The sequence below is a fragment of the Meriones unguiculatus genome, chromosome 3, assembly GCF_030254825.1.
Source record: "Meriones unguiculatus strain TT.TT164.6M chromosome 3, Bangor_MerUng_6.1, whole genome shotgun sequence".
In the NCBI taxonomy this organism is placed as follows: domain Eukaryota; kingdom Metazoa; phylum Chordata; class Mammalia; order Rodentia; family Muridae; genus Meriones; species Meriones unguiculatus.
In genome coordinates, this window is record NC_083351.1 from 144,653,987 (window position 1) to 144,798,165 (window position 144,179).

At 37.4% G+C, this 144,179-nt stretch overlaps 1 protein-coding gene across 1 annotated transcript; it reads right to left on the reverse strand.

The window, feature by feature from the left end:
- Positions 1–18,727: 18,727 nt before the first annotated feature.
- On the reverse strand, positions 18,728–118,206 carry Gabrg1 (gamma-aminobutyric acid type A receptor subunit gamma1). Its single transcript, XM_060380718.1, has 9 exons — positions 117,921–118,206; positions 84,489–84,637; positions 65,849–65,916; positions 52,043–52,263; positions 50,593–50,675; positions 48,025–48,162; positions 47,749–47,901; positions 45,377–45,588; positions 18,728–21,378 (listed from the first exon to the last, which is right to left on the reverse strand). Exons 1-9 carry the CDS (start codon positions 118,019–118,021, stop codon positions 21,109–21,111), a joined length of 1,395 nt encoding a protein of 464 aa, XP_060236701.1. The 5' UTR covers positions 118,022–118,206; the 3' UTR covers positions 18,728–21,108.
- Positions 118,207–144,179: the final 25,973 nt, after the last annotated feature.

The following is a 144,179-nucleotide window of genomic DNA, read 5'->3' on the forward strand; positions in this document are numbered from 1 at the left end:
GAGATGTTTTAAATTTCTTCTTGAAGGCACTTAACGCTATGGATTTTCCTCTTAGCACTGCTTTCATTCTGACCCATAGGTTTGGGTATGTTGTGCCTTCAGCTTTATTCATAAGAGCCAGAACTTGGAAACAACCCAGACGTCCCTTAATGGAGGAATGGATACAGAAATTGTGGTACAATTACATAATGGAATACTACTTAGCAATTAAAAACAAGGAAATCATGAAATGTGCAGGCAAGTAGTGGGATCTAGAAAAGACCATCCTGAGTGAGGTATTCCAGAAGCTGAAATGTATATACACACATGGTATATTCTCACTTATAAATGGATACTAGACACGTAATATAGGATAAACATAATGAAACCTGTACACCTAAAGAAGCTAAGCAATAAGGAGGACCCTGGGTAAAATGATGAATCCTCACTCAGAAAGACAAAAGGGATAAACATGGGAAGAAGGAGAAAACAGGAAACAGGACAGGAGGGCACCTGAAAGCCTCTATACAGCAGTGTATCAAAACAGATGCTGAAACTCATAACCAAACTTTGGGCAGAGTACAGGGAATCTTATGAAAAAAGGGGAAGATAGTAAGACCTGGAAAGAACAGGAGCTCCACAAGGAGAGCAACAGAACCAAAATATCTGGGACCAGGGTTCTTTTCTGAGACTGATATTCCAACTAAGGACCATTCTTGTATATACAACCTGCCCAGATGTAGCCCATGACAGCTCATTGTTGAAGTGGATACCCTAGTAAGGGGAACAGGGACTGTCTCTGACATGAACTCAGTGGCTGGCTGTTGGACACACACCCCCCGCTTCCCCGAGAGGGAAGCAGCCTTGCCAGGCCACAGAGGAAGACAACGCAGCCAGTCCAGATGAGACCTGACAGGTTAGGGTCAGGTGGAAGGGGATTAGGATCTCCCCTATCAGTGGACTTGGAGAGGGGCATGGGAGGAGATGAAGGAGTGAGGGTATGATTGGGAGGGAACAAGGATGGGAGCTACAGATGGGATACAAAGTGAATAAACTGTAATTAATATTAAAAAATAAAAATTTAATTAAAAATATTGATCATCATGTAATCGCAGATTTACTGTGAGCACATTTTCTTACCAGTGCTCAGCCTTAGAGAACGTGAAATGTAAAACTTACGAGAGGGGCACTCCCTAGCATGCATGTTTGCTGTTTATGAGAGTTAAATCTCTATGCAAAGTGTTCTTTACCATTTCTTTCCTTTCATCTGGTACATTTCTGCTATTTCAAATACACATGGATTTTTATTTAGCCCATTAAAATAAGAAATTCTGAAATATGCAGTCTGAGGTTTAAATGGCATTCACATAGTAGCACAAATTCTCTCTTTTACTTCTAGTGCTTATGTCATAATTCTAGATAAGGTAAAGGTAGAGTAAGGTCTGACAGCTCTAAAGACTGGCTCCCTACATTAACCTAGAAACTTTAAAAAAAAATGATAAAGCTTGAGAAGGAGAAACCTAGACCTTGTTATACTGTTATTGGGAACTAGATTGTATACTCAACCTTACACTGTAAATTTGTTTATTGTAAACATTTATTGTGTGTGTGTGTGTGTGTGTGTGTGCATGCCACTTCAGCATGGGGGTTCTACAATCAAACCCCAGGCATTTAATAGCTCATTTTGGTCGGTTACTAGGTTATTTTTTTTTCTTTTGTTTTGATATAACTTGAGGAGACAGGAACTTGTGGCTCAGGCTGACCTCATATTAACAATGTAGCTGAGGATGTTTTTGAATTTCTGTTCACCTTGTGTCTACGAACCTATTGTTGGGATTTCAAACAGATATCACCATGACCTGTTTTATTGTTAGTGGGACATTCCTCAGGGCTTTGTGGATGCTGGAGGAACATTCTACAAACTGAGATTCATCCACAGTGGCCAGTGAAAAAGTTAGGAGATATTTTTTTTTCTCTGCTTTTGTTTAGAGAAAAGCTTAGAATGCATTTGTTAAGACTCGGTGTACAGTGTCTGTGTATATTGCACTTTCTGTAGGAAACGTATCGTTGCTGTTACCATGCTGTGCTTTAGAGATGGCTGTGGTTTCGAGCAGCTGAACACTTTATTTAGCCTTGTCACATGCTCAGAAACTGTTGCACCTACAATAGAAATGGGAATTCTGAATTTAGAACCACATTTTCACTTGTTCCTGGTGCTGACTAAACTAACGTTCTGAATCAAGTGATCATTTTCAGAGATCTCCTTTCCTTTTCCTTAAAATTTTACCTAAACATCAGGATGGTACTTGAATTTTTTTGTTGAACATATTAATGAAGATTATTTTTAAGTCATATAATACATACATATTCTCAATTTTAGAAAAAAAAACAAACCAAAAAAGTAAACAGCTAGGTTATTTCTTCAATTATATAAATAAAATAAACAACATGAATTTAATTTTGCAATTGTTGTCTTATTATTACTATTATTTTGTTTTACAATTTGTTCACTTTGTATTCTGATTGTAGCCCCTTCTTTTATCTCTGCCCAGTCCCATGCTCCCTTCCTCTTCTTCCCCTGTGTTTCTCCCCTAGTACACTGAGAGGGGAAGTCCTTCTCTCCTACTGTTTGACCCTAGAAATCACATCTCATCAGGAGTCCTATAGGACTGCTTGGATCCTCTTTCTCTGTAGGCTGGTTATGTTGCCCCACCACAGAGAAGTGATCAAGGAACAGACAACTGGGTTCATGTCAGAGACTGTCTCTTTTCCTCTTACTAGGGAACCTACATAGACATTCAGGCTGTCTATGAGCTACATTTGAGCAGGGGGTTTAGGTCCTCTCTAAGCATGGTCTTTGAATGATGCATCATTCTCTGCAGTCCCTCCTGGGCCCAGCTGTTTTCGATTTTGTTGGTCTCCTTGTGGGGATCCTGTCCCCAGCTTGTCCTTATATTTTTTCTTTCTTCCATAAGACTCCCTGTGCTCTGTCCAAAGTTTGGCTGAGTCTGCTTTGATCCCCTGCTGTTTGAAGTCTTTTTTTTTCCTTCTCCATTTATCCTTTGTTGACATAATTGTTGATTATTTCATTTTTTAATTTTAATTTTTTATATTAATTACATTTTATTCACTTGGTATCCCAGCTATAGTCCCCTCCTTCGTTCCCTCCAAGGGGCATGGGAGGAGATGAGGGAGGAAGGTTAGTTGGATTCTTTTAGAGAACATCTGTGGTAGGCTTCCATCCTGTTCTTTCTGTTCTACCATTTCAGGTGTCTATCCTGTTTTCCCTTCTGAATGAGAATTAAGCATGTTCCCTAGGGTCCTCATTGTTGTTTTGCTTCTTTAGGTCTAGATTTTAGTATGTTTATCCTTTATTATACAGCTAATATCTGGTATGATTATATACCATGTGTGTTTTTCCTTCTGGGTTACCTCACTCTGGATGATCTTTCAAAGTTGCATCCTGAAATGTGATATCACGTGGACAGCACTTGCTGAGCAATGACAAGGCCATAGATCCAATCTAAAGTGTGGGATAAAAAAGATGAAACTAACCAAAGTTGATTTTCTTTCATGATACACATCAAAGTTTGTAATCTTACTATAGTAGCTAATTTCTATTTCATATACCTACATCTAGCACTGAAAAATATGCATGTGTATATAGACATATATATATGCATATCTATATAGATATGTTAAAAAAATATATATATACATAGCTAGACATGAAGACAGAAGTGTGTAATCTCAATACTTCAGAGGCCTGATACAAGTGATCATCAATTCAAGTCAAGGCTAAGCTATGTCAGAAGATTCTGTTTCATGAAGCAAAATAAGAAACAAAGAAAATATATAATGTGTAATTTGCAAGACTGAATCATCCATCATATTGCCAAACCAAGCTCCTGGCAGCTATCATTTCATCTTTTAATTCTATACATGCGACTGCATCAAATCTATCATATCAATAGGATTGTCAGTTGATGAATGCAGCTATACAGTATCTTTCTTAGATTTTGCTTCACACACACACACACACACACACACACACACACACACACACAAAGATTCCTAATACATTGAAGAGGTAGTTTTAACTAATTACAAATTTTAAAGCTCTTACCTGTAATCTCAGAAAGAAAAAATGGGGAAGACTTTAACTGTGATTGGCGAGGAGATAACACCAAGGATTATTTGAAAAGGCATATGAAAACATATATTGTAGGTCTACTCAAAACTGTAAAATGTGTGTTTGTTTAATAGACTCATGCCGCACAGGGGAATAATGATTCCCATGTGCCTCCCCCCGATCCCCACCATAGACTGCCTAAGGAAAACCTTAATGTCAGGCATGATAAACTTTTTCAGTTGTTGGTCAGGGGAATGCAAAAGTCTTCCAGATATATATATATATATATATATATGATAACATATACGTTATCTATTGCCCTTGGTTGCTCTCCAGAACCAAAAAGTTAGCATTCATTACTGAAGATATTACACACTTTTGACACAGAATTGGAGCAAACAGACTGAATCTGACCTGAAAGCTTCCTTCTTGAGAATTCACAGTATCTGAAGCTTCTACGCAAGCTCCCAAGTGAGAGGAGCAACTGTTAGTCCTCCCCAGATGTAAGATCTAGGAACCACAGTTGTTTCTTGAGCTGTTCCTGTATCTTCTTTAGATCCTTTAGTCCTATGTCCTAGTTTTTTTTTCTATTTAACTTGTTTCCAGACTCAAAATTCTTTGAGTAGCTTTCTTAACTCCTCCCTACATCTTTTAAAGTATCAATTATTATGAGCTTCTAAACCACACAATTTTAGCATCACTTGGCACTTTTAAATGCACATTGAAAGCATTTTGAGATGAATGTAAGTTTTCTAATGTTCCTTACTTATCTGTGAGTAGCAAAGTAAGGGAATGTGAGAGGAATAACGTGAAACCCTACACCCTTACATGTAATGGAGTGTGATTTTTCAGTCTTCCTATTTATTTGTCAAATGAACTGCATTCTATAGTTTCATCCTATTCGACTGGTTAGCTAATGACAACTTGAAATAAAAAAGCAGATCTAGTAAAACACTATGCTAACATTTCTTAGTAATAATGTCTTTCAAATTCTACATTTTGTATTATGAGTAAGCTTTTGAAATTATGTGATATTTGGGAGGTAGGGAGGAACTGGGAGCCATAGAGACAGGGGAAACAATAATCAAGATATATTGTATGAGGAAAGAATCTATTTTCAATTTTTAAAACTTGTAAATAAATAAATATAAGCAACTAAAGAAGAACAAAGAAAAAAGTTACAGAAGAGACATGTTCAGAGAAAGATGAATGAAGTAGCTGTTTATTTTCAAATACATCTCTTGGTTGACATAATTTTTTTAATTTTATTTTTTTCTTATCAGTTACATTTTATTAACTCTGTATCCCAGCCATATCCCGCTCCCTCATTCCCTCCCAGTCCCTCCCTCCCTCCCTCAGATCCACGTGCCCCTTTCCAAGTCCACTGATGGGGGGGGACCTCCTCCCATTCATCCCATCCTGTATTATCAGGTATCTTCAGGACTGGCTGCAAAGTCCTCCTCTGTGGCCTAACAGGACTGCTCCTCCCTTGGGAGGTGGGGAGACCAAAGAGCCAGTCATTGAGTTCCTGTTAGAAATAGTCCTTGTTCCCCTCACTATGGGAAACCAATTGGTTACTAAGCTACCACAAGCTACATCTGAGCAGAGGTTCTAGGTTATATCCATACATGGTCCTTGGTTGAATGCCAGTCTCAGAAAAGACCCTGTGCCCAGTTATATTTGGTCCTTGGTCTTTGATACACTGCTAGGTAGAGTCTTTCAGAAGCTCTCTGTGGTAGGTCCTGTCCTGTTACTTGTTTTCTCCTACGTCCAATGCACATCTCATTTGTCTTTCTAAGTGTGGGTTGATCATCTTACCCTGTGCCCTCATTCTTGTTTATCTTCTTTAGGTGTATAGATTTCATTATGTTTATCATATCTTATAGGTCTATATAAGTGAGTATATACCATGTGTTTCAGACATTCTTAAAGTTAATGCTGTAATTTAAGTTAGGTATTCTGATGCCTTGAAGAACTTAGATTTGTAATGTTTCGCTTCTTACCTTCAGATCATTTGGTAAATTATTTGATGGACAAATATGCCAAGATTCAAATGGAATAAACTGTAAATAAAATGATTATTATAATAAAAAGAAAAAGATTAAAAATTACAAAAAATGATAAAATTAGCCATTTACAAAAAGTAATGGTTCAAAAATTTACTTGTAAGTTTAAAATATGAAAAAAATAATGTTTAAATTTATGTCAAACCAGGAGTCTACTGAGTGCATCTGAAAGACTCTAGCTAACAGTGTTTTCAAAGCAGATACAAAGACTCATGACCAAACCTTCAGCAAAGTACAGGGAATCATAGGAAAGAAGGGGAGTTAGTATGACGTGGAAAGGATAGGAGCTCCACAAGGACCAAATATATCTGGGCACTGGGGTCTTCTCTGAGACTGTTTCTCCAACCAAGGACCATGTATGGATATAACCTAGAACCTCTGCTTGGATATAGCCCGTGGTAGCTTAGTAACCAATTGGTTTCCCATAGTGAGGGGAACAAGGACTATCTCTAACAGGAACTCAATGACTGGCTCTTTGGTCTCCCCACCTCCCAAGGGAGGAGCAGTCCTGTTAGGCCACAGAGGAGGACTTTGCAGCCAGTCCTGAAGATACCTGATAATACAGGATGGGATGAATGGGAGGAGGTCCCCCCCCATCAGTGGACTTGGAAAGGGGCACGTGGATCTGAGGGAGGGAGGGAGGGACTGGGAGGGAATGAGGGAGCGGGATATGGCTGGGATACAGAGTTAATAAAATGTAACTAATAATAAAAATTAAAATAAAACATGAAAAAAAGAATGCCTTCCACTTCTTTATAATATGTGTTTTTGGTGATCTATTCTGTGAGTATTGGAAATGCAGATTGAATTAGCTGCAATGCACATGGTGAAGTGAGGAGAGAAACCATAATGTTGTGCAATGTGAGCATTACATATTTATGTCTGAGAGATTGTTAATAGAGAGCTGCCTGGATTTTAGCACTATGGAAAGATAATGTAAGAGTTTATATTGTCATAAACAATTTTAATGGCTAAACACGTCACATTATCTCAGAGGAAAGTCATGAAAATATTTACAGTTTCAGTTATATTTTATTTAAATAGCTTGTGTCAACTTTAGTCACAAAGAAGTTTTGAGCCCATCTCTAGATTATCTTGTTTTTTTTAGAGCAAGTAACATTAAAATATTTTTAATGAAACAACTCTTTCTATTAATGAAACAGACACATATGTTAATTTACAGATCTTTTCAAAAGGGCTAGATGTAATTAGTCAGCCTTTTTTAGATTAACTGAAGAGCAAGGGGGAAAAGTCAATTACACTATTTTACAGGAAACTTAATCACTGTCAGTACTTTTGAATGCTTAAAATAATAAAAAAAAAGAAGTTATATTTTAGATATTGGGCTTTCTATTTGGCACTGTAAATCTGCTCTGAAATAGTTATTGGCAAACTTCTCGCTGTCTGATCTACTTGATTCTGGTATAAAAACTATACTCTCATAATGGCTGAAAATAAGCCAGGGGGAAAAATGTATAACCTAAGACACCTGGCAGTCAGTAGTTTAAATCATTGTTTGCAAAACGTCAGAGCTTCTGTAGTGTGATGTGGCATCATAATATTTTGTTTTGTATTTATTTGTCAGTTTGTTTTGTTTATTTTACTATAGGGTTTTCTTCACTAGCCCATTTGCCTTCAACCTCATGATCATTTTGCCCTAAGCTGTCCAGGGCTGAAAGTCAAGGCATGTGTTACCCTTCCCAACTAGGTGGTCTCTCTAAAAGCTTAGTCGCAATAGGTGGATTTAAGCTGAAACAAAATGCCCTTTGGAAAGAACCAGGAAAGAATAATGAGGATGCTCCTATGTTATCTATGAGTAGCTCTGGATGTTGACTTCACCCTTCGAACAGAACAGACAGAGCTAACTCTTTCTGTAACTCTCTTCTCTTCTGTGAAAGCAACATGGTCAATTTTTAGAAAATAGGCTGTCACTTTGCCACCAGGATGATTCTCTATAAATGAAAGTTACTTTATGTGAGCAGAGATACACAGATTCAACTTTACTTATAGATACATGAGCTTGGAGAACTAATCTCGTCTCAGAGCCAGTGTTTTATCATTGTGAAGCAGATTCCTTTCCTTTAAAAGACTCTACCTAGCAGTGTTTCAAAGCAGATACTAAGACTCATAACCAAACCTTCAGCAGAGTAAAGGGAATCATATGAAAGAAGGGGGAGTTAGCATTACGTGGAAAGGACAGGAGCTCCACAAGGACCTAATATATCTGGGCACAGGGTCTTTTCTGAGACTGACACTCAACCAAGGACCATGTATGGATATAACCTAGAACCTCTGCTCGGATGTAGCCCGTGGTAGCTCAGTAACCAATTGTTTTCCCATAGTAAAGGAAACAGAGACTATTTCTGCAGGAACTCAATGACTGGCTCTTTGATCTCCCCATGCCCCAAGGGAGGAGCAGTCCTGCTAGGCCACAGAGGAGGACTTTGCAGCCAGTCCTGAAGATACCTGATAAAACAGGGTCAGATGAAAGGGGAGGAGGTCCTCCCCAATCAGTGGACTTAGAAAGAGGCAGGGAGGAGATGAGGGAGTGAGGATGGGATTGGGAGGGAATAAGGGAGTGGGATACAGCTGGGATACAGAGTTAATAAAATGTAACTATTAATAAAAAATTAAATTAAATTAAAAAAAAGAAAAATACAATATCAACATATGATAGACTCAGTGAAGAGTCAAAATACAGAGATACCCAGGAAACACCACATCACCCTTCCTTCCTTTGGATTTACAGAGGAAAGTCCGATACAAATCAAAAGATCAATTGGCAGAATAATACAGAAGTTCATACTTACCAGTGGAAATCATGCACAGACATAATGTTTACCAGAGCTCTTATAGATTAATTGCTTAAATTTTTTTTCTGTCATGTGTGGAACTATCAAAAAGGACATGTTTTAAGAAAATGTAACTCAGACTCTGTGTCATAAAAAGTTACTGAATTTACTTTATACTTAGAGTCATTAAGGTACAAAATGTTTTCAAAATTGCAATATTTCTTGTGAGACATTTGCAAGTGTTCTGCAAAATGAGGAGGCAGAGCAGAACAAAAGTCACTGTGATCACAAGCCTGAAACTTTATTATGCAAGGTAGCTGCGCACGCTTAATGGATGCAAATAACTGTTATTACAGTGAGTTATAAAGACACAAACTATTTTCTTTCAAGTAAATTTGGCTTTACAGCCTTTACATAATTCCTTTTAACTTACCAGTTCTCCACTTATCACAGTCTTTCTTACTCAAAGATTCAACAAGTTCTTGTAAATTTCACTGCCTACTGATTAGAAATGAATTCATTTCTTATGACAAATAATCAGAAATCGTTTGAAGGTCAAAAAATAAAATTAAAAAAAACAACTTTATAGATTTATCAAGTCCAATAATGTTTTATGTATATTAAATTTTTTATGTGTTTTTGTCTGTTGGAAATTCTGTGTGTCTGGTGTCTGATGTATGCATGTGTCCGTGGGTGTGTCCCTGTAAGTGCGTGTGCGGAGTCCAGATGTCTACATCATCTGTTTCGTTGATTGGTCACCATCTCAACATCTGAGACAAGGTTTGACATTCAACCTGAAGCTCAGTGATTTGAACACACTAACGGACAATGAACTTTAGGGCTCTGCCTATGTTTGTCCCACAGCTCTGTGACTATAAGCAAGTAGCTCCGTGCCTGGTGTTTTACAAAAGTGCTCAGGATTTGAAAATCAGGTCAGTGTCTCTGTGCAGCAGCCACTTTAGAACCTAACACACAATATCACTTTCTTTCTTTTTGTCCAAGAGTGTGACAGAAATTTCTTGATTGTAAATAAGTGAATATTTGCAATAAAACTTTTAAATGAGGAATATATTTTATAAAAAATAATTCTATTGGTAAATAAACTATTATTTATATTTTGGGGTATAATCCTTTTCTTCATCCATAATGAGAAAATAATATAGATCATACAAATTAAAATGGGATTGAAGTGCAATAGTATAGGAGATGGTAGAACAATCAGAATTTGCTTTAGTGTCTATTCACAAAACTGCAAGCACTGAACTTAAAATCTTCATGCACAGGACCCCAAACACACTATATTTTAGTTAATATTGTTTGTTATTTGAATTTTTTTTGTATTTCAATGTTTTTAAAGGATATTTTATTATTTATTTTGTAATATTAATTACAGTTTATTAACTTTGTATCCCATCTGTATCCCACTCCCTCATTCCCTCACAATCCCACCCTCCCTCCCTTATCTTCTCCCTACCACTTTCCAAGTCCACTGATAGGGGAGGACCTCCTCCTCTTTTCAACTGACCCTAGCTTATCAGGTATCTTCAGGCCTGCCTGCAATGTCCACCTCTGTGGTCTTGAAGGGTTGCTCCACACAGGGGTGGTGGTGGGGAGGTCAAAGAGCAGCCATTGATTTCATGTCAGGAAGATTCCTTGTTCCCCTTACTAGGATACCGATTTGGATACTGAGCTACCATGGGCTATATCGAAGAAGGAGTTCTAGGTTATATCCATACATGGTCCTTGGTTGGAGATACGGTCTCACAAAAGACCCCTGTGCCCAGATATATTTGGACCCTGTGGAGCTCCTGTTCTCTCCAGGTCGCACTAACTCCTCCTTCACTCTTATGATTCCCTATACTCGGCCAAAGGTTTGGTTATGAGTCTCAGTATCTGCTTTGATACACTGCTAGGTAGGGATGTTCAGAGGCCCTCAGTGGTAGGCTCCTGTGCTGTTACTTCTTTTCTCTTATGTCAATTGCACATCCCATTTGTCTTTCTAAGTGAGGGTTGATCATTTTACTCAAAGTACTCTTTCTTGTTTATCTTCTCTTTTTTAAATTCTTTATTAATTACAATTTATTCACTTTGTATCCCCCCTGTGGTTCCACCAAATCTAGACATTGAAATCAGGGTGTTACTCATACTAAAGACTGTACTACTGACTGAGATCCAAGCCTGCAATATAGTTTTAATAGTAAATGTCTAGAATTATAAACACTCGCATGCTCCTTTAATACAGTATAAAAATACAAATACATGATGACATATTTAAAAAAGGATACAATGTTTTTTTTTCTAATTTTTCTTTTAATTTTAATTTTATTTTTTTAATTCTTTATTAATTACACTTTATTCATTTTGTATCCCCCCTGTGGTTCCCTTCCCCCCTCCCAATCCCTCCCTTCCATCACCCTCTGCATGCATGCCCCTTCCCAAGTCCACTGATAGGGCAGGACTTCTTTTCCTTCCTTCTGATCCTAGTCAATTAGGTCTCATCAGGAGTGGCTGCCTTGTCTTCTTCTGTGGCCTGGTAATGCTGTTTCTCCCTCAGGGGGAGGTAATTAAAGAGCAGGCCAATCAGTTCACGTTACAGACAGTCCCTGTTCCTATTACTATGGAACCCACTTGGATACTGAACTGCCATGGGCTACATCTGTGCAGGGGTCTTAGGTTATCTCCATGCATGGTCCTCGGTTGAAGTATCAGTCTCAGGAAAGACCCCTGTGCTCACATTTTTGGTTCTGTTGCTCTCCTTGTGGAGTTCCTGTCCTCTCCAGATCCTGCTGTTTCCTGCTTTCTCTCATAAGATTCCCTCCCTTCTGCCCAAAGTCTCAGCATTTGCATTGATAGTCTGCAGGCAGAGCCTTTCAGAGGTCCTCTGTGTCAAGCTCCTGACTTGTTCCCTCTATTCTCCTTCTTCTGATGTCCATCCTCTTTGCCTTTCTAGATAGGGATTGAGCATTTTAATAAAAGTCTTCCCTCTTGATTAGTTTTTTTTTTTTTTTTAGGTGTACAGATTTTAATAGGTTTATCCTATATTATGTCTATATGAGTGAGTATATACCGTGTGCATCTTTCTGCTTCTGGGATAGCTCACTCAGGATGATCTTTTCCAGATTCCACCATTTACCTGCAAATTTCATGATTTCTTTGTTTTTTTTTTTATTGCTGAGTAATATTCCATTGTGTAGATGAACCACAATTTCTGTATCCATTCCTCCACTGAGGGGCATCTAGGCTGTTTCCAGCTTCTGGCTCTCCCAAATAAGGCTGCTATATTTGCTGAGCAAATGTCTTTATTGTGTACTTGAGCCTCTTTTGGGTGTATGTCTAGGAGTGGTATAGTTGGATCTTGAGGAAGTGCTATTCCTAGTTGTCTGAGGAAGTGCCCTATTGCTTTCCAGAGTGGTTGTACAATTTTACATTCCCACCAACAGTGGAGGAGGGTTCACTTTTCTCCACAACCTCTCCTTCATGTGTTGTCACTTGAGTTTCTGATCTTAGCCATTCTGATGGGTGTAAGGTGAAATCTTAGGGTTGTTTTGATTTGCATTTCCCTTGTGACTAAGGACATGGAACATTTCTTTAAGTGTTTCTCTACAATTCGATATTCCTCTATTGAGAATTCTCTGTTTAGTTTTGTACTCCATTTTAAAATTGGATTACTTGATTTGTTGCTGTTTAACTTCTTGAATTCTTTATATATACTGGATATTAGTTCTCTGTTAGATATAGCTTTGGTGAAGATACTTTCACTCATAGAGGGAGATCTGTCCTCATAGAGGGAGAAAACAAGATATTCAATGAAAAAAACAAATTTCCACAATACCTACACACAAATCCAGTGTTACAGAAGATACTAGAAGGAAAAATACAACCCAAGAAAACTAACTACATTCAAGAAAACACAGGAAATAAATAACCTCACTACAGCAAAACAAAAAGTAGCCAAACACAAACACACTACCATAGCCAACATTAATATCAAAGGATCTAACAGCCACTGGTCCTTAATCTCTCTCAACATCAATGGACTCAATTGTCCAATAAAAAGACACAGACTAACAGAATGGATGCGTAAACAAGACCCAACAATCTGTTGCATACAAGAAACACACCTAATTCACAAAGAAAGACATTACCTGAGAGTAAAGGGCTGGAAGACGGTTTTCCAAGCAAAAGGACCCAAGAAGAAAGCAGGAGTACCATTCTAATATCTGATAAAATAGATTTTCAACTAAAATTAATCAAAAGAGATAGAGAAGGACACTTCATACTCATCAAGGGAAAAATCCACCAGGAAGATATCACAATCCTGAACATTTATGCCCCAAATGCAAGGGCACCCACATTTGTAAAAGAAACTTTAATAAAACTTAAACCACACATAGATCCTCACACATTAATAGTGGGAGACTTCAACACCCCACTCTCAATAAAGGATAGGTCAACAAGACAGATATTAAACAAAGAAATAATAACTCTGACAGAGGTCATGAATCAAATGGACCTCACGGACATCTACAGAACCTTTCAGCCAAACACAAAAGATTTTATCTTCTTCTCAGCACCTTATGGAACCTTCTTTAAAATAGACCATATAGTTGGTCACAAAGCAAGACTCAACGGATAACAAGAAGATTGAATTAATCCCTTGTATCCTATCTGATCACCATGGATTAAAGCTGGACCTCAATGACAAAAATAGCAAAAGGCCTACACACACATGGAAAATGAACAACTTGCTACTTTAGCTTTTTTATTTCTTCTCTGACAGCTGGTTCAGAGAAGAAATAAAGAAATTAAAGTCTTCCTAGAATTCAATGAATACGAAGGCACAACATACCCATACTTATGGGACACAATGAAAGCAGTGCTAAGAGGAAGTTCATAGCACTAAGTGCCTTCAAGAAGAAATTCAAAGTATCTCATGCAAGCAACTTAATGGCTCACTTAAAACCCTAGAAAAAAAGAAGCAGACACACCAAAGAGGAGTAGATGGCTGGAAATAATCAAACTCAGGGCTGAAATCAATCAATTAGAAACAAAGAAAACTATTCAAAGAATCAATGAAATCAAGAACTGGTTCTTTGAGAAAATCAACAAGATAGACCAACCTTTAGCCAAACTAACTAAAAGACAGAGAGACACTATCCAAATCAACAATATCAGAAACAAAAAGAGGGATATAACCAAAGACACTGAATAAATCCAAACAATAATTAAGTCTTACTTATCCAAATAATAATTAAGTCTAAGGTGAAATCCCAGGGTCCTTCTGATTTTCATTTCCCTAATGACTAAGGATGTTGAGCATTTCTTTAAATGTTTCTCTGCCATTTGATATTCCTCTATAGAGAATTTTCTGTTTAGCTCTGTACCCCATTTTTAATTGGAATACTTGGTTTGTTGGTATTTAACTTCATTTCTTTGTATATTCTGGATATTAGGCCTCTATCAGATATAGGGGTGGTGTAGATCCTTTCCCAGTCTGTAGGCTGTCGTTTTGTTCTGATTATAGGGTCCTTTGCTTTATAGAAGAAGCTTTTCTGTTTCATGAGGTTCTATTTATTGATGTTGATCTTAGAGCCTGTGCTGTTGGTGTTCTGTTCAGGAAGTTGTCTTCTGTACCAATGAGTTCTAGGATCTTCACTGCTTTTTCTTCTAATAGATTTAGTGTTTGGTATTATATTGAGGTCTTTGATCAACTTGGACTTTAGTTTTGTGCAAGGTGATAAATATGTATCTAATTGCATTTTTCTTCATGTAGACATCCTGTTAGACCAGCACCATTTGTTTAAGATGCTCTCTTTTTTCCATTGACTGTTTTTTACTTCTTTGTCAAAAATCGAGTATCCATAGGTGTGTGGGTTTATTTATGTGTCTTCTATTTTATTCCATTGATCCACCATTCTGTTTGTAAGCAAGTACCACGTAGTTTTTATGACTCTTGCTCTGTAACCTAAGATCAGGAATGGAGATACTCCCAGAAAATCTGTTGTTGTACTTGATTTTTTTCCCCGCAATTCAAGGTTTTTTTTGTTTTGTTTTGTTTTTCCATATGAAGTTGAAAATTGTTCTTAATTTTCACTATGCTAATCCTACTGATCCATGTGCATGGGAAATCTTTTCATCCTCAGATGTCTTCTTCAATTTCTTTCTTCAGATACTTGAAGTTTTTGTCAAGCAGGACTTTCACTTTCTTGGTTAAAGTCACACCAAGTTACTCTATGCTATTAGTGGCCATTGTGAAGGGTGTAGTTTCCCTTATTTCTTTGTTGGACCTTTTGTCTCTTGTATACAGGAGGACTACTGATTTTTTTTTTTTTTTGTTAATTTTGTATCAAGCCACTTTGCTGAAGATGTTTATCAGATGAAGGAGTTCTCTGGTTGAATTTTTGGGGTCACTCATGTACAGCATCATATCATCTGCCAATAGTGATACTTTGACTTCTTCCTTTCTGATTTGTATCCTCTTCATCTCTTTTAGTATTCTTATTGATCTAGCTAACTAGGCATCATGTTGAGGAGGTGTGGAGAATGGGCAGCCTTGTTCCTGATTTCACTGGGATTGATTTAAGTTTTTCCCTGCTTAATTTGATGTTAGCTATAGGCTTTCTATATATTGCTTTTACTATGTTTAGGTATGTGCCTTTGTATCCCTGATTTTTCCAAGATGTTAAACATGAATCATGAATAATTGCTGGATTTTGTGAAATGCTTTTTCAGCATGTAAGGAGACGATCATGTGATTTTTCTCCTTCAGTTTGTTTATATGGTGGATTAAATTGATGGATTTCCCTATGTTGAACCACCCCTGCATGGCTGGGATGAAGCTTGTGTGGTCATGGTGGATGATATCTTTTAATGGGTTCTTGGATTTGGTTTGCTAGTATTTTATTGAGTAATTTTGCATCAATGTTCATAAGAGAGATAGGTCTGAAGTTTCTTTTTTTGTTGGGTCATTGTGTGGTTTGGGTATTAAGGTGACTGTGGCTTCATAGAATGAGTTTGGTAATGTTCCTTCTGTTTTTATTTTGTGGATGGAATAGTTAGCTCTTCTTTGAAGTTCTGGTGGGCTGAAACCATCTGGCCCTGGGCTTTTTTTTTTTTTTTTTTTTTTTGGAAGGGAGACTTTTGATAACTACTTTAATTTCGTTGGGTGATATATGACTATTTAATCTATCTACTTGATTTGATTTAATCACACATCGATCCCAACACCTTAATAATGGTCTGATCTAGTTTCTGTAGGCCTCTTGTATGTTTATGGATATCTCTTTCTATAAGTTGGGAAAATTTTCTTCTATGATTTTCTTGAAAATATTTTCTAGACCTTGGAATCTGGAATCTTCTTTTTCTTCTATTCCTATTCTTCTTATATTTCATCTTATTATAACATTCTTGATTTCTTGATGTTTTGTGTTTGGAACTTTTCCAATTTTACTTTTTCTTTAAGAGATGCATCCATTTCTGCAGTTGTATCTTCAGTGCCTGAGATTCTCTCTTCTATCTCTTGTATTCTGTTGGTGATGTTTGCCTTTGTGGTTCTTGATCTTCTTCATGTTATTCAGCTCCAGGCTTTTTCTGTGTGTGTTTTCTTTATTGATACTAATTCCGTTTTCATGCATTGCTCCATTTCCTTCATCTGTTTGAATGTGTATTCCTGTCTTTCCATGATGGCTTCTATTTTTCATTCATTTCCTCTCTCTATACCTTTGCTTGTGCCTCTATTTGTTTGGCTGTAGTTGCCTGTATTTCTTTGAGAGCTGTGTTTGTTTCCTCTTTATGTGCCTCTAATAACTGGATAAGCTTATATTTGAGATCATTTTCCTGTGTTTCTGATGAATTAAAATATCCATTGATATTTGGGGTTGCTGGTGAAGCCATGATGTCCTAAGTTTTGTTTGGTGTGTTTTTATGCTAACCTCTAGCCATTTGCTTATCTGTCATATTTGCTATTTGTTCCTGGAGTCTGTACTTGAGACTGGGTCCACGTGTCCCTGGTGTCTTGAGTATTCTTAAGTAATATGAGATATGACTACTGGTTTCAGACTGGATGTTGATGTTTCAGCTGTAGCTAAGGTAGGAAGGTCACAGGCTCATGTGGGCAAGGGTGGGAGTGTGTGTGGAAGTATGTCTTGAATGACAGGATGGGTGTCAGCAGCAAGGGTGCTAGAGCAGCAAGGGTGGAGTGCAAGTGCAGGTGGGGGTGCTGGCCCTGTTTGAGGGCTCAATGTGCAGGTGGCCTACAGGCCTGTCATATTGTCCTCCACATATTCAGCTCTGTCTGGGTTTCTCCAGGAGTTGTTTGCCTGGACACCACTGGGAACTCACAGAACAGTGTCTTCAATGTTGAGAATGCTGTTCCAAGGATCCTCATGTTGCCCACAGCGTGGGTATGGGTTGGAGGGGTCTGGCTGCTAGTGTAGAGGGACCCTGCATCTGTGGCTCCTCACACACCCACTTGAAGTTGCATTCATGTGCTTGTAGGCCTAATAGGAAAGCACAGTGGTTCCCCCCTGTTCTCTACTCTGAGATTTGGACCTACAGGGGCAAATGAAAATGTAGAAGATCTGTCATCTCAGCAGTGCCCACTGTTTGTCTGCTGGACAGAGAGACGGCTACCTGGGACAGTTGCCTCTATCACCTTAGTCACTGAGCATGGAGGCTCCTGCTGCTGCCTCTGACGTCTTGGTCAAAATGCATGGAGTTTTCTGCTTGGGGCAAACACTGCCACCTCCGCAGGAAGGCCTGTGCTTGGGGAAAGGGGAAGTGGAGGGAGAAGGTAATATTCACCACTCTCAGGCCCCGGAGATGTCCATGGGTGACCTGGATCCAAACTGGCTCAGCTCAAGGGTTGTCCCCTCTCATCCAGGAAGCCTCATGTCAATGTGCCCCCCCCCCACTAACCGATTTCAAAGTTTCAGATGCTGTGTCCCTCATATAAGGTGCACACTGGTCGCTGCCATCTTGGACTCAATCTTTATTATTGGCATGTGACTTTAAAATGGCAGAAAACACAATTCAGTCCCTGTGATCATTCCAAATGGCCAGGGTTTACTATCAAAGCTGGTTCTTCTTCTGTTTGTACTCAAATATGTGAGATATTGCTGCTCATGATACTGTTCTGAGATACAGTGGAGCATATAGAGAAAACTGCTTAGGATGCAACCCAAGGATATATAAAATGCTACTGTGGTGTTTTATCTAGGGGGATAAAGTGCTGCTATGCACATTATATCTCCCAAAATTTTTAAATCCTGATTATGCAACTAGAAACTTGGTCTACATAAATTAACAGCTTTTCATATTATACTTACATCTTCCTGTTTGACATTTACTTGTCATTCCTAGTGACTATATTTTTGGTTTATGTTAGTATTAAAATCATTTTCCCACGAGTTCAGGAGAAATTAATATAATAAATTATTTCAACTCCTCTAGAAAAAGGAAAGGATGTATTTATTTGAATTGTTCATCATAGTTGACTTTAAATTGGAAATAAGAAAAAAGAAGAATTAGGTTTTAATCCATTGAAAATAAGCTCTAAGCTTTTTAGGATTTCTTAAGATCTAAATAAAAATGCTATCTTTTTGTTCTAGGGTTAGAAATATTTAAGTTTCCATATCTGTTTCTCTCATCATTATATTGAAATAAGAAAAACATTGGCTTTGAAACAAAGTGATGATTATTTGATGATATATATGTATATATATATAAAATCTATATAAGGAATATATGTAGAAAACATATAACACTTTTAACAATTTTATTTTCATTTGTTAATGTTGTCAACATTTAAAGCCTAGTTAATAAAACAGCAATGAGAAAATTAAAGGTACGTATATCAAGCATTTAAAGGTATTTTAACATATAGCCATGCTTAGATACAATTGAAAGAGCCCCCAAATTAAACACCCTTAACAATGAGCAAGCCATCGATACAAATATTGAATTAGCCATAAAAATATAGTAAAGCATGTTATGCCTTTGTGGATGCTCCATACTTCACTTATTCCTTAAATGAATGTTCATTTTATTAACATCTACCAATATTTAATATTGTCAGCATAAATGCATGGAAATTAAAGAAGTAATATACATGTAGCCAAAAGCTGGCTCTTCATTTGTTAAAAAACTCAATAGGAAAGATTAACTACATTGAGACACACTGGGGTCTTTCTTCTCTGTGTATGGATTTGTGATGAACCTATCAAATTCATTCTAGTTGTCTCTCACAAAGTCCATTTGCAAAATGAATTTTGAGGCTCCACACTTGTCAACTTCTGTGTATTTTCAGAAGTTTATGAGGGAGGTGGAAGAGTTATGTTTATCTGGGGAACATACATTGTAATACATTCAAAGCTTCCCCTAGGGACTGCCATACCAGGTAAAAGAATTATTGAAATAAAACCATGTGTGTCCATCACCCACATGGCAGCCTCCTCTCCACACTCAACATTCCCATACTCACAAAACCTTTCATTGTGATAACTGTTGTCAACCATGAAGATTTCTTTCTTCCTGGGATTTATTATTTTATTTTATGTGAGCGTTTGTATGCATGCGTATGTACCAAATGCATACTGTTTCAGCAAAGACCAGAAGAGGACTTCAGGGTCCCTGTTATACAACAATGTAAATTACCATATGGATGCTGAAAAGTGAACCTGGGTCCTCTGTGAGATCATCAAATGCTCTTGTATGATGGATCATCTCTCCAGACCAGCAGTGAATACTTGTACTGCTTCTTTTAAAGATGAAACCTCTGTTCGCAGGTGAGGCACTGTCAAGTGTGATCAACTTTTCCTATGCTGAGACACTCAGGCGTCTTTCTTCTCCCTGTATGGATCTGTGGCAACCCTACTCAAGTTTATTACAGTTCCCTCTCTCAAAGTCCATTTGCAAAATGAATTTTGAGGCTCCACACATGTCAAAAAGAGAGAACACAATGATTATAATACAGTTGTAAAAGTCGGCTCGGAAATCAGTGGGTAGATAAATCATTTTTGACAAGGTTTCCTAAATACATCCACTCTATAAAATGTCAATAGTATGTATTTAAGTTGTATTCTCAAGACAACCCACAGCTCAGCTTGCCAGATGATTCTTTAAGCCCTGTTAAATCAAGCACTTTTACTCAATGCTTTTTGGAACTCATGAAATTCTTTTGAAGCACGTAAAGAAAAAAGCAGACCATTTCCCACTTGATTTCATTGTTGGTACATTTTAACATTTTAACGTTAACCTCTTTATACCTCATGAATCCTACAAGGCAGAAAATAACTTTGATTTTTTTTTTTTCACTTTGCGTTACAAGCAAAACAAAAAGAAAATGACTTTAGTGTTTTCTGTCCTAGCTTGAAAATCCTCAAATTAAATGTGGCTTGACTTCTGTTTAACACTTTTGCAGGAAATCAACTGGATTAGAGATAAAATCTGACGTTTTTGAAACTGTAGTTGCCAAGTAGCTTGATTTAATTTTTTGACATTTCAAACATAAGACATGACAATACTTAAATCTATAATTGTATACAATTACAAAATGTCAGTTCACAAGAGAAATTATTTAAAAATAATTAATACACATATTATTTTCTTCTTGGGAGTAACATATCTTGGCTATATTATCCAAGAAAATCATGGCTTTGCTTTAAACAAACTATAGAACAAACAGAGCAAATAATAAGCAAGTAATAAAATAAAATAAAATAAAATAAAATAAGGACTAATGTAGGCAAAGAATACTTTAATATTAGGTATTAGTCTTTCATTATAAGCAATAGATACATTTAAATAAAATGTATATTAAAATTATGTCATATTCAAAATATGTCTCACATAAGTATTAAGTTCCAATATTAATAGTACACAAGCAAAATAAAGAAAATTAAAATACAAACATATGTTATGATTTCAGTGTGCTATATTTGACAATCAATTTCGTGTCCATTTAGATAAATTAACTTTAACACTTCTGTCTTACTCATTTATGAAAGCCCTAATCTTACAACTGTAGCACTCAGATTTTAACCAGTGGGCTTTCATTTTAAATTTAAGCATCATGTTACTGAAATACAAATGATTATATTGGACTAAGCCAGACTTCATGATCTTTAACTGTTTGTTGAATTTATAAGTAAAGATATCCAACCCAATAAACCAGATTGAACAAGGCAAAAGCTGTTGGGAAAAAGATTCTGGAGTAGGAATCAATTTTGGCGATGCGTATGTGTAACCGGCCTTCTCTCCAGGACCCAGTTCTACAGTCTTCGAAGCAGCAGAAAAAGCTAGCACAGTCTTTGCCCTCCAAACACTGGTAACCATAATCGTCTTCCCCTTGGGGCAGAGAAATGCTGTTCATGGGAATCAGAGTGGATCCGGCATGAAGACCAGGGGATACCTGAGTAGATAATAAATGAGACTGTGAGACAGAAAGGCAAAGAAAATACATTTACCCCTGCCTGGATGCACTAGGAAACTGATAATTAAAAATGAAAACAAAACAAAAACAAACAAACAAAAAACCCCTTAACTTCCAAGTATTGCTTATGTTCAATTATAATGTATTTTTAGGTTTCAATTTACTCTGTTACACATAAATTTTCTTCTTTTCTGAAAAGTATGTAATAAAAAAAATGTAGTTTTGGAAATAAAACTCATTGTATACCTCTAGAAACTTAATCTATAAAACTATTGTCAACCATGAATCTAAGTACAAAATGGCAATACATATGATTCTGTGGTGTTAGACATTCAAATAGTTATAATGCTACAGTATTGTGTGCTATTGCATGTAACTTAATTTACTTCTTAGTTACAATGCGATTCAATAGAAAGAAGAAACATTCTGATGGTGAAAACATTTTGAAAAACCTGAAAGGACAGAAAAAAATATATATGGCATGCGTTAGATTGATTAAGTGAACAAAGGCAGATTACAATAATTTAAACACTCAGCTTTAGGAGCAATAGATGTACACAACCAGGCTCCTTTTAACAGTGTAACAATCCTCCCTGTGAAAATCATATTTGCACGTAAGTGAATTTTTTAAATTATTATAGAACAATCAATCCTCTGATGATAACAATAACTCCTATTTTACCAGTATTATTTGAGATCCTGGGATCCATATTAAATTAACAATTCAAAACAAGTTCTTATTATTTTTAATTTATACTGTATTTCTTTGTGTGTGTGTGTCTGTGTGCATAAGAATGAACATGCTATGTTACAGGATTCATGTAAAGTTCTTTTGTGTTTTTTGGATTTATTTATTTTTTATTTCATGTGTATCTGTATTTTTCCTGCATGTCTGTCTATTTGAAGATATCAGATTCCCTAGAACTGGAGTTACAGGTGTCCATGTGGGTGCCAGGGTTTGAACCCAGGTCCTGTGGAAGAACAGCCAATGCGTTTAACCATGGAACCATTTCTTGAGCCCCACATGTAAAGTTCTTAAGAGCTGAGATTGAACTCAGGTTGTTAGTCTTGGTAGCATGTGTCTTTACCTGCTGCAGAACCCTGTTGACTCAGGATCTGAATGTTTGTAAGTGGTAAAAATAATATTTGAAAGTATTAATAGCTCAGCAAAGAGTCAAAATTGTGTAACCTAAAATAAGCAATTTAGAGTGAGACAAACGAGAACTAAGTGTATCCCACCACACAGAGCTAGTGTGAACTTGAACAAGAAATGTGTTTGCTCCTCTGTCTCTGGGATGCCTGTCATGCAAAAGTGATGATTGTAATACTACAGACCAGCTCCATGATTAAACAGGGCATGTAGCAAGCATTTGCTGGCAAATAAACACCACTCACTAGTGCAGTTGCTTTTCTGTTGCTACTGCTTTCTGAAAAGGGCATGTCAAAATAGACTATGAAATACATGGTAAAACACACATGCCCACACTGCTAAAAAGAAAAGTGGTTAAAAAAAATATCAGTCCTTTAAGATGGCAAGACTGCAGCTTTAATCATGTGTTGTCCTTCAGAACTTCTCAGTGTCGTGATGTCACCAAGCTGTGGGTTGTAAGTCTCACCATAATCATTGCTTTGTTGTCATCTCATCACTAAATTAGACGTCAGGGATATAAAAAAATCATGTTACTGGGTGTAATTCTTTCCAGTGTAGATGTTTATCAATTTTTCTTTACATTAAATTGTGAAAATATGTGTCTCACAAACATGACACGTTCTATGAGAAATATTTAAAGATGACTATGTGGGTTTCTTAAAATTTGAACTTTTATTAAAAACTATTGTGTTTCTAAATAGTAAGAGAATATAGACAAATAAATATTGAAAACTGAGCAGATGTAGGCTGAGAAGAAAAGGCTCTATAGATAGAGCGTTTGCACTGCAAGTCTGAGAAGTAAGCCTCAGATTGCCAGAACTCAAGTAAAATACCAGGCAGGTGTGGCGGGTGCCCGTTACAACTGAGCTCAGGAGAAAAATTGACAGAGGATCCCAGGGCACTACGGCCTCCTCCACTAGCCTACTTGGTGAGCCCTGCATTCACCAAGGGAGACCTCACCTCAATAAAACAGAGGTTCCTAGCTTCTTATCTTCTGTTTTGGAGTACAAGTGAAATTCATAAAACTAGAAATGATTTGTGGAAGCAGATAGAATAAAAGAAGAGGGAGTGAGGGAGCACAGGATTGGGAGGGGACAAGGAAGCGGTCTGTAGCTGGGATACAAAATGAATAAATTATAATAAACAAAGTGAATAAATAAAGAAAAATTCAAAACATGTGGAAAAAACAAAAACAGAACAAAAAATGAGATGAAAGTAGAATAAAGGGAAAATGAAAGTGTAGAGGAGGAGTGCTACCAACAGAAAGACTCACGCTGGAAGTAATGATGAAGATGGAACAAGGAGTGAGGTAAAGGCTTAACAAAATGAATTGTGTATGCAAAAGCTAGATGAAAACATATTATCTTTACTCATAAGTAAAATTTATAAGAAGGTGGTAGTGGAAGACAGGTGATGTATAAAGAATCCTTAAAAATAGCCCACTAGTTTGTAAACTAATTAAAAATATATAAAAGCAAAAGATCATAAAAAGAAAATCTGGACCGTATGATACCTAGGAAATCAAAATGTGTAGATGAGTGTACCTCTCAAACCTCATCAGAGAAGGTTCTTTTTGCCGAGATTCACAAAAGTTCAACGCACAGAAAATAAGAACTATAGAGATGGGACATCACAGTATGCCTTCAAGGCTCAGGATCATAGGAAAAGGGAGGATGGAAGATTATTAGCACCAAAGTAGTGGACATCTGTAGTGAAAAAATTTTAGCAGGTGTTACAGGACTGGTGCACAGAGGAACTCATGGTACCTATGAAGGAATGCAGAAGACATGTGTATAGAAGGAAATCCCTTGTGTATTGTATGGATGCAGCACCTATCAATTAAAAAGCCAATGAACTATGGCTGAGTCAGGAAATAGGTGGGACATCCAGCAAGCAGAAGGGATTCTGGGATAGAGTGAGGCATGTGCATTTCAGCCAGGAAGAAGATGGATGTATGGTGTCTGAGCTCAGGTAATCAGCCATACGGCAAAATGTAAATTAGTATCATGGGTTATTTTGAGTTTGGGCTAGTCAGAGAAGACCCTAGCTACACGGCCAAGGTATTTGTAAAGAATTATCTTGAGCCTCATGAGTCATTATTCTGGGAGCTAGAGTGGAAAGAAAACTTTCTACAACACGGGTGCAAGATAAAGCCTGCCCATCCCGCGCCCCAGAGTAAACTGGGGAAGGCTTCATGAAATCTCATTCACGTATGAGAAGGTGTTGGCAACTGATGACTGATGAGGGAAGGAGTGTCAGTCTTCAGACATGTGCTCCTGTAGATGGTCTTACATGTATTTAGATACTAGCAGCACAGATGGACTCAGTGGCGAAAAACAAGAACACATGAAGTTAGGAGAAAAAATGGTTGGAAGGCATAGGATAGAATTGGAGGGGAGTGGAAGGAGATCTACTTAATCAAGACATAAGCATGCATAAAATTTCAAGGGGAAGATAAAATAATTTAAAGAGTACCTTTAGAGGGGGACATAGACATTTCCATAATAAAGAATGGAGAAGGGTCTCAGAAAATGCTGCACTATTTAAGTGCGCATATAGCATATGGATTTTGTGGAGAACTGGGTAGTAAGTAGTCCTGTCCCAGCACACACTATGCATTGTTCAAAAATACCTGTAATTATGTAGTTCTAGGGGATCCCGTGTCCTCTTTTGGACTCTAAGGACCCCTGCACTCATATGCACGTATTTATGTACAGCCATACACATAATTAAAGATGATAAAATAGGAAAAGAATTAAATTTACAGAAATAAAAGGTAAAAGTATTAAGTAAAAATGAACAATAAACTGATCTCTTTTTTTTACATTACAAAACATGATAAGTTGAGAGGTTAGAAGCAACAAAGTAGCATTGGAATTAGTCATGAATTTTAATTTAAAATTTAAAATTCTAAAGTTAATATATGAAGCGTTAAACATATGGAGGATACATATATTATATATACTATATATTTCATATTATATATATGAAAAGGTGGTAAGAAAACTGTCTTTCATGTGAATAACTATTTTTCCTTTTTTCTATCTTCAGTGTTGTAAAATTTGGTATACGAGTATTAGAAACAGTGAAAAATGTATTAGAAGGAAACAAAAAAAAGAATCATAATATTTCAGTTTTGAAATCTGTGCCCAAGGGTGCTAGGCAGAGAATTCCATTTTTACAGGCACATTACTATTCTGTCTGTTCATTTGCTTCAAATACTTCCATTAGTATAAATTTAGATTTTTAATAAGAGTCTTATTCAATGATTAATCTACTTTTCAGACTGTGAACGGTAACATGAAAGGAAGCTATTACGCTGAGAACATATAAAGCTAACTACAAGTGGAAGCTAGTTGCTTGGGGAAGCACACTATTTAACTGATGTTGCGACTGACATTAACTGATTACCATCTCACGAATAGCGCTGCATCCACTGACATTTTATAATTACTTAAGCAGCCTTTTTTTTTTTGCTGTGCTTTTCATAGAACCAATATCACAAATATGTCTCTTGGGAGCTTTGTCAAACACCGTTTCAGAAGAGAAAAACCTCTTATGAGTTGTGAGATCGAGGATTGACACAGGTGTTTGTTATTTCACTACATCCTCTGAAGGGTAGACGACTGTTTATTCACACAGACATGTGCTGACTGGAAAGGAGATTAGCCTTTTGCATAAAGGACACTGTGAATTGGAGGGTTGAGAGGCCCTTCCACACGTTATCTTCCCTTGAGGTTCTGGTTCTCTCTCTCTCTTTCTCTTTTTAATACTTTTTACTTTTTTATATTAATCACAGGTTATTTACTTTGTATCCCAGCGATAGAGCCCTCCCTCATTCCTCCCAATCCAACCCTCCCTCCCTCATCTTCTCCCTGCCCCTTTCTAAGTCCACTGATAGGGGAGGTTCTCCTCCCCTTCCATCTGACCCTAGCTTATTAGGTCTCATCTGGACTGGTTGCAATGTCATCCTCTGTGGTCTGACAAGGCTGTTCTTCCCTTGAGGGAGGGGATTGTCAAAGAACCAGCCACTGAGTTCATGTCAGAGAGACACCCTATTCCCCATACTAGGAAAGGCACTTGTATACTGAGCTGCAATGGGCTACATCTGAGTAGGGGTTCTAGGTAATATCCATGAATGGTCCTTGGTTAGGGTATTAGTCTCAGAAAAGACCCCTGTGCCCAGATATTTTGGTTTTATTGTTCTTGTGGAGCTCATGTCCTCTCCAGGTCTTGCTACCTCCCCCTTCTTTCATATGATTCCCTGCACTCTGCCCAAAGTTTGGTTATGAGTCTCAGCATCTACTTTGATACACTGCTAGGTAGAGTCTTTCAGAGGCCCTTTGTGATAGGCTCCTGTCCTGTTTCTTGTTTTCTCCTTCTTTCACTATCCATCCCATTTGTCTTTCTAAGTAAGGATTGATTATCCTCACTTAGCTTCTTTAGGTGTATAGATTTTAGTATGTTTATCCTATCTTATAGGTTTAGTATACCCTTATAAGTGAGTATATATTGTGTGTGTCTTTCTGCTTCTGGGATACCTCACTCAAAAGACACTGTCATCAGAACAAAATGACAACCTACAGACTGGGAAAGGATCTTTACCAACCCTATATCTGACAGAGGGCTAATATCTAGAATATATAAAAAACTAAAAAAATTAAAAAGCAACAAAAGAAGTAATCCAATTGAAAATAGTGTACAGAGCTAAACAGAGAATTGTCTTTATAGGAAAATAGAATGGCAGGGAAACACTTAAAGAGATGCTCAAAGTCCTTAGCCATCAGGCAAATGCAAGTCAAAATGACCCTAAAATTTCACCTTACACCCATCAGAATGGTTAAGATCAAAAACTCAAGTGACAATGCATGCTGGAGAGGTTGTGGAGAAAGGGGAACTCTCCTCCATTCCTGGTGGGAATTTAAACGTGTACAACCACTGTGGAAATCAGTCTGGTGCTTTCTCAGACAATTAGGAATACTTCTTCAAGATCCAGCTATAGCACTCCCAGCCATACAACCAAAAGATGCTCAAGTACATAACAAGGACATTTGCTCAACCATGTTTAGGCTCCGATTCTTATTTTCTGTAGTACATTGCTTCTTGAGCTATTACAGTACTCTGCACATTTAGGGCTGACCTCTTATGCAATTTAAGAACACACACTATGTCCTTATTTTCAATTATCTTTACTTTTATATAGATGTCACTATGACATTCTGCTTAGAAATGTCTGTTACACACGAGAGCTTAAAGGATGAAAACATAGTCTTATCATGACACCATAAATGTACAAGCTGCCCACAAACTGTCCATCTTAGACACTGGTAATCTTGCTTCTGAAGCTCCTGTGTTGTAGGCAGTGGTGTCCAATGTAGCTGCAAAATACCCTCTATCTACTATGCCTGGTAAAGAAGCTACATGGTCCTTTTAAGCATGTGGTGCAACAATGCTAGGGAGACATAACATTTTGAATTTTATTCAGTACCTATTAGTTTCTATCCATCTAAACAGTTTGTAATGGCTACTGGATTGGATGGCCCATCTCTAGCCATAAGCAAGTCTTCCCCAATTCCAATCTACCAGCCTAACTGAGTTCATGTGGTCTTCTCTGATTTAAGTGTTCACCCAAATTTATTCTTCTGAAAACTGCAACTTATTCTCCGAACAGCTACTTCAGCAGTGCTACACTGTCCCTGATTTTTTTTTCCTCTATCAAACTTTGTTTGAAAAACTTGTTTAAAAGGCTTTATAAGGGAATTCTTTCCACATGAAATGAAAGGAAAATTTTTCTGAGTGCCATGTGACCCACATTCGCATAACCTTCTTTTCAACACTACGTGTCTGTTAAATCTATAATTCACAGACCATGTTTCATGGTGTCCCAAGCAGTCCATACATGCCAGGCATAGCTTGTGTAGGCACAGCTTGGAGTAGTTATCCGTTTCAGGAATAACAGCTCTCATACTTTAAAAAAAAAACCAAAAAAACGCTCACCTTATTGGTATTTATTTTAGTAAAATACCTTGCCTTTGAAAAATGGTATTGAAACTAACTATCTCACTGCTAATTCTCTCACACTTTGAACTTGCAAATTATTTATCATTGTTGTTTTTATGTGTACATGTGTAGACACAGGAGTGCACATGTCTCCATAAATGAATGTGCATGAATAAGGTGTATCCTCATTTGGCAAAATAAGGTGGTAAATTTGGAGACTTGCAATAGCTGAAGAAGCAATGTGCTACCGAAAGCAGAGAGTAATGATAACATGCAGAAGAGCTTTCTAACCCTCAAAAATCTGTCTACTTTCTGTGAAAACTGACGTTTGTATGTAGAGAGGCTAAAGGACAATCCTGGGTGCTAATACTTAGGAGCTATCTACCTGTTTTTGTTTAAGACACCATCTTTACTAGGCTCTGAGGGAGGTAAACATGTGAGACTTCCTGTCAAGTGAGCGTCACTATGCCCAGTATTTGAACTGAGGGTAGGATGCTGGACACCATGGTTGTCAAGTTTGTCTACACCCTGATATAAACTCTTCTCCTGGGAGAAGAGGACACATTTGATTTCTTTTGATTCCAAATTGACTTTATGTTGTTAAATATGAAAATAAAAACAAAAGCATATATTTACGATTTTACACTCTACCAAAATTGAAGGCCTAAGATTAAACCATTGCTGGCTCGTGTTTTCCATATCTGTCTCAAAATGTATGTACCTCATGGTGTTATGAGAATTCTAATAACCTCTGAATATTGGAAGCTTCAACATGAAATGCTCATTACTGGTGATGGCAGGTTTATAAATACTTCATTTCTACAGTCTTCACCTAGTCCACAATAGCCTTAGTTCACAGTCCAGCACACCAGCACAGTTAACCCAACTTCTAAGATTTTCTGTTAACACATTTTATGCAAATCATTTACTGGTAAGTGTCATAAAGAGAGAAAACCCACATATTGATTGGGAGGTGGATTTCTTAAGATATCACTGACAGGTAGAATAAAAACAAAAATGAAAGTAGAAAAAATGAACATGAGATACAATGTAAAAAATATATTAAAGGAGAAGAGAAAGGGGAGAAAAAGGAGAAAGGAAAGAAAAATAAAATCATTTAAAGGAAAAAGTAAGGGACTTTTTAATTAAATTGCTTATTATTGAGATTTCCAAGATGGCAGCTACCAGAGCACACAGTAACCAAAGGGCACAGGATCTGAAACTGTGAAATTGATGAGCAGAAGGGCAGCTGAGGCCAGAACATCCACACTGAGGCTTGCTTGGAGAGAGGGGACAGCCTGTGAGCTGGGACAGTTTGGATCCAGGTCACCCGTGGACATCTCTGGGGACTGAGAGTGGAGAATATTCAACCCCCTGCATTTCCCCTTTCCCCAAGCACTGACATTCCTGCTCAGTGACTGAAAGGGCACAGGTGGGTCTCCTAAGGGGCTGTCGCTGCCCAAGTGCAAACCTCCTCCCTCGGTGACTAAAACAGTAAAGGCAGGCCTCCAAGAGCTGACACCTGGGCGGGGCAGAGTCTAGTGCAAGCAGGAGCCTCCACACACTCTGTGACTGAGGCTACAGCAGCATTCCTGCCTGGCTTCCAAACAGTGTACACCACTGAGCTGATGGATCTCCTACACTCTTATTTGCCCCTGCAGGCCCAAATCTGAGAGTAGAGAACAGGGGGGTCCCCTGTCCTTTCTGATTATGCCAAGCCAGTGAATGCATCTTTAAGTGAGCACTTGCAGAGGCCCAGAACCAGGGGACATCTGAAACGTCCCACACACCACCCCTGTAGGCAACATAAGGATCCTTGGGACAGCATTCTCAACATGGAAGCCCCTGTTCTGTGGGTCTAAAAGTGGAGTCCGGGCAAACAATATCTGGAGCCCAGACAAATCTCAATACCTGGAGGACAGTACAATAGGCTTATAGGCCACCTGCCTACAGGCAGGTGGTATTCATGCCAGCTGTGCATGTGCATTTCGCCTGCAAACAGTGCCAGCACTCACAACCACCAAAATCCACCCCTCACTTAAGCGTTACATTTGAGCATCTACACTCTCTAGCACCCTCTCCCTCAAGGCACACTGCCATACATACACCCATGCATGCCTATATGCACCTGTGACCTTCCTCCCTTAGCTACAGCTGAAACACCAACATCTACTCTCAAACCAGTGGACCTCTCTCATCTTCCTGAAAAATACTCCAGACACCAGAGATGGTCAGACCCAGTCTGAAGTACAGATTCCAGAAACAAACAGCAAAGGTTACAGATAAGCAGATGGCCAGAGGTCCACATAAAAACACATCCAACCTGAGGAGAGGAGCAGCCTTACCAGGCCACAGGAGAAGACAATGCAGCCACGCCTGATGAGACCTGATAGACTAGGGTAAGATGGAAGGGTAGGAGGACCTAACCTATCATTGGACTGGGGAAAGGGCATGGGAGGAGAAGAGGAAAGGAGTGTAGGTTTGGAAGGGGATAAGGAAGGGGAGCTACAGCTGGTTTACAGTAAATTGTAATTAATAAAAATAAAATGAAAATAAAAAATGACACATCCAACAAAAATCAAGACATTATGGCTTCATCAGCAACCCCCATATTCAACAGATATTTTAATCTATCAGAAACACAGAAAAATTATTTTAAAGCTATGCTTATCCAGTTATTAAAGGCACATAAAGAGAAAATGAACAAAGCTCTCAAAGAAGAACAGGCAATTAGAGTCAAACAAAGGCAAACGTAGAGGCACAAGTAGTGGCATATAGAGAGGAAATGAACAAAAAAATAGAGGCCATCATGGAAGGACAGGAATCCACATTTAAACAGATGAAAGAAATGGTGCAAGAAAGAAAAACAGAATTAGACTTAATTAAGGAAACACAAACAGAGAAAAGCCTGGAGCTTGAGAACTTAGAGAAAAGATAAGGAACCACAAAGGTAAGCATCACCAACATAATACAAGAGATGGAAGAGAGAATCTCAGGTGCTAAAGATGCAAATGCAAAAACTGATACATCTCTCAAAGAAAAAGTAAAATTGGAAAAGTTCCAAACACAAAACATCCAAGAAATCAAGAATGCCTTAAAAAGAAAAAAATAATCTAAGAATAATAAGAATAGACGAAAAAGAATAGTCCAGGCTCCAAGGTCCAAAAATATTTTCAAGAAAATTTTCCCAACATAAAGAAAGAGATGTCCATATACATATAAGAGGCCTACAGAACATCAAGTAGACTAGACCAGAGAGGAAACACCACACTTCACATAATATTAAAAACATTTAATCTACAGAAAAAAAAATATTAAAAGCAGCAAGGGAAAAAAGCCAAGTAACATATAAAGGTAGACCTATCAGAATCATACCCAGCTTCTCAACAGAAACTATGAAAGCCAGAAGGCTTTGGGCAATGTCATGCAGATTCTAAGAGATCACAGATGCCAACCCAGACTACTATACCAAGCAAAGCTTTTAATCAACAAAGATAAAGAAAACAAAATATTCCATGACAAAACTAAACTTAAACAGTACTGTCACAGCAACCCAGCCCTACAGAAGATACTAGAAGGAAAACTCCAATCTAACGAAATCAACTACACACAAAAAAACACAGGATATAGATAACTTCACAACATAGAATTAAAAGAAACAAACATTGAAAGACAGTAACACCACCAACTGCATAATAAAAGGAACTAATATTCATAGGTCACTATTATCTATCAACATCAACAGGCTCAACTCTTAAATAAAAAGACCCAGACAAACAGAATGGTTGTGGAAACAGGATCCAACATTCTGCTGCATCTAAGAAACAGATCTCTGCAACAAAGATAAAAAACTATCTCAGAGTAAAGAGCTGCAGAAATGTTTTTCAAGAAAATGGAGACAGAAAACAAGCTGGGGTAGCTATCCTAATACCTAATAAAATAAATATTCAACCAAAATTAATTAAAAAGATGAAGAGGGGTGCTTCATTCACATCAAAGGAAAAATCCACCAGGAGGACATCACCATCCTGAACATCTATGCCCCAAATAAAAGAATACCTGCATTTGTAAATGAAACATTATTAAAGCTTAAATCATACATCGATCCCAATACCTTAACATGGGATACTTCAACATTCCACTCTCACCAAGGGACAGATCATTTAAATAGAAGCTAAACAGGAAAATAATGACAATTAAAGAAGTTCTAAATCAAATGGACCCAATAGATGTCTACAGAACTTTTCACCCAAACACAAAACAGTATGAAAGAAATGGTGGAAGAAAGAAAAACAGAATTAGAATTAATAAAGAAAACACAGAGAAAAGCCTAGAGCTTGAGAATTTAGAAAAAAGATCAAGAACCACAAAGGTAAGCATCACCAACATAATACAAGAGATGAAAGAGAGAATCTCAGGTGCTGAAGATGCAAATGCAAAAACTGATACATCACTTAAAGAAAAAGTAAAACTGGAAAAGTTCAGCACCTCAGGGAATCTTCTCAAAAATTGATTGTATAGTTGAGCACAAAGCAACCCTCAACAATACATGAAGATCAAAATAATCCCTTGTATCCTATCAGACCACCATGGCCTAAAACTAGACTTCAATAATAACAGAAATAACAAAAAGCCTACATACAAATGGAAACCAAACAACTCCCCACTCAGTGACAGCTGAGTCAAAGAAAAAATAAAAAAAGAAGTTTGATATTCCCCAAAATTCAATGAAAATGAAGTCACAACTTACCCAAACCCACGACACAATGATAGCAGTGCGAAGGCACTAAGTGACTCTAGAAAGAAGCTGGAGACATCTCATACAAGCAAATTAAGAACACACCTAAAAGCCCTAGGGGAAAAAAATTGAAAAGAAGCAGACACACCCAAGAGGATTAAACAATTAGAAATATCAAACTTAGAGCTAAAATCAATGAATTAGAAACAAAGAAAACAATTCAAAGACTGGAGACCAAGAGCTGATTCTTTGAGAAAATCAACAAGATAGACGAACCCTTAGGCAAACTAACTAAAAGGCAGAAAAACACCATCCAAATCAACAAAATAAGAAATGAAATGGGGGATATAACAACAGACATAGAGGCAATCCAAACAATCATTAGGTCTTACTATAAAAACACATATGCCACAAAATTTGAAAATCTAAAGGAAATATTAAGGACAATTTTCTCGATAGATTCCATCTATCAAAAATCAATCAAAGCTGGAAACAACCCAGATGCCCCTCAACTGAAGAATGGATGCAGAAATTGTGGTACATCTACACAATGGAATATTACTCAGCAATGAAAAATAAGGAAATCATGAAATTTGCAGGTAAATGGTGGGATCTGGAAAGGATCATCCTGAGTGAGTTGTCCCAGAAGCAAAAAGACACACATGGTATATACTTACTCATATAGACATACAACATAGGACAAACCCACTAAAACCTGTGCATCTAAAGAAACTAAGCAAGAGAGAGGACCTTAACTAAAATGTCCAATCCCCATCTGGAAAGGCAAAGAGGATGGACATCAGAAGAAGAGGAAAACAGGAAACAACCTAGGAACCTACCACAGAGGGCCTCTGAAAGCCTCTGCCCTTCAGACTATCAAAGCAGATGTTGAGCCTGATGGGCAACTGCTGGGCAGGTGAACGGATTTTTAGGTAAGAACTGGGAAATAGTAAGAGCTGGAGAGGACAGGGTCTCCACAAGAAGAGCAACAGAACAAGAAAATTTGAACACAGGGAACTTCCCAGAGACTCATACTCCAACCAGTGACTATTCATGGAGATAACCCAGAACCCCTGCACAGATGTAGCCCAGGGCGGTTCAGAGTCCAATTGGGTTACATAGTAATGTGAAGAGGGACTGCCTCTGACATAATCTGATTGGCCTGCTCTTTGATCACCTCCCCCTGGCGGGGGAGCAGCCTTACCAGGCCATAGTAGAGGACAATGCAGCCACTTTTGATGTGAACTGACAGACTAAGATCAGAAAGGAGAGGAGAACCTCCCCTATTAGTGGACTTGGGGAGTGGCATGCAAGCAGAGGGAGGAGGGAGGGTGGGACTGGGAGGGGAGGAGGGAGGGGCTTATGGGGGGATGCAGAATGAATAAAGTGTAATTGATGAAAAATTTTAAAAAAAAGGGAAAAAAATAATTTAAGAACCTTAAATGACTTTCAAAAGTGGAGGAAAACATGGAGTTAGTCAATTGGCATGGAGCACGTCTTGCCCCTGGGGGCAATGGTCTCCTGAACCTACTCAGACCTCGGACACCACTGCTAGTTCTAGAATTGACACAGGATGTTTCAACGAGGGGGTTAAGGCTTCTCATAATATTTCCTATAAGCCCACACCTGTTTGTCTATATCCCCCATTTTTATTCATTATTAGCCAGATAGAGCCAAGTAATTGTGGTAATGATACTTGCTTTTTTGCCCAATGCTGGAATGCTAGTAAATTTAGGTATGCCCTGGTTACTCGCATGCCTCACTGGGTGCCTGTGCCCGTTGATGCCCCTCACGCTATGACTCTCTTCAGACAGAAAAGGGATCTTGGAACTACAGCCACCATTGTTACTACCATCTCATTGGCGGCTGTTGGAGCTACCACCGGGGCATTAGCCATGAGTCATACTGGGCAGACTGCTCAGACCCTGAATAATCATTTAGCCAATGTAGCTCATGCCTTAGTTGTACATAAAGGAATTAATGCTCAACTAAAAGGAAGCTTGATGGTGTTCAATCAGAGGATTGACCTCGTGCAGGAGCAAATTGATACCCTATGGCAAATCGCTCAACTTGGCTGTCAATGAAAATATGCTGGACTTTGAGTCACTAGCATATAACATGAGAATTTTTCCTGTGCTGCAAATCTGTCTAAACAATTGTCGAGCTATATTTTAGGTAATTGGACTGGAGAATTCGATACTACGATGGAGCAGCTGAGAGTGGCCATTGTCACAGTAAATTCTACCAGAGTGGACGCAGGACTAGCCACAGGATTATCATCATGGATTGCTGCAGCCATGAATCATCTGAAGGAATGGGCAGGCATGGGAGCGTTAGCAGGCCTTCTGGTGTTGGTCTCCTTGGTTTGCCTGTGGTATATATGCAAGATTAGAGTCTCACAACAGTGTGATGCAGCCATGATCATTCAGGCCTTTACAGCCATTGAAGCAGGACATTCGCCCCAAGCATGGTTGGATACCATAAAAAGCTAAAATGTTATGCTCAGGATGCGAGGCTAAGCACTGCACTCAGGGTCAGCCGCTTTGGATCCAGAGAAGAGCATGTCTGATTGCATGCGGGTTGATACCCCAGGTCCCACCTCTGAGAAAAAGGTATCGGACGGGTTTGATGCTCTTTGGGTGGATGACACCTAAATGAACATCGGTACAAAGTCCCAATTTATTTCTAATATCAGAGATCAGACCTCTACTCTTGCCTGATGCGTCTAAAACAAAAAGGGGGAACTGTAGAGAGCTGTGGAATGCTTTGCCTTAAAGATGGAGCTGGTTTCTGCCTTCCACCTTCCCGATGGTGAGTGCTCTCTGTCATGATCAGTTCCACATTTGGCTAAGGCTGAGGATCTGGCTTGCTTCCCTGTATGTGGACCTATCTGCATTGCCCACGTGGCACGCCTGGGTTGGCTACCCAGAGGCTATTTAAGCTAAGGGCTGGCTTTCCCCAGGGTCAGATGATTGTTCAAGGTTCCTGAATAAACTGCATTGAAAAAAAAAAAAAAAAAGAAATTGTTGGAGAGGACAGGAGCTCCACGAGGAGGGCAACAGATTCAAAAAATCTGGGCACAGGGGTCTTTTCTGAGACTGATACTCCAACCAAGGACCATTCATGGAGATAACCTAGAACCTGCACACATGTAGCCCATGACTACTCAGTGTCCAAGTGGGCCCCCTAGTAAAGGGAACTGGGACTGTCTCTGACATGAACTGATTGGCTTGCTCTTTGATCACCTCCCCCTCTGGGGGAGCAGCCTTACCAGGCCACAGAGGCAGGCAATGCTGTCACTCCTGATGGGCTAGGGTCAGATGGAAAGGGATGAGGACCTCTCCTTTCAGTGGTCTTGGGGAGGTTCATGGGAGGAGATGAGGAAGGGGGTGGGATTGGGATGGGATGAGGGAGCCTTCTACAGTGGGAATACAAAGTGAATAAACTGTATTTTGAAAAAGGTAAATAAGTTGCATATTTTAACCTTTTATGTATTGTATTCAAATAGCATCTTTTCAAATATATCTAAATTCACAAATATATATTGTATTTATATGGATAATGTATAAATACTGCACATTCTATATTTCCTATGATAAGCGATGGAGAAGGAAAATTCTGCACTTCAGACTATTCAAACCTTTTAGCATCTTCATGAATGTACAGTCATTTTCGGACACAGAGAGAGGTAGAAAGAAGGAAGAGCAGCAATGTAAAACCAGAGAATCAAGTGTAAGCACAAAGCACTGCGGGACCTGAATTTGGGGTCTGGGCTGCCTTCTTTGGTTGGAAGAAATGGGAAATGTAGCCTACACAAAGTGTTCATGAAAGATGTGAGGCAAAATAAACAGATCTTTCTCTTCCTGTCTACCAGATTAGCAGAGCCATGTGGCTGAACACAAACTGGACAGGAATACAAATCTGATTGTTGTCCCCAGTTTTTCAAATTGTCATTTAATACTCTAAGAGCTAATAAAATATGTAGCTCAGTAAGCATGAAAGACAGGAAATGTTTTTTTGAATGTCTATGAAATAGTTTTACACCCTCCAGTCAATTATAATATGTCAACTATAAACTATTGCTATTTGCCACTAAGTGCTTAAAGACTGTCATCGCATTATCATTTCTTTTCCATTTTTAGTATTTAATTTGCTGAGGTTCTTGCTAAACTTAAGAGGCTAAACATAAGATTATTGTTCTTAAAGAACTACAGTTAAATGATGTGTACACACTGGCAGTTCTTAATACATTTTGATAAGCAAATGATTAAAATAACATCATAATTTTAAAGTTTCTGTTTTTATTCTTCAGGTCTCCTTGAAGAATGTGACACTGGTGGCACTGCTCAATATTTCATGACCTGGGGTCATACTGAGTTACTGCTCTCCCCTAGAAGGAGGGTGCTGTTTAGTAGTTAGTAACACACCTCTGTTACCTATGTTCTTTCCATAGGAAAAAATATATAAAATTTGCATGGCACTGTATATTATCTGTGTTAATGGAAATTATTTCATTCTAAGAATCTTTAAAAAAAACTTTTAAAAAGCAAGTGAAATAAAGACAATTATTACATTCAGGCATGGGCATTTAAATTTTGAAATGAGGGCTAAATGATGACACAGAAAATAAAGAGAGTATTTGGCCTTGGTTACAGGAAAATAACTTAAAAAGTGCTGAGTTCCTTTGTTTAAAATTTATCAGTGGACAAGCTGGCAAAATGGCTTTGTGGGTAAAATCCTTGCCCTGGAGACCCGATGATCTGAAATTGATTCCGCAACCCACATAAAGACAATGGGAAGAAAGCTGTTGTGCAATGTTGTCCTCCAGTCTCTTCACATGTAGGAACATACCCCCACCTAACTCATATTCACAGTGATGATGATATTTATTTTAAATGCAGCAGTCGTTTTTCAAGTTGAAATTATTCTTTTGTACTTTCTCAGTTTAGGCAGGATATCATGCCATAAATATGATCTTTTTTTTCAGAAATTTTTATATTAATTACAGTTTATTCACTTTGCATCCCACCTGTAGTTCCCTCCCTCTCCTCCAAGCCCCACCTTCTCTTCCTCTTTTCCATCCATGCCCCTCTCCCAGTCCACTGATGGGGGATGTCTTCCTCCCCTTCTGATTCCAGTCTATCAGATCTCATCAGTAGTGGCTACATTGTCTTCCTCTGCAGCTTGGTAAGGCTACACCTCCCTCCCTCCCACTGAGGGGGAGGTGATCAAAGAGCAAGCCAATCAGTTCATGTCAGAGACAGTCCCAGTTCCCTTAGCTAAGGAACCCACTTGGACACTGAGCTGCCATGGGCTACAACTGCGCAGGGCTTTTATGTTATCTCCATGAATGGCCCTTGGTTGGAGTATCAATCTCAGAAAAGACCCCTGTGCCCAGATTTTTTGATTCTGTTACTATCCTGGTGGAGCTCCTGTCCTCTCCAGATAAACATGATCTTTTAAAATGATATAAACTTTTGAGAGTCACAGATTTGTGGATTAAAGCAAGTCCTCAGACCTTTTCAGCTAGCAATATCTTCTTCTTTTAAACATCACAAGACCTAAGAGCAAAGCTAACCTCTTGAAAAATAACGTGAAAATAATGTATTAATATTAATGTATCAAAAATGAGTTATTTGATCCCATAAGCCTCATGGCACACATTACAGCAGCCTTACAAGCTGCTTGTCAAGGATAGATGTCTTAACTGTCTTTATTTCAGTTTGGGCATAGTCTGCTCTGAGAGTATTTACTGGAATCAGAAACGCACTGTCATTTTGTCAATGCTGGTAAAATAAATGCTTACTTTCCTAAGTTCTTGGAAGAGAAGAAAATGTTAAAAAAGAACAGCAAGCTGGAGTTTTGGGCTCACAAAACACTTGGGTGTGAATCTTGGATCTAACAGTAACAAAGTTGTCCTTGTGAAAATCACCCAACTTGTGCTTGTATTATTTCTTTGAGCATGAATGACACCGTGAAAAATGCTCAGATCATTTGCTGGAACGGTCAATAAATGTTAGAGACTGCATTAAGGCTATTATAATTGCTGTTATAAGAATGAAATTTCAGTCAATCATGTAATTGTTAAATGTATTAGAATCATTAAAATCAGTTTTAACCCATAAGTTGATGCAGTCTGTACATTAGTCACTGTGATTGGGAATATGGTGTGAACCAGTATAAACCTACAGAAACCAGGGAGACTGTAACAATTTGACTCTCCGCTACTGCTGGGTTAACCTTAAAATAGACCTAACTCTCTAAAAGTAAGTTGATTCTGTGTGCCATTCATTGCTGAAAATCCAAATGTACTTGTGAAATACAAATCAAAGAGACATCTTTGATGTTATTAATGTTTTGCTTTGCCATACTGATATGAGTTCTTATATTATTGTCCAACATACATGACAGTTCCCCTCCTCTGCCTTCCAAGTGCTGGAATAACAGGTGTGAATAACCAAAACCAGCATCAACATGTATCTTAAATAGCTTTAGCTACTGTTCCACTTATGTAAAATAGTGAAGTACAAAATAATTGTAAGACCTGGGGTCTCACAGCTCAGGAGTTCAATATTGCACCCTTCCCAGAAACTCCCACAGACCACCACTCGTTGCAAAAGCAAGAGGTTTATTAACCATTGCGCAATGGGGTCACCCTGCCGGTCAGCAAAGAGTGGCACTGGGAGACAAAGGCCTTTAGGTTTTTAAAAGAAAAATTGCGGGAAATTTGAAGTTGCAGTTTTGGCAATTTAAGATTGGAAGCTATAAAGTAAGATAATTGAAGCTATAAAGTAAGATAATGGGTTAGTCTTAGGTGCTCAACCTTGTCCAGTCCTGCCAAGTGTGGATGCAGCTGCAATTGAAGGTGGGGGTGGTTAGCTCATCCTTGAAGATTAGGGCTGCGAGCTCTTGGCTGGAGGTCAGAAGCTACACAGAAGAAGTCTGGGTTGATTGCCAAGAAACACTATCTCGAAGACAAGGGTCTGGTCCTTCTTTTTGCTGAGTGAAGGTCATTGCTTGCTCGCTTTTTTAATATCTGTCCTCACGGATAGGTCACATTTCTCCATTCTCTGGAAAGGTACTAAGAGGCTTTATCTTAACCTGAACCTAAAACTCAAAACTATAGGCTTTAGAAGACATACAGGTTACAAAGTTAGTCTAACCCTTTCAGAATCTTGCACTAATGGAATAGAAAGGGCAAGAACACGTGTTTCGTCCCCAATCTTAGTGGAAATGCTTTGAGTTTGTCTTCATTTTAGAAGAATGTTAGCTACATTGTAATACACCACCTTTATTATGTCCAGAAATGCTCTTCCATCACTAAACTCTCTGGAACTTTACCATGTAGAACTGTTGAATTATTTTTGTCACAGCGATGATCACATTATTTCTGTCTTTGAGTCTATTATGAATAGATAGCATTTACTGATTTGTATTTGGTGAACCATGTTTGCATCTCTGAAATGAAGCTATCTTGGTGTTCATGAATATACCTTTCATATTATCTTGGATTTTTTGGGGAGTATCATCTAGCTCAGCTACTCTAAAAACATTATGCAGGTTACACCAAAATGTAAAATAAGATCTACATATGACCTATTTTAAATCACTTATCCATATATGCTCAAAGTATTTTATAGCTTACTATAAAGGCACCTGTACATCCATGTTGGTTCCTGTCCTATTCACAATAGATAGGAAATGAAATCAACCCTGACGTCCATCAACTGAAAAATGAAAATGCAGTAGTTATGTACAATGGAGTATCACTCAATTAAAGGATGAAATTTGCAGGCAGTTGATGGAACTGGAAAAGTTATATATGGTGAACTTTCCAATAGACAAATGTGGAATTTCTCTTTCAGTTATTTCCTCCTGTATGTTGAACACGTAGAATGTGTGGAAACTACTAAACTTGAAGAGGGCTTTTGATGAAGGAGATGCATTTAGAGAAGGAGAGTGCTCGAGTACATTTGTAATGGTCATAGAGTAGAGGAATTATAGGGGCAGAAACACTAAAGCAGGTAGGGACTGGAGACAAGTGGGCCCATGTGCATGAAACACATATTGGGAATCTATGATCTTGCAATGCAAGTAAAAATACAGTGAGAAAGGATACTAGAACACATGATATGAGGTAACATCAGAAGAATAAAGGTTTAAGTGGGGATGGGAGACAGTGGTTGCTTGAATAAGAATAGCCCCTATAGGCTCATTGAGTAGATTGTTTTCTCCCCAGCTGGCACACTCTTAGGAAGGAGTAAGAGGAGAGGATGGCAGACGTGTCTCTGACAGTGAGCTCTGCAGTTTCCAAAGCCATGTCAAGTACACTTTTATTCCATTCTCTCTGTTTCTGTCTCAGTCTCTTGTCTGTCTGTCTATCTCTGTATGTGTATCTTTCTTCATGTTGCTCATGGTTCAGAATGAAAAGCTCTCAGCTACTGTCCCAGTGTCATACCCATCTGGTTTGTGCCATAATGATAATTGACTAACCTTCTAAAACTCTGAGAAAGCCCTCAATTAAATGCCTTCTTTCATTAGATTTGCCCTGGTCATGGTGTTTTTTCACAGCAATAGGTCAGTAACAAAAGCAAGGACTGGGAGAAAAGGGGGTCAGAAGATGAATTAACCAAAATGAAGGATGTAGAAAGAAGCATATTAAGTCCCATCCATTTGTCAGCTAATTTAAAATGTAATCTTTAAAATACGAATTTGAACAGAAATACTACACAAATGGACAGTACCACAAGCAGAGATGGGTTATTAAATGAAAATCTTAGTTCAAGGAATGGGTTTCCTTCCTAAAAGTTTTAGTCAGAAAGGCCTCAATACCACTCTAAACAGTAGTCTTTTGCCATTACTCATGTTTGTTCCCCATAACTAGACTTTATTTTTATTGCTGAAAAAAAATCACATACATTTGTTGAGTTTACAGAGAATCCAGTCCTGAGCTGACCAGGAACCTCTCTCCCCTGCCATGCTTTCACAGCAATACTATGCATTACACAGGCTATTGGGAAGGAAAGGACATTAATGGCATTATCTAGCTCTGGACCCTGAAAGCTACAATACTGACCTGCCAGACAGTGTCTGTCCACTGGTACAATAATGCAATTCGATTTATGGGATAATCAGCTGCTTTCTCGAGTGGATTTGAGGTATGCTTCACAGGATGGGTATGGAAAACATGATCAAAACTCAAGTCTATGGAAGTCTTCGATTATAGAGGAGTACCTGTAGATGTCCTTCTTGTAAATGGCCAATTGCTCAAACTGCCTTATAAGTATTTATGTTTATATCCATGAGCTTGTGCTGGTCCCAGCTTTGGGCAGAGAAACTTCTGATTTCAGTGGGTAGAGGTTACTCTTTTTTTTTTTTTTTTTTTTCAATGCAGTTATTCAGAAACCTTGAACAATCCTCGGACCCTGGGGAAAGCCAGCCCACAGCTTAAATAGCCTTTGGGTAGCCAACCCAGGCGTGCCACGTGGGCAATGCAGATAGGTCCACATACATGGAAGCAAGCCAGATCCTCAGCCTTAGCCAAATGTGGAGTTGTTCGTGACAGAGAGCACTCACCATAGGGAAGGTGGAAGGCGGAAACCAGCTCCATCTTTAAGGCATAGCATTCCGCAGCTCTCTACAGTTTCCCCTTTTTGTTTTAGATGCTTAAAGTACTGGGAACTACTATGAGAGCTCAATCATGGACAGAACATCTAAATCACTACTATCACCCTACAAAGCTTCATGGATATTCTAGGAAAAGGAGACAAACGGATTGTAAGAAGAAGATTGAGGTTCATTGCTGTCCTTTGGACATGGATTTTCCACATACAAACTCACAGCATCTCTAATAGCTTATGTAGAACCAAACCAGTTAAAATTTCTAGCTTGAAGCAGCTCATGGCTTATAAACCCATCCCCTACATGGGGACCTATTAAGATTTGATAGTTTCTTGAAGAAAAAAAGGTCATTTTTCTTTAGGATTATAACTATTAGAAGGTAGTTACGACTCCAGTGGATGTTCCCATGAACACGTTCATATGGTTAGGACTAATAAGTCTAAACATGTTAAAATAAACAAATAGTTATAAGAAAAGAACATGAAGTTGGGAAAGAAATGTGATGTTAGAGTCCTGGGGGAGATTGAGTAGGGGTAGTAAAGGGTGGTGCTATGAAGATTGGATACTCTATAAAATATATTTTTAAAAAAGTCAGGTTTTGTAAGGAATATCCAGTAGATAAAACTATAAACAATTTTTTTTTAAAAAAACTGGGCAGTTATAGGAAATCTAGTTTTACGTTGATTTTATTTATTTTTTATCACAATTTCTCAAGTACCCCATTTACATAACAAGACACATCATGAATGCCCAGAAAAGCATTTCTAACTAAAATAAAGTTCTGTTAAGGTATCTACACTGGTGAAAGAATGGCACTTTTTTTTTCCAATTTTTATTAATTACACGTTATTCACTTTGTATCCCCCACATAAGCCCCTCCCTCCTCCCCTTCTAGTCCTACCTTCCCTCCCCCTTCTTCATGCATGCCCCTCCCCAAGTCCAGTGATAAGGGAGGTCCCCCTCTCCTTCCTTCTGATCTTAGTCTATCAGGTCTCATCAGGAGTGACTGCATTGTCATCTTCTGTGGCCTGATAAGGCTGCTCCCCCCTCAGGGGGAGGTGATCAAAGAGCAGGCCAATCAGATTATGTCAGAGGCAGTCCCTCTTCCCATTACTATGTAACCCTTTTTTAATTAGACCTAACAAATACCGGTCTAATTGGACTTGATGCCTGCTCATCAGGAGAGAATTTATGATGCTACTATAAACATAGCCACCAAGCAGTAACTGAAATGCTCATAAACTTGAGAGGAAAACATGCTACCACCAGTTTTCTAACTCAGTGTATTTTCATTCTTTCTTTTTTCTTCTTCTTTTTTTAATTTTAATTTTAATGTTTTACAACGTTTTCATTATATGTCCCAATTGAAGCTCCCTCCCTCAACTCCTCCCAGTCCCACCCTCTCTCTTTTTTCCTCTCTATCTCCTTCACCTAGTCCACCTAAAGAGGGAGTTCTCCTCCTCTGCCATCTGGCCATAGCTTATCAAGTCTCATCAGGATGGCCTGGATCCTCTTCCTCTGTGGTCTGGTAAGGCTGCATCACCAGGGACAAGTGATAAGGAGACCAACAAAGCTAAAAAATATGAGCCCAGGGTTCCTGAAAGGACAGATGCACCAACAAAGGAGAGTATGAATGGAGTGTACCTAATCCCCCTCCTCAGATGTAGATGTCTCCATGTGGGAATCTGAGTAAGGCGAGCAGGGACTGCCTCTGTCATGAACTTGGTTGCCTGCTCTTTGATCCAGTACATTTCCTAACCATTTCAAAATATTTATCTTTATACCCACAGATATGTGCAGCTCTTACTGCTCCTCAAAGAGACTTCTTTTTGCAAGAGATGGAGACAAATGCATAGATACACAACTGGGGAAAATGGAGATTAAATGGCTTTAGGATGCCCAGGCCCAAGTGATACATCTTCAGTAAAATTCCTAAACCCAAAGATAAGTGGAAATCATGGGAGAGTGGGAACATTGTAATAATGAATGTCTAAGAATGCCTACTGAGAGATCATGTCATGTAGGCATGCCAAGGAAATACACCTATGAAGTATCAGGAACTTACTTGCCTAAACAAGATCATCATGACAACACCAGTTGCAGGCAGGAGAAATTTTACAAGGTTTCACCCCTAGATAAATTGCTACAGGAGGTCAATTGTGGCTGAGCATGGGAGAACCAGTTGCCCCCAGGAAAATCTCACAAGTTAATTTGTCCAATTCCAAGTGATCAGCCCTGGACAAATGCACATATGAGCTATGATAAATGGATGCAGGGGGGGTTACATATACATCTGCACATATATATTTACATACATATTTGCATGTACACGTAACATCAATATTTAAAGGAGAAATTGTGGATTTGGAAGGGAGGAAGAAGAAGAAGAAAAGAGGGAAGAGTGTTGTATATACAGTTCTCCTGTGTGGTTATCAAAATACTAATATAAAAATAAAAGTAAAACATACCGAAGTCTTGTTTTTATTCTTCCTATCTCTTTTGGTTTTTCCTTTATTGTTGCTAGTAAAATAATGCAAGGTTCCATATTCCATCAGTGCGGCAAACACAAAAATGAAACAAACAGAGACAAAGAGATCCATTGCTGTCACATAAGAAACCTTAGGTAAAGATTTTCTGGCAATTGTACTGAGGGTTGTCATGGTCAAAACCGTAGTGATTCCTGTGAAAAAGGAGGAAAATAATAGATGATTAAAAGTAATATAACGGAACATTTGTACTCTTTTGTCTAATTTGACAGTATTGTAAGCTGAAATAAACAATGGAAACAAAAGGATATGATTGCCAGAAAGAATTGCTGGTAACCATGGCTACCCTATGTTCACTGGGTTCTTTGTGTAGGAAATTTTAATGATTTAAATTACTATGGATTACAGGTTGGCTCCTACTATTCAGTCTTCCTGTCCTCCATAGTTAAAAAAAAATAACCATTTTTAGTAGACAGGTGATTTTCTGAAAAACATCTTCGTTGGCCACCTTCTCTGAAACAGAGGTGACCACGGGGTAAGATCTTGCCAGTGAAAAAGCAAGAAATTAGTGTCCAGAAGAAGACACTTCAGTGCTTGAGATGCCCTGCTTTTTTTTTCGGTTTTATTTTTTGTTTGTTTGTTTGTTTTCTCTTTTTTTTTTTATTTTTGTCTACTGTGATGCAAAGACCTGAAGCCAGTAAACACCTTAAACCATAAGACTTTTTTTTTTATGTATATCCACATGGTTTGCATGTGTACCACATGGCACACCACGTGGTGTGTGCACCAAGTCCTGTGAGGAAAAGCCACAAGACAGATCAGATTCCCTGGAACTGAAGCTACAGATGGTTGTGAGTTATTATGGAGGTGCTGGAAAAGAGCCTGGGTCTTCTGCAAGAATGTTAACTCTTATGTTACCTCTCCAGCTCCCACTACCCCTGTTTTTATCCACGAGTGGAATGTTTAACACACTTAAATGTAGTAAGTATAATGCTAAATAACTTTTGAGTTGTAAATATGAGCAGAATGGCAAGATCTTTAACTTAAAAATCCAGTAGCTAGGGCCACAGAAACGTCTTTAGTAGGGAGCAAGCGGCAGGGACCTTTTTCTGTCATGTGTCCACTGAAACATGCTGTAGTAACTCTCCAACATGCAATTCATGGATAGTTAGTATTAGAAATAAAAATGACACACGTGTGGTAGATTTTGGTAAATGTGAGCAAATTTAGGTTCCAATTTCTGAGTTCCAGTTATTTGCTCTGTGAGCTTAAGAACCACGTCTTAATGACATTTTCTCATACCTATAGGTCACTGCCACCAGCATCCCCAGAAAGTAAGTTATCATTTTATTATCATGTGAATAACTTTCCATACGTCATTTAACTAGGAACACAAAATATGTTAACCAATTAAGATAAAAAAATTAGATATATAAATTTTGTTCACTCACCCTGTTTACACCTAGAAAAAGACCCCCTAATTTTTTTTTCTGGTACTTGATACTGCAGATCTATTGATAACATATTTACATGATTTGCATTTTACTGTTCATTAAATGAACTTGTTTGCCAGCTATCATAGAAATGACAAGAAAATCTAATCATCAAAGAAAATAAAGTTAACTTAACTTTACATTTTAGATACAATTACGATTGTATTAAGATTTAATCTTTACACAGAAAAATGAATAACTTGATTAATAATCTATTTTTTAAATTACAAGTGTAATTTGTAATTCATACTGTAAAAAATAGATTATTCTCTTCCTCTAACAGTATGATGTAGTGATCATATTATATAAGAAAATAATTGACTGGTTTTATGCACGTTTATAAGAGTGACAATTTATTGTATTTGTGGTGATATACAAGGAAACTTTAAGAGTAACAAAATAATTATACTGTTTTTGATGTTACAGAAGCCAAGAAGCTTCATATTCTTTCCAGATATCTGTCTTTTGGAAGAGCTAAGCATTGATAAGAGATTCCAGCATTCACCAGTAAATGAATCTTGATTATTTGTGATTCTTCTAAACAAAACCAATTTTGCTATAAAGCAATTAAAATATTGATTAAATAAGATTCATATATTTCCCCCAATTTTTTGATATTTTTTCCATTTTATGTGTTAATTCTTATATATATTTAATTTCTGTTTACAAGAAAAATATGAGTTTTTCTAATTCCAAGTTCTTTACTATGTGATTTTCTCTTTTTTAAGTCCTTTGATTTGGTGTAATATTAAACTTTTCTATTCATTATTACATCAGTGTAGTCTAGATACTATTTACAACATATGAAGTTTTATTTCTTAATCTTCATTTTTTTTTTATTATGTAAGAGTATAACCTTACCAAGGGATGTTCTGGCAGGCACTGCATCTTTATTGATCCAGAAAGACACCCAAGAAAGAACAACTGTTAGAATGCATGGAATGTATGTCTGGATTGTGAAATAGCCCATCCTTCTGCTCAGGTCAAAAAAAATTGTCATGATGATATAATCTCCTAGAAGAAATAGATATGTTTTAAAGTGAGTAAAATACATAAAACGTTACCCTACTTTATACCCCTTAGTAACCACGGCGTTCACTGCCAGCATTATTCATTGACGGCTTATTTCCTCCTTACCAGAGATGGTGTGAGAGATTTCAGTTGAATTCCGTAACCCTACAAATGCAAACTGATATAATCTCCAGTACTTAGGGTCAGCAACCTCCACAGAAGGCTTTTTCCACTTGTATTCAATTTCATTTTTGGGGTAACCATCTAGAGAGAAAATTGTAATTAAATACATGGAGTTTAGCAAAATTCAAACAAATTTCCATTGCAATAGCAGCAACATCCAAACAATGGCTACTGAAAATTATCGTCTAATTCAGAGGCTTGTGAAATATAGAAAACACTAACTTAAATGTATGTGTGTGTTGTGCGTGTGTGTATTTGTGTGTGTGTGTGCGCACACTTTAAAGAATTATATAGCAGTTATGATTACAGGTGTGAGTTTTCTTTTAGCAGTACTTACATATGACTGACAGGTATGCGTTTTCTTCAGGTAGCTTTTGAATGAGGGAAATGTGTTGCTCTTGCCCTATTGTCCTTTTTTACACATCTCAATCTTTCTCAGACGTCATTGGCTCAGACCTTGGGAATCAGGTCAGAATTTCATGTGCTAGAATTACTAGTCTACATCACTGAAGCCTGGTAATTTTAATTTCCCTATAGACTTTTGCACTGAAATACTGTCAAAATAAGACAAGATGTTATCAAGATGTTTTTAAAATATCTTCATGTCCAGTTTGATTGCAAGTCTACCTTTCCGGTTATAATTTTTTATATGAGTTCTTGTGGCTAAAAGTTTCCCTATTTGTAATCATTTATAAATTTTGAAAATATTTTAGTAAAAATAAAACTTTATTTTTTTTTCTACACAAGAGTTGGGATCTTTAAGAGAGAACAATGACTGCCATGCCATCAATATTTACCTATTCAGTATGTCTTAAGTAATCATGTTTTAGCTGGGAATTGAAATTTATCTCCCTGATTAGTATTTTCCTGGGACAAAGTTTGAGAAACATAGAACTGAGATCTGAGATGATTATTATATAAGTATGTTGTAGTCTGGCAAACATTAACATATTCTTTGAAGTTATTAATGGAGTAAAAAGAATTTGAGGGGTAAATAAGAAACAAAGTTGGATAAAACTTGCAAGTGGCAAATCCATACCCTGGAAGGGAGTGGCTGAAGCTCTAAACAAAAATCGTGGTTTTTAAAAAGGAAAACAGCCTTAATAACTTATCAATATAATCAATAGCACTTTCAAAATGACTATATATTTCTAAGACTTGATTATTATCTCAGTAAGTAGATATTTATATGAAATATACATGAGCATAAATATATTAATAATTATTGAATGTAATTTACATTTCAATAAAACATAACTATCATGTTATAAGAAAATACTAGATTGATTTTTATTTTCAGATTACTGATATCTAAAGACTTTTCTGCATTCATTAATATGTCTTTAATTAAACAGACTTAAGTGTAATTTGGCATTTTTAGTCCATTAAAATCTTCTCAACTATTTTCTATTCTCACAGTTCATACTTTTCATTCGATCCATTTTTCACATATAGTTTAAAAGCCAAACTAATAAGATTAAATGTTGCCTTAGGGAGATTAATATAATTTTTTAAAATTTAATTCTTCTTATTATTATTTACAATTAACTTGTTTGAAAACATTCCAGTGCATGCCTAAATTCACAGCTCCTTTGAGTAGTCAATTAATTTTTTGTTTTGTTTGTTTTTTTTTCTTTTTTTTCAGCATTTACAGTTTGTTTGGTTTTGTTTTTATCTTATTTCATTATTCTTTAGATGTGTATTTGTTTTCTAAGGAAAGACAGAAAAGGTGTGGATTCAAATGAGAAGGGCATCAACGGACATTTTGGAGGCGTTGAAGAAGAGGAAATTGAAATCAGAATATATTGTATTAAAATTCTATTTTCGGAAGACTCCAACCAAGAAACATGCATGGAGATAACTTAGAACCCCTGCACAGATGTAGCCCATGGCAGCTCAGTATCCAAGTGGGTTTTCCTAGTAAGGAGAACAGGGACTGTCTCTCTGACATGAACTCAGTGGCTAGGTCTTTGATCACCTCCCCCTGGTAGAGAAGCAGCCTTACCAGGCCACAGAGGAAGACAGTGCAGCCAGGCCTGATGAGACCTGATAGGTTAGGGTCATCTGGAAGAGGTTGAGGATCTCCCCTCACAGTAGACTTAGAGAGGGGCGTGGGAAGAGATGAGGGAGAGAGGGTGGAATTTGGAGGGAATGAAGAAGGGGGCTTCAGCTGGGATACAACGTGAATAAACTGTGATTAATATAAAAAAATTTAAAAACTATTTTCTTTTTAAAATCTGTTTTCAATAAAAGCAAAGTAAAAAAGTAAACGGCTATGAAATAAAACTAAAAGCTGTGAAGATTACATTGTAGCATGTATCCACTATACTATACATTTATTTTCAATTTTTCATGTAAAAGCAACAAATAAATATATTTTAGGCTTAATTTACTTAAAAGATGAAGAATATTCACCATAATTCTAATACTATATTTTATTTCAGTTTGTATATTTTATGAAGTATTTCAAAGCTAAAATTTATAGAATTATCATTTTTTTTTTTCACTTACAGCTTGAAAATTCCAGGGGACAGGAATGTTCATCCATAGGAAAGTTATGAAGTTGAAGGTAACATTCTGCATTGATTGTTAATCTATTTATAAGGAAAAAGCATCACATTAAAATAGTTTAAATTATAAAAAAACCACTTTTGTTTTAAAACATAATTTGGACCTCTTATAATGGACTGTGGTATAATAGAATGCTAAGATAACCTTAAAGTTTAATGATAAATATTCCATCATTCTGTATTTGTTCTTGAGCCAATTAAATAGCTACTCCATACACTTCAGTCTCTACACTTACATTCAAAAAACACAAAACTTCTGGAATGTCATGAGCACATATATTCAAATACATTCAAATGCGTGTGAAAGTGATTCATTATACAAGATTGTGCTCATTTATTTTTCTCTGAATTTAGGCAACTCCAAGGAGATTCCAAAGGGAAAAGGGAAAACCCCATGAGGCCTCAATCCTGTACAAGGAATTATAGGCAACAGAGGAAAGTTGGGATCTGGAGAGGTGATCTCCCTAGGAAAGAAACACCTATTGGTCCTCCAGCGCCAAACAGTCAGCCCTGAAAACATACACAAGTAACTCTACATGGACTGAGCACATTATATTTAGGAATATTTATGTATATGAATACACACACACACACAAACACACACACAGACACACACACACATAAATATATAATTAGTAATAAAAGAGGCCATGAATTTGAAGGAGAGAGTAGTTTTAAGCTCACACATCAATCTTTTCATGGTGATGTTTTACTACAGTGCTAAATATCATAATAATATTAAATTCCAAAGGAAAATGACAGCAATTCCCTTTATATATTCAGCAATATCAGCCAAGGCTGGAGAGATGACCCAGCAGCTAAGCACACTCAGCGATCTTGGAGGGAAATCATTTCCGTCCCCAGTATCCACATAGAGGATCACAGCCATCCATAACTCCAGGTCCGGGGCATCCCTTTCCACCAGGCAGAAGTGTGGTAAACATGGAAGCAAGGCTGGGTGGTGGTTGGTGACACACACCTTTAATCCTGGCCCTGAGGAGGCAGAGGCAGGTGGATCTCTGAGTTCAAGGCCAACCTGATCTACTGCGTGAGTTCTAGGACCGCCAAAGCTACACAGAACTCTGACTCAAAATAATTGCAAGGGAAATTCATACACATTTAAAATGAAAGTATTTACAAACACCGTCGAATGAATAAATGAATTAAAACTCAAGTACGAGCTGAAACCTTCTCTGCTTCCAAGTGGGAAGTCCGAGCGCTTTTCCTTTACCTCTCATTTAACAGCAACTCTGATTAGGATACCGTGTCACCAAACAGTCCCCCGTTTTAGATTTTAACAAATGAAAGGGAGTCCCATGTCCTGCTCTGCTGGCTTGAAGAAGTCCTATTTGGGAACTGACAATGTACCTGCAGGCTACAATCAGTATTACCTTAGAGTGTACAGAACCCTCCCGTCGCTCCAAATCCGCAGCAGGCGATTCGGCGTCGTTATCCAGTGTGCATCAGATTTTCTTGAGTTCCGGAAGAAAGTGTCGGGAATCCAAATTTTCCCCACCATGTTGCTGTTAAGCATAAGCACTTTCATCGTGCTATTGAACTTTAAACGGCTGTCAAACCAGGTTTGGGCAAAAATTATATCTATCGTGTACTCCTGCAAGATGAAAAAAAATATATATTAATAATGCTACGATTTTAGATGTTTTTCTCAGACATTTTAATTCCATAGTACAAATTTCCTGTAAATGAATAGCACTTAGATTCAGTCTCTTTGAAGAAAGAATTGTGGTATTTTAAACATTCTTTCAAGTGACTCACATCAAGTAAAATCTAATAATTCCAGATGTCTTCTGTGGTTTTGATTGTTTTTATCTTCAGTTCCATAATTAATAATTACGTTATTGCTAACAATGTTGGTTATGTCTACATTATAGCTTCCATAAACATGTCCAAAACCAAGGAGCAAATATTCATTAAATTATCTAAAATCACTTAAAATGTTTAAAAAGTTCATTCCCATTATTTTGGCGCAGTACTGTTAAATGTTTTTTTGACTATGCTGAAACCAACTAAGCAATTATAACATGCAAAACATCACATTAATAGCTCTACAGGCTATCCCATTATTAAAACTGTCTAACATACGGTGAAGTATACATCAAAACAATAACTTAAAAAGATAAAAACACTCAAATGTTGAAGGTAAAGAACTTTTCCCCCTGTCAGGGTTAATAATTTCCAATCGACATTTATAAGGCTGAATATTAAATTCCTATTACGGTTCTCATTATGAGGACCTCGGCTGCAACACCCTGCTCTCAGAAAGCAACAACCACGAGAAAGTGTGGCTGTAAATCACAAATATCAGATCACATATTACCCACTTTTATAACCTGAAAAAATGTGTGCCATCCTATAAGCATTAAAATTTTTCCTAAAACTTAAGGAATGAACAATAATAAATGGTATAGAGGAGATGAACTTGAAAAAAAAATGCGCCTCTGTGTGGACATTTGCTTGTATGTGTACACACCTATGGCATTAAAAGAAGAAGTAAAAACAATTTAAATATATGAAGTATCATATTGGCTTCATTTAGCAGGGAAGATGGAGTCCTCGTGCTTGATATGATATTTGCAATTGGTCAATTTGCCTGAAAGGAAATATTTACCATTAGAAATGAAAGCATGGGTGTGTGTTTGGTTAATGAATATTTAATATCTATTTTTAAGCCAGGGAGACTAATGAGTAAACAGTCTGGGATTCAACTTATCAATAGGGAAGTTGGACCAAATCCTAGACTGCAGGAAGAATATTTGCCATCTAGTTACTGGAATATAGAGATAAATTGAGAGAGGAAACCTCATTCTATCACACACATGTGATGTAGACTCTTAATCATCTTACTGAATGTCATCAGTGGTGTGCTTCATAATCTCTGCATCTCTTTAGCAAGTCAAATGTATGCCTAAATACACTGACACTGAAATGACTGCTTCTTGAACTACGTGGAAAATAATTGTTATCATTAAAATAAGAGGTTATTATCTTTAACCCTTTTCTCACCTTCTTGTCAGGACAGATGTCACTACTAAATATCGGATTATCAATTGAGATTTATCTGTAGATCCTCTTCACTTACTCAACAGATTAACACTTTGAAGCCCCAAACTAACTTTGCCAATGACGGAAAGTGGGTTTGTAACAGCAAATATAAACAAAGAAAAGGCTCAGCACAGCCTGGAAAGGGAATGCGGATGATGCTATTTATCAGAATCAAGTCATACATTCATGTAAGTGCCTGCACTTACTTACCTGACTCAAATTAAATTAGACCGGTTGGAGAGTCCACAGAAAAACTGAGGCTGTGGCAGTTTTATTGAGAGCAAACAGACATTTTATGCTTTCATCAAAAAACAGAATTTAATGGCAATTGCTGGGATCAATACAGTTGTAGTTGCCAGGATACAGCAAGGTTTTCAAGTTACACTGGGTACACAAGATTAATATCTCAGACCAATTGTGCTGTCACGGTTCCATGCTTTCTTGACTACTAAGGAAACATATGGAGAATCACAAAGCAGCCCGAACACTTCAGTGCTTTTGGGAGTACACAGGTCTCCCAGGAACTGGAAGGCACACTGTGCCCCAGGTGCCATGGACTCTATCCTGAAAAGCCTGTGATGGATACTTCTCAAGACAGACTGGCCAGGCCAACTCCATTCTTCTTCACACATTTGGATGGGCAAACACAGCAGAAAATTTGCAACAAATCAAGCAGGATTGTACCTAGAAAATCTCCAGCATTCACTAGTAGGAGGAGGCATATTTAACTTCAGAATTCCTGAGATGTTATCAAAAGTGGCATTTGAGGACTATTTTTTTTTCCAGTAACAAATTTTGGAAACAACACAAGTACCGTTCATCAGCTTCAAGGATTGTATTACTTCCAAGGCTGGGCAACAAAAAAAACAGTGCTCTACCTGCATGGACATATGCTCAGCATGGAACTTTGTTTCATAATACGTACTTCCAAATGTGTTCATCGCTGTTGGAGGGGTTATGGTTTCTAAGAGGTCAAATTTTCCTAAATTGAAAATATTAAAGAAAGTGAAAGGTTTTTACTCACAATTATCTTATGGTCAAAAGAAAGAGAGGCAGAGCACATTTCTTGATAACTTGCCCTTCACAAAGCCTTTCAGACGCTGTACTCCAAAGCCCTTTCAAACTGCTAATCCTTAATAAATGTCTCGCTGAGATAAGAAGGTTATTAAAGTCTGTGTCATTTTATATGTAATCAAAAAATCCACTTTTGTTTATTCATTCATATTAGAGTAATTTCCAGAAAATGATCAAACTATGTTCTTGTACTTCATGTTCCTATTTAAAGGTTATAATCATCTGCATAAAAATAAAAAAGTCAGAAATGGAGTTTCTATTGACTCACAACCAGTACAATAGCTTCTAAGAAAAACATTTTAGATAAAGAACAGTACATTTGATACTTGAGATCTGACATGTCTTGTAAACTTTACTGTCTCCTTGAAATGTAACCAAAAAAAAAAAAAAGAATAAATGTGAAAAGGTGCTATTCTGACTCATAAGATAGCCAGACAAAGTCACAGTTGTATATTACTAACAGTATCCAAAGCTGTATATTACAACTATGTATCGGATAACTCAGTATTGCAAATGAGATTTTGTTTTCAGAATGAAAATATCTTCACACAACTATATAATCATTTTAAGCAATTAATATAAGATGTATAACACTATTGTGCATTTTGATTGATCCTTATCTTGTCTGTTTGCCTTTATAACAACATTTCCTTAAACTGTGTAGTCACATAGCCAAAGTAAATTATCAATCAAACCATAGTCATTTGGAAGCTAAAATAGAGATGCAGACAGGGAGAGAGATGGATAGTGAAGCCATATTATAGGAGTGTTAGTGGCAACAGTTCACAGGCACCAGCTGTGAACTATTATCAATTTTCATAAAAACAGAAGCTTCTTGCAAATATCACAATAATTTAGGTACTTGATAGGCTTTATTTTCTGAAGTTTTTCTCTTTTCTTTATTACTTATTATGGTTTATTCACTTTGTATTACCTCCCTCATCTCCTTCCAGTTCCACTCTCCCTTCTTGTTCTCCTCCTATGCATGGAGGTCATGAAACAATACAATGAGAGAGATTCAAGAATTTCACATGAATTCTGAATTAAGTTGTGAACCCTCTGGCTCTGAGGTCTGTTTTTTTCTGTGAATATAGTTTGCAAATATCACAAAATATCATGAATACTAACTTGTTACCTCACTCAGCAAACATTTTTTGTTGGACTAGTTCTGCGCTTTTTTAATTTGTTTGATTCAAAATGGCAGTGATGGAAAAGTTTTTGATAAGAACATGGGCTTAATAAACACTTGAAAAATCAATAGAAGTTTGAATAGGTATAGCTAAATGGAAATAAGCTGATATAAATTATTTTTAGCTGGAGCAATTTAAAAGGATTTATTAATATAGGGTACATGTCGTCAGAAGTTTGGAACATTCAAGGCACTGTGATTAATAAACTGATAATAAGACTATAAAATGCAGACCATAGAAAGGTGAAGAAGGAGTCCAAGACTTACATAATAAATGAGAGGCCTTTTGGCGTGTGTGTGTCAAAGATATACTTTCCTCCAATACACAGGATATTTTACATCTGTAATCTTTTATCAATTTAATATAGAATTCTCATTTTTTTTCTGAGACATATAGTCCTAAATCCAAATTCTACTAAAAGTTGATTTTTCTGTATGATGCTTAATCATATATATTTATTCTCAGATGTAAGTTTCATGATAGTCTTCATGCCATTACAAAGAGTAAAATATCAAACGTAGTGTGGCCACAGGACAACTAAACTCTAGCTGTGATATAGAGAAAAAGAACTGCCGCATCCTCAGGAAGACCGTAGCACAACAGAGAGGTGAGAGCTAGCAACTGTGTCTAAACAGTAAGCACTCAGATCTTCTCAGAACTGCCTGCATGGATTTGTACTGATCAGTTTCTCCAGAGAAAGAGCAGATAGGGTAGATGGACACGTGAAAGAGAGAGTAGGTAGGCCACTCATAGAATTGACTCATGTGGTGTTGGAGGTATGACTAGTCTAAATTCTGCAGAGCAGACAGGTAGCTAGAGAGCTTGGGAAGGTCCTACTCATTGGCTTGGCTTTCTAGAAGCCAAGACCCTTTTGAGGGACTGAATTTGTTTTTCTAAGCTCTCCCGTGACTGTGTGAAGATCATACCTGTACAGGAGCTATTTTGCTTGATTCAAAATTTACTGTAGTGTGTGTTAGTAACTTAAAATACCTTATCCAAAAGGTCTAGGATAGTATTTTTTATAAATAATTAGTAAGCTTAATCAAGGTAAAATAACAGAAATCATTCATGGTAGTGATATCACAGTGGTAATGTCTAGCTTGCTTTGGCTTTGGAAAGTATAACAGAAATTAACCACCTCCCTATTTCTAGACAAGGGAAAAATTAGTACTTTCTGGTGGTAGGAAAAAATTATCTCATGTTTTCTAATAGTGTTCACATTTATTTTCATGCTGTCTCATCTCATCTTTTCATTCAGCTTTGTGTCATATTTCTCAACTTAATGGAAAAAATAAACTAAAAGAAATTACATTTATAGGTTCATGTTTGTCCTTTCACTGTATTCAAATTTTATCTAAATGTTCATCAATTCTAGAAAGAAATGGCTAACCCTGAAGACATGTGGTATGCAGAGAAATTCTCAGAAAATGAAACCTGGAAAGTCATTAGGATGCAGAATTGGGTTTGAGAGGCATCATTTGTAAGATACAAGTGTATTCATATACACATTTAAATATTTCATTGCACAGATGACTAAATATAATCTTTCTCAAAGCATTCTCATTTTCTTTCTGGAGCCTATAATTTTGTGCAAAATAATTATTCTACATTTTCAAGCTCTGTCTTTTCATGCTCTCCTGATTTTTCTTGTCCTAATTGTGATGCAAGGAAGTGACTTCAAAGAGGTCTGCAACATTAAGAAATTTTGGTCAAAACTGCCACAACTATAACTTCCCTGTTACACAGATAGCTTCTTCCTCTCTTCCTCTTTTATTCCTTCCTTTCACCCTCTCCTTATTTTCTCCCTCCATCTGTACCTCCATCCTCCTTTCCTTCCTTCCATCTTTATCTTTTCTTTCTTCCTCCCGCCTTCCCACAATTTCTCTCTCCCTACCAGAGTTACTGGTGATTGCATTACTAGGCTACATCCCCAGTTCCACATTTATTTTACAGCATAGGAAAGCATTACTCATTATCAACTTTTCTTTTATAACAAATATCACTGAGCTCACCATTAGCAGTTTAAAACAACATGGATTCACGCATAGATCTTGACATCTATTTATCTACTTGCTAAAGACTATTTTTTTTTTCAAAATGTGGCAGCTTCCCTGCTGCTTTCTTTTCCATCTCTCATAGCAAAAAGCGCTTATCTTTCAAACTCACAAGCATTTGCATACATTTTCATGAGAAAAGCAACAATAAATATGACAAACTCTAATAAAATTACATTTTGGGGCCTGTGTCATGGCTCATCAGGATTGCATCCTTCCTATTTAACCTGAGCTTGATCCTCAGAGGCCAGGTCACAGGTAACAGAAGGGAACTCTCTCCACAGGATTGGCCTCTGAGTTCCACTTGCTGGCTGTGGTGCTTTCACCCACATGCACAAACATCATAAGTGCAAACACGTCAGGAATATACAAAATAAAGCTACAAAACAAAACAGTTTTGTTGAAGGCAAGAAATAAAATGTATTTGAATTTTGTGTACTTAAACATTAATATAATTTCAGTGTAATTAGTAAGTTCATGGCAAATGAGCATACCAGATCAAAGAGGCCAAGAGAGAGAAACATTATCCATGCGTAACTGGTTTTTTTGTGCTGGTGTTATATTAAAAACGTTTCATATTTTACTAAAATAAGATGTGTGGGAAAAAGTCAATTTTAAGTAATTGGTGACAAAAGGTAAAATAAGGTGCCTTATTAAATTAAACTGTAGTGGAAAGATTTTTACTATCACAAAAACCAAGAAAAAATACTTAAAAGTCAAAACTGCAGGTGGGTTTCTTCAAACATAACAACTGTTTATCACTCCACAAATACCCAAATTATTTTCTCCACTCCACAGCACATGCAGGTTACTTAATCTGATAAGGTAAAAAAGGCAAAGCCTTATTTCTCTGCCATATTTTTTATTCATAATTTCTCAAGTTAATACACTTGGCTTAGTAACATTTCCTGTTAATATATTAAAAGATGAGAAAATATTTTCTTTGATGTACAAAAGCAACATCTTGAGATTTTTCTTCTTAGATGTAGACATAACTGAGAAGAAGAGAGAAAAGGTGGGTGAGGAAGCAACATACAGAGATTAGAAGCCATTGCATCCACTATTCTGATTTATAAGATAAAATGGTGAAAATCAGATATTTAATTATCACTAGCACACAAATAAACTCAGACAAACACACACACACACACACACACACACAAAGACACACACACACAGAGCTTTGACAGTTTTCTAATCTGCTAAATACATGAAAAACTAAGCATCACAAATCTCTTCCTCATATTTGAAGAGAACCACCCTCCATTCCTATTTCATTTTGAATAGTGCTTCCGACTTTGCAGGTCTACATGTATATTTGTTTTAATTTTTTCCTGAGTTTTTTTCTTTTAAAACTAATTTTATTTATTTATTATGCATTGATCTAATAAATAGGTCTTCATTATTTTTTCCCACTGACCACAAAAAAAAATCATTTTATTTATGATGGAAGTACCTTGAACTTAAACCAGAGGTTCAGAATTGTTATGGATTTACTACTCAGATTTCTCTGTTGTTCCTTCATTATTTATTTATTCACTGTACACCCAAAACATAACCCACAAAACCCTAAACCCCAAGTTTGCCCTGCCTACAGGATATAAAAGAAAGAATAGAGATTGAGAGAATGACCAGCCTATGACTGGCCCAACTTGAGACTCTCTCCACTGAAGAGACCTAACTCCTGACACTTTTTTTTTTAAACAAGGCAGAACTTTATTTCATATAAAACAATGGCTGAGTTGACAGCAGGACTCCTGTGAATTGCTAAGATCTGAAGACTGACTATTCTTTTTTTTTTTTTTTTCAGTTTATTCACATTGCATCCCAACTGTAGTCCTCTCCCTCATTTCTTCCCAATCTCACACTCCCTCCCTCATCTCCTCCCATGGCCCTCTCCAAGTCCACTGATAGAGGAGGTCCTCCTCCCCTTTCAGCTGGCCCTAGCCTATCAGGTCTCATCAGGACTAGCTGCATTGTCTTTCTCTGTGGCCTGGTAAGGCTGCTTCCCTAAGAGGGGGAGGTGATCAAAGAGCCAGCCATAAAGACAGTCTCTGTTCACCTTACTAGGGACTTCCTTTGGATACTGTGCTGTCATGGGCTACATCTGTGCAGGGGTTCTAGGTTATCTCCATGCATAGTCCTTGGTTGGAGTATCAGTCTGAGAAAGACCCTTTGGAAGAGGGAGAAAACAGGGAACAGGAAAGGAACCTACCACTGAAAGACTCTACCCATTAGAGTATCAAAGTAGATGTTGAGGCTCATAGCCACACTTTGGGCAGAGTGCAGGGAATCTTATGAATGAAGGGGGAGATAGAAAGACTTGGAGGGGACAGGAGCTCCACAAGGAGAGCAACAGATCCAAGAAATCTGGGCACCTGACACTATCAATGATGCTTTGCTATCTTTGCAGATAGGAACCTGGCATAAATGTCATGTGGGAGCTTCATCCACCAGACAGTGGAAACAGATGCAGAGACCCACAGCCAAACAATAGGTAGAACTCAAGGACTTTTGTATAAGAATTAGGGAAAGGATTGAGAAGCTGGAGGGTCAAGGACACCACAAGAAGACTTACACTAACCTGGATCCATGGGGGTTCAGAAAGATTGAACTCCCAAACAAAAATATGCATGAATTGGTCCTAAGCCCCCTACACAGATGAAGCTGATGAGCTGCTTGGTCCTTGTTGTATTATGCATTAATATTTACTATTGATATATTTTTTATTAAAGCTGCAGTTAATCCTAAACAGCTGTATAACCAAATCACCACACAGAGACTAGTTATTTAGTTAACCTAGAACACAATGCTGCACAGTAGTTACTCCATCCTAAACCTCCAAGCCTGCATACTTTCCTACCACTCAGATTTTACCCATTATACTTGCTTTTAGTGATATTTTAGGTCCGGTTCATTTCTCCATGTCCTTCCAAGTCCTCTCCTCCAGCTTATCCTCACCCAGCTTCTGCTCCTCTCCTCCCTCCTACTCGCTTCTTTCTTCTCCTCCCACTCTGAACCAGGATGTCCCACCCTGTCTTCTCCATTGCTCAACATTGTGGCTGTTTGTTTTAATTGACATTTCAGAGAACAAATGGTGGCATGTTTACACAAACTTGAGACAGGTAATGCTTAGAATAAGTATCATAATGCAATGTCCAGATTGAAACCAGAGAGTGGGGGAGAGAAATTCAGCATTTGAATGAACAAGGGTAAGGTGTATACATTCGAAAAAAACATTATACCAACAGGTCCTCAAGTGGGCCTCTTAATTGGAGTGGGACTGTCTCTGACTTGGACTCTGTTGCTTCTCTCTGGGTCCCATTTCCCTAGCAGGGATTCTTTCACTTTCCTCAGTGAAGGAGAAGGCACTTAGTCCTGATGTCACTTGAAGTGCCAGTGTAGGTTGGTACATTGGGCAGAGTGGGTGTGCGGACAGAGAGGAGAAGAGGGGATAGGTTTGCATTTGGGATGTACAACTCATTTTAAAACAATCTAGTTTGTTAATTGTTTATATGGTGACTAATATAAATTAATTTTATTTACCAACTTGATCCAATACTATTTGTACTCTTGGCCTCATCTGGTAGTCTGTATTTTGGAATACAGTCCCACTGATTCTCCATACTGTCTCTGAATTACACACCTCTTATGGGAATTCCTGGTTCTCAGCCCTCTCTCCATTAGCAAAGCCGGTTAGAAATTCTAACAAGAAGCATCTATGCAGTTTCAGAAACTGTATTCTGTGACTCTGAGAGGTCAGTCTTATGATTATGATAAGAGAGATTATGTCTGAAGAGGAATTGTTTTAACCCTTGATGGTTTTAGCCAGTGGCCAGAAGGGAATTATGAGCTATAGATGATCGACAAAGTAAAATAATATCCATGTTGCAAAGACTGAAATTTTGCAAGGAGGAAAGCACTTCCCTTCCATCACACTAACCTCACCTGACATTATCTTGATTCAGATCTCGATGTACTTTCTTTTCTACTTATATTTATGATTTTTAATTTTTAATTTTTATTATTAGTTACATTTTATTAACTCTGTATCCCAGCTGTATCCTGCTCCCTCATTCCCTCCCCACCCTACCATCCCTCCCTCATCACCTTCCTGCCCCTTTCCAAGTCCACTGATAGGGGAGGTCCTCCTCCCCTTCCATCTGACCCTGTTTTATCTGGTATCTTCAGGACTGGCTGCAATGTCCTCCTCTGTGGTCTAGCAGGGCTACTCCTTCCTCAGGAGGTGAGGAAGTCAAAGAGCCTGCCATTGAGTTCCGGTCAGAAATAGTCCCTGTCCCCCTTACTAGGATACACACTTTGATACTGAGATACGAAGGGGTATATTCAAGCAGAGGTTCTAGGTTATATCCATCCATGGTCCTTGGTTGGAGAAACAGTCTCATAGAAGACCTCTGTGCCCAGATATATTTGGTCCTCGTGGAGCTCCTATCTTCTCCACGTCATACTAACTCACCCTTTTTTCATAGATCATTCTGAATGAGGTGTCCCAGAAGGAGAAAGACACACATGGTATATAATCACTTATATAGACCTATAAGATATGATAAACATACTGAAATATATACACCTAAAGAAGACAAACAAAAAAGACATGGGGTAAGATGATCAGTCTTCACTTAGACAAATGGGATGGATATTAGACATAGGAGAAAACAAGTAACAGGGCAGGAACCTACCACAGAGGGCCCCTGAAAGACTCTACCTAGCAGTGTATCAAAGCAGATACTAAGACTCATAATCAAACCTTCGGCAGAGTGCAGGGAATCATATTTATGTATTTTAATCAGAATGGAAGCAAAACTAAAATGTCTCTTTCTATACTTAGTTCTTTTAAGCCGTCACTATTTCATTCTGTATAATTTTTAATATCAATTCTCAAAATAGCAATTAAAGAAATGATCTATTAATTGGGTGATACTTTAATGTAGCTAATATGAAAAGCCCTATTTTTTAAAATAAGGATGTTATTTCAAACTCATAATCAAACCCTGAAACACAAGAAAGAAGTATATATATAATTATGAAATGAAGCTTTAGATCTTATAACGTGCTACGTAATGTAGACAACTTTAAGAAGAGAAGGAAACATTTTGTAACAAATCTAGATCTGTTCTATAAAACAGTTATAACAGTGCATGAATATTTTCACTCATACTGCAATTTTATGAGCAATTACCAAGGAAAAATTTGAAGCTAGCCTCTTGTCTGTTAAATTGTACTCATGTTCCCTTCCTTTAATATACTCACATCAAAACATTTTGTTCATTTTATGAAATGTGGGTTGCATTTGTCCTAAATTCCTTAGTTAAAATCGTCTTCTACGTAGTCTTAGTAGTTCTACTTATAAATGTGGTTCTTTTTTCTTTGTTTGTTCATTTTCCTATAATCAATTCTATGTACTGATCCACATTGTTTATTTTTCTTCCCTAAATATGTTAGTGTCAGGAGTTTCAATTGCGATTTCATTTTGTTAGCTTTTGAAAGGAAAGCAGTTTAGATAATTCTTGATTATCTGGCTATAGTCCTGAGTGTTAGCTTGTACTTAAGACCATCTTCCAGGCCAGTCCAATGGGAAACTCCTTATCATTTCAAATTTTATTTAACAGCAGCTTATTTATATGCACTTGCCTTACAATAACTAATATGTCAGCTAGAGTATAGGCAAAATGCTATAATTACAGCAATCAGTGCAGACAGCTGTGGAAGTTAGTGCCAGCCGTGAGAACAACATATTCAGAGAGAGAAGTTTTCAAATTCATTTTATTATTTGTATGTATGTATATTTCCTTATATGTATGTATGTATGTATATTACATGTGTGCATTACATGTGTGCACTTTTTTCAGAAGAGGCTGTTGGATACCCTGGGTCTTTAGTTGTACATGATTATGAGTTTCCACATAGGTGTTGGGGATCAAACACAGGTCTTCTGGGGAGGAAATCATTGTGATTAACTGCTGAGCCAGAAAGAAGACAGAAGTTAAGTATGGAGAAATACTATTCGAATAAGGAGAAACAGGCAAAATAGTTTTTCAGTTATGAAGTGATTAATGAGATAGGCACATAAGTCAGTTGTTCAGGACTTGGCTAGCATGTTTGGGGTTGAGTTCAATCATTAGTAAGTGCCATGTATAAAGAGCAGTTAAGGTCTACAGTAAGATGAAATTTGACTCTTGTAATATTGAATAAATCAAATAAGGGAAAAAGAGAAAATGTTAGAGAGTCTTGGATTGAGTTGGATAATTCCCAAATTCATGCTGAATTCTATTTGTCCAATACCTCAGAATGTGACTATGTTTCCATACAAGAAATGTTAAAAAATACCACTTTTAACTACCTTAAAATAAGTGTGAGTCCTAATTCAATAGCATTTATAATTAGAAAAGAAGAGACATTAGAGAGATAGCTCAATGATAAGGAGCGTGTACTACTGTTCCAGAGGATGAAATTTCAGTTCCCAACAGCAACACTGAGCTGCTGACAGCCATCTAGAACTCCAGTGTTAGGCACTTTTGAAGTCTTTGGCCTCCAGCGTACCTGCATATATGAGCACATATCCACACAGACACACAGAGAGACAGATAGCCAGGCACAGACACAGACACACAAGCACACACATGCACATATGTGCACACAAGCTCACACATTTTTAAAATCTAAACTCTTTACTTTTTAAGCATATCACGCCAGAATACTGTATTCACATTAGTTCATATACAAAATTTTACAGAGAAAAATAAATCTTTAAAAACATACTGAGAGAGACACCAGAAATAAGCAAGCACAAAGAGCATTGTGAAGATCCAAAAAGAGAGTGGCCATGAGTGATGCCCAGGAAGAACTTGTATTCCTCTCTTACAGAGCTGTGCAGTGAATTCCTCTCACAACAGTCTCTGCAGCAACACTGGATAACTATTCACTGATGGCAATGTTGGAGATATTACATTATTAAGACACATTACTGACCCCATTGCATATACACAGGAGTGTGACTCTAGGGAATAGGTTTTTGTTTTGCTTTATAGATTCCCTTGAATATTAAAATATTTGTTCTGAATTAATACCTATAGCCATAATATTGTTAGCCTAAACTATGCTTATTTTGTTAGTTTGTTTTTCTACAAAGACTTTCCAGTTTCAGACTGTTATCTCACTGAGCTTTTTAACATTTCTTTTCCTGGATTTCTTCTGAGATTAACTCCTGGTAGATTGGGAATTAATTAATTATGCATTGGAGATTAAATCCACTGGAATAAGATGTTACTAGTTCTTAGAATAAGTTTTGTTCTAACTCCACTTGCCAATACTTAACAGGTAGCTTTTCTAGTTTATTTTCTATTGCTGTGATAAAGACAACAACCAAAAACAACTTGAAGAAGAAGATGATATTCATTTGTCTTACAGGTCACAGTCCATCACTGAGGAAATCCTCCACAGGAATTCAGGCAGGCTAAAACCATTTTAAAAGAAACTGAAACACTGACCACAGAGGAATGCTGCCTTGCTCTCCTTGCTCTGGCTAATCCTGCCTTCTTAAACAGCCCAGAGCCACCTTCCCAGACCTGGCACCACCCACACTTGCATACACGCTAATCTGAAATAGTCATCTTCTCTCAGCTGAGGTTTTCTCTACCCAGAAGAACTTACTTTGTGTCTCATTGTCAAACTAATCAGTATAATAACCAGTAAACTCAGTCTTAAAACGGGATTATTTCACAATCAGCTATTTTAATTCAGCATTTACTCATTCTGCTGTGATGTACACACTCATGAATCCTATATTGTAACTCACCATGTTTATTGGATCAACTGGTCCAATGCTGTTCACATAAACATCAGTTTCAATTACTGTGGGCCTCACTGAAAAGTAACACAGAATGGTTAATGATATCAAGGATTATTGTAGATAAACCTTATATTTGCTAATGCATCACATATTATTAATCCAATCATAATATATCTCATTATGAAATGTAGCAACAAAAGTCTGTTACAAAATCATAAAACCATTTCAGTTTTGAATAAATTATAAAGAGATAAATCAATGGGATAGCAAAATACTTCAGGGGTACAATCTAAAGATAACATGGATGTTTAAAAAATATTCACCTAAATTAAAGACTTTAAATTCAATAAAATGTTTACTGTAATTTTTCTGAGTTAATTCTAGGCCTTTTTTGTACATATAACATATATTTCTATTTAAAGCTAATTAATACTTTGGTGGTAAGTGTTTAACAGTTTTGTTCTCAGATAATAAGGGAAAAGGCCTTGATTTCTAATGTTTGCTGATTTTTAAGTGGTTAATTATTCCAGGACAGCTAGTTTAAAGATACAAAGTAAAGTGACTAAACACAGAGTTGAGAGGATACAGAAGTGTCACCGAAGAGCCAGTTCTGGCTCATACAGAAATTTAGCATACATATTAGAGAGGCGATATATGTAAGAAGCTGCCACATGAGAATCTTAGTAAATAGTCATTCATTCTTCCTTAGTTTATGTCTTCCTAACAATCTTCCTTTATGTTGTTGATAATTTTTTTTGCCTGCTCACTCTATAGTCGCTTCACATCACTAGTCAGCATTTTAAGTGGTTATAAGGTGATACAATATATAATTAAAGCTTATCAACTACAGTCCCATATCTCGTGGTAATTGGGGTCCTTTGTTCTTTTCTTAAACTTCCCTCTATTGGGATTTTCCAGAATATTTGGAAATTATCTTCTTTCTGCAATGAAGAATATTTTTACATAGATGCTTCAACTGTGCCCATCACCTCCATAATATAACAAGCAGAGAATCATTATGCTATGATTCTTTGGATTTTAGTTGAAAAAGACATAACATATTCACAAAGTTGACACGAAAGGAAAAAGTTTCTAGTAGGTTTCTGTACACCTAAAGAAACTAATCAAGAAGGAGGACTCTTGCTAAAATGCTCAATCCCTATCCAGAAAGGCAAAGAGGATGGACATCGGAAGAAAGTGAAAAGAGGGAACAGGTCAAGAGCCTGACACAGGACCTATGAAAGGCTCTGCCTTGCAGTCTATCAATACAGATGCTAAGACTTATGGGCAACCTTTGGGCAGAGTACAGAGAATCTTATGAAAGAAGTGGGAAACAGTAAGATCTGGAGAGGACAAGAACTCCACAAGGGGAGCAACAGAACGAAAAAATCTGAGCACAGAGGTCTTTCCTGAGACTGATACTCCAACCAAGGACCATGCATGGAGATAACCTAAGACCCCTGCACAAATGTAGCCCATGGCAGTTCAGTGTCCAAGTGGGTTCCATTGTAATAGGAACAGGGATGGTCTCTGACATGAACTGATTGGCCTGCTCTTTAATTACCTCCCCCTGAGGAGGAAGGAGCATTACCAGGCCACAGAAGAAGACAATGCAGCCACTCTTGGTGAGACCAAATTGACCAGGATCAGAAAGAAAGAAAAGAAGACCTCCTCTATCAGTGGACTTGGGAAGGGGCATGCATTCAGAGGGTGGAGGAAGTGAGGGATTGGGAGGGGAGGAGGGAGGGAACCACAGGGGGGATACAAAGTGAATAAAGTGTAATTAATAAAGATTTAAAAAATTATTTTGAAAATAAAAGAAAAAAATAAAATTAAATCAAATTAAAAAAAAAAGGATAAAAATTTCAAGAAGATCCACCATGTCTTCCAGACAGCTTGGTAAAGAAAATGAATGAGGAGAAATGTTTCCTGTGGTTTGATGTTTGTTTGCAATCACAGCATTTTTTTTTTTGCCATGTTTGTTTAGGTCACTGTTTTACCACTGTATGCCTTGTACACTTTTTCTATCTGACCTGATACTCATCACTCAGGTTCAGGGGTTGTGCCAGTCTTCTCTGGATGCCCTTTTTCTTTTACACAGGGCCAAATCTGTCAGTTTCCAGATTTTTTTTCCAGATGTGGTCTCATAGTCTATCTGACAAAGTCCTCAAGCTACAAAACTTCAGTAGAAATTTGAAGGCATTTTGATAAACAGTGCTCACAAAGCCACATCACTTTTCTTTTTGATCCCTAGGAATGATTAGCTTCTGCATGTGAGGAATCACTCATTCTCTACAGAGATTTGTTTATATGTTCCCTCAGATAAAAAATATTGATGATTACACATATTATCTTAACCAGAACTATAAATAAGACATTTTAAAATAGTTTACAAGGAAGTTGAGTATCCAGATGGGCATAGCACAAGAAAAGGTAATTAAAATCTCTAGCATCAAATGATGGAAACTAGAAAAGATCATCTTGAGTGAGGTAACCCAGAAGCAGAAAGACACACATGGTATATACTCATTTATAAGTGCTTATTAGTCATATAATATAGGATAAACACACTAAAATCTGTAAACCTAAACAAGGAAGACCCTAGGGAAGATGTTCAATCCTCATTCAGGACAAATGCAATAAACATCAGAAGCAGGAGAAGCCAGGGAATAGGACAGGAGCCTACTATAAAGGGCCTCTGAAAGACTCTACTGATTGAGATATCTAAGCAGAGGTTGAGACTCATAGCCAAACTCTGGGTAGAGTGCAGGTAATCTTATGAAAAAGGGGGCAGATTGAAAGACCTGGAGTGGAAAGGAGCTCCAAAAGGAGAGGAACAGAAGCAAAAAACTGAGCCGTGGGGGCCCTGCTGAGACTGATACCCCAACCAATGACAATGAATAGCGAGGTCCTAAAACCCTGGCACAGATGTAGCCCATAGACTTAGTCTCCAAGTGGATTCCCTAATAAGAGGAGCAGGGGTTTTCTCTGGCATGAACTCAGTGACAGGCTTTCTGATCACCTCCCCCTGGGGGTTGTAGCCTTACCAGGCTACAGAAGAAGACAATGCAACCAGTCCTGATGAGACCTGATAGGCTAGGGTCAGATGGAAGGGAAGGAAGCCCTCCCCTATCAGTGGACTAGGGGCAGGGCACAGGGGAAGAAGAAGGAGAGAGGGTGAGATTGGGAGGGGATTAGGAAGGGGCTACAGCTGAGATAAAAAGAAAATAAATTGTAATAAATGATAAAAAAATTTAAAAAATAAATCGCTAGCCTCATGCAGTTGTCTTAAATAAAAATAGGTCACATGATTTAGACGTTTGAAATTTACAGAAGAGTGATGACTTCTGAGATGAGTGCCTTTAATTGTCGTTTATTTCTGCTAACTATTTACTGGAGGCAATAAATAGATAATTAGGCTAATTACAGATAGGATTTAAAGGATAATTTTTATGATGCCAATTAACAATAATATAACAGGTTCCTTGCTTGAATTTATATTTATTGCCATTTCTAAGCAATTACAAGTGATTTAAATACATAAATCTTTCATAGTCATATTTTCCATTTATACACATAAATCAACAAATATTTGTTTTCTGCATTTAATGCACAACTCAGCATTGGATAATGCCTACAGTAAAAACAAATGACTCTTTGGGGTATTTATTTTGCAAGACATTTTATCATATTAAAATGTAGGAACTTCTACATATTAATGAGTTATTCTGACTCTATAAATCAATATTTCTGAGCCAATTATAATATGAAGCCATGTACGTTAGGCAAATATTAACTCTGATATTATGGCACAGGATACACGGCATTCTGTTACTGGAAGAATTGATAATCAACATAATAAAGCAAGACCAGTGAGAATCCAACAAGAGAAGGATCATCATCAGCTCAATATAAAATATTTGCTGTTGATATTTTGTTTCTTATTTTAATATTTTATAAATATTAAACTGCTCCCATCTAAGTATGAACCAGGCTCAACCCACCTTAGCTTCTGAGATCAGAGAAAAAGAACCAGTGTGTTCACGGTTAGCTATACTACAGAGCAATAGTAATAAAATTGCATGGAATTGGCATAGAAACAGAATGACTGATCAATAAAATCAAAGCGAAGACCCAGGAATAAACTAACACACCTAAAGACACTTGATTTTGACAAAGAAGCCAAAACCAAACAATGGAATAAAAGACAGCATCTTCAACAAATGGTGTTGGTCCAATAGATGTCTACATATAGAAGAATGCAAAGAGATCCATATTTTCCTCCCTGCACAAAACTCAAGTCCAAGTGTGTCAATATAAAACAAGATACACCAAATTTGCTAGAAGAGAAAGTGTGGACGAACCTTGAACTCTTTGTACAGGAGACAACTTCCTGAACAGGACACCAACAGCTCTGGCTCTAAGGTATACAGTTAATACATGGTACCTCTTGAAACTGAAAAGCTTTTGTAAAGCAAAGGACACTGTTAGCAGAACAAAGCAAGAGGCTACAGAATGGGAAAAGATCCTCACTAATCCTCCATCTAACAAGGACCTAATATCTGAATATATAAACAAATCAAGAATTTAAACACCAATTAACCAAATAAGCCATTAAAATTGAGGTACAGAGCTAAATAAGAGTATTCTCAACATTGGCCATTCAAGAATGGCCAAGAAGTGTTTAAAGAAATGGCTCAATGTCCTTTGTCATCAGGGAAATAGAAGTCAAAATGACTCTGAGATTCCATCTGGCACCCATCAAAATCACTGAGATCAAAAACTCAAGTGACAACACATGCTGGCTGGCGAGGATATAGAGAAAGAGGAACACTCCTCCACTGCTGGGTGAGAGTACAAACTTGTATAACCACTTTTCAAATCAATCTGACACTTTCTCAAAATTTGGGAATAGCTCTGTCTCAAGACCCAGATATACCATTCCTGGACATATACCCTAAAGATGCTCTACTATACAACAAGGATATCTAATCATCTATGTCCATAGAAACTTTATTAATAATAGCCAGAATCAGGAAAAAACTAGATGTCCCTCAACAGAAGAATGGATACAGAATTTGTGGTACATTGACACAATGGGATACTTCTCAGCTATTAAAAAACAAGGAAATGATGAAATTTGGAGACAAATGGAACAAACTAGAAAAGACCATCCTGAGTGAGGTAAACCAGACCCAGAAATACATACATATGTACTCACTTATATGAGGATATTAGCCATATAGTACAGGATAGACATACTACAATTTACAGACCCAAAGAAGTTAAATAACAAGGAAGACCCAAGGGAGCATATTTAAATCTCACCCAGAAGAAGAAATAGAATAGACAGGGGAAGTGACTGAAGAGCAGCTGTCCTCTGAGAGGCTCCATCTAACAGTAAATAGAAACAGTTGGAGTAACAGTTGTTACTCCATCTAACAGTAAATAGAAACAGCCAAACATTAGAGGAAGTGTAGGGAGTCTTGTGGAAAAGTGGGAGGAGGGAAAGAGGACTTATAGGTAGCAGGAGCTCCATAAAAAGACCAACAGAGCCAACTAACGGGGGCCCAAAGAGGCTTGTGGGGACTGAAGCACCAACCAAGACTGGACCTATGTCCCCTACACAGATGTAGCTGATGGCCAGCTGAGACTTCATGTGGGTCCCCTAGAAAGGAGAGCAGGGTCTGTCTCTGATATGGGCTCTGGTTCCCTGCTTTCTGACCACTTGCCCCTGGCAGGGTTGCCTGGCCAGGCCACAGGGAATGAGTGCTGTGAACTCAGTTCTGATACAACTTAATGACCTGGGCTGGGTGGGCTGGGATGTTTCCCCTATTTTTAAGAACTGTTTTCTCCTACTTCCAATGTCCTACCACAGAGAGCTTCAGACTACCTACCAGTGTATCAAAGCAGATGCTGAGACTCATAACCAAACCTTCGGCAGAGTGCAGGGAATCATATGAAAGAAGGTGGAGTTAGTATGACCTGGAGAGGACAGGAGCTCCACAAGGACCTAATATATCTGAGTACACGGGTCTTATATGAGACTGTAGCTCCAGCCAAGGACCATGTATAGATATAACCTAGAACCCCTGCTCAGATGTAGGCCATGGTAGTTCAGTATCCAAGTGGGTACCCTAGTAAGGGGAACAGGGACTATTTCTGACATGAACTCAATGGCTGGCTTTTTGACCTCCCCCCCACCCCTAAGGAGGAGCAGCCTTGCTAGGCCACAGAGGTGGACATTGCAGCCAGTCCTGAAGATACATAATAAGCTAGGGTCAGATGGAAGGGGAGGAGACCTCGCGTAGCAGTAGCAGTGGACTTGGAAAGGGGCAGGGAGGAGATGAGGGAGGGAAGGTGGGCTTGAGAGGGAATGAGGGAGCAGGCTACAGCTGGGATACAGAGTTAATATACTGTAACTAACATACTGTAACTAATAAAATAAAATAAAATAAAGAACGGTGTTTTCATAAAACCAAAAAAAGAAAAACATTACTAAAAGAAAAAAACTATGTTTGTTTACATAATATGGGCAATTTTCATTTCATCCTATTTGTTTTCCACACTGACAAAAAATATTCCATTAACAATCATGGAATACATATTTTCCAACTATGAGTCCTCTTATATATAATTTGGTAACTTTGTTTTGGTGGTATTTACTCAGGTGTTTTCATCTGTAGCCTTGCAGAAGATGAGAAAATATGAACATGAAAATTAAATAAATTATTTCAGATTAATTTGGAAACTAAGCTTAATGATGATAAGGTACAAAAAAAACAGAATTAAGGAAAAATAAAAGAAATCTGTAACTGCTCTATCACAGTGACTCATTGAACCTATGACTTGTTTTCAGTTTTTACAATTTATATCATGACTGTAGCCTCCCCCCTCATCTACTTCCACTCCTACCCTTCCTCCCTCTCCCCCCCCCATTTTTTTCCCCTAGTCCACTGAAAGAAGGAGGGACTCTTCTCTCCTGCCATGTGACTCTAGCTTTTCAAGTCTCTTCAGGACTGCCTGGATCCTCTTCCTCTGTGACCTGGTAAGGTCTCATTGCCAGGGGAATTGATCAAAGAGCAGGCAACCAAGTTCATGACAGAGGCAGCCCCTGATCCTCTTTCTCAAAAACCCACATGGAGACTGAGCTGTCTATTGGCCACATCTGAGAAGGGGGTCTAGGTTCTCTCCATACATGGTCGTTAGTAGGTGCATCACAGTCACTGCAGGGTCCTCGAGGTCCAGATTATTATTTATTTATGTGTTTGTTTGTTTGTTTTTAACTTTCTTGGTGTCCCTTCCAGGTCCTTCTATCCCACCGTTCTTCCCTAAGACTCCCTGAGCTATACCCAAAATTTGGTTGTGAGTCTCAGCCTCTACTTTGATCTCTTGTTGGGTAGAGCCTTTCAGAGGACCTCTACAGTAGACTCTAGTCCTGTTCCTTCTCTTTCACTACTTCTGGTTTCTATCCTGTTTGTCATTCTCAATGAGATTTAAGCAAAGTCTCTAGGGTCCTCCTTGTTGTTTAGCTTTTTTAGGTCTGTAAATTTTAGTATGATTATCCTATTACATGGTTAATGTTTATAGGTGAAACTATTTAAAATTAAAAGTTTCTTTTTCTTAGCATCATATTATTCATGCAAAGTGGGATACCTACAGCATTTCTATGAGATTTAGAAAGGAAAACATAATAAAGTTCAGTACATTTCTCTAGTTCAGTACTAGAGAAATGCAATTTAGAGGAAAATGATTCTTGGTCCTCATTAAATGATTTCTTAACTCTCAGCACAGATTATGTTTAATTCATCAATACACACAGATATCAAAGATCGTCTCTGCCACAGAGTAGCCATAAATAAGAAGCCATGCACTGACAAGAAAAATTATGTTTCTTACATACAAACACTGAATTAGTTTCATAAAGATACTTTCTAAGCTGAGCTTTTAAATATTCTTTTCTGAGTTGTTATACATTTTCTTTCTTTCTTCCTTCCTTTCTTCCTTCCTTTCTTTCTTTCTTACAATGTAATTACATTTCTCCCTTCTGTTTCCTCCCCCAAAAACCCTCTCATATATCCAGCACTCTTCTTCAATTTCATGACTTCCTTTTTCACTAATCGTTATCACATGCATATTTGCATATATATATATATATATATATATATATATGATCCATCAGTATAATATTGCTTGCATATATGTTTTCAAGGATGACCCTTTGGCATTGGACAACCAATTGGTGTTCCCTTCTCTGTGAAAGATCACCTCTCCTGCTCCAAGCTTCTCTCAGTTGCCTGTAGTTTTTCATAAAGGATTGAGGCCTCATAGGCCTTTCCCTATGGACTTTGACATGTCGACGCTGGGCCCACATTTGGGCTAAATGTACTACTGTAAACATAACCAAGAATGTTAGAGACATCCCAGAAAAGATGAACATACAGAAAGAATAGAGATTCAGGACAACTCAAGAATCCACAGAAGAGAAAGAAGAAAACAACTTATATTTATAAAAAAGGCTTAGCGAGGTCTCTTCTCCACAGCAGGTTCTGACTATCCATTCTCCATTCTTGGGCACTCTTTCCCAGTCTCTTTCATGTTGTTTCAACAGAGTACATATTAAAAAAACTATGATTTGAATATGAACTTTATTTTATAATAATTATTATTTAATCTAAATGTATCTTGAGTCAACTTGTGTTTATTAAGGCAGTTTATTTAAACCAAACTATAATCCTTGGAGAAAGTTTTTACAGACTTTTCTTGTTTTCACAGAATAGTCTTTTTTTTTCTTTTTGTTAATTTTTTTAATCTAGTACAATTTATTCACTTTGTATCCCAGCTGTAGCCTCCTCCCTAATCCCCTCCCAATCCTGCCCTCCCTCCCTCTTCTCCTCCCATGCCCCTTCCCCAGTCCACTGATAGGGGAGGTCCTCCTCCCCTTCCATCTGACCCTAGCCTATCAGGTCTCATCAGGACTGGCTGCATTATCTTCCTCTATGGCCTGGTAAAACTGCTCCCTCCCCCCTCAGACAGAGGTGATCAAAGAGCCAGCCACTGAGTACATGTCATAGACAGCCCCTGTTCCTCTTACTAAGGAGCCAGTTTGGAGACTGAGCTGCCATGGGCTACACCTCCATGAATGGTTCTTGGTTCATAGGAAGAACCATGTTCATAGCAGCTTTATTCGTAATAGCCAGAATCTGGAAACAACCCAGATGTCCCTCAACAGAGGAATGGATACAGAAATTGTGGTATTTTTACACAGTGAATACTACTCAGTAATTAAAAACAAAGAAATCATGAAATTTGCAGACAAATGGTGGGAACTAGAAAAAAAATCATCCTGAATGAAGTAACCCAGAAGCAGAAATACACACATGGTACATACTCACTTATAAGTGGATATTAGACATATAATATAGAATAATCATACTAAAATCTGTACACCTAAAGAAGCTAAACAAGAAGGAGGACCTTGGATAAGATTCTCAATCCTCATTCAGAAAGGTAAACGGGACAGAATAGTCATTAAAACAAGTAAAACATACAATTGACTGAGACAGCTTAGATACATAACTGTTTTTAAATGTTTATGAATTATAATAAATTTAAAAATAATTTAATGAAGCTGAATATATCAGTGTTTGCAAATTGTACAAACCCAATTCCATGCACAAAAAAGCCACCTTTTCTAATCATTCTTTGCAATAACCTTTTTCATATTTTCATCGTAGTCCTTTCCAAATACAAAATTTAGTTACTAAACTATGCTCAAATATGTATTTAATGAATTCAATATCTGAAAATCACTTCTCTAAGGAATTATTTTATCAAAATTGTACAATTATGATCTATTATTCGTCATATGTAACACACATATACATATTTAGATGCCTGAGTCTGATTTAACAAAATATTGCTCACTGATTAAATCAGTCAGGAACTTAAGTTTTTTGAGATTATTTTTTCAGTATTTATTCATTTACTACATATTTGAAAAATCACAACCAAAAGAATATAGTTATTTTATCATTAGAGCCTTAGCCTGTAAACACATTACTGGAATAATTTGAATTGAGATCTGGATAATCAACATCAGTCTCTTAGTGCAATCAAGATAGTTCTGTTGGTTGTAGAGTGAAATAAAAATAGGTACAAATATATGGTGATAACCTCGTATACTTATTATGAAAGTCCTGAAATACTTTAGATGTACGTATACTAAAGGATGCAGAGATGAGAAAAAAATATGGGGAAACAAGTGTTTTAAAATGGAAGCAAAGTCAAACTGGTCATTGCCTTAAAAGAGCTCATAGAAATTATTGAAGAATCCCTTATATTACTAAAGACATTAAGTCTGTGATTGCACATCTTTCAACAAAGAAAACTTAAGGTCCATATCACAGCTTGTACTACCTCACTAAGTTGGAAAAAAAATGTGAATAAGCACTATTGCGGCAGCAAGGATTTAGTTGTAACAACAGAAAAGTCTTGAAGTGGCGTTGGGCATTCCCCATTAAACTTCTTCACACATCCTCTATCCCAAAGTTGTACATGTTATACTTACAAACAAAATATAAAAAGATGCTAGATATTTATGGTAATTTAACAAATCAGCTATTCCAGGAACCAAAGAAGCAGGTTCTAAATGCAAATCTTAAACCAAAACAACTGAAATAATCGTGTCTCAGTAGAAAGGCATGTTCAGTGATAAAATATTTTTAAAACCTGCTTAATTATTGAAATTATTCAATAGTCACTTAATTTTCCATCTTTCCAAGAGAGAAAATATATCTGTTCAAATTCCAAATGACTTTCTGGGCAGACGCAGAACCAATAACAGACAGCTAAAGGAGAAAGAAGTGAGGGAGAGAAAGAAGTGAGAACAAATTCTGTTAAAAATACCTCAAGCACTGACTCACTTTGTACAACTTTTTCTCTGGTTAACAGAATGAAATAAAGATTGTGAAAGAAGGGAGCTAGTAACAAACTTCAGACTGATATGAAAATCCCATTAAAGAGAGCCTGTGAATCATCAATCTGAAGGTACTTAACACATGTTTTGAGACTAGAACAAATAGTAAGAGGAAAGAAGTCTATGACTAAATGTGTTATAAAAGGATATTCTTCAAAACAAGGTGTTTCTGGGCAGAGCACAATGTCAAAAGCGAAAATAGAAACATGCTTTAAAAACTGAATGGAAAGGTGAAAAATAGCAAAAGGAGAAATTATATGTTTCTACAAAGAAACAAAATCCAATAATCTGAAAATCATTCAATCCTCTTCCAAGACAAAGGAAACACCACCAGCAGCCACCAAAGCCGTGAATGTTATGTATGTGACCACATGAAAACATCTATGGGTTAAAACTATGGTAAAATGTCTACATTCAAAAAATAATTAGATGAAAGAATTATTTCAAAAATGATTCTAAAAGTCATTATAATCCAACTTTGGAAGAAGTAGTTACAAACAGTAAGCATTAGAAACCTCACTGAAAGTTTTTCAAACTTGTCTGTATTCAAGTAAGATTTTGGGGAAAATAATAATCACATTGAATCAGGAATTTAGATGGTAAGTCTACCATGCAGACCCTGTTCTTTAAAACAAGAAGTCAGTTGCCTAACTATGTAAAATAGGGCACTATGTAAAATAAGATGGAATGACAAGATGACCAATAAGGAATTCAGTAGAAATTTAGTAATAGAAAGAGAGGTAAATACATGACAAATAAAAGGTAATCAAGTTTGATGGAACGTATTTAAATTAATTCCACAAAGAAAGCAATCAATTGGAATAGTAATAACAACAGAATCATGTGAAATGAATTAATCAACCCATCCTTCTATCTATATCCCTGGTTTTAAAAAAAAATGGAAGAAGAAGAAACAGTTATCTTTAAAAAATACCCTGCCTACAAGATGTACAGGGATAAAGATAGAGACTGAGGGATTGTCCAACTAATGCCTGGACCAACCTAAGACGCACATTATCAGAGAGTGCCAACCCCTGACACTATGCTTACACTGCTAAGTTTGCAGACAGGTGCATGACAGAATTGTTCTCTGACAGACTACCTAGCAGTGTATCAAAACAGATGCTGGGACTCATAGCCAAACATTGGGAGATAACTAGGGAGTCTTGTGGAAAAGTGGGAGGAAAAGGAAAAGGACCTGGAGGTAACAGGAGCTCCAAAAGAAGACCAACATGGACAACTAACCAGGGTCCAGAGGGGCTTGCTGAGACTGAGGCAACACCCAAGGACCATGCATGAACTGGATCTAGGCCTCCTACAAATATGAAGCAGATGGACAGCTTAGACTTCATGTGGTTTCCTTCATAAGGGAAGTGGAGAGTGCATCAGACCAGGACTGCCTAACCGGGTTTTTTATTAAGTCCCCCTGGAGGGACTGCCTTGACAGGCTATAGGGAAGAGGACATGCTCAGAACTGATGCAAATTGATGAGCTGGGGTAGATGAGAAACGGAGTTCCTCTCTTCCTCAGAAAAGGGGAGGAGAAGGAGGGAGGGTGGAATTGGGAGGGGAGGAAGGATGTGACTATAATCAGAATGTAAAGTAAATATAAAATAAATATTAATCACCTCCCCCTGACAGGGGAGCAGCCTTACCAGGCAAGAGAAGAAGACAATGCAGCCAGTCCTGATGAGACCTGATAGGCTGGGGTCAGATGGAAGAGGAGGAGGATCTCCTCTTATCAGTGGACTGGAGGAGGAGCATGTGAGGAAATGAGGGAGAAAGAATGGGATTGGGAGGGGGCTAGAGCTGGGATACAAAATTAATAAATTGTAATTAATAAAATATTAATTAATAAAAATAAGAAAATTAAAAATTAAAAAAATAAAGTTTGGGGGATAAAGTTAACTAAACTGAATAATTCTTGGCATGATAGTTTAGCTATTCTTCTAAAATATTAAAAACATTTAAGGATCCCCCAACTATACTGTCATCACACTTTTCAAAATGAACAAGCCAAACATGCCAGAGGTCAAATATCCAGTCAAGAGAAAACTCAGTAAAGAAAGAGTGAACTCAAACTTTTGTAACTCTATATTCTACAATTAAAGACCAAGTAGATAGAAAAAGTTTACCACTTAAAATTTATGTGAGGAAAAGCAACCCATACAAGGAATGAGTCAGAAAAAAATATATATTAAAAAAAACAAGCAACAAAAGGCTAATCATGAAAAGATTAATTTTTAATTTAATAATGCATAAATAGAATAAAATATTAGACCAGAATGAAAAGCAATTTTAAAATATTGGTTTTTGTGAAGTAGCAGAACATATTAAGACAACTAGACTATTAGTAAATATTATGAAATAAGAATGCATATTAACTGACAAATATGCTCTGATAGCATATTTTGAAAATTTATAAAAATAATGTTTAAAATAAAAATCATGAAGTAGCAGAATGTGTAATGAAGATTGATTTGTGATGTGCTGTATGATAAATATTGCTTGTAATATTAAAAATACTAAGTTTAAATGGAGTAGATATAAAAGAACTATGGGAAAAAATTTAATTACCCTTAGATATCACAAGGTAAATATGAACAAATGGAGTTGGTCCACATCCTTCTTTAGACAATTTCATCTTAGAAAAATGCGAGTTTTCTCAAATTAAATTTATAAATTCAGTACAATTCCTATGAAAAATAAAGATTCTTTAGGACAAATGTATTAGTAGTAAAGTTAATAATTTCAAAAATACACCTAAGAGCAGCAAAAAAATTAAAGACAATGTAGAATTATAAGATGAAATTGTCCTTAAGAGGTATTAATAGAAATATTTTAGCCTCTATATTATATTTAATGTCCATGACTAATGCAGTGTTAATATATAGAAACAATAAACTAAAAAATGAAAAATAGTAAATACTTATATAAGAAAATACCCCAAATAATAAGTAAAATAATAACATGATACTGAGTCAACAGAATCACAATATGGAAAATACAGTTATATTCAGAATTTATACCAAGTTCAGGAATTATTCAATATATATGAGCAAACTAAATATGAAGGGTAAAATTAATTATGACTTATTCATTCACTAGGAACTTTTATTCCATATATATATATATATATATATATATTGCCTAGAAATACATTAAATTAAAAAATTATATGTATTTATAAGGGTTGACAAAGTATGAGAATATATTGCAGAGACATGAGAATCAAATTCTAGGTGTTGGAAAGGGAAGTGGTAAGAAAGAAACGGGGGCTAGAGTGAATGTTGTCATGTTTGTATCTAAGTCAAAACTACAGAACAAAATCAAGCCTCATAGTATATGTATACAAAGAAAGATCTAACAGCATTGATTCTTACGAATGTGTGTAGAAAAATGTGTAATTTTCTACTGTTACCCACCAAGAGGATAAAAATGAATGGCAATGAATAGTAATGAATGCACCTGGGGTTTGGATCTTGAATTCCAAATGTATCTCAAAAAACAAAAATACTAAAGAACTCAGTGTCCTTGAAGGATGAGTAAATTTCAGCACTGGGTCAAGATGTGCTAGAATGTTCTGAGGGGATAAAAAATAAATGAACCATGTTCTAATAAAACAATGGGGACATGGAGACAGACAAAGGAAACAAATTATGAGAGACTCCTGTGGCCGAATGTTTCAATTGTGCAATACAATGAATAATGCCAATGATAGATTATGAAGTGTAAAACAAAATAATTGCTCATGGTCTTTGTTGATGCTAGTAATAATATGCAAGCGCTTGCTAGAGAAAGAGCCAGTGTACCTTATGGTAGAATTACAGTCAATATGGATAGAATGAATAATAACAATACTGAGTGTGTTTGGAAAATAGAGCAGTAGCATATTTCACAGGCTTGACTTCCTGATGATTCTGGAATAAAGGAGAGGAGTGTGCTAAAATAATTTTGCATAGTTTCACAGCACCTACCACATTAAAACATGCTAATCAGAAAAGGGGGAAATAGCACCTTTTAAGAGGAGAAAGTTGGGTGACAGAAGCATACTAACAATGTCAATATCATAAGCAGTAAGTTGGATTATGATGGTGCAGCACCGCATCCTCCTGTTGCAGTGTGCTGAAAGGAACTGCATCACTGCTGTAATATTCTGGGCAAATGGATTAACAAGACTATAATAAAACCATTAGGCGAATACATACTCAAGGCACTCAGCTGGCCAGTGTTCTTTGTCTCTTTCTTTACATTAAAAGGTAATTACAAAATTTTCCACTTTCTCATTTGCTCCCTTCAGTCCTTCCTGTGGATTCTACCTTGCTCTCAATTGAGATAGTTAATGGGATGTCTCCAACAAATCCCTCCACTCGGGGCTCACAGTACTCTGCAGAAGAAGCAGTGGTGAAGCCACAGTAGATGGAGCATGCACAGGGACAGGACTTGTCTGCCCCAAAATGGTGTCCTAGAGCTGAAGTGAGAAGGGACACATGGCCCCACCATAACCCACAAGCCATCTTTGACTGTTAGCCTCTTGCAAATAATAATAATAATAAATGTTTACTCTAAGTGTCATGGAAACTCACCAGTCTTAAGGGAAAGCCCCAAGCCCAGCAGTGGATGTCCAACACAAAACAAACTCAGAGACATCTTTGGAGAATCTCTGTCTTGTAATGCTGTTGGGACATTTTTTTTAAAATTTCTTTACAGGTAATTTCATATTTACTGTCTATGGCTTCCTGTCTGGGACTTTTATGAGATTCCTGTGTGGAAAAGTGTGTCCCTGCATCTATATGTATTTCTTTTTATGTTTTCTTTGGCTTTTTTCTTATTTGGTTGTTTTGTCATATACTAATTTGTTCATTTTATTTACCTTATTGTATTTTGTTTTAGTATTATTTCTCAGAGTCATGTTCTCTAACAAGAGACAGAGTGTGATTACACATGGCAGGGGAGAGGAGGAGGAACTGGGAAGAATAAGCAGAGGGGGAAACCCAAAACAAAATATAATGTATCAAAATATTTTTAATTAAAAATTATTAATGAATCTTTTTGTTATTGTTACACATCTGTATATGTATGTATGTGTGTAAATATGTGCATGCCTAATCATATAAATACATTCTGCTTAGAATGTTTAATGTTTAGTCTTAACTTGCATGTGTACACATTTGATTCTGTTTGTGTGTGTGTGTGTGTGATTTAGAGCTGACCACTTAATCCTGAATAACCAAAGAGGACTATTTTTTCTCTATTAACTTATTAAGGGCATATAAAAACAACATTGCAGGATGCTAGAAATGCATATCGTTAGATATGATGATTTTATAGTAGCCTTGTGACAATGTTCTTCTGATTTCTCATAAATTAGGTTTTTAATGTTATTGAAATCCACATGTAGATATTTTTATTGTCTTTTTTACATTTATTTACCTTTATTTTATGTGCATTTGGTGTTTTGAGGGCATGCATGTCTATGTGAGAGTGTCAGATTCTTAGAGTTACAGACAGTTGTGTGTTGCTTTGTGGGTGCTAGTATTTGAATCCCGGTCCTCTGGAAGAGCAGTCAGTGCTCTTAATGGCTGAGCTATCTCTCCAGCCTCTATTGTCTCAATTTTAATTTGAAATTATTTTAAAACCCTTGGAAAATAGGTAATGACAAGAAATCATGAAATTTGCAGGCCAATGAATAGAACTGGAAAAGATCACCCTGAATGAGATAACATAGACCCAAAAAGACACACATGGTACATACTCATTTGTAAGTGGATTTTAGTCATATAGTACAGGATAAACATACTACAATGCACAGACCCCGAGAAGATAAGCCTGACGGGTATCTTAGGTTTCATGTGGGCCCACTAGTTAGGAGTGAAGGAGATATCTCTGACATGAACTATGTTGCCTACTTTTTGATTAGTTCCCCCTGATGGGACTTTCCTAGAAGACCACAGAGGAGGAAGATGAACTCAGTCCTCAAGTGAATAGATGAGCTGGGGTTTGTGGGTAAGGTGTTCCCCTATTCTTTTTTATTATTATTAATATTATTATCATTTGTTTTTATATTAATTACAGTTTGTTTACTTTGTATCCCAGCTGTAGCTCCCTCTCCCATTCCCTCTCAATCCAACCCTCCTTCCTCATCTCTTCCCGGACCCTCTCTAAGTCCACTGATAGGGGAGGTCCTCCTCCCCTTCCATCTGACCCTTCCCTATCAGATCTCATCAGGACTAGCTGCAATGTCCTCCTCTGTGTCCTAACAAGGCTGCTCTTCCCCAGGGGCGGGGGAGAGGGAGGTCAAAGAGCCAGCCACTGAGTTCATGCCAGAGATAATCCCTGTTCACCTTACTAGGGAAACCTACTTGGATAATGATACATAGCATATATCCCCTATTCTTAAGAATAGGGGAGAGAAGATGAAGGAGGGAGGGTGAGACTGGGAGGAGAAAACGGAGGAGCCTATGACAAAGATGTAAATTTAATTAATTAATAAAAATACTTAGAAAATATACTTTACATCAAAAAGCATTTGAAATATCATGGAAATAGAACCCTTGTAGTATAAGAAGAAAATATAGCAAGCAGAGTGTCTTACAATTTTCTCAAAGGCCCAATCATTCCTGTATATACTAATTAAATGTTAATTAGGCCTCTGACAATCAGAAAAAAAAAAAAAACCAACACAAACTATTGTACATTGTGTCCAAGTCCTGCCAGGGCAACTTTGAATGAATTAAAGTATTCATTATTGCAAAGATAATCACATTTTTAGATGAATAAAACAAATGCAGGGTTATCGCACAATAAAAAATGAAGGTTAAACAGTTTTGAATAAATACACACAATTGGTTTTATTTATATAAACTGAACATACATTTAAGAAAAATTAATTACTGTTCATAACATCTTCAAGCATATCTAAGTATATTTAAAAACATTTCTTATAATAGTTTCAAGAAAAATAATTTATACTATTAAATACATTATCCTCAAGAATTTTTCAGTATGTATATATTTCTTTTTGTAAGATTTATTTACTTTTATTATTTATACAGTATTCTGCCTGCATGTACACCTGCAGGCCAGAATAGGGCACCAGATTTCATTAAAGATGGTTGTGAGTCACCATGTGGTTGCTGGGAATTGAACTCAGGACCTTTGGAAGAGCAGGCGGTGCTCTTAACCTCTGAGCCATCTCTCCAGCCCCAATTTCAATTAAAATTTTGGTAGATTTTAGTTTGTTTATTTGGTTTTGCTTTAAAGTTCCTGTGAAAATCTTCAAGTTAATTGTGCTGTTAAGTGACAGATACAATCTTTAACAAAGTTGATTGCCTTAACTGACTTTGTCATCAGTACTTATGTTAACTAAATGTGTTCCCTTATCATAAAATTAGAACTCTGAACTATTTTTCAACACCGTCACTACTCTGATTTTTCTTAGTCTTCCAAACAATTTCATCAAAACTCCTTGCTAACCCTTTTTATAGTACCAACGGACAAAAAAGTGTTTGGTTTTTGTCTCCTCTCAGACAGTGAGCTCTCAAAGACACTGACCACAGCGGCTAACAATCCTTAACCATAAAATATGTAACATCCATTAAATATGAGATATTGACTGAAATAGCACCAGTGAAGTCAGCAAAATTCAAGAGTGATAACTCAGGCTTACCTCCTATATCTGGACGAAGTTTGTTATCATAACCTTGAAGTAATGAGTTAAGAATTTGTGTGATATCTCCTTCGTGAATTTTTGGTGCCAAGACCCACGTTTTGTTCATAGTTAAATCTTCATCATCTTCATCATCTGCCTTATCAACACTAAATGATTCAAAGAGAATGTTGCATAGTTAAAGTTTTATAAAAATATGTATTTTATAAATATGTAAACTACTTTAAAATTATTGCAACTTATAAGGTAGTATGAAAACAGGACAAAGGTATATATTACTCTAAAATTGTATTAACATATAAGGTAGTACTAAAGTAAGAACTACATTAAAACACAGTAAACATGCTAAAGCAAATATTGAATACACCTTAAACTTCCTATAATTCAAACCGATTATTCAATAAAAATATGATTATTGATACCTGGATTTTTCTAGGTTATAATATAATATCCAAAGCAGTATGTGGTGACCTAATAATGACCACAGTAAATTATAGAAATTAAAAGTGAACAAACATAATGATAGTAGCCTAGTAAAATACATAAAAGGCAAGTATATTAAAATAATCAGAAAAAGTCTATGAAGATTTATAATAATTTCATTAAAGACCAAAGAACTAGACTTCCTTTTTGAGGACTTCATTAATGACTTTCTGATTATCAGATCAGGACAAGGGCACTTACTATATATTTAAGAAACATGAAGAAAGTGAGTACTAAATACTAAAAATTTGGGGCATGGGAGGAGATGAGAGAGGGAGGGTGAGAGTGGGAGGGAATGAGGGCTATAGCTAGGATACAAAGTGAATAAACTAATAACATAAAAAAATAAAAATTTAATTAAAAAGCAATTGGTTGCTAAATGATAAATTAATACCACAGGAAACCAGCTAAATCATAAATCTCCTTATCCACAAAGCTGGGAACAAAACTGTAACACTCTAAGTAGGTAATATGTTAACAATTCCTGTCCCACCTATGTTCTTTTAAAAAAGATGGCTCAGTGGGTAAGAGCACTGTCTGCTCTTCCAAAGGACCCAGGTTCAATTCTCAGCATCCGCATGGCAGCTCACAACTGTCTGTAACCCCAATTCCAAGGGATCTGACACCTTCACACCAATGCACATAAAATGAAATAAAATGAAGTATTAAAAATGTTTATTGATTCTTTTTTATTTTAATTTTATAAACTGTTTTGTAAAATTTTACATATCAACAACAATAACAAAAAAAAAACCTCACACTAATGATAAAACGACTCAAAGTCTATACGCTCACTGAACTTATTACTGTTTGAATCATCTTTAAAACATAGGCTATGGAGATCCTCATTAAATTTTATTCTTTCAGTTATAAACATAGCTTATGCATTCATCTGCCACCAAAACAAAAAACTCCAAAAATTAGAAAAACAAAAGTTTTATGTCCTTTCTCCTAACTCATGCCCACTGTCTCATTTAGTCCTTAAGTTTAACTTTTATTCTTCTCTTTTCTTCATGTTATACGGTACCCGTATGTGCCTTTGCTTACATCTATATGTAAAAACACACACACTTACAATAAGCATAAGAATTCAGTCTGTTATGAAGTAAAGATAGAGACATTCAAGTAAGAAATATACAGATGCAGTTATAGATATTTAGGTACAGATGAAAATACAAAATAGAAAATAATGAAGTTTTTTTTTAAACCACACAAAACTTAACCACCCCATTCTTATTTAATGAAAATCATTCTAGACTTAGCTACAGATTGTATTGTATTAAGTCTTTAGCTATTCAGTGAAAAGAGCCCAGAACCTAAACCTAACAATGATAAACCAAAGGAAAGTAGCAGGCAGACTTGGTCTGATCTTTGCTCTTTCATTTTATCCCTTTGAAGTGAGAATGAAATAAAAATAAATAGAATGTACTATTTGTACAACCTCAAGAAATCTCCTTTTAGAATCACCAGGTAATTGCTAGACCACAGCTCCATGCTTCTGCAATATTATCACTATTCTAGTACATTATAGATGGGAGAACAGCCCCTAAGGGATTAGTTGATTTGACTCTGATCCCTTGGCAGATCTGAGAGTGTCACCATTGCATCATTCAGCAAAGACAATGAAATGCTTTCATTGTGAAAAAATTTAAAAATGTGGATGAAGGCTGTTCCCTACACTTTAAATAATGCAATAGCTATTACAAAGAATAAAAAGATAAACTTCCATGCACATTTAGCTTCTCGATTTTTATACAAGTATTTTATTGCTTGAATTGTTTTCGATGCATTTAGTACATTATCACACATCCTCATTTTGTTCGGTATATTTCTCTAAAATATATAAGTACATGTTTAGGAATACTAAATCATTGAAAACACTGAAATTCTAGGAATTCAGGCTGGTGAGACATCTTGGAAAACTATTATTATGTGCTGGTAAACTTATAGTGGCTGAGGCACTGATAATAAACTCTGTTGGAGACCTCCTTTCATCTCATAATCCCTGTTGCATGGAAGGAACCATTTGGTGGATATGGAAGAGCCAATGATTATATATGTGTCTGACCTTCTCAGGAAACATGACTATAGTAAAATTTCTCAATAAGTTAAAGGATTTCCACCTGTTTTGTATGGTAACAACATCTTGATAAACAACAACAAAACAAAAGAACACATTCACAATGACTTATATTCCCCTTCTCCATGCAGCAGGAAAAACTGACCTTGGTAATACAGAGATATTGCTCTTCATTTGATCTCATAACAGAAAAGAAATTCCGTTAACGCTAATCTCTCTACACCTTACTTCAGTTTCAGAATATTTGTTAAGTATTTTAATATCATATTGGTCTTATTTGCCTAATTAAAATGCCACTCTTTGAAACATAATTGTTACACTCTACTGGTTGTGTAGTTCTAATAAACAGAAGGGAGATTACTGTAAAATTGACATATATAAGGCGACTATTCATTTATAGGAGTTAAATATTCATTGCTAAATTTGTTTTACTAACACTATATGTGTTTTTGGACTAATTCTCAAAGAAGTCTATAAGCAATTTAAGTTCAATGAGTCTTTCAGCTTTAATTATGTAAATTTCTTAATTGTTTATTATAATGATTGATGGTTTTATTGTTATCATCAGCAATCATTTCTACCAAATACCAATGGTTTTAAGGAACTGCCTATAAAGTATCTGGCAGCAGATTATTTCACATGTTATGTCATCTAATCTGCCTGAATTCTGGACAAAATATATTTACATCCCTATTTCTTACATAAGAAAAGGCTTCTTCCAACCATAATGAGTCCTGATAGACTAGGGTTAGATGGAAGGGAAGGAGGACCTCTCCTATCATTGGACTGGGGAAGGGGTATAGGAGAAAAAGAGCGAGGGAGGATGGGATTGGGAGGGGATGGGAAAGGGGGATACAGTTGGGATACAAAGTGAATAAACTGTAATTAATAATAAATAAATAAATAAAATGTAAAAAAGTAAAAAATAAAGGAAAGAAAAGACTTCTTTTACAGGACACATCACTGGTTAAATAATACAAATAGGAATTTTTTTTTCTTTTCTAAAAATTTAAATAAGCTAAAAATTTTTTCTTCTGATGTTTCTCTGAATCACCTGTCTTATCTTTACTTAATAGTCCAGATAGTGGGATGTGGATTTGCTACTTTGAAGAAACATAACATATATGGTGTGCAATTATGAATCTTGTTGAATTACATAAGTTTAGAAAGTGTCCTCAATCATCGTTTGGTTCCAAAAAAATAAAATAATAACCTCAAAGGATCACACTTCTGAAAGTGTGAATATCAAGGAATCACATTCCTGTGAGCCAAAAAAAAAAAAAAAAAAAGCTTTCTAAGGAGCTTGGTCTCCAACACAGTTATTGTTCATGTATGAAGAGATTACCATGTGTTTAAAAATGGGTGAAGTTCTGGAAATGCAAAGGCAAATAATGTGACATTCCTCACCTAGTGAATATTTCATAATACAGGGCAAATCTATTCAAACAGACTACATAGAAAAACATAGAACATGACAATGTGTATTGAATTAAGAAAGAGCACATATTTTAAATAATATGAGTTTGTTTAACAAATAATTAAGTATGCACATAGTAGATTGTTCATATCTAATCAATTAACGCTTATAAATAATTTGAAAATGGGGCTAGGAACTGAGCAAAAAAGGCTGAGCATTCAAGCGCTTGCCTAGCATGCAAGACATTGTAGAGCTTAATCTCCAGAACTACTTAACCAAGTCTATGAAAATACAATATTATGGTCACAATAGTATATGAAAATAACATTAAGCAATTTGTCATTTAGAGAGTGTGTATGTAGAGAGTGATTCTAAATATTTGGTGAGAAAACAGGTAGCATACATACTTAATATTTTATACAAGAGAAGCCATAGAAGTTTTCTTTATTTAATAGTTTTATTCAATTTCCAGTATATAATTTTTCCAGTATATAATTTATAATATTGATGCACAGAAAGAAGCTAATATTGTATACATTACAGCCTAAGAATGCGCTGCTGCTTAATCTATACCTAGTGTTGTGGGTTGAATTTCTTTTCTTTTTTTTAAGTTCGGAATTATTATTATTATTATTATTATTATTATTTACATTTTACCCAGCTGTAGCCCACTCTCTCATTCCCTCCCAATCCCACCTTCCCTCCCTCAGCTTCTCCCTGCCTCTTTCCAAGTCCACTGATTGGGGAGGACCTCCTCCCCTTCCATCTGACCCCTTTTTATCAGGTATCTTCAGGACTGGCTGCAAAGTCCTCCTCTGTGGCCTAGCAGGACTGCTTCTCCTTTGGGGGGGTGGGAATGTCAAAGAGCCCGCCATTGAGTTCATGTCATAAATAGTCCCTGTTCTCCTTACTAGGTTTCCTGAACTACCATGGGCTACATCCGAGCAGTGAGTTGAATTTCTAATCATAAAAATACTAATAATTAAGTGGAGCCTTTCATGGGGAGAGACAGAACATTATTCTGTCAACAACTGTCATGGCAGGCCTCAAATTTTCTACTAGGTTCCCTGGCATGGGAACATTGCTCTCCAACCTATCCAACTGCAGGCACCTGGGAGCAGCCCAGACAACCTACAGACCTTAGATACCAGCATCTGCTCTCAGGTCATAACAGAGCATGCAGGGGCAGTACTGAAGTCACTCCAGACTTATGCCTCCTTCTTAAGCATCCTGGTAACCAGGTATCAAGTATCTGTTTTTCACAAAGCCCCTGCTCCCATTTCCTTCACCATACTTTTCTGTCAATTACTTCAAGCATATCCTATCTTATCCTGTCATCTGTGTTAGATTCTGAGGCTTTGGCTTCTACAGTTCTCTGTAGCTAGTTACATATGTCGTATGTATAATGTCTTCCAAAACTCGTACTGTAATGCGGTACACACAGTTCTCTGATGACAATTATTGCGTATAAAAAGTACTTTGATGGCTACATCACTTATTTTTTTCATGAGGCAAGTGTTTTCACCTAGCATTTAAGAGATAATTTAATTAAGTAAAGACATTGAGACTTTGTCATTCAATCAAGAGAGGTGACTTGTGTTTATCACTTTGGTAACATACATGTGCCAAAAGCAAATCAATATACTATCATAGACCGATTTTCATGCTTAAGATGAATATTCCTTAAATTTTCTCAGGACAAGCCTATTTTAGACCTGTTGCCCTGGAATAATTTTAAACCTTTCTCTCTCTCCATTACAAAATGACCTAGTTTGGATGATGAATTATAGAGTAACTCTAGAGATAGTTCTCATAAAAAGGGCAGTGTGTTCTGATTCTGACACATGAGGAATCCTCTCCCATTAATCTACAGAAAAACAGGGTGCAATCCAGATCACCTTAATAAATTGCCTAAGGATTTCGATAAACTTTAAAGGAGTATTATCTGGCTTTTTTCCATGGTTTGAAAAAAAAAAAAGGTTATAATTTGAAGTGACATCCATTGACAGGGCCATAAATTTCAAATAGGTATTCCCTTTATATTTTCTGGAAAGGACAAGATGACTACAGCTTATTTTGAGACTATATGAAAGAAAATCTCTGGGTATTAAATATTATACATATTTTGCTACTGTTACTAATATTTCAACACATTGGGACTAGTTAAATGTATCATCACAAGCAAAATTCTTATTACTACTATGTTTATTAAAATTATCAAATTTGGTAATTTACATTATTACTGCTATTAATTTTGAGATTATGCTAACTTTGTTTTTCAAAAATAAGAATGAGTAATAGACATTAAATGATACATGATGGGTGTACTTAGACAAAGAACCTCAGTTGGCACTATTTGACATTTTCACAAAAGGAATAATAGACTCAGATGTTTTGACTGCATGTTTTGATCTTCTTTTCTTTTTCTTTTTTTTTTAATTTTTATTTAACTATTTTTAACTATTGATTTACTTTGTATCCTGATTGTAGCCCCATCCCTCACTTCCTCTGTGTCTCACCCTCCCTCTTTTCACCCTATTCCTCACCCCTAGTCCACTGAAAGAGGAAGTCCTTCTCCCCTGATGTCTGACCCTAGCCTATGAGATCCCATCAGAACTACCGGGATCCTCTTCTTCTGTGGCCTGATAAGGCCACCCTACTAGGGTGAAGTGATCAAAGAGAAGACAACCTAGAGACTGCCTCTGCTCCCTTATTAGGGCACTCACTTGGAGACTGGGCTGCCTATGTGCTACATCTGAGCAGGGTGTCTAGGTCTTCTTCATGAATGGTCCTTGGTTGATACATCAGTCTCTGGAGGACCCCTGGTCCCAGAATTTTTGGCTTTGTTGGTTTCCTGTGAATCTCCTGTCCTCTCCAAATCCTTCTATCCCTCCCTAACCCATTTCTTCCATAAGACTCCCTGCACTTAAAATTTGGCTGTGAGTCTCTGCTTTGATCCCTTTTTAGGTGGACATAGGACATCTGTGGAAGGCTGCTGCCCTGTTCCCTTTCTTCAACTGCTTCTGATGTCTATCCTGTTTGCCCTTATGAATGAGATTTAAGCATCCTCCCTTGGGTCCTTCTTGACTGTAGATTTTAGTATGTTTATCCTATATTATATGACGACTATCTGCTTGTAAGTGACTATATTCAGTGTGTTTCTTTCTGTTTCAGGGTTACCTCACTCCGGATGATATTTTCAAATTATCTGAACTTTTAAATCTTGTAATGTTAATATTAATAAAGAAATTTATCTGGGTTATTTGGTATAGTCATTAGTGTTGGTTCACTGAGCTGAGAAAGGCATAGTGATTAAATACTCTTTCAAGAAAAGGTGAGTATCAAACAATATGTTATATATATTTAATTAATTTGATAAAACTTTTGGTAAATAAATTTAGGTTGAGATTTCTTCAATTAATTTAAAGGATAATTAAATACAAGACACAAATAATTTCACCAAAGGTTCTGCCTGCATTAGATTTTCAGCTCACAGAGTGGGAAAGATTAAGTGGGTAAAAAAATTTTTTTTGTTTGTTTTTTTTTTGTATTTTTTATTTTTTTTTATCAGTTACATTTTATTAACTCTGTATCCCAGCCGTGTCCCGATCCCTCATTCCCTCCCAGGCCCTCCCTCCCTCCCTCATCTCCACCTTGCCCCTTTCCAAGTCCACTGATAGGGGGGACCTCCTCCCCATTCATCTGATCCTGTTTTATCAGGTATCTTCAGGACTGGCTGCAAAGCCCTCCTCTGTGGCCTAACAGGACTGCTCCTCCCTTCGGGGGTGGGGAGACCAAAGAGCCAGTCATTGAGTTCCTGTTAGAAATAGTCCCTGTTCCCCTCACTTTGGGAAACCAATTGGTTACTGAGCTACCACAGGCTACATCTGAGTGGAGGTGCTAGGTTATATCCATACATGGTCCTTGGTTGAATGTCAGTCTCAGAAAAGACCCTGTGCCCAGATATATTTGGTCCTTGTGGAGCTCCTATCCTTTCCCCATCAGACTAACTCCCCTTCTTTCTTATGATTCCCTGTACTCTGCCAAAGGTTTGCTCATGAGTCTTTGCTTTGAAAACACTGCTAGTTAGAGTCTTTCAGATGCGCTCAGTAGACTCCTGTCATACGTTCAATGCACATCCCATCTGTCTTTCTAAATGAGGATTGATCATCTTACCCCATGTCCGCTCAATTGATTATCTTTTTTAGGTGTATAGATTTCATTATGTTTATCATATCTTATAGGTCTATATAAGTGAGTATATCCCATGTGTGTCTTTCTCCTTCTGGGATATTTCACTCAGAATGATCTTTTCTAGATCCCACCATTTGCCTGCAAATTTCATGATTTCCTCCTTTTTGATTGCTGAATAGTATTCCATTGTATAAAAATACCACAATTTCTGTACCCATTCCACCGTTGATGGACATCTGGGTTGTTTCCAGGTTCTGGCTATTACAAATAGAGCTGCTATAAACATGGTTGAGCAAGTGTCCTTTTTGTATACTTGAACAAACTTTGGGTATATACCTAGCAGTTGGGTCTGGAGGAAGCACTATTCCTAATTGTCTTAGAAAGCGCCAGATAGCTTTCCAGAGTGGTTTACATTCCCACCAGCAGTGGAGGAGGGTTCCCCTTTCTCCACAACCTCTCCAGCATGTGTTATCGCTTGAGTTTTTCATCTTGGCCATTCTGATGGGTGTAAGGTGATATCTCAGGGTCGTTTTGATTTGCATTTCCCTGATGGTTAATGAGGATGAGCATTTCTTTAAGTGTTTTTCTGCCATTCGATATTCCTCTGTCGAGAATTCTCTGTTTAGCTCTGTTCCCCATTTTTTAATTGGATTACTTGGATTGCTGCTTTTCAGCTTCTTTAGTTCTTTGTATATACTGGATATTAGTCCTCTGTCAGATAAAGGGTTAGTGAAGATTCTTTCCCAATCTGTAGGCAGTCGTTTTGTTTTGATGACGGTATCCTTTGCTTTACAGAAACTTTTCAGTTTCATGAGGTCCCATTTATTGATTGTTGCTCTTAGAGCCTGTGCTGTTGGTGTTCTGTTCAGGAAGTTGTCTCCTGTGCCAATGAGTTCTAGGCTGTTCCCCACTTTTTTTTCCAATTGATTTAGGGTATCTGGTTTTATGTTGAGGTCCTTGATCCACTTTGACTTTTGTGCAGGGTGATAAATATGGATCTATTTTCATTTTTCTGCATGTAGACATCCAGTTGGTCCAGCACCATTTGTTGAAGATGCTGTCTTTTTTCCATTGAATGGAATTGACTTCTTTGTCGAATATCGAGTATTCATAGGTGTGTGGATTTATTTCTGGGTCTTCTATGCGGTTCCATTGATCCTCCTTTCTGTTTCTATGCCAATACCATGCAGTTTTTATTACTGTTGCCCTGTAGTACAGCTTGAGATCAGGAATGGAGATACCTCCAGATGATCTGTTGTCGTACAGGATCGTTTTGGAGATTCTGGGTTTTTTGTTTCTCCATATGAAGCTGAGAATCTTTTTTTCAAGGTCTGTAAAGAATTGAGTTGTTATTTTGATGGGAATTGCATTGAATCTGTAGATTGCTTTTGGCAGGATGGCCATTTTCACAATGTTAATCCTACCAATCCATGAGCACGGGAGATCTTTCCATCTTCTGATATCTTCTTCGATTTCTTTCTTCAGAGACTTGAAGTTTTTCTCAAACAGGTCTTTCACTTGCTTGGTTAGAGTCACACCAAGGTACTTTATGTTATTAGTGGCTATTGTGAAGGGTGTTGTTTCCCTAATTTCTTTCTCAGCCTTTTTGTCTTTGCTATATAGGAGGGCTTCTGATTTTTTTGAGTTGATTTTGTATCCTGCCACTTTGCTGAAGGTGTTTATCAGCTGAAGGAGTTCTCTGGTTGAATTTTTGGGGTCACTCATGTATACTATCATATCATCTGCAAATAGTGACACTTTGACCTCTTCCTTTCCGATTTGTATCCACTTGATCTCCTTTAGTTGTCTTATTGCTCTGGCTAGGACTTCAAGTACTATGGTGAAGAGATATGGGGACAATGGACAGCCTTGTCTTGTCCCTGATTTCAGTGGGATTGATTTAAGTTTCTCTCCATTGAGTTTGATGTTAGCTAGAGGCTTGCTGTATATTGCTTTTACTATCTTTAGGTATGTGCCTTGTATCCCTTATCTCTCCAGGACTTTAAACATGAATGGGTGTTGGACTTTGTCAAATGCTTTTTCGGGATCTAAGGAGATGATCATGTGTTTTTTCTCCTTCAGTTTGTTTATGTAGTGGATTACATTGATGGATTTCCGTATGTTGAACCACCCTTGCATGCCTGGGATGAAGCCTACTTGGTCATGGTGGATGATATCTTTGATTTGTTCTTGGATTCGGTTTGCAAGTATTTTATTAAGTATTTTTGCGTCAATGTTCATAAGAGAGATAGGCCTAAAGTTCTCTTTTTTTGTTGGGTCTTTGTGTGGTTTAGTTATTAAGGTGACTGTGGCTTCATAGAATGAGTTTGGTAGTGTTCCTTCTGTTTCTATTTTGTGGAATAGCTTGAGGAGAATTGGAGTTAGCACTTCTTTGAAGGTCTTGTAGAATTCTGCGCTGAAGCCATCTGGTCCAGGGCTTTTTTTGGAGGGGAGACTGTTAATGACTGCTTTGATTTCCTTGGGAGATATAGGGCTATTCAGTCTTTCTACCTGATCTTGACTTAGTTTTGGTAGATGGAATCTTTCAAGAAAATTATCCATTTCATTTAGATTCTCAAATTTGGTGGCATGTAGGCTTTTGTAGTATGACCTAATAATTGTTTGGATTTCCTCAATGTCTGTGGTTATGTTCCCATTTTCATTTCTGATTTTGCTGATCTGGATAGTTTCTCTCTGCTTTTTAGTTAGTTTGGCTAAGGGTTTGTCTATCTTGTTGATTTTCTCAAAGAACCAGCTTTTTGTTTCATTGATTCTTTGGATAGTTTTATTTGTTTCTAGTTGATTGATTTCAGCCCTTAGTTTGATTATTTCCAGCCGTCTGCTCCTCTTGGGTCTATTTGCTTCTTTTTTTTTTCTAGGGTTTTCAGTTGGGCCATTAAGTTGTTTGTATGTGATGTTATGAATTTCTTCTTACAGGCATTTAGTGCTATAAATTTTCCTCTGAGCACTGCTTTCAATGTGTCCCATAAATTTGGGTATGTTGTGCCTTCCTTTTCATTGAATTCTAGGAAGTCTTTAATTTCTTTCTTTATTTCTTCCTTAACCCAGCTGTCATTGAGTAGTAAGTTGTTCAGTTTCCATGTGCGTGTCGGCTTTTTGTTGTTTCTGTTGTTGTTGAGGTCGAGCTTTAGTCCATGGTGGTCAGATAGTATACAAGGGATTATTTCAATCCTTTTGTATCTGTTGAGGCTTGCTTTGTGGCCCACTATATGGTCTATTTTGGAAAAGGTTCCATGCGGTGCTGAAAAGAAGGTGTACACTTTTGAGTTTGGGTGGAATGATCTGTAGACGTCTATTAGGTCCATTTGATTTAGGGATTCTGTGAGTGCTTTTATTTCCCTATTTGGTGTCTGTCTAGTTGATCTGTCCTTGGTGAGAGTGGAGTGTTGAAGTCTCCCACTATTAAGGTATTAGGATCAATGTATGATTTAAGCTTTAATAATGTTTCATTTACGAATGTCGGTGCTCTTGTATTTGGGGCATAGATATTCAAGATTGTGATGTCCTCTTGGTGGATTTTTCCTTTGATGAGAATATAGTGGCCCTCCTTATCTTTTTTGATTAACTTGGGTTGAAAGTCTATTTTATTAGATATTAGGATGGCTACTCCAGCTTGTTTTCTGGAAAACTGAAAGACAGTTTTCCAGCCCTTTACTCTGAGGTAGTGTTTGTCTTTGTTGCATAGGTGTGTTTCTTGGATGCAACAGAATGTTGGATCCTGTTTCCTTAACCATTCTGTTAGCCTGTGTCTTTTTATTGGTGAGTTGAGTCCATTGATATTGATAGATAATAGTGACCAATGCATGTTAGTTCCTTTTGTAATGGAGTCGATGATCTAACCCTGTTTCACTGCTTGTTTTCTTTTCATTTTTGTTGGGACATTATCTGTATGCCCTGTTTTCTTGGGTGAATTTGTTTTCATTGGATTGGAGTTTTCCTTCTAGTATCTTCTGTAGGGATGGTTTGCTGTGTAGATATTGTGTAAATTTAGTTTTGTCATGGAATATTTTGTTTTCTCCATCTATGTTGATTGAAAGCTTTGCAGGGTATAGTAGTCTGGGTTGACATTTGTGATCTCTTAGAGTCTCCATGATACTTGCCCAGGCCCTTCTGGCTTTCATAGTTTCTGATGAGAAGTCCGGCGTGATTCTGATAGGTCTACCTTCATATGTTACTTGGCCTTTTTCCCTTGCTGCTTTTAATATCTTTTCTTTGTTCTGTAGATTTAGTGTTTTGACTATAATGTGACGTGATGTGTTTCTTTTCTGGTCTAGTCTATTTGGAGTTCTGTAGGCCTCTTGTATATTTATGGACATCTCTTTCTTTAAGTTGGGAAAATTTTCTTCTATGATTTTCTTGAAAATATTTTCTGGACCTTGGAGTCTGGAGTCTTCTTTTTCGTGAATTCCTATTATTCTTAGATTTTGTCTTTTCATAGCATCCTTGATTTCTTGGATATTTTGTGATTGGAACTTTTCTGATTTTACTTTTTCTTTGAGAGAAGTATCCATTTCTGCAAGTGTGTCTTCAGCTCCAGAGATTCTCTCTTCCATCTCTTGTATTCTGTTGGTGATGCTTACTTTTGTGGTTCCTGATCTTTTCTCCAAGTTCTCCAGCTCAAGGGTTTTCTCATTTTGTGTTTTCTTTATTGATTCTAATTCTGTTTTCATGCCTTGCACCATTTCTTTCATGTGTTTGAATTTGGATTCCTGTCTCTCTACGATGGCCTCTATTTCTTTTTTCATTTCCTTCTTATATGCCACTAATTTTTCCTCTACTTGTGTATCTATTTGTTTGGCTATGTTTGCCTGTGTTTCTTTAAGGATATTGTCTATTTCTTCTTTCTTTGCCTCCAATTGACTGGCCATCTCTTTGAAAGACTTGTTCATTTCCTCCTTATGAGCCTCAAATAATTGGGCAAACATGGCTTTAAAATCATTTTCCTGTGCTTCTGCTGAATTGGTGTATCCATCGATTTTGGGGTTTGCTGGTGAAGTCATGATGTCCTGATTTATGTTGGAAGTGTTCTTTCACCTACCTCTGGCCATTGGTTTATCTGAAACCTTCCCTGTTTGTTTTTGGATTCTGCAGATCAGACTGGTGCTGTCTCTCTCTGGTGTCTGGAGAGTTCTTCAGGAAGCTGAGCACTCTCAGCGTATGCTGAGGACTAGCTGTACCTGTGGGAGAAAAGTACGCAGGCGCAAACGGGGCAAATGCAAGCATGTGTGCGCGAGTGCGTGTGTGTGTCTGTGTGTGTAAGTGTGCGTGGATGAGTTTCTCGAGGGACAGAGTGATAGCTAATGTTGAACCCTTGAGTGTGTGGGAGGGGCTCTGCACTGTATATGTCGCAGACGCTAATGATGATCGCAGCGCAATTTCTGGCATTAACTGTCTTAGCTCCTCAATCAGGCCCACAGGGCAGGAACTTCAATGTCCCTAGTGCCCCTCTGTTTCCCAAAGTGGGTATGTGGGTGGGAGGGGGGTTCGATGCCTGGCTTCTGATTTAGAAGGACCCAGGATCTGGGGAACTGCAGATTCTCAAGGGTGCACTCACTTACAGGCAGGTCTCTTGGCAGAGATCTTGGTATCCAGGGCTCTCTGCTCTCTGGTTTGGCCCTGCTTCTTTGATGTGTTCCGCCAGTTCTGTGCTGCTGTCACTGCCAGGTTCTGAGGTCTTGCTGCAGCTGGAGATTTCAGGGTGGTCACTTCAGCAGGGATGGGGTAACCAGGCTCTCTGTTCTCTGGTTTGGCCCTGGTTAGTCTTAAACTGGAGGGCTGTGGTGCCCCGCCAGCTCAGTGCTGCTCCGCTGCCATGTCCAGCTGTAACTGGAGACTGGGTTGCTAGTCCCAATGCTTTCTGGGAAGTCCTGGGATCTCTTTGCTCCAAGCTTGGGAGGCCCAGCGCCTGGTGTTTCCAGGTTGTATGACGGTTCTGCCTGGTTTTGGTGAGTATATAGCGTATTCTCTGTCACTCTGGGATTGGGCGGGCCGTACTGTCAGTGATGGCAATCCTGCGGAGCTAGTATGTTGTCTAGCAGATTTGCGCCCTGGGAGGCTGGTGCAGCCACTGCGCGAATCTGGTACTCCGGGGCAAGTACTGCTGGCTTTAGTCTGCCGCTAAAGTGCTTGGGGCTCCGTCTCAGCGGCTGTATACCCCAGGCAGTTAGGTCTGTGCTGAGAAAGATGAGTCCGCTGTGCCCCTGTGTGGAGGAGGAAGGAGGTCTGGGGGAAGGGAGTGCCGCAAGAACAAAGGATCGTTTCTCTCCTTCCCCAAGCAAGTCTCTGGGTGACCGGAGGCCAAAGTTTTCACCTCCTGCGATGTTCTCTGGTGTTCAGAAAGCCTCGCTGTGGTTTTCCTGGGTTGGGGGTCCTTCCATTCTCCAACTCAGAAGATCAGGTATCCCACCGCTCAGAAACTGTGTTTGCTAGTCGCCATCTTGGCTCCGCCCCCCCCTCCCCGTGGGTAAAAATTTTGTTATAGAAGTTTGAGGGTTGAATTCAAATAAAGACAGGCAGACCTGTATCAGTCTATAAGCCCAACAAACACATAATATTATAATATATTATAATATAATAAGATAGGAGTATGAGACTGTGCTAGAAAGACATCTTTTAGGAATTATGGTGTATATGCAAGATTAGAGTCTCACAACAGCTTAATGCAGCCATGATCATTCAGGCCTTTACAGCCATTGAAGCAGGACAGTCTCCCCAAGCATGGTTGGCTACCATAAAAAGCTAAAATGTTACGCTCAGGATGCGAGGATAAGCACTGCACTCAGGGTCAGCCGCTTTCGACCCAGAGAAGAGCATGTTTGATTGCATGCAGGTTGATGCTCCAGGTCCCGCCTCTGAGAAAAAGGTATCAGATGGGTCTGATGCTCTTTGGGTGGATGACACCTAAATGAACATTGGTACAAAGTCCCAATTTATTTCTAATATCAGAGATCAGACCTCTACTCTTGCCTGATGCATCTAAAACAAAAAGGGGGAACTGTAATGGCGCCTTAAAGATGGAGCTGGTTTCTGCCTTCCACCTTCCCGATGGTGAGTGCTCTCTGTCACGAACAACTCCACATTTGGCTAAGGCCAAGGATCTGGCTTGCTTCCCTGTATGTGGACCTATCTGCATTGCCCACATGTCACGCTGGGGTTGGCTACCCAGAGGCTATTTAAGCTGTGGGCTGGCTTTCCCCAGGGTCAGAAGATTGTTCAAGGTTCCTGAATAAACTGCATTGAGAAGAACAAAAAAAAAAAAAAAAAAAAAGATCAGAAAGGAGAGGAGAACCTCCCCTATCAGTGGACTTGGGGAAAGGCATGCATGCAGAAACGGGGAGAGGGTGGGACCGGGAGGGGCGGAGGGAGGGGCTTATGGGGGGATACAAAAGGAATAAAGTGTAATTAATAAAAGTTAAATAAAAAATTAAAAAAAAAAAAACACAGATGAAATTTGCAGGCAAATGGTAGTATCTGGAAAACATCATCTTGAGTGAGGTATCCCAGGAGCAGAAAGACACACAAGATATATACTCACTTATAAGTGGGTACTAGACCTATAAGATAGGATAAACATACTAAAATCTGTACACCTAAAGAAGATAAACAAGAAAGAGGATCCGGGGTAAGATGATCAATCCTCATTCAGAAAGACAAATGGGATGGACTTTGGAAGTAGGAGAAAACAAGTAACAGGACAGGAGTCTACCACAGAGGGCCTCTGAAAAGAATCTACCTAGCCTTGTATCAAAGCAGATGCTGAGTCTCATAACCAAACCTTCAGCAGAGCACAGGGAATCATATGAAAGAAGGGGGAGTTAGTATGACCTGGAGAGGACAGGAGCTCCACAATGACCAAATATATCAGAGCACAGGGGTCTTTTATGAGACTGTTTCTCCAACCAAAGACAGTGTATGGATATAAAATAGAACCCCTGCTTGGATGTAGTCCATGGAAGCTCAGTATCCAAGTGGGTACCCTAGTAAAGGGATCAGGGACTATTTCTGACATGAACTTAATGGCTGGCTCTTTGACCTTCCCTCCCACCCCCAAGGAAGGAGCTTCCTTGCTAGGCCACAGAGGAGGACATTGCAGCCAGTCTTGAAGATACCTGATAAGCTAGGGTCAGATGGAAGGGGAAGAGAACATCTCCTATCAGTGGACTTGGAAAGGGGCAGGGAGGAGATGAGGGAGGGAGGATGGAATTGGGAGAGAAGAGGGAGGGAATACAAAGCAAATAACCTGTGATTAATATAAAAAAATAAAAATTATTAAAAAATACAGATGATGCAGTTGTCAACTATGTATGAACAGTTGATGCAGTTGTCAACTATGTATGAACAGTTGTCAACTATGTATAAGCATTTAGCAGGTAGATAATATTATGAACTTTACTCTTTCTTTAATGCCAGATCTTATCAGACTAAATAATGTTATAGCTATTGTATTTTATTGTATGCATATTTATCACCAAATGATATATACATGTATATCATAGATTGATATATAGAATCAAATAATTCATTTTATAGATATAAAAACATATGAAGCACTATGTAATTCCCATGAAGGCTAGAAAAATAGGTTACTGATAATAATACATGACTAAAGTAGAATAATACTGAATATATAGCACCTATTTATTTGAAAAAAATTGTTACACAACTGATTTGCAAATTGTAGTCTAGTTTCAATTTTAATGCTACTTAAAATGATGATATTTAATTTATAATAACTATTGGGTGATTATTATGGGCTTGGCATCTTTTGGAATGATGAGCAAACAAGGGCAGGGGATACAATAACCCAAGATGTAAACTCATAGAATATAGAAAGTTTAGAGTATGTATTAAATTTTATTGAAACTCTGGAGCTTAAAGAAATGAAAAGTTTTTGATCCAGCGTGTTCTTATGTTTTATGGTTCATATATTTGCAAGTTTTTAGAAGCTGAATAAATGTTGTATTTTGAAAGGGTAGAGGGATATGGTACTCTGCGTTTCTCAGAAACCAAACAGAAGTAGCTAAATGGGACATGGTTACTTAAGCACCATTGTTGATGAGCAAGGAGGTGTCTCAAACTTGAAACACACAGGGAGCCAAGGCACTGTACATATCTGGGGATCTATAAGATGGTCCTTTCTTTCAAGGGTAAACTCTTCATAAAGACTCAGACAGATGTCCTGGCAGCAGATACAGATTTTTTTTTTCTGAAAGTGTCTTGCATGAAACAAAATTACATGCAGTGAAAGTCAATACAGTGAGGCTGAAGGAACAGCAAAGTTTAACAGCCATAGCACACACAGCTGCATTGACTGAAGCAGAAGAGGTGCTGTATGAAGAGGCTTAGCTGCCTAACTGGGCTAACTACATACATAAGTGGTGTGGAGAGTAGCTGGGAAAAGCATAGTAATTATTATATTCAAGAACAAAACTATTTTTTAAAGACAACAATTTTCTCACAAGATTTTTTAAAAGTGAAAACCATTAATTGTTTTTTGCTTGTTTGTTTTGTTTTTAACTTTCAGAGTTTTGTTAATTATTTTTTTTCACTTTTATTGAAAATAGCTTTTATTTGTCTCACATAATAGATCCTGATTACAGGAGATTCCATGTCTCTAATTTCTGAGGTCCTCTACACCTCCCTTCCCATATATATCCACACGTTACTCTCTCTCGCTAGGAAACAAACATGATTTTCATGGATAATAACTCATAATTAATATAATAATATAAAAGATAACACATTATTTCCTTTTTTTCTGAAAAAGCACCAGATTGATTTCCAAAGTGGTTATACAAGTTTATATTCCCAACAGCAATGGAGGAGGGTTCCACTTTCACCACATCCTCTCCAGCATGTATTGTCACTTGAGTTTTTGATCTTAGCCATTCTGATGAGTGTGAGGTAAAATCTCAGAGTCCTTTTGATTTGCATTTCTCTGTTGACTAAGAACATTGAGTATTTCTTTTTTTTTAATTTTTTATTTAACTTTTATTAATTACACTTTATTCCTTTTGTATCCCCCCATAAGCACCTCCCTCCTCCCTTCCCAGTCCCACACTCTCCCCCTTTCTGCATGTATGCCTCTCCCCAAGTCCACTGATAGGGGAGGTCCTCCTCTCCTTCTTTCTGATTTATTTTTTTTGTTGTTGTTGTTCTTCTCAATGATGCAGTTTACTCAGGAACCTTGAACAATCTTCTGACCCTGGGGAAAGCCAGCCCACAGCTTAAATAGCCTCTGGGTAGTCAACCCAGCGTGCCTCGTGGGCAATGCAGATAGGTCCACATACATGGAAGCAAGCCAGATCCTCGGCCTTAGCCAAACGTGGAGTTGTTCGTGACAGAGAGCACTCACCATCGGGAAGGTGGAAGGCGGAAACCAGCTCCATCTTTAAGGCGCAGCATTCTGCAGCTCTCTACAGTTCCCCCTTTTTGTTTTGGATGCATCAGGCAAGAGTAGAGGTATTTCTTTTTTTTAATGTTGCTTGTTGCAATTTGTTCACTGTAGTCCCCTCCATCTCCTTCCAGTCCCAGCCACCCTCTGTCTTCTCCCCCTATGTCCCTCAACTGAAATTGCGATACATATACACAATGGAATACTACTCAGCAAATAAAAACAAGGAAATCATGAAAATTGCAGGCAAATGGTGGGAACTAGAAAAGATTAGCCTGAGTAAGGTTACCCAGAAGCATAAAAACACATATGATATCTACTCACTTATAAATGAATATTAGCCATATAATATAGGATAAACATACTAAAATCTATAGTCCTAAAGAAGCTAAACAACAAAAAGGACCCGAGGGAAGAGGCTGAAAACTCACTCAGAAGAGCAAACAGTATAGACATCGGAAGTAGGAGAAGACAAGGAACAGGGCAGGAGCCATCAACACGGGGACTCTGAAAGATTCTACCTATCAGGATATGGAAGGAGATATTGAGACTCATAGTCAAACTTTGGGCAAAGTGCAGGAATCCTATGTAAGAAGAGAGAGATAGGAAAGACCTGGAAGGGACAAGAGCTGCACAATGAGAACAGCACAGCCAAAACAAACCAAAACAAAACAAAAAGCCTGGGCCTAGGGGGGCCTGCAGAGACGGATACTCCAATCAAGGACCATGCATAGAAAGAACTAAAGCCCCTGTTCGGTTTCCAAGTGGGTCCAGAGGCTGTCTCTGACACGAGCATTTCTTTAAGTGTTTCTCTGCTATTTGATATTCTTCCATTGAGAATTCTCTGTTTAGCTCTGCACCCCATTTTAATTGGATCATTTGATTTTTTGGTGTTTAATTTCTTGATCTCTTTATATATTCTGCACATTAGCCCTCTGTCAGATTGGTTGATGAAGATCTTTTCCCAGTCTGTAGGCTGTTTTTGTTTTTGTTGCTGTACTGTTTACATTACAGAAGTTTTTCAGTTTCAGGGGGCTACCACAGAAGTCCTCTAAAGGATTCTATGAACTGACATGAACTCAGTCACCTGCCCCTTGATCACTTCTCCCTGGTGGGGCAACCTAGTCAGCCCAGAGAGGAAGAGGATCCAGGCAGTCCTGATAGGCTAGGGTCAGACAGTAGGGGAGGAGGACTTCTCCTGTAGGGAAACGGAGAGAGGGTGGGACTGAGAGGAGATGAGGGAGGAGCTACAACTAGAATACAAAGTGAACAAACTGAACACAATAATAATTTGAAAAGATAACACATTAATTTAACTCCAATAAAAAGACATGGGAATTGGACAAAACAAACAGAGGGAAAATATCCCAACAGAAGGCATAAAAAAATCAAATTTCCACTCATATTTACACCCAGAAATCACCTAAAAACACTAAACTAGAAGACATAATATATACAGAGAAGACTTGGTGCAGTCTCTTAAAGGCTCTGTGAATGTTGACTCAGTCTCATGAGTTCGTATGTATTTTTGGTCATGTTGATTTATAGGCTCTTTTTTATTTTTGTAAATATTCTCTATCTCCTTGACTCTTATACTCTTTCTACTTCCTCTTCTGCAAATTTCTCTGAGCCATGAGAAGAAGGATTTGATGGAGGCATCGGTTTAAGGGCAGAATGTTCCAAAGTTTTTTACTGTGTTGAGTAATGTCTGCCTGTGAATCTATTTGTTCCCATCTTCTGCAAGAGGAAGCTGCTCTAATGATGGCTGAGCAAAGCCATCAAGAAAGTATAATAGAATGTCATTAGGAGTCTTTTTATTACATTTTTCTTTAAAAAAAATAATACTTGATTTTATGCTAGGTCTCCAAGCTATCTAGTCCTGGAATTGGTTCTGGGTCACTCAAACAATGTCAGTGTGTTAATATCATGACAGTTCATGTAAATAGTAATATAGATTTGAGCAATACCATAACATTTCTCTAAGATATATGCACCTTCAGTCTTAGGAAAGTTCATATAAATGTACTTGTATATTGTTGTTATAATTAAACATCCTGTAATAGATCAAATTTAAACAAGGCATTGACCAGAATTATTTTTTTTCTCAAGGTTCTACAGCATCTGTAGTCACTTGCAAAATGGTTAATATTTTCTTTCATTGATTACATACAATATATTTGGATCTTACTTTTGACCCTACCCCCAAGTCCTCCCAAATTCTCCCTTCTCCCAAGCCCACTCAACTTCATTCTTGCTTACTCATGAACACAACAAAAACTAAAAGGACAAGAAGTACCAAATATAAACACACACACACACACACACACACACACACACACACACACACCATGAAGTCTAGTTTGTTTTGGTCTCCTATTGCTGGATTGCATTGATATATCCAATGTAACAAATTCAAGGAAACTTAGTTTTCCCTCCAAATCAATTGGAAAAGCTTCTTGGTTAGGGTGAGGCTTTGTACCTACTTTCTCTTCTGTTTGTTGTGATTTTTGTCTAGTTAGGTTGAATTTGTACAAGCCTTGTGAATTCAGTCTTTATGAATTTGAGTGTACATCAGCCTTGTGTCTAAAAGATGAATTTTCCTGGGGTCACCGGCTCTGGCTTTTATAGTTTTTCATCTCCTCTTCCACATAAATCATGTGCATATGCTTAGGTTGTTTGGTATGTTTGAATGCCGTATTGTTGTAGGATAAGAACTAGATAGGCTGATTATGATTCTGGAAACATTAGGCAAACAAAAGACGATGGATTTTCTAGCATATTCTGCCCATTCATTGAAAATGTATTTACTAAATTAGTCTTAGAATTGCTCCTTATTCCATTGTGACTTGGAAATATTTAAACAAGATTTTCCATGAAAGACATTACTAAATGTGGAACAAATATTACACAGTGTCTTCTATTACCTGGGAAACTTTAAGATAGAAAAAAAGAAAAAATAAATTTTTCATATACATTTCTTAGTCTGATTTTTAACAAGCTTGTTTCTACTTTGCTTATCTGAATTAACCTCTGAGGATACTCAATATTTTATGCTCAATAAATATTAGGTGCTCAACTATTTTTGTTGATGTTCTTATTCAAATTATATAGTCAGAGTAAATCCAATTTTTAGGTCCTATGCTTTCAATATGGCATATTAAGATAATGCTAATTATGTCAATAAATCTCTGAGGGATAGTTTTATATTCAGGCTTTGCAGCTGCAGGCCAGCCTTGTTCAGTCTATATTTACTTAGTGGTGTGCAGCTGTACATTCATCAGTAGTATCTGAAGGTAGACAATCTTCTCTCTAAGGATCTTAGAAGTTGTTTAAAGTGAAAGAAATTAATTTCTTCAAGACAATCTTAAAAAAAAATGCTCTCTAATAGTTTCTGAACATGCATTCTCAAGGGTAACTCAGACTGTTGCAAGTTGCCTCTTTTGTTTTCTTTATGTAATTTCATCACCTACAATACTACATGGCATAAAACAGGATCTCAATTGTTATTTCCTCCATGACTGAACAAATATGCATGTGCCCAAAAGAAGGTCTGTATTATGGCCCATTTTTTTAATAAATAAATACAAATAAGTTTCTGGAAGGTTTGAAGAGTTTGCCAAGATTCATACTTCTAGTATCAAGACAAAATTCACTAGAAGGTTCCAAATTTTGGAGAAACTTTCTTAGGTCTTACTATATCAACCCTTGTATCAAATAATTTTATAATTTTTATTTTCATTTTTATTAGATCTTTGGAGAATTTTAAACAATGCATTTCACTCATATTCAACATGCTCACCCAGCTCCACAGGGATTCACTACCACCTACATAACTGTTTTTTTTTTACCCCCCCCCTTTAATCAATAAAGAATGGCTCATATTCTTTTGGAAGTATGACCATCCACCAGGGCCACACCCTGTCAGAAAGCTCACTGTGCCTTTTTCCAGCAGCTATCAGTTTGCCAACAGCTCCAAATAAGGAGCCCATCTCTTGTTCCATCTCTGTGTTCTGTCTGGATTCATCTTGTACATGTTGTCAAGACAATGTGTAAATTCTCATGTGTAAATTTCCCATTATATCTGTATCATCCACCCATTCCAGCATTTATACAATCTTCTAGCACATTCTTTCATAATATTTCTTGGGCATTTAGGAGAGGCTGTGGTGCAAAGTTCCATTTATGACAGAACATTCAACAGGCTTTAATTCTTTGCATTTTGCCCAGTGGAGAGTATCTGTGTGCAAAAGGTGCCCTAATCTTATGAGTATAACAATTCATCAAGATTTGTCTTAAAAATATGTTCATATAGCAGAATAATAGCAGATTGTTTTGGATAGCCATATACTTGTCCACCCAACAACAGCGCCTGGTATGTTTTTCACCTGGTGGAGAGGGTGTTAAATCTAATCATAAAGTGATGAGTTTCTAGTCCCATGACTGTCGTGCCACTATTATAGCAATAAGCATGTCTCAAAATACCAGTCACTTTTGTAACTCTGTAATACTGATGATAATTTTTATACTCTGCCAATATGCATTGATTTTTCTAACACTATGAAAGCTAGCCAATAGGTCTGAATCTTCTAGGTGAGTTCTAGCTTGATTTTATTTGTTCTATAACTCAAGTATAATATCACTTCAGTAGAAGTATTTGTGTTTGCTACCTTCCATTGCTTTTGTAAGACATATGACCTAAACAATTTGTGGACAAGCTCACCTGTCTTGAACTTCATGAAGAATAAGAATCTATCACTGCAGAAGGCATTGCACCCAGTGTCAGGCGTGAAAATAGGAATAGAAACAGAGATCTCAAAACATCAACCACAAGCAGAAAGTAGAGAGACAGAACTAGAAATAGTATGAGGCTTTTAATCTCAATGCCTGTCCCAGTGACTTACTTCCTGTGGCATGGACATACCTCATAAAGCTCCTCAAACAACACCAAGAGGAGACTGTGTTTAAATGCCAGAGCCCATGGGGAAATTTCTTATTTAAATCACTGTCCTATGCATGCAAAAGTTATCAAACAATTAAAATATTTAAAATAAATTTTAATTTTTCTTAACTGAACAAAGCAAAAATAAGTAAAGTGAGAGTAAATTAAATCCTCAGAATAAATTTAAAAGAATGGAAATTAGGTAAATGGAAAAAAATAGCTAGTTTGTTTAGAAATGAGAGTGAAACATCTAGCAAATTGTATTGAAATTGAGATTAATTCAGTTATAAGAAATAAAAATCAGATTTATAACAGAAAATTTTAGATAGTTAAGTTTGAAAATCATTAAACGGCTAACTACTAAAGAACATATAGAAAAAATAAAGAGCATATAGAAACAACAATAGGAAACTAAGAAAAATTGAAAGAGAGATATGATAACATTCATTTTAGACAATACTAGAGATGACAAAGAGACATACAGTGCAATAAACATATGAGAATTCCAAGACTGTAAAAGACAGGTAAATATATGGTAGTAATGTAAAATACATTAAAATGTAGCAATACTGTTAAACATCACACTGGCAAAATATTAAATGATCCATTACCAGTGAGAAGATGGATAAATGGCATTTTACAACCATCAATAGAATGTGAGACTTTCTCCGTGTAAAGTAATTTAGAAATATTGATTAATTTATTGAAACAAAAGTAATGTATATTATTTATCTGTGTACACATATACATAAAAATCATGCTTGCAAAACAGAGAGAATATAATTTAAAGAATAATTTCATAAACCAGACCTCACCTTTAGTATAAAACCATTAAAAAGGAATATAAATACATTGATCTATAAAAGCATCATTTTTCAAGCTCTGTGTTTTATAGCTGTTGTTTATCTTCAACTGTTTTATAGTTCCTATTATTTGAAAAATCTCACACATGTGGTTTGATCATAACCAGATGTAAAGCATCATTTCAACTTCCCATAGGGCCACCCTACCTACTCCTCTGATTCATGTCCTCTTTTTACATCTTGTTTTTATTTTTAATAACCTGCTAAGTCCTATTAGTGATACACATTAGTGCCACTCTTTCTACAGCATGAGCAATCCACCAGTAGACAAGTCCCCAAAGACAGGGTGAGTGACTTCCTCCATTAGTGTCTTCCTCCATTAGTGCCCCTAGATCCTCCCACAAGGGTAAGTTCTTCTCAGGTCACTGTTTCCAAAAAGGTGATGACACTTGCTAAACTTTTGCAACATAGTTTATTTCATTAGATTAGAGCTATAAGACAAAACCTTTTCACGAATAAAAAGAGAATTATTGCAGAGTAGATTTCTTAAAAACAAACAAACATGTTTTAGTAACATATATTTAGAAGGGAGGTAGAGAGATAAAATGATAAAAAACATTTTTCTTAGTATTTCACATATTCATTTTGAAATTCTTATTTTTATTGATCCATGTTACAGTAAAAAATATAGTAACAAGTATTACTAAAAAATGCAACTTGCCAACATTTTGATTCTTGTTGGTTTTTATTTATTTTCTAGGTAAACTCTGTCCTTTAAATCAGAGATTACTTTTTTTTTTTTTTAAATCTCTGTGTATATGTGGGAATGGAGGTATGCACAAAAACACAGGTAACTGTGGAAGTCAGAACAAGGTTATGAAGACCCTGAAACTGGAATTACTGACAGTTCCCAGGACCCGATATGAATTCCTGGAATCAAAATTTGGTCTCTTGAAAACACTCTGCCTGATCACCCCTTTCGCCCCTACAACTGACTTCAGGAGCCATGAGCCTTTCGAAAGTCTTCATGGATATGATGAATACCCAAAAAATTATAAATGTCTTTTTTAACTACTTCCATGGGAGTATTATTTTTTCTTTTGAGGAAAACAATGCAAGTTTAATCTTTAGCACAGTATATTTTAAGTAGACAATATGTATAAATTATATTAAAAGGAACAGCAAAGTCTCCATTTCAATTTATATTCATAGAGTCTGACAGGACCATAAATTAGATTTATATATGACACGATCCTTCAAGTCATTTACATTTTCTAAATCTTTGATGCCATTATGCATCAGATAAATGCTTTAAATCTGCAAGACTTTTGCAAAGTAAAGGCATTATGTTGATTCTTATTTGATTACAGAACACTTTAAAATATCTTTTTTAAAAAAAATGTATTACAATTTATTCACTTTGTATCCTAGCTGTAGTCCCCTCCTGGTCCCCTCCCAATCCTGTCCTTCCTCCTTTTTCTCCTCCCATTCCCCTCTCCAAGTCCACTTATCTGGGAGGTCCTCCTCCCTTCCATCTGACCCTAGCTTATCAGCTCTCATCAGGACTGGCTGCAATGTCCTCCTCTGTGGCCTGGCATGGCTGCTCCTCCCTCAGGGAGGGGGAGGTGGTCAAAGAGCCAGCCACTGAGTTCATGACAGAGACAACCCCTGTTCCCCTTATTAGGAAACCCACTTGGATACTGAGTTGCCATGGCCTACATCTGAGCAGAGGTTCTAGGTTATATCCATGAATGGATCTTCCTTGGAGTATCAGTCTCAGAAAGACTCCTGTGACCAGATATTTTGGTTTTGATTCTCTCTTTACAGAGCTCCTGTCCTCTTTAGTTAGTTAGGATTTACTAACTCCTTCTTTCATATGATTCCTTGTACTTTGCCCACAGTTTGGTTATGAGTTTCAGCATCTGCTTTGATACACTGCTGGGTAAAGTCTTTCAGAGTTCCCCTGTGGTAGGCTCCTGTCTAATTTCCTTACATCCAAACAAGAGAACCACACAAGTTGTTTGTTCTGGAATCTAACTTAAAAGTACAATATTCATTAGGATAAGATCCTCTTGGAATACTCCCTTCAGAAGGGATACAATTGAGTATAACAGAAACAAGCAATAATTGTTTTTCTTATATGCTAATTGTAACAATCTGAGGCTGCTAAAACAAATTGCTACTAAGCAAATCCTGGAAATAAGCATTTATTCATAAAACATTTGCACAAATAGCAAACTATCTTATAGAGTGCAGTTGTCTCAGTGAGACCAAATCCAGTGTATTCAACATTTGCTCTTTACTGAAAACACTGATTTACATATACTAGATGAATGTTCTGATAATTACATACATCCAGGATGGTTGTGAAGCAAATGCATCCCTGTGGTTAAGAAATTCACACATTGCACAACCTAAGTGATCACCTCAGAAGTACACGGAACAATGAGTTAATGGCCAGAACCTTTCATTCTAATACTTCTAAAGCTTTTTCAGAAACTTCATCACACCAGTAGTAAAATATTAATATTAATAAAGCCCAACATATGTTAAACATTGATTTTTCTGATCTACTTATGAAACTGCGAGTTAAAGTCTAGAATTTGTAAGTGTGCTTTCATATCCCTGTGGCTTGGAAGTCTGTTAACATTGCTAGTGAGCTGTCAAAACATAAAGAGAAATGTCAAATCACAGACTACATTGTTTCTAAGTAAAAATGATTTCAATAATTCAGAACTTTCGTGTTAATAGGAAATTATGGAGCCTTTACAGAAATGTTGCTTCTACTTTAAAGCTACATGAGATGAAGAAAGTAAGAAAGTTTCCCAAAACTACCAAACATCCCAATACACACACACACACCACACCAGTTTATGACCTATTTCAGCTCTCATTCTAATACTTTGGCACAAATTGGGTTTAACATATCTCAGAACATATGATCTTTGCTTGAATTTGCATTGATGCCAGAATATTATCCACCATTTGCATTGTACCTCACTGAGCATGTCGATCATGCCTTATGGGATTTTTATTGTATTTACTTATTTCTATTAACAAAAAAAATCAACACACCGAGGAACAGAACTCAGGTTCAAAGTAAAAAGACCTCATATCTCTTTGCTATGTGTCTAGAATATGTGCCATACCTATGTCCTTTTATACCTTACAAACAAAAGAGACCATAGGTTTTTCTTGCTTACCACTTTAGCACCAGGTTTCAGGACACTTGTTAACACATGGTGAGCACCGAGTAAATAGTTGTTGGATGAATAATGGGCAAGAAATATTCATTGAATGGATTAATAGCTAAGGCTATTTGTTAAAGCATTAGAATTCAATTGGCCAAACTATTTTAGTACTGAGAAAATTAGATACTGCTTAAAAATAGATAAAAACCATAAATCTCATCAGCCTCCTACCGAGTAGAAGAACACTCTAACAAGCTTCTGCTTGAATAGGTCTGGTGATAAGGCATCTATTATCTTTTTGTAGAGAAACTGTGGCTTCCCGTGACTTTCCTCATTCATCTGTAGTGTGTGGTACATCTATACATAATAAACTCCACCATGATTTTCTATAGAACCCTGAAAAATAGGTAGCCATTCCTTACAACAATTTGTACCTAAACTGTGAGCTCATTTTGTTTGCATCGATGAACCCACAATTATGCTGCCAGGGTTTTCTTTTCTTTTTTTTTTTCTTTCCTTCTGACTCATTCTCCCTTCTTCTATTTACATAGTATTTCCCTTCTTTCTTATTTTCCGCCTAGCCCACATCTATCAAGAATAATGCTCACTGATTTGGCTTACTATACATTTACTATACAAAATGTTTGGTATTAAGAATGTAGGTTCTGATCAAAGAACATGTGAATTTCTCCCTTGAATTTAGTATTTAAGAGTAAAATAACCCTTAATGTATTTTACAGGTATCTGTGCTTTTGTATTTCCATTTTGTAAAATGAGGCAAATAGCAGTATGCAGTGTTTAGTCTCCTTTCGTATTTTATTTTTATTTATGTGTATGGCTTGGCTAGGCTCTTCATTACTCCAAATGTCACAAACCCTACTATAAATATGCATATCCTATTGAACCCATTTAGTGTTGCTCTTATTAATGGTGGTTGAGCAATAGGATTCGTTATGTTAACAGGGAGATCTTTCTTAGCGAAAATAAATTTTTACTTTTTCTGACTTAAAAGAAATATATATCAATGGAATGTTCATTATGGATTCATGATGCTCACTCTAGTAGCCAAAGACTATTTAACGAAAGAGCAGTATAGGCATGAGAAACCACTTGTTGAGTTGTTGGTTTTGGTGAGTCCAATAGAGTACAAAAACAGTCTTCAATACATGTTATTATCATTGCCCCCGGCTACATCCCAGAATTCAAAGATAAAACCCTATTGCAGAAGATACCACACACTTCAGACACAGGGCCTGGAGCAAAGATGCTGGAAGTGATCTGAAATCCTTCTCTTGGAGTACTATTCCTGCACTATCAGAAAATGCTGAGTAACCTTCCAAGAGAGAAAATCAACCGATAGTCCTAACCATCATAAAAGCCAAGGAACCACAACAATTATCAACCTAAAGAGATACAAACTCTGCTATCACTAAAAAAATATTTAATTGTTATGTAACCAACAGCTATCTAATTATATGTAAGGCCTGATCAATAGGAATAAATTAATGGCTGATTCTTTAACCTAGCCAACTCCCCATGAATAGAGACATCTAGAGGATATCTAGAGACTCCCCATGAATAGAGACATCTAGAGGAGATGCTTTTACCATCTCTTGCCTAAACCAATATGATCATTAAGTTCAATACCTATTCTTATGCTCACAAATTAGTGTAGTTCTAACCTCTCATAATAGAAACTTCTTTTCCAGCAAATAGAGATGATTGCAGAGATTCATAACTGGTCTAAATGCAAATACCATGAAATACCCATCCTCAACTGATACATACACAATGCAATGTATATTTATGAATAAGGGAAACCTGAAGAAGAGGAGGACTGAAGAATCAGGATACCTTCTACTAGACCAGTAGTTCTCAACATTCCTAATGCTACAATGCTTTAATAGAGTTCCTCATGTTATGGTAATCCCCAACAACACAATTTCATAGCTACTTTGTGATTATAATTTTGCTGCTCTTATGAATCATAATGTAAATATATGATATGCAACATATCTGATATGCAAGCCTAAAAGAGTTACAACCCACAAGTGGAGAACCATAGTGCTAGACAGTGTTTTTTTTAAATATGATACATAAAATCTCAGCAATATAGTTGCCTAAACAAAATTTAAATAAGCTAATGCTATTTAACATCTCAGCACAGGAAATTTCACAAGATCTCATTTTTAGGTGAAGAACTATCAACAAACTGTCTTTGGACTCTTGAATTCTGTTTCTTTATTTTGGCTAGGAATTTTCTTTAATAAACCATGAATAGAACTTAGCAGAGAGACAATTTCCATTTGTGTAAAGATTGTGTTTACCTTATTTGATTGAGTAAACCACCCATTATCCACTGCATTTATAACCAATTGGTACTCAATAAATATGTTTGAATACATGAATGGGTGATCTTGTCAAAATCTAAGTGATGCTTAATAATATCTGATTCAATATTTAATTTTACTGTACTTAAAACCACTTTAAAAGGATAAATAACATGAGAATGGTGATGAGTCTACAGAAAATCTGTCATTATGTCCTTCTCAAAGTATCATGTGCTTGTTTTTTTTTTCCCCAAATATGTTTTATGTTCTCTAAATAATTTTGGAAAATGAGTTCTCTGTGCCACAAAGGTTTGCCTGAAGTCACTCAGGAAGAAGTGAGACCTGAAAGTAATATTGAAATTTGATGATGAAAACCAGGATTGTCACTTGCCACCTCCCATGTAGGAATAGTCACCTGACATCTTTCCCAAGTTATTCCCACTCATTCTGCCTCACTTAGGAATTTACGTGCCATATGTGACCTTCATTTCTCTAAAACCTCACTAGTTTTTCAGTTCCGTTTTCTACCATACCTTGACTCTTTCTCCTTGGGACTGTGCTTTTGTTCTTATATTAGTAAACAAATATAAACTCATGTAAATAATACAGCCTCATGTACATAAATACAAAATACCCATGAAACCTAATTGCAGTATGAAGTATTTTCTTTATTGCTTAGCAAACGGGTGATTCAATATACAGAATAGAAAGCAACTGGATTAGAATTTTGTGTTGGCTAATTTAAAGGACTCTCTATCCAGAACTTTCACCAATTATAATCTTCTCATCTCAAAATCAGTTTATGTCTGGGTCCTTTGAATATGTAATCATGGAATACCATTGGCACTGAACTAGAAAAATAAGGCTAAAATCTAGATATATAAAGAAAAATATTTTATTAACTACCAAATCCATAAAGTTATTCCTGAAATGACCTAAAACAATACATTTTAAAAGTAAGTAAATTTGAAAATATAGATGAAGAAAACTGAAAGTGCTGCAATGCCATTTTATCCATGAAAAAAAATTAAATATTTTTAATTTTTAATCTTCAGCATTGCAAAAATGTAACTACTCAGACAAAGGTTACCATGGGTTACTTTTTAGAACAGCTAAAATCTCAAGACACTTTTTCAACTCTTTGTAAACTTTATTACACTTACATTTATTTTAACATTACAAAAAGTGAAATCAAACTTATGAAACCTCATCCAAGTTGCAACAATGCCACAGACTCTCCTAGACAATGAAGAACAGGATCCATGACCAGAGCTTTTAGATAGAACAGAAGGATCAGTTTTCATAATTCAGCAATATGGAAAGTCAATATACTGTCTCCCTTTGCTCTTATAGAACCTAACAAGGAAACAAGACCTCACCATTGATTTAATATGAAAGTAACATAATACAATCTAGTAAATCTCCAAATAGGTTACATTGAAGGTGTATTTTAGAAACTAGTATAACATTGAATTTCTCACAGACAGAACAGGCTGTGATTTATTTGTGAAAAGAAACCTCAAATTAATGGGGGAAAAGAGTAATATTTATGATTATACAAAGTTTATAACTATTGATGACAGTTTTCTTCAAGTATATATTGAAAGAATATAAAATTCATTACAAATTTGTCTGCTTCATAAAAAAAAGCCATAAATGCTCATAACTGAAGCACTCAGACCATAATACATTAGAAATAGTTAGATTTGTCTCCATATGTATTTGTTCATCTGACAAAGCAATCGTTCATCTATATGATAAAAATAAATTAAATATTTATATATTTGAACCTTGTAACTATTGTCACTCTCTCCTATGCTCTCTTTTACTGTGTAGTAAAAATAAGAAAATGGTAGTCACGTTAGAGAATTTTCCTTTTCCGTGCTACTCAGACCTATGAAGAGGCCCTTAAATCACTGCATATTTCATGTCAAATCTCAGATGTACATTGAATGGGAACATTTGAAGCAGTCAGACATGCTCAACTGCTTTCTTACATGTTTAAGTGAAACCACTGTATCCACTGAGTTAAAGAGCTGCAGCAGGTAAGAAAATGTATCTAGTAAGTTCCCTGCTTACTGCAACACAGAGCTCTTTACCTCTGAGCAGCTTGATGAGAGTTTAGGAGTCAGCTACAATGAATGTAATGCAAATCTATTCCAAACGAAATACCTATTTAGAGAGAAATAGGCATTTTGTGAGACAGGATCCCTACATGATTGAAATAGAAACGTGCAGTTATAAAAACAAAAAGAAAACTGCTGGGGCAATTTTATTCTTCTTTTGTAGTGGTATAAAAGTACCTGTTCTTAAATATCTTCTACGAAACATGATATATTCAAGGACATAAGCCATTACAGCACAGTATATAGAATGAATCATTCATTACATTGTCTGTACATAGAGAACATTTAAAATTCTAAGGCAAAAGGACAAATAAAACTGTATTACTCCAATGAAACATAAACATACCAAAGATCAAATTTTGAATCCAGAAAGGTCAATATTGCTTATGATCTTATCCAGAGCTCACATTCTGAGGATATACAGATGTTCTAGCTACTGGTAATGGCAATAAAACCTATATATAAAATTATCTTCATAGTAATTGTGCTTTACTGGAATTCTAAACAGCACTAAAGCATAGAATACCACAACTTGAATGCAAATTTATTTAAAATAAGTGAAACAATGCATGAGTAGTGTTTAAAAAAAAAACTTTTAGAGTGTCTGTTCCTTAACCAAATGTGACAACTTTTTCCACACTCTGTCTTCTCTACAGTCCAAGTGTGAGCATTTTCTTTCAATATTAGCATGACTTCAAAGTTTTTGAAACGTTTTACCGTCCAGTCTTGTTTCTGTCACACTGGAGATTTGTGCTTGGTAGTGTCACACACAATTACAGCTAAGACATGCATACTATCATGCATTTTAATTGATAGGCAATCAAACAGTGAAGACTGTCAAAGTTGTTTCTAATAAAATAAACATTATTTCTGGTAATATATATGTATACATATTTCACAGCTGATAGATGCATAGTCAAATCAAGCTTATAAAAGATTGTCTTAACCAGGAAAGTTACCCCCAAAAGCATGAGGGAGAAAACCCCACAATATTGTCTTATTATACACAGGCAGCATATATATTATGCTAAGTAACAAAAAGTTTCTGAAGTAACTTTGTCTTTAAAATGCAAAATCATCCAGAAAGTTAGTTCAAAGCATCATTCAGTCCCAAACATAGTGGCAAAAACATTTTACTCCTACTTCCCTTTGTAGAAATGGAGCTCATATTAGTTTTGAATCCCATAGAACTCGAAGAAGAAGAAGAAGAAGAAGAAGAAGAAGAAGAAGAAGAAGAAGAAGAAGAAGAAGAAGAAGAAGAAGAAGAAGAAGAAGGACAAGTGAACTAACATCCATGCTTCAGAAATAGGCTAATTTCATGCTGTCTCCAAATAAACAGAATCAGAAAATACAATGATGGCAAACATTGCACATGTCCAGGGAAGATACAAATTACTCGGGATAATTTTTGAAGAAAAAGAATATAGATAGTTTTAAGTCCTGGAATTTACTCACCAGTTTCCCAAATGCAGGGTTAGTAGCAAGAACATCAACCTCACTCCTCTAGTTTGACTCCACAAGAGAGAAGGAAAGAGGAAGGCTCTTCTAGAACCCATTAGGTCGCTTTTGTGGTCCCTCCTCCAACAGCTCAGGCCCCTAGCCCAGAGTTTGCCTCTCTCCTCAGCAGCAGCCCACTGAGTACAAGGAGAGTGTGGAAAGGCAGTACACCTCCGAACCAGGTAGGACGCGGCTCCGAGCAGAACCGACCTGAGGAGCCAATCAGACAGGGAGGATGCCAGCATAAATTATCTCAAAAACAGTTGGACCAATCAGTGTTTCGGAAAGGCGGGGTTTCCCATACTAGAAATCAAGCCCAGTGGGGAAAAAAGACTCCGTATTTTTTTTTTTTTTTTTTTTTTTTTTAAATATAGAAGAAAAATAAACCTTTTCTTCCTCCTAGCTCCTGAGAAACACTGGCGTGGCCTGGACAATCCGGCTCGCAAGGGAAACGCTGCTTCTCCGCTGCCTTTCTGTTCTATATCGGCGACCCTACCTCTTCCCTCTCCTGAGCTAGGAAACATTTAATTATTTATTTATTTTTATTTTGAATTTTTTTTTTTAAATTGTCTTCAAGAGAGAGCCTCCGCGAAGTGCCCCTCAGTGGATATAGCCTAATTGACTTTCTCCGCGCTGGCGAGAATACTGTTTTTGATTGATTGCCGTTACTTAATTTTGATTCCGGACAGTGTCTTGTTTCTTTTTGCAAACGTAGGGACTGACACAATGCCCTCCACAAATGAGCTCTCTGGAGATGGGGACTGTAAAACTCAGTGAATGAATGAGCAGGCTGGGTACATTCCCGTTAAACTCGTTTCCGTCCCCACCCCCTCCTGCTGCCCGGGTTCTAGTGTGCCGATTTCCCTTCAGTCACTGGAAGATGACAGTAATGAAGAATACCAGGCAAGAACTCCCTCATTTTACAAACACAAAACCCACAAAACTGATTGTACTAGCTCCCTCAGTCAAAGGCGTTGTAACAGTTGACACGGATGATCTTGTTGCTTTACCCCTGCCCAAGTGCGTTTCATTTGCATTTGTGGAGCCCCAGCTTTTGGTGCCTAACTTCAGAGGCTCGGCTTTGAGTTCTCTACAGAGCCCAAGGGTTGTCATGGCAACCAAAAAGCCTCTGGCAGCTGGAACAACTGTACTGCAAAGACCGTGGCTGTGGAGAAACAGGCTCAGTGCCCAGCCATCTTCTGCCTTTACGCCTTGCTAAATCCGTGCTTCCCAGGGATGTTGCCCAAGGATGGGGTCCTAGGCTGATCATTAATCACTCCACACCACCTGGAATTGCCTAAATTCAGAGATGAAGTGAAATGTACCATGTAGTTACTTGAGAAGCAAACAGTTCAAAGCAGAAGTAACAGTCCTTGGGCACTCAAGGCGGTAAGGGAACTGTTGCTACTGTAGCCACTGAAATCCATTAAAGCAACCAGAGGAGCATAACAGGGCTACAGACTGATTGATTCTCTTTTTTTTGTCTCTCTTCCTCCTTTTTTTCCTCCTTCCTTTCGTGTTGCCCAGGATAGCAGATATTTCAGTATGTTTTCTTCTCTTTGACTCCCCATTATCTGAAAATACGTATTAACCTTCCTTGTTCCTATTCTCTTACTCTGCATTATTTAGCATTTTTTCTCTTCCATAAAGTATGTTAATTAAAGCAGCTCATATCTAATAATTCAAATAGCAATTAAACTCAATTTTAATAGATTGTGAAACGAATGCATTTACGTGGCCATGACGTCAATATAAATCCAAGCTGTTTGTTTTTTCCCTATGTCAGTTAACAACGAGGTGTGCACCATTATTTAACTGTATCACAGGGTGCACACACAAAATCCAAGGATGTGATTACCAATGAGGTAGTAATTAAATTCACTAGAAGTACAGAGTGAACAGAAAATACTTTCTTTTACTCCTTGTATTTGGATATTATTAAATGGACTTTCTCCACATTTCTCTGGAAAAAAATGATACCGTCTAATGTTCTACAACAGTAATCTTATGCCATACTATCAATAACTTTCAACAAGGTCGTGCTCTTTTTCTTCTAATATGTGACTGGAAGGTGCTGACAGCAGTTAAAAGGAATTAATGGAAAGGAAAGGTGAAGGCTGTTCCCTTGGATGGTAACAAGGTACTTACTTACATTCAAAAATTTGGAAAGGGCTACAAAGATGGGAGTTTTCTGCATTTTCTAAAATATAATTTCATCAATATGTGCTGAGGTAGTTCATTCTCCATGGTAAGAATGCTAATCATAGTTCACCATAAAATATGGAAAATGATGGAAGCATTTGCAACCTGCAAGAAAAGGACATGATAGGTTTGTGTTTTGGCTACAACTTGACCACTTGACACTAACAGATAAACAATAGCCCTATGCATACCTTGCTAGGGAGCCTAGGTTCTAACAGCATCCAGTACCTTCTACTGTATCCGTCAAGCAAACTACTGTATCTCAGGAGAACACACTTAGGAAGAAGAGTGTGTGTGTCCTGCTGAGTATAGGGTAGGAGGCCATTAGAGGTTACAGGTGCAGAACTGGAGAGAGTTCATTGTGGTGGTTATTTTCACGTGGGAGCAAATTGCTCACCTGAGATTTGGTAATGTTGAGAGACATTTTTAATTGTTGCAGTTGTGGAAGGAGAAAAGGTTGGGGTGGACTATTGAACGTTAGTAAATAAAGCCTCAATTCCACCATGGAAAAGAAGACCTTTGCTAGAAGCAAAGAGGGTACGTAAGTAGACTTTACCACAGTTACAAATATTGTTCATTGACTGTCATTAGAGTCACCTTTCCTTAATCATTTTTTAGAGAGTGAAACAGTCATTACCTGTTAGTTTTACGTTTCATTATTTTAAATATAAACAAATAACATATAATATATTTTAAGCATATATCCCCTCCAAGATCATCCTCATTTTTCTATCCACACAACTTCATTTCTTTATTTTTCTCAAAAAGTATGATAAAAAGTCAAAACAAACTAAACACCATTGTTTTTTTTAAAAATCACACACACTAATTTTTTGAAAATCTAATAAGAAAGAAATATGAAGAATAACTATCAATTGCAAATAATTCTTTTGCATTTTTATAATGATTATTATTTATTATAACCTTTTCACTTGTATCCAAGCTGTAGCCAACTCCCTCCTCTCCTCCCACCTTCTTCCCTCTTCTCACCTTATGCCCCTCCCCTAGTCCACTAATAGGGGAGGACATCTTCCCCTCTTTTTTTTTAAATTTTAATTTCTATTTTTTGTATTAATTGCAGTTTTTTTCATTTTGTATCCTAGCTGTAGCCCCCTCCCTCAATCCCTCACAATCCTACCCTTCCTCCCTTATTTCCTCCCATGCCCCTTTCCAAGTCCACTGATAGGGGAGGTCCTCCTCTCCTTCCATCTGACCCTAGCCTATCAGGCCTAGCCAGGACTGGCTGCATTGTCTTTCTCTGTGCCTGGGTAAGGCTGCTCCCCCGTCAGGGGGAGGTGATAAAAGAGATAGACACTGAGTTTATGTCAGAGATAGTCCCTGTTCCCCTTACTAGGGTACCCACTTAGAGGCTGAGATTCCATGGTCTACATCTGTGCAGGGGTTCTAGGTTATCTCCATGCATGGTCCTTGGTTGGAGTATCAGTCTTAGAAAAGACCCCTGTGCCCAGACTTTTTTGGTTCAGTTGTTCTCCTTTTGGAGCTCCTGTCTCCTCCAGGTCTTTCTATCTCCCCCTTCTTTCATAAGATTCCTTGCACTCTACCCAAAGTTTGGTTATGAGCCTCAGCATGTGCTTTAATACCCTGCTGGGTAGAGACTTTCAGAGGCCCTCTGTGGTAGGCTCCTGTCCTGTTTCCTGTTTTCTCCCTCTTCTGATGTCCATCCTATTTGCCTTTCTGAATGAGAATTCATCATATTACCCAGGCTTCTCCTTCATTCTTAGCTTCTTTAGGTGAACAGATTTTATTATGTTTATCCTATATTATATATCTAATAGCCACTTATGAGTGAGTATATACCCTGTGTGTCTTTCTGCTTCTGGGATACCTCATTCAGGATAATCTTTTCCAGTTTCCACTATTTGCCTGCAAATTTCACGATTTCCTTGTTTTTAATTGCTGAGTAGTATTCCATTGTGCAAAAGTACCACAATTTCTGTATTCATACTTCAACCGGGGGGACATCTGGGTTGTTTCCAGATTCTGGCTATTATGAATAAAGCTGATATAGACATTGAGCAAATGTCCTTTTTGTGACCTTGAGAATATTTTGGAAATATGCCTAGGAGTGGTGTAGTTGGATCTTGAGGAAATGCTATTCATAATTATCTGAAAAAAAAATGTCTGATTGATTTCCAAAGTGGTTGTACAAGTTTACATTCCTACCAGCAAAGGAGGAGGGTTTCCCTTTCTTCACATCCTCTCCAGAATGTATTGTCACTTGAGTTTTTGATCTGATGTGTGTAATGTGAAATCTCAAGGTCCTTTTGATTTTCATTTCCCTGATGACTAAGGACTTTGATCATTTCTTTAAGCTTTTCTCTGCCATTCTATATTTCTCTACAGAGAATTCTCTGTTTAGCTCTGTACTCCATTTTTTAATTGGATTATATGATTTGTTGCTGTTTAATTTCTTGAGTTCTTTATATATTCTGGATATTAGCCCTCTGTCAGATATAGGGCTGGTGAAGATCCTTTCCCAGTCTGTAGGTTGTCCTTTTGTTCTGATGAAAGTGTTCTTTGCTTTACAATTTCATGAGGTTCTACTTTTTTTCTTCTGTCTGACCATAGCCTATCAGGTCTCATCAGGACTGCCTACATTGTCTTCCTCTGTGGCCTGGCAAGGCTGCAACCTCTGGGGAGAAGTGATCAGAGAGCCTGCCACTGAGTTCATGTCAGAGATAATCCCTGCTCCCCTTACTAGGCAATCCACTTGGAAAATGAGTCTATGGGCTCCATCTGAGCAGTGGTTTTTAGGTCTTCTCCATGCATGGTCCTTGGTTGGGGTATCAGGGCCCAGTTTTTTTTTTGTTTGTTTGTTTGTTTTTTTTTTTTTTTTTGGCACTGCTCATCTCCATTTGGAGTTCCTGTCCCCTCCACGTCTTTCTATCTCCCCCTTCTTTCATAAAAATGCAAATTGTTTCTTGATTAGGGTAAGACATTATATTTAGTTCTTCATCCTGGAACTCTGTCTGTTTTGACCCTGTGCATGTTTTGTTTGTACCCTCATAATCTCTCTAAGTTCTTATATTTGTCAGCTCTTTTGTGTCAGGAGCACAATGTTTCTTCTGAGTCATCTACTACCTCTGTCTTTTCTTCTACATAGTTGCTGAGCTTTGAAGAGAAAAAATTGATAAAACATTCCATTTAGACCTGAGTGCTCCAAAAACTCTTAGTCTCTGTATGTTGTCAATTGTGTGTCCTTGTGTTTTTTTTTTTTTTTTTTTTCAATGCAGTTTATTCAGGAACATTGAACAATCCTCGGACCCTGGGGAAAGCCAGCCCACAGCTTAAATAACCTCTGGGTAGCCAACCCAGGCGTGCCACGTGGGCAATGCAGATAGGTCCACATACATGGAAGCAAGCCAGATCCTCGGCCTTAGCCAAATGTGGAGTTGTTCGTGACAGAGAGCACTCACCATCGGGAAGGTGGAAGGCGGAAAGCAGCTCCATCTTTAAGGCACAGCATTCCGCAGCTCTCTACAGTTCCCCCTTTTTGTTTTAGACGCATCAGGCAAGAGTAGAGGTCTGATCTCTGATATTAGAAATAAATTGGGACTTTGTACAGATGTTCATTTAGGTGTCATCCACCCAGTTATTCACCATCTGCTGGGAAAATAAAAAAAAGAAGAAGTAAAAGAAGAAGCTTCAATCCTAAAGAGATGTGAGTGGTTCTTTGATCTTATTTTGCTAAAGGAACATAGCCATAAAGTAATTTCTAATGATATATTGCTACATCCATTCCAATTACATACCTATTAAGTTTTATATCTAGGTATAAGGACTATCAACTTGTAGTCATTCCATTTATCATTTTAGAAAGATTTGTGGGTTGCCTCTGGTTTTGGAGTAATTTTAGGATAATACCACTGTTGTACCTACAAGTGGTACAAAATGGACTTCACTCTGGACATAATAGATTAAGCATTACAGTAGTAACCACTTAGTTTTCACACACCATCATTTGAGAGTCATCACCATTCCATCATCTGGAAAAATGACTAGTGATGATTAGTGATGCAAAGGCTTGATGTTACCATGTACAGCACTGACACTAACAGACAAAAGCTACCTATGAATGGGTCTGTTATTTATAAACAATGATGTGTGTGTGTGTGCATGTACACAGTTGTGTGCAGGTGTATGTATACATATATGTGTTGAGGCCAGAGTTCAAAATCATCAGATGCCTATCTTTCTATCTTTCTATCTTTCTATCATTCTTCAACCTTTTTTTTTTTTTGAGGCAGGGTCTCTTATTAACAGGGAGATCACTGATAGAGTTGCCTAACTAACCAGTGAGACCTTAATCAGACCCACATTCTGTCTCTCTCTCCTAGAATAATGTATGTAGGCTTGCCACCCATGTCACCCTGCCATGCTTACTGTTTAATGAAGCTGCCAGGGATTCAAATTCTAGTCCCCATGCTTGAATAGCAAGTACTTTAGCCACTGAGCCAACAACTCAGCCTTGTTGTGGTATTTCTTTCTCTCTTTCTCTGTTTATCTCTCTCTTTCATATTTTATATCATCTATCTATCTATCTATCTATCTACTTATCTATATGTCATCTATCATCATCTATCTATCATCTGTGTGTGTGTGTGTTTGTGAGTTTGTATCTGTAAGATTGGGCTGGCAAGGTCGATGTCTGACTTTTCCAGATAGCCTCTAAGCTCGGTCTATAACAGTGGACTCATGTTCTCATCAGGGTTCTCCCTTCACCAGATCTGGGGAACCCCAGATCCTCTTAGAAGTTTCATATACTCCTGAGGGAAGATTACAGGCCTGGCCCTTTCTTGACAACAAACTTGCTCAGCAAGCACTTGGGGATTCCTCTAGATAGCCACCCTATGCTAATAAGATATTTTAGTGTCTTGGCTTTTCATCAATGACCTGGAGATTTCCCCTCTCCCATGTAAATGAGATGCCATGCATATCACTACATGTAACACAATAATCCTTAGCACTTCTAGCCCTACAAATTAAATAGATTCACCCTGGAAACTTCTTTCAAACCCTTCCCTCTGCCCAAGGTTTTTAAATCCCCAGTTTTAAACAAAACAAATGTGCTGCGTGATACTATCAGCTTTCCACCCTGGCCACCTGAAATTTGTCATTTATTCTGGGCAAGAGAGAATTCCCTTCTGCTTCAACCCTGACCTCTTGCCTGACCATGAGGAGCTTGCCCAGGGAAGTACTTCCTGGGCCTGAACCTGCCTTTCAGCCCATTGGTCCTGAACGTTGCCAGGCCTGTGTTTCATTTGTAAGGCAACCAGGCACAAGCTTTTCCCCAAACTTCTGCCTTTCATACAGTAGGTTAGCCAAAGGGTGGAAAGTCACTTCCACACCCATGACCCACCCACTATCCCATGAGGAACCCAGGAGCCTTTCTTAGAGCATGTATCTCTCCCAAAATTGCTCTCACTGTTTCTCAAAGGAACAGAACCTTGGATCTTTGGGTCCCTTTGTTCTTAGGAAGCTAACACCCAAGTCCCAGATGGAAGACAACATGTATCTTCCTAGTGTAACAAAGTTGCTTTCAGGATTACATTGGGTAGTACATAAAGTTAATTAATTTCTTGGGTAATAGAAATAACTTCAAATGTTAGTTATTCCTATACTATCTATACTATATATTTATATTTTAAATATAAATAATTTAGTTTAGTATAGCACAGTTTGCTGAGGTCTAAAGAAGATGAATGGTAGTGATCTGTTATATCCTGAACATTATCCCTGTATCTGGCTTCTTCAGAGAAAAGATACATTTTTATTTAATTTTCATTTGTATTGATATGCTTTTGTTATGACTTCTGCAGTCCTAAACTTGACCACTAAATAACACAGTATTTTCTTCATTCACATACTAACTCTTAGACCATAGTACCCCCACCTCTGTTGTCTGCATGATACTTCTTCATTTTTCTGATTGTCATTTTGTCTCTGAGAAATTGTTATTGATTGCTCACTGAAATCTATTCTGCATCATAGGGAAGGCCTATGGCATTTTTGAGTACTGGTTATGCATGTTCATATGTGTTAGGTTTTTTTTTTTCATCACTATGACAAATAATGTGCAAATGACAACTAAGAAAGATATGACTTTCTGGTTCACAGCTTCTGAGACTATGGTGCATAAATAGCTGGTAAAAATATAGGCAGAATATCGTTAGTTTAGTATTGCAGAAAAAATAACAACTTGTGACTGTCACAAGAAACAAATGGAGATAAAAGTAAACAGAAATAACACAAAATTCACAAAACCCTAGATTTAGAAAAGGGTTTTTGTTTGTTTGTTTATTTGTTTGTTTTTGATCTGTTGCTCTCCATTTGGACCTCCTGTCCCCTCCAGGTCTTTATCCCCTTCTTTCATAAAATTTCATGCCCTCTGCTCAAAGTTTGGCTATGTGTCTTAGCCTCTGCTTCAATACCTTGATCAGTAGAGTCTTTCTGAGGCCCTCTGTGGTAGGCTCCTGTCCTGTTCCCTGTACTCTGCTTCCAATGTCTATTGCATTTGTCCTTCTGAATGAGGATTGAGCATCTTCCCCATGGTCTTCTCTCTGGGGGCCCTGCAGAGATGGATACCCCAAGGACTATACATGGAGAGGACCTAAAACCCAAGCTCAGTTGTAGCTCATAAACTCAGTATACAAGTGGGATCCCTACTAAGGGTAACAGGGGCTGTCTGGCATGAACTCAGTGACTGGCTCTCTGATCACCTCCCCCTGAGGGATGCAGCCTTGCCAGGCCACAGAGGAAGACAATGCAACCAGTCCTGATGAGACCTGATAGGTTAGGGTCAGATAGAAAGGGAGAAGGACCTCCCCCATCAGTGGATTAAGGGAGGGGCACAGGGAGAGAAGAGGGAGGGAGGGTAGGATTGGAAGGAGATGAGGGAGGGGCCTCAGCTGGGATACAAATTGAATTGATTGTAATAAATGATAATAAAAAGGTTTTAAAAAGATATAAATGTAATTAATATAAAAATATAGCAAGTTCAATGATGAAAAAAATATTTTGTTCTTGTTCTATAGCTTTCTTTACATTTTAGTCATCTGTATTTATTTCATTTTATTTGTGTTGTGTTAGTTTTCTTATTACTTTTTTTTTTATCAGTGTTTGACAATCATTTTTGTTAGTATGTTGTCTATTAGCATGATAGGACAAACTTTGTAATTAAGTATCACCTTCTCCCTGGATCTTAATCAGGGCTGAACTCCTTTTTTCTGTTAAGTCATCCCACCAAACCTGACTCCAGGTAGGACTTTTACTTTTTTTTTTATGTGTGTGAATAAGCAGGCACCTTGTTACTAATAAATGTTATGCCATAGCCAGATTTCTCAAGGGGTAATGATTTTGCCACCAAGCCTGATAATGCACGTTTGATCCCTGGGACTCATATGCTCAAAGGAGATAACCAGCTCCAGCAAGCTGTGATATGACCTTCTCACCTATAATGGTGACATACACATGCCTGACAATAAATAAATAACTGTAATAAATAACTGTGAAAATATACATTAGTTTTACCATGGCGATAAAACAAATAAAGTCCCTCCCTGGAATTCAGGATAAGAATCTAGAATAAGAATACTGTCTTCAAGTGTATGCTCTCAGTAACCAAGTTCTCAAGCCAGACTCCATCATCTGGTTCTACAAACCCTTATAAACTACAAAAATTATGTATCTTACAAAAGAGCATTCCACTGATTAGGTCAGAGCCATCAGGTTTCAGTAACATTTTAATGATTACATTCACAAAGCAAGGACAGAGTCTTTAGTTTGTGAGCTTTTGAAAGTATGTATGACTATTTTCATTAATCCTTTGTGTTTCCTACAATTTATTTATGTATGTCTTTAATGTTTTATGTTTTTATCCCTTCATTCATCTTCTCTCCCTACTACACCCCAGCTCCCTACCTACCAAACGTCATGTCTTCCTTTTGTTTTCTTAACACAGAGTAAACATTTTGTTGATTCAATAGTTTATCTTGGGTGAGAAGCTATGTCCTTAAAGACCTCGCCTCCCACACACACACATACACTCCAACTATTACATAGCAGTAACACCTCAGTAGGGGCTTAATTTCAATTCTATCTCCTTTCTCCATGTTGGGATTTGGCCTAGCTTGATCTTGCTCAGGTCTTGCACATGCTGTCACCAGTGCTATGAGTTAGCTTGTGAAGCTTTTAGCCAGAAAACACTGTTTCTTTGAATTCATCTACTATCCCTGACTCTTAAATTCATTTTGCCCCAACTTCCATGACATCCTTTGAGCTCTGGGAAAAGGGGTGTCCTGGCAGTTTTGTATAGGTATGCCCCATCTCTCCCCAATTGACACCTGTGTTTAAATGCTTGGCCTGTAGGGGGAGACACTATTAGGAGCCTTTGGAGCAGGAGTGGTCTTGTTGGGGGAAGTATGTCACTGTGGAAGCAGGCTTCGTGGTCTCATATATATGCTCAAGCTATTCTCAGCACTGAGCCATTCTCCTCCTGGTTGCCTTCAAATCAAGGTAGAATTCTCAACTCCTAATCCAGCACCGTGTCTGCCTGTCTGCTATGATGATAATGGACGTAACCTCTGAAACTGTAAGCTGACCCCAATTAAATGGTTTGTGTGTGTGTATGTTTGTATGTATGTATTTATGTATTTATTAATTTATTTATTGCCATAGTTATGTCTTTTCATAGCATTGAAACCCTAACTAAGGCAAGCATGTTAGATATGACCTATTTATGACTGAACACTTTGTATTTTCTTATTCTCTGCATCTTGACCACTTGTAAATCTGTGTGCAATCTACTGCAGAAAGAATTTTTTCTAATGATAGTTGAAAGATGCACTAGTCTATGGGTATAGCAATAAGTCACTAGGAGTCCTTTTAATACTGTCTATTTAACAGAGTAATAGTACTAGGATCTATGAGCTATTTACCCACAGATTCTTCATAATAGTAGCAGGTGTTTGTTCTATCATGTAGAACATGTCAAAATCTAATTTAAAAAAAGTGTATGGTCACTTTCATAATATTTGTGCCACTAGGGTACCAGGATGTCCATTCTAGTAGCTCAGAGAGTTCAGTACTGGGTAAATTTGGTGATTAATTTTATCTTGCAGTAGCATTCACATCACTTTCTAGATTGTAGGGATAAAGTCTCTTCATCAATACAAACTTGAATTCTCTGTTTTATGACTTGTATTTATCAATAGACTCTTACCATCGGTTTCTGCAGGGTAACAGAGAACATTGGCAATCACCTGTAAAACTTTTAGATTTATGGGACACCACAGTCAAACAACTCAATCAGAGATAATCCATTCTTATAATGGTTTTTTTTTATATATTAGCACACTATATTTATTTGAGGTATTGTAAGGGAGAATTTTATATATAAATTTCTGTGTATCTAATTTTTTTCACTAACATGCAAATATGTCCTAAATTATACCATTAAAATTTTTATACATGGTTTATAAAAGTCTCTGCTCTCATGAATTTGAAGGAGAGTAGGGAGGGATAAATAGGAGGGTTTGGAGAAGGGGAAAGGAAGAGAGAATGGTACTTAGATTATAATCTCAAAATTTAAAAAAAAAAAAGCCTTTGTTTTACCAGGCCACAGAGGAAGACAATGCAGCCAGTCCTGATGAGACCTGATAGGCTAGGGTCAGAGGGAAGGGGAGGAGGACTTCCCCTATCAGTGGACTTGGGGAGGGGCATGGAAGGAGAAAAAGGAGGAAGGGTAGGATAGGGAGGGAATGAGGGAGAAGGCTACAGCTGGGATACAAAGTAAATGAAAGGTAATAAAAAATAAATAATTTAAAATGCCTTTGCCCTTTCTGTCTTCACAGTGTGACTCTCCTCTATAACCACCATTTTCTGCTGCTTCATTTCATGTTCACACACTAAACATTCTCACTTCTCTTTTGTCTCTGTGACACTTACACTGCTCTGTTGATAAAACCAGTAGATATTCCCAATATGACCACTTGATCCAGCTGGCAATCTCTGCATTTTCAAAATCCGGTACTTCACAGTATCTTGTTCTCCCGATGCTCCATGCCTTTGACTTTGTTTTTAATCTTCATTAAGTGCACTTCTACTTTTTTAACATGAATATTTTTCTCTTCACAAAATTTCAGTTTAGCTGATTTTCTTATTATATCAACATCTTAACTTCTCCAGTCTCACCTACATGAATATCTACATATAACAATATTAATTAAAAATAGGTCTCCAGTTAGCTTCAGCTTCTACTTAGATGTTTACAATCACTCTCGGTTTCCTGACAGTGAATTTGTCTGTCTCTTATTTATTTGTATATATCTGCAAGTACCTTTATTTAGAAAGTAAAAATCTGAAATTTTTATTAAAGTACTCAATCATTTCCTATAACACTTACAATGTGTCCTCCAAGAGACTTGGGCTTCTCAACATGAATTAATCATCCAATTACAATGTCTAATGGCACTCAGCACATTTCCTTCCTGACAGTACTCTGTCTTATAATAATTCATTGATTCAATTAACTCAAGAAGGCCACAGAACACCTGGGACTCAAACACTCTTCAAAATGCTAAAGATATCAGAATAAATAAAACAAACAAATTTTATCACATTCTATGATTTTTTAATAATTATTTTTATTTTTGTTAATTACAGTTTATTCACTTTGTATCCCACATGTACCTCCATCCCTCCTCTCCATACCTCCTCTCTGTCCCTCCTCTCCTCCCAATCCCACTCTCCCTCTTCCTCACCCAGTCCCTCTCCCAGTCCACTGATAAGGGATGTCCTCCTCCCCTTCCCTCTGATCCTAGTCTATCAGGTCTCATCAAGAGTGGCTGCATTGTCTTCTTCTGTAGCCTGGTAAGGCTGTTCTCCCCTCAGGGGGAGGTGATCAAAGAGCAGGCCAATCAGTTCCTGTCAGAGACAGTCCCTGTCCCCATGACTATGGAGTCCACTTGGACACTAAACTGCCATAGCCTACCTCTGTGCAGTGGTTCCAGGCTATCACCATGAGTGGTCCTTGGCTGGGGTATCAGTTTCAGAAAAGACCCCTTTGCCCAGATATTTTGGATCTGTTGCTGTCCTTGTGGAGCTCCTATCCTCTCCAGGTCTTACTATCTCAGACTTCTTTTTTTTTTTTAACTTTTATTAGTTATACTTTATTCACTTTGTATCCTCCCATGAACTCTTCCCTCCTCCCTTCCTAATCCCACTTTTCCTCCCCTTCTTCACCCATGCCACTCCCCAAATCCACTGATAGGGGAGGTCCCCCTCTCCTTCCTTCTGATCTTAGTCTATCAAATCTCATTAGGAGTGGCTGCATTGTCATCTTCTGTGGCCTGGTAAGGCTGCTCCCCCCTCAGGGGGAGGTGATCAAAGAGCAGGCCAATCAGATTATGTCAGAGGCAGTGACACTTTCCATAACTATGGAACACAATTGGACACTAAACTGCCATGGGCTACATCTGTGCAGGGGTTCTAGGTTATTTCCATGCCTAGTACTTGGTTGGAGTATGAGTCTCTGGGAAGTTCCCTGTGTTCAAATTTTTTGGTTCTGTTGCTCTCCCTGTGGAGTTCCTGTCCTGTCCAGATCTTACTTTTTCCCACTTCTTTCATAAGATTCCATGCACTCTGCCCAATAGTTAGCTATAAGTCTCAGCATCTGCTTTGATAGTCTGCAGGGCAGAGCCTTTCAGAGGCCCTCTGTGGCAGGTTCCTAACTTGTTTCCTGTTTTCTTCTTCTTCTGATGCCCATCCTCTTTTCCTTTCTGTATGGGGATTGAGCATTTTAGTCAGAGTCCTCCCTCTTGATTAGTTTCTTTAGATGTGCAGATTTTAGTAGGCTCATCTTATATTACATGTTTATATGAGTGAGTATATACCATGTGTGTTTTTCTGTTTCTGGGTCAGCTCAGTCAAGATGATCCTTTCCAGGTCCCCCCATTTACCTGAAAATTTCATGATTTCCTTGTTTTTTTATTGCTGAGTAATATTCCATTGTGTAGATGTACCACAATTTCTGTATCCATTTTTCAGTTGAGGGGCATCTGCGTTGTTTCCAGCTTCTGCCTATTACAAATAAAGCTGCTCAAAACATGGTTGAGCAAATGTCCTTATTGTGTACTCGAGAATAATCTTCACCAACCCTTTATCTGACAGAGGGCTAATATCCAGTATATATAAAGAACTAAAGAAGCTGAAAAGCAACAAACCAAGAAATCCAATTAAAAAATGAGCTAAACAGAGCTAAACAGAGAAGTCTCGATAAAGGAATATCAAATGACAGAGAAACACTTAAAGAAATGCTCAACCTCATTAGCCATCAGAGAAATGCAAATCAAAAAGACCCTGAAATTTCACCTTACACCCATCAGAATGGCTAAGATCAAAAACTCAATTGACAATACATGCTGCAGAGATCATGGAGAAAGGGGAACACTCCTTCACTGCTGGTGGGAATGTAAACTTGTACAACCACTCTGGAAATCTATCTGGAGCTTTCTCAGACAACTAGGAATAGCACTTCCTCAAGATCCAGCTATACCTCTCCTAAGGATTTATCTCCCACTTCTTTAATAAGATTCTCAGCACTTTGCCCAAAGTTTGGCTATGATTCTGATTTTTTTTTCTTAAATTAAGATACATTTTTCTCTAAAATGTAATTACAATCATTCCTTTTTCCTAGACTATTTTTCATATTTGGTGACTAGAAATTTTAAATTATTTTTTCTCTTCAGAAATCTAAACAATCAAGAGCTGACAATTGGGGAACACTCATACTTCACTGAGAATTGATTCATCAATTGTATTTGGATAAATTACCACATTTAAGTATTTTCAAAGCCTATCTATTGTGTACTATTATTACTTCTTTATTCTTCAAGAAAAACAATTCTGAGGACAGAGAGTTAATTTTCCTGGATTATTAAGTGACTTGAAGGAGCAGTACTTGAACTAGAGAGTAAGGTTTCTGAATTCATGTCTGGAAATGCAGTATGATACCCTCTAAAATAAATTCTGAATTAAGGAAAGGGCTTATATTTCTCCCAACTCCATCTTTCCCCCTCAGACTAAACAATACTGTTATTTCAGTGACTACATTTTAGGCCATATTTGACATGAAAACCTTTCATATTTCACTTTAAAGGGTCATTGCACAAAAATGTCAAAAGTGAGAAAGAATTTCTGAAGAATGACCTTCAATCAGCTATTTTTCAAAGGTATATAGTCTTGTTTAAGATACAGGACACTTACAGGAAAGAGGTCCAGTACTTTAAGATTTATCGTAGCCTGACATTTAATGAAAACCCTCAAGGTTTCGATGGAGCTTTATTATATAATTACTCAACTCACCTCTTATATAGCCTAATATATTTTATTTTTTAAATGACTTGCTAGCAGATCTACATTGAAATAGTAGCCCCCAGGGCACCTCTGATGGGTCCTATCCAGTACCTAACTCCCCACTCATCAAGTTTATAGTCCATAATATGTCTACCTATGTGACTTTGACTAGCAGCTGAAGAATAACATAATTTTTCATGATCATTATAACAGAGAGGCTGAGGCAGAACAACTGAGAGAGAAAGACAGAGAGATTCTATTTTATATTTTCCTCTCATTTGTCCTGCCATTGGCCCACCGAGGAACATAATTGTAATGAAATATTTATTATTATCAAGTCGATCTTCTTAACCCCCTAAGAATATGATATAAGCACCAAAAGCTGACAGTCTTTACACAACATAAATCTCAGAAGTTCTTGTAACAATTATATATGAAGGTGTTTAATCGACAAGAAGAGATTATAATACCCTGTTGATAAAATGCATTGAAGAGTTTAAGACATGGAGAAAAGAATCTTACACTTGATTTGGATTATTTTATTATTATGGGAACAAAACACCTAACTTGACTTACTGGAGAAATGTTTTTATTTTTTTCTGCTCATGATTTCAAAAATTATACTGCTTAGTTTTTTGCTTCATAGATACTTCCTCCACAGAAAGGTAGAATATTTATCACCGAGAGAAACGTATTTGGAGGAGCTGAATAGTCACGTGGTGGTAAAATGAGAAAAGCACCAGAGTAAGGCCTTTCTTCAAAGCCATGCCTCAAAGGACCCACATCTTTCTTCCACGTACTTTCTAAGCACTCCTAACATTGGAAAATACCACCACAAGCTAAGGAATACATTTTAACACATGAATCTTTGGAGGGACACTAGTACTGAAAATGGAACAAATCTGATAAAACAAGATAAAAGAGTGTCTCTTTAAGAGTTTGCTTTTCTGCTTCACTAGTAGTTTCTTGGCAACCTGTATTAATTAAAATTGAAATGTCATTGGATAAAAAGACAAGCTCTAAATTTCTAGGAAGAAATGATCAGATATTCAAGTCCTGTAAGATTTGCTCAGCAACCCTCTTGTACACGCTTGAGTTTTCTAGATGTGCTCTCTTAGCTTAAATGTGTTTATGAAGCAAATCCCAGGAGATCCTAAAATCTCTGTAACAGTTACTGCTCATAGATCAAGACTGTCCATGGGAAATACTCCTGATAGTCAACATGAAAAAGTTCCATTCACCCATTCGGGGTGATGATGTTAGAGAATTGCAGGTATAAGTGGCAGAATTTACCAGAGTCTATGTATGTTCGCATCAAAGCACAACAGAGCACGAAAAAGCAGTCATTATAATTGAAGAACTGGTGGGATGTAACTCAGTTGGTAACAAGCTGGTCTTTCATTTGTGAGGCCATGAGTCTGATCTCTACACTCACCAGGAGTCATAAAATTACCATAGTGTTTGCGGTGATTTTTCTCTCTTAAAATCCATCAAGTTTGAATCTTATGCCCAATTTGATATTATAGAACAGTGGGAACATTTGGGATGTAAATATGTTGTATTGGGGGAGCCGGTGCAAATGAGATTAGTGTATCTCCAAGAACAAACTTGGTAGAGAAATTTTATTTTGCTTATAGGAGCGTACAATTCAAAAATAGGCTTTTTCCACAAATTGGACCTTATGGTTTCATGATGGTGTATTTCCTAACCCATAGAATTGTTAAAAATCTACATTTGATGTTAAATAACTCACCCATTCTATTATTCTGCTATACTAGTCCAAATTATGATAGCCGTTTGATTGTTCATATATCTTTAGAACTGAAGCAAATGATAATTCTATAGCTTTATTGATTGATGCATATAGGTGGAAATGCATTAACAATGTATGATAAAGAAATTTATCACCTGAATTACTGTAATGAAGTCCATTTTACTTATTTCTCTTAGCTTTTTTCAAAACTTAAGGTCTGCTTTATAAGAGGATACATAGGGTGGTTATACAAATAAAAACATAATCCTGTAAATTTCTAGTCTTTGTTGTCCAAAAAAAATGATGTTACTGTTTATTAGATTTGTAGATGGAGTTAAACCAGGCTCTTTAAAATTATGACACAGTGATTCTGTCATAAATTCCTTGGAGGAAAATCATATGAAGGCTGTAAGATACCTGTACTAGTCAAAATGATATGCAAAGGGCACTGTTTTTGCTAATCAGGAACAGACTTGAAATGTATAATGTACTTAATATACAGGAGATACCTGTTGTGAACTGATTCTTTCTGACGAACACATCATATCATTGTCATGAAAACAAGTCCGATGTGAAGCAACAGTTACACATCTTTAGTACTACCTGATATAAAAATAAGTATTTCGATGGACAACTATAAGCTCAAATAGTGTGCTCTTTATCCCAGCTGCAATCTCCTGTCTCTATACTCTACTCTTACAGTTTCACTGAGAGTTTCCTCCTGCTCTTTTCTAATAAAAGAAAGAAAGCCTGACAGCATTTGCAGTATTTGCAAATAATTGAGTAGAATTCATTGGAATGGCACGAAACAGACAGCAAAATTTGTGTAATCATATTCTGAATAAAGTGCTGAGGACAAGATTTCCAGGATACTTTTAGTTTTGGTTTGGTTTCTGAGTTTTGGAGTCAGGCCTCTGTATAGTGTTGGCTGTCCTTGACTCACTTTGTAGACAAGGCTGGCCTCAAACTCACAGAGATCCTTCTGCTTCTGCCTTCCCAAGTGCTGGGATTTCAGGCATGTGCCACTGCGCTGGGCTGACATTCTTTTTTTTTTTTTTTTTTTTTTTTCAATTTTCTTAATAGTTACATTTTGTTAACTCTGTGTCCCAGCTGTATCACGCTCCCTCATTCCCTCCCCAAACCCACACTCCCTCCCTGGTCTCCTCCCTGCCCCTTTCCAAGTACACTGATTGGGGAGGACCTCCTCCCTTTTAAATTGATCCTGTTTTATCAGGTATCTTCAGGGCTGGCTGCAAAGTCCTCCTCCGTGGGCTGACATTCTTAACATGTATGAGTTTTAGAGTCTTTTTCTTGAATGAGAGTCTGATAAAGGTAAGATGTACATTAATTATAGGCCATGGACAACATTCAGATGCACAGGAGAGACCATTAGAAAGCTGGTGACAAGGGAAAAGAAATTTAGATAGGCAAATCTAAATAAGTAGAAGGTACGAAGATATACTTTAATCCTGCTGTGGATTCTTACCAAAAACATGACTTTAAGAGAGTAAAATATTCAAAATCAGATGAATGGGGTGAACTGTATGGCAGATATCAGAAGGCCTCTTTCTCCAGCCAACCATGTCTTTAATTAACACACCTGTATAATAAAGCTGGTAGGAGGGATGCATATTACTCTGACCAATATAGTTATAAAATTAAACAATAATTTTGTTTTAAATTATATACTTATATATACCTACCTATTATTTGTAAAATGACAAGGTTTATTTATGAAAATATAACTAAGAATTACATACTTTATAACATACCTTGGAACAAAGGACTGGACTGATACTTAATGACAAAATGAGATATATAGGTGAAATCAAGATAACTCCAGATTTGCTGCAACTTGTGCCCTTATAATTGAGACACATGCACAAAGTCAGACTGGGAAGGTAGAAATTGAAACTGTGTCAGGAATATAAACAATTAAGGGCTGCAACATATCGAGGTACATGAGTAGAAGTCAGAACCAAAAAAAAAAAAAAAAAAAAATCATTCAAAAAGCTTACAAGTGCTGTAGTCAAGAGGAGAAATCTGTGAGGGATTTTGTATTTTATCAATTCTTTATTCATTCTGATAATAGATTGGTATTTTCTACATTAGTATTATAAACATTTGTGTATAAATCTTCTTGTAGACAAATGCATTCTCCCTTTTGGGTAGTTGGCTAGAGACAGAGATAAGTTGGAAGAGAGAGGATCCAGAGGAAATTAGCAAATGAAAATTGGGATATGATATATTTATATATTATTTTCTACATTTTTGAAATTCTCAAAAATAAGTTAAAATGAAATATATCAGAAGAAGAAGAAAACAGGAAACAACCTAGGAACCTCCACAGAGGGCCTCTGAAAGGTTCTGCCCTGCAGATTATCAAAGCAGATTCTGAGACTTATGGCCAACTGTTGGAGAGAGTGCATGCAATCTTATGAAAGAAGTGGGAAACAGTAAGAGCTGGAGAGGACAGGAACCCCACAAGGAGAGCAGCAGAACCAGGAAATTTGAACACAGTCGTCTTTTCAGAGACTCAGTCCAACCAAGTACTAGGGATGGAAATAACCTAGAACCCCTGCACAGATGTAGCCCATGGCAGTTCAGTGTCCAAGTGGCTTCCATAGTAATGGGACAGCCTCTAACATAAACTGATTGGCCTGCTTTTTGATCACCTCCCCCTGATGGGGGAGCAGCCTTACCAGGCCACAGAAGATGACAATGCAGCCACTCCTTATGTGATCTGATAGACTAAGATCAGAAGGAAGGAAAGGAGGACCTTCCCTATCAGTGGAATTGGGGAGGTGCATGTGTGAAGAAGGGGGAGGGTGGGTGGGAGCGGGAGGAGAGAAGGGAGGGGTTTAAGGGGGGATACAAAGTGAATAAAGTGTTATTAATAAAATAAAAAAAGACAAAAAAAGAAATATACTGATAAAGGTGGAACCATCTATCAGACTTGATATATTATAAAACTGTATATATGTGAAGACAAATGGAAACCAAAGTTAAGCAGGGAAATAATTATGAAAGCTACCTGAACAAATCTCTTTGTGTAGAATTAGGATTAATACGTCCAAAAGTAATGTTTTGTGCTTTGTAATTATAGAATGAGAAATCTCCTTGCTGATATGCTTATATTTTATGGTTAATGAAGGGATCAAGCTGCAACTTTGTATAATAGGTAGAGCAATTATTACATATTATGGTTTATTGGCATGAAAAAATGTTATTTAAGTATAATTTTAAGCTGTTTTCTAAAATAGGAGTAGAAATAGATACATAACAGAGAAATGAAGGGGTGACACTAACCAAACAAGTGAAAGACCTGTTTGAGAAAAACTTCAAGTCTCTGAAGAAAGAAATTGAAGAAAATCTCAGAAGATGGAAAGGTTTCCCGTGCTCGTGCTCATGGATTGATAACATTAACATTGTGAAAATGGCCATCCTGCCAAAAGCAACCTAGAGATTCAACACAATTCCCATCAAAATACCAAGTCAATTCTTTTCAGACCTTGAAAAAAAAAAAAAAAAGATTCTCAACTTCATAAGGAGAAACAAAAAACCCAGAATCTCCAAAACGATCCTGTACCACAATAGATCATCTGGAGGTATCTCCATCCCTGATCTCAAGCTGTACTACAGAGCAATAGTAATAAAAACTGCATGTTATTGGCATAGAAACAGAAAGGAGGATCAATGGAACCGAATAGAAGACCCAGAAATAAACCCACACACCCATGAATACTCAATTTTTGACAAAGCAGCCAAAACCATTCAATAGGAAAAAGATAGCATCTTCAACAGATGGTGCTAGTCTAACTGGATGTCTACATGCAGAAAAATGAAAATAGATCCATATTTATCACCCTGCACAAAAATAAAGTCTAAGTGGATCAAAGACCTCAACATAAATCCAGATACGCTAAATCGGTTAGAAGAAAAAATTAAAAGAAAAAGCCTAGAACTCATTGGCACAGGAGACAACTTCCTGAACAGAACACCAACAGCACAGGCTCTAAGAGCAACAATCAATAAATGGGACCTCATGAAACTGAAAAGCTTCTGTAAAGCAAATTATATTTTCATCAGAACAAAATGATAGCCTACAGACTGGGAAAGCCTTTATCTGACAGAGGGCTAATATCCAGGAATGCAGCCACTCCTGATGAGATCTGACAGACTAAGATCAGAAGGAAGGAGAGGAGGACCTCCCCTATCAGTGGACTTGGGGAGTGGCATGGGTGAAGAAGGGGGAGGAAGGGTAGGATTGGGAGGGGAGGAGGGAGGGGCTTATTGGGGAATACAAAGTGAATAAAGTGTAATTAATAAAAGTTAAAAAAAACCATTCAGGTTAGTTTTACTGTACTTAATCTGGAAAAAATCTATGACTGTATCCAAAATCAGAATATCTAACTTATTACCACAGTTTAGAGGAGGCTTATTTTGACATTGATTTTTCTTGATTTAGTATTCATTGTTTGTTAACTAAAGAAACTAACCATATGATGTACAACAGTTTATTTTCATTGAATATGTGTGAATGAATAATTTTGTTTTTAAAAAAAGAAAGAAAACTCAGAATAAATAAATAAATAAATAAAGAACTGAAGATACTGAAAAGCAACAAACCAAGCAATCCAATTAAAAAATGGAGAACAGAACTAAACAGAGATTTCTCGACAGTGGGATATTGAATGGCAGAGAAACACTTAAAGAAATGCTCAACCTCATTAGCCATCAAGGAAATGCAAATCAAAACCACCCTAAGATTTCACCTTACACCCATCAGAATGGCCAAGATGAAAAACTCAAGTGACAACACAGGTTGGAGAAGTTGTGGAGAAAGGGGAACCTTCCTCCACTGCTGGTGGGAATGTAAACTGGTACAACCACTTTAGAAGCCATTCTGGCATTTTCTCAGACAATTAGGAATAGTGCTTCCTCAAGACCCAGCTATACCACTGCTAGTATATACCCAAAATTTGCTCAAGTACACAACAAGGATATTTGCTCAACCATGTTTGTAGCAGCTTTATTTGTAATAGCTGGAACCTGGAAACAACCCAGATGTCCATCAACTGAGGAATGGATACAGAAATTGTGGTATTTTTACACAATGGAATACTACTTAGCAATCAAAAAAGAGGAAATTATGAAATTTGCAGGCAAATGGTGGGATCTAGAAAAGATCATTCTGAGTGAAGTATTCCAGAAGGAGAAAGACAAAATGGAATATACTCGCTTATATAGACCTACAAGATATGATAAACATAATGAAATCTATACACCTACAGAAGATAATCAAGAAAGCAGACACAAGGTAAGATGATCAATCCAAATTTAGAAAGACAAATGGGATATACATTGAAAGTATGACAGAAGTCTACCACAAATCTGAAAGACTCTACCTAGCAGTGTTTCAAAGTAGATACTAAGTCTCATAAGCAGACCTTTGACAGAGTACAGGGAATCATATGAAAGAAGGGGAGTTTGGTGTGGAAAGGATAGGAGCTCCACAAGGACCAAACATATCTGGGTTCAGGGTCTTTTCTGAGATGGACACTCAACCAAAGACCATGAGTGGATATGACCTAGAACCTCTGCTCGGTTGTGACCCGTGATAGCTCAGTAACCAATTGGTTTCCTATAGTAAGAGGAACAAAGACTATTTCTAACAGGAACTCAATGGCTGGTTCTTTGACCTCCCCACCTCCCAAGGGAGGAGCAGTACTGTTAGGCCACAGAGGAGGACTTTGCAGCCAGTCCTGAAGATACCTGACAGAGTCATATGAAATGGGAGGAGGTCCTCCCCTATCAGTGGACTTGGAAAGGGGCAGGGAGGAGATGAGGGAGGGAGGGTGGGATTGGGAAGGGAATGAGGGAGAGGGATATAGCTGGGATACAGAGTTAACAAAATGTAAGTACTTTTTTTTTTTTGCAAAGTCATTAGCAATTAGAAAACACCAGAAGAGAGTTTTCTTTAAGTGTGTCACTACGTTGTTGATACACTGCTAGGTAGAGTCCTTCAGAGGCCCTCTGTGGTAGGCTCTTGTCCTGTTCCTTGTTTTCTCCTTCATCCAGTGTACATCCCATTTGTCTTTCTAAGTGAGGATTGATCAACTTACCCTTGGTCCTCTTTCTTGTTTATCTTCCTTAGATGTACAGATTTTAGTATGTTTATCCTATATTATATATCTAATATCCGCCTCTGAGCAAGTATATACTCTGTGTGTCTTTCTGCTTCTGGGATAGCTCACTCAGTATGATCTTTTCCAGTTCCCATCATTTGCCTGCAAATTTCATGATTTCCTTGTTTTTAATAGCTGAGTAGTGTTCCATTGTGTAAATGTACAACAATTTCTGTATCCATTCTTCAACTGAGGGACATCTGGGTTTTTTCCAGCTTCTGGCTATTATGAATAAAGCTGCTACAAACACGGTTGAGCAAATGTCCTTGTTGTGTAGTTGGGCATCTTTTGGATATATATGCCTGAGGGTGGTATAGCTGGATCTTGAGGAAGCACCAGATTGATTTCCAAAGTGGTTGTACAAGTTTACATTCCCAAAAGCAATGGAGGAGAGTTCCCCTTTCTCCACATCCTCTCCAGTATGTGTTGTCACTTGAGTTTTGATCTTAGCCATTCTGATGGGTGTAAGGTGAAATCTCCGGGTCATTTTGATTTGCATTTCCCTGATTACTAAGGACATTGAGCATTTCTTTTCTTTTTTTAATTTTTTATTTAACTTTTATTAATTACACTTTATTCCTTTTGTATCCCCCATAAGCCCCTCCCTCCTCCCCTCCCAGTCCCACCCTCCCCCCCTTTCTTCATGCATGCCTCTCCCCAAGTCCACTGATAGGGGGAGTCCTCCTCTCCTTCTTTCTGATCTTTTTTTTTTTTTCTTCTCAATGCAGTTTATTCAGGAACCTTGAACAATCTTCTGACCCTGGAGAAAGCCAGCACACAGCTTAAATAGCCTCTGGGTAGCCAACCCCAGTGTGACATGTGGGCAATGCAGATAGGTCCACATACAGGGAAGCAAGTCAGATCCTTGGCATTAGCCAAATGTGGAGTTGTTTGTGACAGAGAGCACTCACCATCGGGAAGGTGGAAGGCAGAAACCAGCTCCATCTTTAAGGCGCGGCATTACAGTTCCCCCTTTTTGTTTTAGATGCATCAGGAAAGAGTAGAGGTCTGATCTCTGATATTAGAAATAAATTGGGACTTTGTACTGATGTTCATTTAGGTGTCATCCACCCAAAGAGCATCAGACCCGTCCGATACCTTTTTCTCAGAGGCCGGACCTGGGGCATCAACCTGCATGCAATCAGACATGCTCTTCTCTGGGTCGAAAGCGGCTGACCCTGAGTGCAGTGCTTATCCTCGCATCCTGAGCGTAACATTTTAGCTTTTTATGGTAGCCAACCATGCTTGGGGAGACTGTCCTGCTTCAATGGCTGTAAAGGCCTGAATTTTTAAATTTTTATTATTAGTTACATTTTATTAACTCTGCATCCCAGCTGTATCCCGCTCCCTCATGAACATTTCTTTAAGTGTTTCTCTGCCATTCGATATTATTCTATTGATAATTGTCTGTTTACCATTGTACTTCATTTTTTACTTGTATTAACTGAATTGTTGCTGTTTAACTTCTAGAGGATGGACATAAGAAGAGGGAGAAAAAAGGGAACAGGACAGGAGACTACCACAGAGGGCCTTTGAAAGGCTCTGCCCTGCAGGGTATCAGAGTAGATGCTGAGATTTATAGCCAAACTTTGGGTGGAGTGCAGGGAATCTTATGAAGGAAGGGGGAGATAGAAAGAAGTGGAGGGGACAGGAGCTACAAAAGGAGAGCAATAGAACCAAAATATCTGGACACAGGGGTCTTTTCTGAGACTGATACTTCAAGGAAGGACCATTCATGGAGATAACCTAGAACCCCTGCACAGATGTAGCCCATGACAGTTCAGTGTCCAAGTAGGTTCCATAGTAATGGGAACAGAGACTATCTCTTACATGAACTGATTGGCCTGATCTTTGATCACCTCCCCCTAAGGGGGAAGCATCCTTACCAGGCAATAGAGGAAGACATTGCAGCCACTCCTAATGAGACCTGATAGACTAGGATCACAAGGAGAGAAAACGCCAGATTGATTTCCAGAGTGGTTGTACAAGTTTACATTCCCTTCCTCAAGATCCAGCGATACTGATACCACTCCTAGCCATATATCCAAAAGAGGCTCAAGTACACAAAAAGGACATTTGCTCAACCATGTTTGTAGCAGCTTTATTTGTAATAGCCCAAAGCTGGAAAACAACCCAGGTGCCCCTCAACTGAAGAATGGATGCAGAAATTGTGGTACATCTACACAATGGAATATTACTCAGAAATAAAAAACAAGGAAATCATGAAATTTTCAGGTAAATGGGGGGACCTGGAAAGGATCATCCTGACTGAGCTGTCCCAGAAGCAGAAAGACACACACGGTATATACTCACTCATATAGACATATAACATAGGATAAACCTACTAAAATCTGTACATCTAAAGAAACTAATCAAGAGAGAGGACCCTGACTAAAATGCTCAGGCCCCATCCTGAAAGGCAAAGAGGATGGACATAAGAAGAAGAAGAAAACAGGAAACAACCTAGAAATCTGCCACAGAGGGCCCTGCAGACTATCAAAGCAGACGCTGAGACTTGTCGCCAACTTTTGGGCAAAATGCATGGAATCATATGTAAGAAGTGGGAAATAGTAAGATCTGGACAGGACAGGAACTCCACAAGGAGAGCAACAGAACCAGAAAATTTGAACACAGGGGTCTTCCCAGAGACTCATAATCCAACCAGGTACCAGGCATGGAGATAACCTAGAACCCCTGCAC

Excerpts from the sequence above, each read along its gene's own strand:
- Gabrg1 (XM_060380718.1), bottom strand. The coding sequence starts at position 118,021 with ATGGGTTCTAGAAGAGCCTTCCTCTTTCCTTCTCTCTTGTGGAGTCAA. Across the intron at positions 50,676-52,042 it reads AGGGTTCTGTACACTCTAAG|ATTAACAATCAATGCAGAAT; the intron begins GTAATACTGATT and ends CCTTATAAATAG. Across the intron at positions 48,163-50,592 it reads TCCCCTGGAATTTTCAAGCT|ATGGTTACCCCAAAAATGAA; the intron begins GTAAGTGAAAAA and ends TTTTCTCTCTAG.